We start from the raw sequence: 144,179 nt of genomic DNA, 5'->3' as shown, positions 1-144,179 counted from the left end.
AATACAATACAGTACGATACAATACAATGAGTGTATACAACACAGTACAATATAATACAACGAGTCTAAATATACTACAATACAATAAGTCTAAAGACAACACCATACATAAGTCTAATACAGTATCGTACAATGAGTCTAAATATAATACAATAGTGAAGAGGGGAAAGTTACAGATTGGGGTTCAATGGGTAATGAGTAACTGAGTATTTCTTTAGAACTTCCATTTGAATTGGAGTACTATGGATAGCGAATATCTGAGTACATGAGGGGCATCTTGAGAAAGAAAGAAAGGCGTTTAGAGGGAGGGGAGTCCTAGTGCGGGAGGGGACAATTTTAGTCCGTGAATTTTTCGAATAGGGCGGTTTTGATCGATTTGCGGAATGCACTGTTTAAGGCAGTCTGCTGCCTGAGGTGGGGTATGAGATGCCTCCCATTCTATTCTTACATAAGCATTTTTGCAGAAAGGCTGTCAGGAAAGGTTTGCTTCTTTGGGGCTGATATCAAAGTCTACTACAGGGCAGACAATACGGAAGGTGAGGATAACATGATGAAAAGTATAGAGAAACCAGAAGAACGGTCTAGTATTTGGAAGCTAAAATGTAATGCTAAAAAGGCAGGGTCATGCATTTGGACTGCAAAAACCAAAGGGAATGGTATGCACTCGTTTACGGGGAGAAATAGTTTTGTGCATGGAAAAGTGAAATGTGTGGATGATCATGTCCGATTAACTTAATGAGCCAATTAGATACAGAACGTGACATCAACATTCATAAAGATGTTTGGGGGTATAGGGAGAGAAATGTTCTGGAGCAGGGCTGCCCAATTCCGGTCCTCGAGATCCACTGGCAGGCCAGGTTTTCAGGATATCCACAATGAACATGCATGAGAGAGATTTGCATACCAAGAAGGCGGTGCAGGCAAATCTCTCTCCTGCATATTCATTGCGGATATCCTGAAAACCTGGCTTGCCCGTAGATTGCGAGGATGATCCTGATCTGGAGGATGAATCTTCAAAAGGATATAAACAGTATGGAGATGATCCAGAGGGCAGCTACTACTGTGTCTGAATTTGAGAAAGCATGGGACATGCACGTAGGATATCTTAGGAACAGGAGAAGATAATGGATGTTGCGGGGGCTGGGGGGAGACTGCTTGGGCTATTTGGATTTTATCTGCCATCATGTTTCTATGCTACTAAAATAGTCTTATCATAAAGCATATGAAAATAGTCTTAAAGATGTAAATATATATACTTTAGAAGGAAAGTGAGGTAGGGAGATGTGATAGGGACAGTTAAATACTTCTATTGTCTAAAGCAGTGGTTCTTAACCTGGGTTCGACTGAACCCCAGGGGTTCGGTGAGTCAATCTCGCGGGTTCGGCGGAGGTCAAAACACACCTCCGACTTATATAGCGCGCAATCCTTTTCGAGGATGCTGGACATAAAAACGAAAAAAAGGAACAGACTTTGTTGCGAAAATGACATGAGAGTGGCACTAGCCAAGGTAAAGCCGCGCATTTCTGAACTGGTCTCTGAGAGGCAACAGCAGAAGTCACACTGATTTGCAGTAAATTTCATTATTATGTTATTATTATTCAAAATATAGGAGAACTTTTTTGTTTTCAAAATTGATATTATTTTTTCCCTCACTGTATACCTATGTTTTGAATTTGTAAAAATCATATTTTATTTTTCCAATAAAGAAGGGTTCGGTGAACACGCATATGAAACTGGTGGGGTTCAGTACCTCCAACAAGGTTAAGAACCACTGGTCTAAAGCATTGGTTCCCAACCCTGTCCTGGAGGACCACCAGCCAGTCAGGTTTTTGAGATAGCCCTAAGTATGCATGGGGAAGATTTGCATGCCTGTCACCTCCATTATATGCAGCACCCTTAAGAACAGAACTGAGCCATATGAGCTGCATCGCATGTTATGTTCAGTGAGTCAAGCTGATTTATAAGTCCCGGCAGTGAAACAGCTGAGGTTGAAAGTGTCGAGAGTCAGCATGTTTTCTTGTATAGGTCCCCAAGAGTGGAATAACCTTCCTCAATACATATGTCAACAGACGAGTAGTTTGAGTTCTACAAAAAAATTGTTAGAGACATCTTTTCTGCACAATGATATATGCAAACTAAATTGTATGTTTCTTGTGTAGGTGCTGGATGTCATGTTTGACATTTTACTGTGCTTGATAGCTTTATTATGTACGTGTTGTGATTATTGAGATTACTGTTTTTGGACTGTGTATGTATTTTGTCGGGTACCGTAACAAATGAGCGCAGGACAAAAGCACTCCGACAAAGGTGTGCTGACAATTGCACATAAGACATATGCACGCCACCAGTCCCGCCACTGTAAAGCCTTACCGTTAGCACTGTGAGGGGGGTATAAGGAAGAACCTCCCCAGTACATGTACAAGTCCTCGCACTCCCGTTGGGGGGGTGGTTTGGGGGTAACCCCCCCCCCCCAGTACACTGAAAACTTCCGTTTTCCTTTCAGTTTTCGGTGGTTTCCATGTTTGAGATTTTACTATGCTTGATATCTTTATTTATGTATGTGTTGTGATTATTGAGATTACTGTTTTTTGGACTGTGTATGTATTTTGTTGTGACCCGCTTTGGGAAAGGCGGGATACAAACAAACAAAACATAAAACCATAAACGACCTCATCTTAAGAAAACAACTAAAAACTTAGGGAAAAATTCTATAAGAAGCACCCACAGTCAGGCGCCGCAACAGGCACCGATCAGCGTGATTCAAGTAAAACTGGGCGCTGTATAGTGAATCACGCTGAGCGGCACCTATTTTGGAGGCGCCCAATAAATAGGCCAGCCCTAGGCACAACTAAAACTTAGTGCCCATGAGAGCGTTTAAGCATGCTTAAGAGTAGCGATTCTGTATTAAGGTGCCTAACACGAAGCCACGCCCACACCTAACGTGCATAGCGCCTATTTTTTTGAAGGCCGCCTAAATTTTTAGAGGTGCCTTGTTACAAAATTGCTTTTTCTTGATAGGCACCTATGTTTCAATTAGTGCTGATTAAAAAGCTTAATTGAGCTTGTTATTCAATTTAGATAGGCGCCTATCTAGTTGGGCGCCTCCAAAATAAGTGCCTAACATTAGGTGCCAGTTACAGAATTTGAGCCTTACTTATTTGTTAAATACCTATCTGTCCAGTAACTCTGCCTCTTTGGAGTTTTTCTCTTCTGTTGTGTTTATTGGATTACTGTATTGTTTTTCTCTCATCCTTCCCTTTATCTATCCCTGGTATTCAGTATATTATAATTGTTTGTTTATTCCTTTTCATAGGTACTATAGTTAGATTGTGAGCCCATTGGGACAGAGAAGGAAATTAATCAAAGTACCTGATTAGACTTTTCGCCATTTATAAATCAAATTTTAGGTCTCCTTTTATGAAGGCGCATTAGGGCCTTAACGCGTGGAATAGCGTGCGCTAAATTGCCATGGTAGATTTTCAGCTAGCGTGCGCTAATCCGGTGCGTGCACTAAAACGCTTAGCGCACCCTCGTAAAAGGAGCCCTTAGTGTTTTTGTAAACCGTTTCGAAGCCAGCATGATGATTAATGATATATAAACACTGTATTAAATTAAATTAAATCAAATTAAATTACATTACATGGTGACAGAATTTGTCACCATCCCCCCGGATAACCATGGGAAAGCATCCCATGTCATTCTTTAGTGTCTATCTCAACCTTAGTCCTTCTACACCAGCATTCTTCAATGCAAAACTTGAGGGTCAGTGGATTTGCCCATTCATACTCTGATTCTTATGTGAGCCAAATATAAGATCTAATCAAATCTAATTTAATCCTTAGGTTTGTATACCACATCATCTCCACGTTCGTAGAGCTCGACGCAGTTTACAGTAGGAGAAATAGGAAGGAACTACAACAGAGGGTTAGAGGTAGAAGTGTGAAGAAAATTTAGATAATGAAGCCATTGTGACATCACTGATGTAACTGGCTCTTAAGCATTGGTGGAATGAGGCATTATGACATCACAATATCTGCTGTGGATACCAGAGACTGTCATTCTCTAGTGTCTATCTCAACCTCAGTCTTTCTACACCAGCAGTCTTCAATGCAAAGCTTGAGGGTCAGTGGCTGTGCCCATTTGTACTCTGATTCTTCCCTCTCTCCTCAAAGAATGACATGGGGATGGTTTCCCGTGGTTAACCGCGGGGACGGTGACGGTGACAAATTCACTGTGTCATTCTCTAGGCAGGTCCAACAAAAATTGAGCACGGGCACTTGGGCTATGAGGCCCAAACTACAGTTTGTTTTACTTCTGTTGCAGATCCAGGAAGACAGGGAAGGTGATAGCTGCAGCAGTAATGTGTTAAAAGAGAAATGAGGGGAGATACTGGACACAAAGGTGCCAGTACTCTGGCCACTGTGGATATTTGAACACCCCCAATATTGAGCAAATACCTTTACTTTGTCCAATACTTTGTTTAATACCCCCAATCACTCTGAAAAGTTGGCTCCTATGGCAGAACCAAGAGGAAGGTAACAGAAGAAGAGAAAATATAGGGGGCAAAGTGAAAAGGAGTTGGTCAGGAGAGGAAGAGGAGGATGAACATGGAATGATAAGCACAGCGAAAATCAGACATGGAAGAGGAAAAGAGTGAGGGATGCTGGACATAGAGGTTGAACAGGAAGAGAAACATTATGTCACAATTATTGATTTGTGGTCCACCAAAACCTTTCAGTTCAAGGTGAATAACAGGAACAATAAAAGCTGGCTATTTCCATTACATTAAAAATAACATCATGCTAAAAAAGAAAACCATTTCCAAGAGTTGCATTAAAGGTAGCATTAATATATGTGTGTGTATAAAAAAATGTATCTGCATATGGAAACTTACAAAATAAGTATGTCAATACTATGAAAATTTTTATAATCAACTAGCTGATGACCCGGCGTTGCACGGGTATTTAATTATAGCAATAACACTGTAAATGGATTCAAATAAAGATACTTTATAGTGGTGAATGAAATTATTTTTTAACAGCTTTATAAAAAGTACAATATTCAAATTATAATGTGAAATATTTGACAAAATGAATACAATACAACTAACACAAAACTTGATTATAAACAACATTTTTAGTTTCACCTCCAGGAGCAAGAACATATAAATTCTTGGGTGAACCTACCCTTGAGCAAGCAACATAGAGTTGTCCATGGGAAAAACAGGGGGATCTTAAATCCACTCCACAGTATGTAATAGTCTGTCCCTGTGATTTGTTGATTGTGATAGAGAATGCAAGTCTCACTGGAATTTGCAATCTCTTAAACTGAAAAGGAAGATCTGTTGGAATAAGTGGCATCCAAAAGTTTCAGTATTGATTTAAACAACTCAATATGTGGAAACTCAGGTTGAAAAGAAACTCCATGCAGTTTTTTCCCGGTTCAGAATGTAACCTGTGTTCCTAGTTCAGCATATGTGAGTACTCGTGTAATGCAATAACATTATGAACTGGGGTGCATGAAGGAAACAGTTACAAACACAGTTAGAATATACAAACTCTATATGTATGGTGTCCGTGGTAGAATAGAAACGATGTCCCTAGCGGTTATAGTGTCATAGAAAGTGTTTTATAGTTGGAATTACTGTGAGAATGGCAGCTTTTTACATTTTTTCCATTGACATGAATGGGTGAAATCTGATCTTCTGTTTGTAGCTCCACCCACGTGTGCAGGTGGGCCGCGAGACCCCCAGAACATATCAACCCAGGTAGTTGGAATTACTGTGAGAATGGCAGCTTTTTACATTTTTTCCATTGACATGAATGGAAGAAATCTGATTATCTGTTTGTAGCTCTGCCCACGTGTGCAGGTGGGCCGCGAGACCCCCAGAACATATCACCCCAGGTAGTGAGGGATCTGCATACCAAGTTTCGTTCAAATCGGTCAAGCCGGTTTTGAATTACTGTGAGAATGGCAGCTTTTTACATTTTTTCCATTGACATGAATGGGTGAAATCTGATTTTCTGTTTGTAGCTCCGCCCACGTGTGCAGGTGGGCCGCGAGACCCCCAGAACATATCACCCCAGGTAGTGAGGGATCTGCATACCAAATTTCGTTCAAATCGGTCAAGCCGTTTGTGAATAACTGTGAGAATGGCAGCTATTTACATTTTTTCCATTGACATGAATGGGTGAAATCTGATCTTCTGTTTGTAGCTCCACCCACGTGTGCAGGTGGGCCGCGAGACCCCCAGAACATATCAACCCAGGTAGTTGGAATTACTGTGAGAATGGCAGCTTTTTACATTTTTTCCATTGACATGAATGGAAGAAATCTGATTATCTGTTTGTAGCTCTGCCCACGTGTGCAGGTGGGCCGCGAGACCCCCAGAACATATCACCCCAGGTAGTGAGGGATCTGCATACCAAGTTTCGTTCAAATCGGTCAAGCCGGTTTTGAATTACTGTGAGAATGGCAGCTTTTTACATTTTTTCCATTGACATGAATGGGTGAAATCTGATTTTCTGTTTGTAGCTCCGCCCACGTGTGCAGGTGGGCCGCGAGACCCCCAGAACATATCACCCCAGGTAGTGAGGGATCTGCATACCAAATTTCGTTCAAATCGGTCAAGCCGTTTGTGAATAACTGTGAGAATGGCAGCTATTTACATTTTTTCCATTGACATGAATGGGTGAAATCTGATCTTCTGTTTGTAGCTCCACCCACGTGTGCAGGTGGGCCACGAGACCCCCAGAACATATCAACCCAGGTAGTTGGAATTACTGTGAGAATGGCAGCTTTTTACAATTTTTCCATTGACATGAATGGGTGAAATCAGATTTTCTGTTTGTTGCTCCGCCCACGTGTGCAGGTGGGCCGCGAGACCCCCAGAACATATCACCCCAGGTAGTGAGGGATCTGCATACCAAGTTTCGTTCAAATCGGTCAAGCCGTTTTTGCGTGATCGCGGCACATACATACATACACACATACATACCTCCGATTTTATATACCGTATTTGCCGGCGTATAAGACGACCCCCCAACTTTTACAGTTAAAATATAGAGTTTGTTATATACTCGCCGTATAAGACTACCCCTTCTTCCGATTCGCGACCCCCCCCCTCCAAGCCGGCAAAAACAGCTTTGCACCGCAGGCCCAGCCGCCCAAGACGAGTCGGAGGCCCCTACCCGCCGCATCCTGCACGTGGGCAGACTCAGCACAAACGCTGCTGATGGCCCCAATCGACACGCTGACCTCCCCGCGCACGCTGACCATCTTCTCTCTGCCTGCACTTTCCCCGCGGCCCTCTTCGGCGACTCAGCAGGGGCAGCGATCAAGACAGGCTGCAAACGTCGGGACCTTCCCTCTCTGAGTCCCGCCTATTTTGTTTCAACTTCCTGTTTCCGCATAGGCGAGACTCACAGAGGGAATGACCGCCTGTCTTGATCGCCCGAGGCTGGGAGGAACAGAAGATTTCTGCAAACACCATCGGGGCAGAAATTTTAACGGGTCCATCTCGCCGGTCCTGTGCGGACCGGCAGGAATTTTCTGTGGACCGGCACCGGTTGAAGAACTGTGATGTAAACAGTACCCGGCGTATAAGACGACCCCCGACTTTGGGGAGGATTTTAAGGTACTGAAAAGTCGTCTTATACGCCGGCAAATACGGTATATATAGATTGAACTCGTCAATAATTAGAGACAACACCTTCAAAAAGATAAACAGAATGGGGTCAGTCCTCTGGTAGGCTACCAAAATGGTTGGTGATATTTGTCATAAGACATGTGGGGACAGACTTTAAGATCTCAATATGTATGCTTTGGAGGAAAGGTGGGAGAGGGGAGATGGGACAGAGACATGTTTAAATAGCTTCATGGCATAAATTTGCATAAGGTGAGTCTCTTTCATTTGAAAGGAAACTCAAGAATGAGAAGGCATAGGATGAAGTTAAGAGATGATAAGCTCAGAAGTAATCTAAGGAAATACTTTTTTACATATAGGGTGTTAGATGCATGGAATAATATCCCAGTAGAGGTGGTGTGGAGACAATGAATGTGTTTGAGCTCAAGAAAGCATGGGACAGGCATGTAGGATCTTTTAGGAAGAGGAGATGATAGTGGATGCTGCAGAGGGCAGACTGGATGGGCCAATTGACCTTTATCTACCATCATGTTTCTAAAACCTTCACATCCAGTGTGGCTGCTTGCTAGGGTATTAAATCTTCCAATATTTTCAATCTCTTTCTTCCTTTTAATAAAAGATAAAAGGACCCCTGGCCATAATAAATCTAAAGGCCCCTTACCATTTGATTTGGGCAGCTAAGTAAGATGGAGCCATATCAAACAAGGTTTTGTACAGTAAACAATAAAACTTAAACAGTACTCTTGCCTGAATTGGAAGCCAGTGAAGTGGCATGTAAAAAGTTGAAACATGGTCAAATTTCTTCAAGGGAAATTAAGTTTAACAGTTGTATTTTGCACCGTTTGTAATTGTTTCATTGCAATGGAAGAAATCAGAAGATATAAGACATTACAATAATCCAACATCCCCCGTATCAGAGACTAGACTAATAAATAAAAATGAAATTCCTCAAAGTATTTACAAACATGTTGTATGTTGCACATAGTTAAAAATGATTTATGAACCACATTACTTATCTGAGTTTGTAATGAGCATCGCCTGTCACTACATTCCGAATTCCATTCAACCAAAAGCAGATTTGTTTTTTCAATATTAAGTTTCAGTCTGAATATGATCATCCCATTTTTCATAGTGTCAAAAACTTTTTAAATCATCTATAATATTTTCAATTGAACCATTAATTGGAAGTAGAATAGTGATCTCATCTGCAAAGCTGTATGATATCATTCTCAGTTTTTCTAATGTTCATCTTAGGTAAGCTAAATACAGATTAAACAAAATGAGAGATATTGGAGAACCTTGATTCTTCCAGCTACAGTAGATGATCATTTATCCTGGATTTTTACCCTATATGTTCTAGTCCTGAGAACAGGTCCTCAGAATGCCATGGAGAGAAAATTTCAAAATTTTACTCCTGCCACGGACACCATTGCCGTTCTAGATTTAGCATAGTGAACCGTTTTCTCCTTCATATATATATCCATTCTAAAAATCAGATTTGAAATTGTACAGGAGCAACTTTAAGTAGATATGATGGACAATTCTGCAGGATACATGGTGCATAGATATTAACCGACTCTTGTAAGCCACTTCCAGGGATCCCGAACTGGGCCAAATGGATAGAATATCAGTCTCATATATGCAGTTTAGAAAGCTATTAAAAACCCATCTGTTCTCAAAATTCTTGTAATCCCTCCAAAGTAGCATATTGATATGAAACGATTGCTAACTTGTCAATGCCAATGTTCTATCAATTGCAGCTCACTGACAATGGTCAGCCCATCTCTTATAAACTGCAAAAGGCTTGTGTGATATAAAAGTAAAAATTTAAGTTATGTTATTCATATCATTCCACTTCACTATAGGAAAATTTGACCAAATCATATCAACTGGCACAAAATAATTATCTAATAGAATATCCAGCAGTTCCATTTGAACTTTTGTAGTATCATTCAATAATGCTAGGTATTTATTATTTTAGATTGAAACAATTCTTGGAAGTGGGATCCCCCTTCCCCCCCCCCCCGTCCTGACAGCACCACCCCGCAACATCCCCACCAGATGATCGCGGCAGGGAAATTTCCTTGCTGCAATCAGTTTAACTGCTGCATCTATTTGAAATGTAGGCCAGCATGCCCTGGTTTGGACCTCTGTACAAGGTCTGTATATGTTTCAAGTCACTTTTAGAGCCTAGCAGACGCTTCATTTTTAAAGTTTGTTTTCCTAGCATTGAAGTGACACCTAGTGGACCCATAACCACACCCCTGAAACACGGACCATGTCGGGTCATCCATTGGATTTCCCCAATATAGGACATTTCATTTATGGGACTATTTATTTATTTATTTATGTGGTTCTATATGAATTATATTTTGAGTTTGTATACGCCAAAATAAAGATTGACTTTCTCAAGGTTGACATGGTCTGTCCCACTCCCCACTAATTGCTATCTTGTTCAATTTTACATGGGGTTTTCTGTTCCCTTTCTTTTGTACGACAAGCCCATGTACCATGACCGGTGCTAAACCCCATGAAAATTACCCCTCACTGGACACAGTCAAAGAGTTTGCTCAATATTGGGGGGTTATTCAAGCACCCACAGGGCCGGCTCCTATGCTTATGTGTATACTGTATAAAACTGCAAGTAAAATGAATGCTGCAATCCTTATAGGAGCTATTTTCAACTAACAAGATGATGAGTCCACTTACGATGAAATCATGTTATATCTGGCACTACTTACCAGATACAATTTCACTGAGCTAATAGTAGAAGACAACCTGAAGTCGAGTGATCACCACACCATATGGTTCAGTTTAAACACTGGAACAGAACCAAAACCTCACATAACAAAGGGTACTAAACTTCAAAGGACTGAGTCCAAGAAAATGTACAATTATGTTCAGGACACTTTGTCAAGACTAGTGGAATGATTAGGTAAAGAGGAATTATGGAGAACAATACAAATGGATGTTGAAATGAAAAACAAATCTTTGTGTCAAATGCGTTAATAAGGGGAACAAGAGACTACTTAATGGCTCACCCAAGAAATATTCAAAAAGTATAACCGAACAAAAGAAATATATTTATTTTTATTTATTATTTATTTTTATTTATTCATTTTTCTATACCGTTTTACCAGGAGAGCTCAGAACGGTTTACATGAATTTATTCAGGTACTCAAGCATGGAGTCCCGTTTTACATTGAACATAGAAATCAGAATTGAGATGACCGAGTCGGGATGTGCTCAATTCTTCACTGGCTCCCAGTACTTTCCAGAATTCATTTCAAGTGCTCCTGCCTGGCTTTCAAGATCATTCACGGCATCCTTCCGCCCCTAATCCCTCTATCCTTCCTCGCCCCGACGCCTGCTACCACCAGATCAGCCCACAGACATAAACTATCCTTCCCCTCTCTGCACGGCATCCTCCACGCAGGTAGACTGGGAAGATCCCTCCTCTCCAAAGTCACGGGCCTTTGGAACGATCTCACTGTCCCGCTGCGGAACCTGGGCTCCCTCCAACTGTTCCAGAAGCAGCTGAAAACCTGGCTCTTCTCTAACATATAACATCTCTTCTCCTGTTTACATCCCCTCTTTTTTCAAATGCTCTTGTAAATCTTTCTCCTCTCTCCTCCCATATTTTTAAGCTTTGTAAACCGTGTCGAGCTCCACTTCCGTGGAGATGATGCGGTATATAAACTTAAGGCTTAGTTTAGTTTAGGAAAAAAAATATTTATTTATTTATATTCTCCATATCCTAAAATTCTATGTGGATTACAAATTATTCAGGCACTCAAGCATTTTTCTCCAACTGTCCCGGCGGGCTCCCACTCTATCTGGGGCACTAGGGGATTAAGTGACTTGCCCACGGTCACAAGTTGCTGTGCGGGATTTGAACCCACAACTCCAGCTCATTCATCATTTATTCTGGTTTAAATGCAAAAACCCCACTTATAGGGCTAAGAGTCCCAATCCAACGGAAGAAAAAAGCCTCAGGTCTTATAGGTAGAGCCCAATGCTCAAACCTCTTCCGCCCACATCATCGGCAAAAACTTCAGCTGGAATTGATTATATGCCACTGTGAATATTTTATTAGGGACTCAGATTTTCAATTAACACAAAAACTGTGTTGAAAATGTATAAGCTCCGTGTTCGTCTAAACCAACAGCACAAACATTTAATATGCAGAGGGGCACACTAGAAAGGATCAAACTGCTACTCACCAACTTACCATCCCCCTTCTTCTATCAAACTGCGCTAGAGGATTTTAGCGTGGGCCATCGAAGCAAGTGTTCTGTTGCTCATAGGAACTCTATGAGCACTGGAGCATTTACCGTGCCGGCTCGCACCAAAAACCTCTGGTGCAGCTTGATAAAAGGGCCCTTAATCAGTTAGCAAATGCAATCTGAAAGAAATGTGTTAGGGTCACCATATGGCTCCAGAAAAAGGAGGACGGATTTTGACATCCGGGTTTTACTTCCATTGCAAAATATCAGCCCGATTTAAAATAAAAAAGAAAAATGGCCAATCAGGGACTTCCTTAGGCTATTCATGCAAAAAAGATAGTGAATCAATCACTGTTTTAAAATCGGCCAGGAATCGGCCAACAGCGATTAAATCACTATCTTTAGGGAATCTGGGCCTAACCCTCTATTTTACTAAAGCCAGCAGCGCGGGCCAGTGTGATAAATGCTCTGACGCTCCTAGGAATTGAATGAGCATCAGATCATTTGCTGCGCGGCACACGGCTGTGCGGCTTTGTAAAAGGGGGCCTAAGCAGCACAATTTAAACTCAATGCATAATTCTACAGGTTATCTCCCACTGAATATCCACAGTTAGGCACTAAAACGCTATTTAACTGTCCAGGATCATTCCTGGCCAGTTAAATAGTTTTGAATACAGTATTTGGCCAGTGTATGTTTTTGTGGCACAGATGTCATTGCTGGGTACTTTTTACAGGGGATCAATTAAATATATTTATGCAACTGAGGAGCTGTTGGCATGGAAAAGGCACAAAAACAGAATGGAAGATCCAAGTCAGGTAAGGAGAGAAGTGAAAGAAAACTAGATGAAAGTGGGGCGGGGATTCTGATGTTTATCCAATAAGGCATCCATTTTACTCTTTATGCATTGGGGAATTTTATCAGTGATTATCAGTTTAAAACTTAAAACAGAAGCCTAAACCATATAGATCACACTTTTTCTAACATTAGTTGCATTGAGGTTCAACGTGATCATTTATTTTTTCCCTCAAACGGGACCGGACCTCACAGATCCTCCCCCCAGAACCCATTAAATATAGTGCAAAATATAGACAGCAGATATAAATTCTCAAAACTGACACATGTTGATCAATAAATTGAAAATAAAATTGTTTTTCTTGCCTTTGTTGTCTGGTGATTTCATGAGTCTCTGGTTGCACTTCCTTCTGACTGTGCATCCAATCTTTCTTTCTTTCTCCCACCCACCCACCCCCCTTTTCTGTATTTTTTTCTCTCTCCCAGCTCGGCCCCCCAAACAGCCATTGCCACCTATTTCTCCAAGCCACCGCCGCACTAACATCATCTTCAAGCAGCGACAGCACAAGCCTCCCCTTCCCCCTTCAGTGTCAATTCTGATGTCAGAGAGGCCCGGAACTTCCTCTCAGATGTCAAAATTGACGTCGGGGGAAGGCTTGTGCAGTCGCTCCATAGAGATGATGTTAGTGTGGCTTGGAGAAATATGCAGCGGCGTCGGCCCATTTTTAGCTCGCCTGTCCCGCTCTTTCTGAAAATGGGCCATTTCGGCATCCCGAAGCTGTGCATGGGGACAACGGGACAGGCAAGCTAAAAACGGGACAGTCCCATTCAAATATAAACTGACCCGAATATAAACTGAGGTAACCTTTTATCCCCCCAAAAAGAAGGGAAAAAGGTTGACTCAAATATAAACTTGGGGGTGTTTAATATTCAAGTGCAGTGCCTTCCCTTGCCCTGCCCTGCCAGGCTCTGCACCCTGTTCCCCCTCCCTCACTGCTCTGCTAGGCTCTGCATCCAGCTCACCTCCATCCCTACCGATGCCTTTCAGGTAGGGTTACCAGATTTTACATCAGTAAACTCCGGACTCCTAGACCTGCCCCCAAGCCAGCCCAGTTCTAAACTAAACTAAACCTTAAGTTTATATACCGCATCATCTCCACAGAAGTGGAGCTCGGCATGGTTTACAAGAACTTAAAATATAAGGTTTACATGAGCTTATATATAGAATGGAAGAGTAAGGGGGAAAATAGAATTACATGTTAGAGAAGAGCCAAGTTTTCAGTTGCTTGTGGAATAGTTGGAGAGAGCCCAGGTTCTGCAGTGGGATAGTAAGGTCATTCCAGAGACCTGTGATTTTGAAGAGAAGAAATTTTCCCAGTTTACCTGCATAGAGAATACCATGTAGAGAGGGGAAGGATAGTTTATATCTTTGGGCGGGTCTGGTGGAGTCAGGACTCGAGGAGTTAAATGAAAGTGGGATTAGGGGAGGAAGGATGCCGTGAATGATCTTAAAAGCCAGGCAGGAGCATTTGAAATGGATTCTGGAAATCACTGGGAGCCAGTGAAGATTGGACAGGAGTGGGGAGACATGATCAGATTTGCGTTTTGCAAAGATCAACTTGGCTGCAGTATTCTGGATAAGCTGGAGACTTTGAAGACTTTTTTTTGTTAGGCATAAGTAAATGGCATTGCAGTAGTCAAGTTTGGAGAGGATGATGGATTGGCCAAGGACGGCGAAATGTTTTTGGCGAAAGTAGGATCTTACTTTCCTCAGCATGTGGAGGCTGAAAAAGCATGATTTTGCCAAGGAGTTGAGGTGGTTTCTGAGGGAGAGAGAAGAGTCAATAATGATGCCAAGGACCTTGCTTGAGAACTCAAGGTGTAGAGCAGCACCTATGGGTAGCGCGAAGAGGGTGGGCAGGTGTTCTAACTTTGGGCCGAGCCAGAGTAATTTTGTTTTTGATTCATTCAGTTTCATCTGTACCAAGAGGGACCAGGAGTGGAGTCTCATTATGCAAGATGTAATGTTCTCATGGAAGTTGGTGAGGTTCTGGTCTGTTTTAAGGAGGACAAGGATGTCATCAAAGTATGTGTAGATTGTTTCAAGGGGGGAAAGTTGGAGGAGCTTCAGGGAGGACATATAGATGTTAAAGAGAATAGGGGATAAGGATGATCCCTGAGGGACACCGCAAGATGGTGTCCAAGGAAAGGACATCGTGCCATTTGGGTTGACAGTGTAGGAGCGAGAGCGAAGGAAGTATGAGAACCACTTTAGGACAGTGGAGTCAATTCCTATCTCGGAAAGTTGATAAAGTAGTATGTCGTGGTGGACGACATCGAAAACTGCAGAGAGATCGAATTGTATAAGAACAGCAAATTTGTTACGAGAATGTAGTTGTTGAACCTTTGAAATTAGGGAAAATAGGAGGGACTCGGTGCTGAAGCTGGGTCTGAAGCCGTGTTGGTAGGGGTGGAGAATGGAGAATCTCTCTAGGTAAGAAGAGAGCTGGATAGCGACAATGGCCTCTAGCAGTTTAGTTAGGAGAGGGATATTTGCTATGGGGCGGTAGTTCGATGGTAAGGAAGGGTCGAGATTGGCTTTTTTCAGAAGAGGGGATAAGGCAATGTGTCCCATTTCTGTGGAGAACAGGCCCGATAGTAGAGCAGTATTTATAAAACTAGTAAGGGAGGAGATGGCCTGCGCAGGAATGTTTTCGTATAGGTAGGATGGGAAAGGATCTAGGATGCATTTGCAGGATTTCAGTTTGAGACAAAGTTTAGAGATCTGGGGTTCGGATACGAGTGCGAAGGCAGTCCAGGATAGGGTTGGAGTCATTGGGAGGCAGAGAATTGTAAGAGACAGCTGGGGGAAAGAACTCCTTATGGTAGTAATCTTTTCGTTGAAAAATTTGGCTAGGTCGTTTGCGGATGGGGGGAAGGGGGAAAGATGGAGTCGTTTTTTGAGGTTAGGTTGCGCTAGATTTTGAACAATGTACTATTTTGGTTTTTTGATCTGGTGATTTTATCTCCATAGAAATTCTTCCTTGCTTTTTTTTAATACAGTATTATAGAACTTGATATTGTCTATCCAGGATTGTCTGTCAAAAGGGGATTTTGATTTTTTCCATTTACGCTCCAGGGCTCGACATTTCTGCTTCAATTCCCTGTGGTATGGAAGATACCAGGGAGCCTTGCGGGAATAGGAGACAGGTTTAGTAGATAAAGGGGCAAGAGCACGGTAAGTGGTCCCGGAAAGGATTACCCAGTTGTGCCAGTTGGAATCTGGGTTGGCATGTTTAGGAAAAGGGGGAAGTTGGTTGAGAAATTGGGACCAGAACAATTCACTTGTGATTTTTTTGCGGTAGGTAATAGAGTTAGTGGCTCGGGGTGGAGTGCCAGTTCTACCCATCTACACCTCGTTAAGCCCCAGCTCAGCCCTCAGCACCACCCCTAGCCCCACCCCCGCTGCCTGTTCGTCAGGCAGGAAGGCATTCATGCATGTGTGTATGTGACACGATGACGTCACACGCATGTGCACATGATGTCACCGCGTTGCATCCATGCATGCGTGGATGCCCCCTCCCGATGTGATTTATTTTCAAAACCTAGACAAAGTGCCAGGTTTTGAAAAGCTGTCCGGACCTCCGGACATGTCCTCAAAAGGACATTCTTCACCTTCGCTTTACTATGCTTTTGTTAGCCTCCTGGAGCTTTAGGCTTACAGCAGGAATTCTCCTGCAGGATCCTTGCTATAATTACATTACATTACATTACATTAGTGATTTCTATTCCACCAATGCCTTGCGGTTCAAGGCGGATTACATCAAAGTTATCAAGAATTACATAAAAGTTTGCAGGAATAGCATAAGCGATGTCATAATATTTACTTAAGAAGTACCAAAAAAGAATAGCATAAGCAATGTCATAATATTTACTTAAGAAGTGCCAAAGAGTTGCCGAGATCTTAAGGTGATAAATGTTGGGTAATTAGAGGCATTTTAGACTTTGTTGGATAGTTAGAAGCACAATAGAGTGTATTAAGGGTATAGAGAGGGTAGAAGGGGTTTGGGTAGGGACTGGTTGTGCTAGATGGGTTTTATGTATTTTTTGAAGAGTATGGTTTTAATATCTTTCTTGAAGGTTTTGTAGTCTGTGGTCGATGATAACAGAATGGTGATTTGTCTGTCCAGTTTAGCTGCTTTGGAGGCTATTAGGTTGTCATATAGTTTTTTTCGTTTGACATTTTTGGATGATGGGTGTGTGAATAGTGAGTGGGTTCTCCTGTGCCTGGTCGAAGAGGATTGAGTTAGTCGGTTATTCCAGTAGGTTAGGCTTTCTCCGTTAATAGCCTTGAAAAGTAGGCAGTAGAATTCGAAGTGTACTCTTGCTTGTATTGGAAGCCAGTGTGAGTTATGGTATGCTTCTGTCATATGGTCATATTTTTTCAGTGAGTAGATGAGTATTTTGTATTGTTTGTAATTGCTTTATCATGGTAGCTGGACATGGGAGGTATAGTATGTTGCAGTAGTCTATTAGTCCAAGGATAAGAGATTGTACCAAAAGTAGGAATTGTTTCCTGTCGAAGAATTTTCGGATTTGTCTTAGATTTCTCATGGTCACGAACAATGCTTTTATTACTTTGTTGATTTATATTTGCATGGTACAGCCTCTGTCAATTATTATTCCCAGAAGTTTTAGTGTGGGTTGAATGGGGTATGAGATCGAGTTTATTACTAGATTTATTAAGGTGTCCATAGTGCCCCCAGTGCCTCCTTATGTCCCCCCCACTACCTCCCAGATTTTGGCCACCCCAAAGCCAGCCTGCCTGTCTGCCTATCTCCCTCCCTCCCTGCCGTGCTAAAGCCAGCCAGCTTGCCTGCTTGCTAGTTTGCCAGCTTGCCTGCCCTCCCTGCCGCGGAAAAAAAAAAAGCGCCTCTCCCCTTCCTTTTCCACGGCCCGCACCGCTATGATCCTACCTCCCTCCGCCAAGAATTCTTTCCAACGTCAATTCTGACGTCGGAGAGGACTTTCCGGGCCAGCCAATCACTGCCTGGCTGGCCCGAAACGTCCTCTCCGACATCAGAATTGACGTCGGAAAGACTTCTTGTCGGCGGGGGGAGGTAGGATCGTAGTGGGGGAAAGGAAAGGCAGGAAGACCCGGACCTGGCCAGCTGTGCATCCCCCCCCAAGCCGTGCAACTGGGGAGGACCGCCCCTCCCCACCCCCACTTGGTACGCCACTGGTGTGGGTGATAGGGGTGATCCTTGAGAACTCCGCAGGGGTTGGACCATGGTTCTGATTTTTCTTGCATTGTTTTAACCCTGTAGGTTCTCAATTGTAGGAAGCCTTTGAACCATGCAAGTACCTTGCCTGAGATTCCTATGGAGTCTAGAGTTTGTAGAAGAATGTCGTGATCTACCAGGTCGAAGGCTGCAGAGAGGTCTAGTTGTATGAGCAGGATTTTCTTGCCTGTACAGAGGTATTGTTTGGCAGTGTCCATTAGTGTTCCTAGTAGGGTCTCCGTGCTGTAGTTGGCTCTGAAGCCCGACTGTGTGGGGTGGAGTAAGTTGTGATTATCTAGGTATGAGGTATATAATCATATCTCCCAGTGTATTATTATTATTTATTGTGCTTGACATACAGCCTATACTACCAAAGGATCCAAGCAGGTTACAAAACCCAAAAACAAAAATTCAGTGAAGATAAAGATGAACACCAGTAAATGGACAGGAAAGATACCATTCCCCACAAGGCACACACTCATGGACAGATAGCATTCGCACACTATGTAGTTTATGGAATCAATTTTGACACTTTCTTTTTTTTTTTTGCTTTTTATAGAAAAAAAATGAAAACCCATATTTTAACAACCTATTGTATTTTGCTTTTTTTACAAGCTGTGAAAAAAATATTCAGCTGTGTAAAATTACTAGCTGGATTTTTTTTTGTAGACACCAGTCAATTTTAAATAGACAGCACTTTGTTGTCTTGAGGCAATTGTGATACTCAGCCATTAGGACAGATCCCTACTTCCTTACACAGTTCTCTAAATGCAAACTAGTATTATCAGTTCATACCACCCTTGCATCCTTTCAAAAGTCACGCTCACATCCTTTTTCTCATACACACACCATATATGTACTTTCGAACTCTTGTACACATAACCAACTTTCATGTTAACACACGACATTTTATACAGCTGTTACATATCAGATGATAATGGGTTGCAATAAAAGACAGCCTGTACAAATAGGTCAACAGCTGGGATGTATTTTCCTTTCAATTTGGGCTAGCTAGTATGGTTATGTGCTTGAGCTATACTTCTGTGACAAAGTTATACTATCCTTTAGAATGACAGTTTTTCCTATCCTAATCTTACACATGATACTATAAGCTTTTAGTGTGGAAAGACCAGTATACTCACCATACTAACAGCACTGTGGGCATGCAAAAAGGCCAAATCTAAAATTGTTTTTGATAAAGGAGCTAATTTTGACCTCAGATATCCCTGGTTGGCAATGGTCTCTGGTAGCAGGAATGATGCACAGTCACTCCTTCCCTTATTACTTCCATCTTGGAGTCATAGGAGCCAGCTCTGTGGGTGTTGTGGGTGCTTGAGCACCCCCAATATTGAACAAACCTCTTAGCTTTTTCCAGGGAGAAGTAATTTCCATTGGGTTTAGCTCCCCCAGTAACTTCCTGTTCCTGTGTAATTGGGAATACCATAAAGAGAGAAGAGAATCTAGCCAGCCAGCCAACCAGCCGGCAGTGCTAACATGTAAGGCAAAGCACTGCCTGCAGGGAAAGTAGGATTGTGGGAGGGTGAGCCATGGGGGAGGGAAGGAGAAGAGAGACTTGGCTGGGGGGGAAGGTAGTTGAGAGTGACCAGGCAGTGGAGGGAGGGAAGGTAGGAGAGAAACACTGGACTGCAGAGGGAGGGAAGGAGGGAGGAAGGAAGGAGAAAGATACCTGACCACGGAGGGGGAGAGACCCGTGGAAGGAGAGGGGGAGAGAGGAAGGGAGAAAGCGAGAGTGAAATCAACCCATGGGGAGAAAGAGGGAGGGAGAAAGAGACCCAAACAAGGAGAGAGAGAGAGAGAGAAAGAGACACAACTAGGAAGGGAGAGAGAGAGAGAAAGAGACAGGGAGGGAGGGATTGAGAGAGAGAGAGAGACATAAAGAGAGAGACAATAATGGATGGTGGGAGAGAGAGATACTAACCAGGGAAAGAACGAGAAAGACCCAACCAGTGAGGAGAGATACCCGTCTGTGGAGGGAGATTGATCTTACAGGAGGGCAGAAATACTCAATTGCAGAAGGAAGGAGAGAGAAAGAGAGACCCAACTAGGAGCAAAGAGAGGGATGGAGGGCAGAGATACCTGACCACAAAGGGAGGAAAAGAGAAAGACTGAATCACTGGGGGGGAGGAGGAGAGACCGAACTTTGATGGAGGGAAGGAAAGAGGAAGGATAGAAGGAAGGAAGGATAGAGATACAGGACCACAGAGGAGAGGAGGGAAGACAGAGATACCTGACTGTGGAGGGAGGGGGACACAGAGAGAGAGAGAGAGAGAGACCCAACCAGAGAGAGAGAGAAAGAGAGAGCGAGAGATCTACCCAGGGAGAGAAAGAGAGAGAGAATCAACCAGGGAGAGAGATATAGATATATATAGACCTGATTGTGGAGGGAGGGGAGAGAGAGAAGTTGGGAGAGAGTGAAGGAAAGAGAGAGAGAGAGAGAGACCCAACTGCAGTTGGAAAGAGAGAGTGAAGGGGGGCAGATGCTGATGGAAATGGGGTGGATGGAGAGAGAGAGAGGGGGGAAGATAGTTGATGGAAGTGGAGATGAGAGAAAGAGGGGAACAGATGCTACATGGAAGTGAGAAGGAAAGAGAGAGGGGGCAGACCTGGATGGAAGTGAGTGGGAGAGAAAGGGGAAGAAGCTGGATGAAAGTGGGGAGGAGAGGGCTCAGATGCTGGATGTAAGGGGGTAGAGAAAGAAGGTATATGTTGGATGGAGGGAAGGGATAAAGAAAAATGGCACCTGCTGGAAAGGGGAAGTGAATAGAGTTAGTAAGATATTGGAGGGAGTAAGAGAAAGCAGTGACGTACCAAGGAGGGGCGGGGGGGGCCAGTCGGCACCGGGTGCAAGCCCTGAGGGGGTGCTCCCGATCCGGTTCCCCCCTGCGTCCGGTTCAGCCCCCGATGTCCAGGTGTCGCGTCTGGATTCCCTCCCCCTGGCACCATTTACCTGGGGAAACAGCCTGCAACAAGATCGCGATGCCAGCAATCTTTGCCTGCTTTGGCTATTTCCTCCGCCGTGGTCCCGCCCCTCTTCTGACGTCAGAGGAGGGGCAGGACCGCGGCGGAGGAAATAGAGCCGAAGCAGAGCAAATATCGCTGGCATCGCGATCTTGCTGCAGGCTGTTTCCCCAGGTAAATGGTTCAGGGAGACCGGGGGGATGAGCAGTCCTTCATGGTCGTGGTGGTGGTGGTGGTTGGGGCGAGCGGTCCTTCGAGGTGGTGGGGGGGGGCGAGTGGTCCTCGGGGGGGGCAGCAAGCCTTCAGGGTGGGTCGGGCAGGCAGGCCTTGTGGGGGGAGATAGGCTTTCAAGGGGAGGCAGGTTTCAAGGGGAATAGGCAGGCAGGCCTTCAAGGGGGGACAGGCCTTCGGGGGGGTGCAGGCCTTCGGGGGGACAGGCCTTCAAGGGGAACAGGCAGGCCTTCAAGGGGGGGGACAGGCCTTCGAGGGGGGTGCAGGCCTTCAGGGGGACAGGCAGGCAGGTCTTCAAGGGGGGAACAGGCCTTCAAGGGGAACAGGCAGGCAGGCCTTCGGGGGTGTAGGCCTTCAAGGGGGGGACAAGCCTTCAGGGGTGGGATGCAGACCTTTAAGGGGGGGCAGGCCTTCATGGGAGGGGGGCCCTGGTGTAGAAGTAAACGGAGGGAAAGGGGAGGGGTTCAAAGAGATTTTGCCAGACTTTGGGTGGGAAGAAATAATGGTCTGAAAATAGAGGAGAGGGAGAGAGATGATGGACCATGGGTTTTAGGGAGGAAAGGAACAGAAAGGGAGAGAAGTTGGACACAAAGGATGGTGTGGAGGGGGGGGGTTAGAGATACTGGTTAGGAGGGTAGTTGGGAAAAGAAAGGGAGAGATGGTAGACCCTGGGGTGGTGGGGAAGGAGGGAGAGCTGCTGGATGAAAGGGTAGTTAAGAAAAGGTGGATCTGTGGAGGGAGACGAAAAAAAGGAAAGATGCCAGACATCTGGGGGAGGGAAGGGAAACGGGGAGGACAGAGATGGCAGATGGATGGTTAGCATGCAGAAATTTGTAATTTGTAATTTGTAATTTATTTCTTATATACCGCTACATCCGTTAGGTTCTAAGCGGTTTACAGAAAATATACATTAAGATTAGAAATAAGAAAGGTACTTGAAAAATTCCCTTACTGTCCCGAAGGCTCACAATCTAACTAAAGTACCTGGAGGGTAATAGAGAAGTGAAAAATAGAGTTAGAGGAAAAATAAAATTAAAATAAACATTTTAACAAGACAGCATTGATCTAAATACTTTGGAAGGTAGAAGAGAGGAGAGAAAGGAATAGAAGCAGAAGGGGGAGCCGTTGAACAGTAGAATTCTGGAGAAATTTAAATGATAGAAATAGAACAAAACAAAGACAAAAGGCAAAACAATAGATAAGATTAAAGATAAATCATAAGCTGGAAAGAAAAATAAAATAAAACTTTGTCTTCAATCCACGGTTTCAGCGTCAGAAAGAAGGAAGAAGGAGACCCTGGCAAGCAAGTTATCAGAAGATGACCAGAGCCTTGGACCAACAAGATCTGAAAAATAACCAGACAACAAAAGGTAGAAAAACTAATTTTATTTTCTGTTTTATGATTACAATATGTCAGATTTGAAATGTGTATCCTGCCAGAGCTGGTGTTAGACCACAAACGTGAGCTAGGATTTAACAGAGAGAGGAAAAGTCCTTTTTGTTTCTTTATTTTATTTACACCACAGTGTCAGTGTGGTTAGGAGAAGCCAAAGGGAGGTGAAAAAGCTATAAAATAAACCCACCAGGATGTTTGAAAAAAACACCCAGTTGGGCAGGATAATCGAATCAATAAACCAATTCAATAGGCTGAATCGAATTGAAATTTTTTTCCTGAATCTGGCAGCACTAGTTTGCGCTACTGCCTTAGACTTTAGGACCTGGGATTGGGGAGAGATGGCATCCTCAGTACTTTATAATGCAAGTGAAACGAGGATTTGGTCAGACTTTTGAAGGGTCTGCAGAAGAAAAATATTGTATAGGCTGGGGACATGAGGCAGCAGGAAATGGGAACTTTTCTTCCTTCTATTTTTGTGAATGGAAAGGCTGAGGATGTCAGAGAGTTCAGTTAAAATATGTGCTTTATAAGAAAATATAATAATGTGTTTTATAAAGTTTATAGCATTGCTGGCCTACCCGGTGAGGTGCTCTTAGTGGTGGTGGCAGCAGCGTGTCAATGTGTTGAAAGGAAGAGGTGGTCTGGGAAATTCTGCTGAGCAAACTCCGGACCCATTTCCACCCCCCAGTTAGTCCACTCCACTCAATTGGTTCACACATTGAGTGGGTCTTTGGGTGTTGTTCCTGGGTAGTTGTTTTGGGATCTCTTCCAGTGGTTTGTCAGTATCTCCTTCTGGTCCAAGGAAGGAAACTTTGTTAACCTTAGCATTGACCTACAGAATATGTTTGTAACAGCGCTGCTTGTGTGGCATTAGGCTATGTAGTGATCGAAAGAAAAAACCAGACCTTTGCACATTTTTGCACTATATGGTGGGTGTATGAGGAGATTCACATTTCCTGCACAGCTAAGTCCGTGTGAAGTTACCTTGTGCTGTATTTGACATCTAGCAAGGTCTCTGTTTGGAAGGAAAGATCTAAACTTAAAAATGAAGTGGCCAGAAGTTATGGTAAAAGCAGATAGTGTAGCTGGTTTTAAGAAAAATTTGGACAAATTCCTGGAGGAAAAGTCCATAGTCTGTTATTAAGACATGGGGGAAGTGTCTGCTTGCCCTGGATCACTAGCATTGAATGTTGCTACTCTTTGGGTTTTGACCAGGTATTAGTGACCTGGATTGGCTACCATGAGAATGGGCTACTGGGCATGATGGACCATTGGTCTGACCCAGTTAGGCTATTCTTATGTTATGTTCTCATCTGTAGGAGCCTTTGTTTTCACTTCTTATTTTAATGTATTTTTTTTCTGGGAACTTATCAGTGTTTTTTATAATGGGACAAAAATGGAAGAAAATTAATGTGTGTGGAATGGGAGGGGGGGTAACTAATTTCTTCAGCTAAATAATTCAATCCACCTCACCAAACATAGGAGAACTCACACACCATTCACACACCCTCCAACCAAAAACATCAAAAGAAAAAAACTGTTCGACAACCTTCTAGCCATTCGAGCTGCAACACTCGACCCCCAACTCTACAACCTATTGACCTCAACCACAGACTACAAAACCTTCAAAAAAGAAATAAAAACCCTTCTATTCAAAAAACACATAAAACCGAACTAACACAATCAGAACTGTCCCAAGCATCACCTGCAACTACTCCATATTTACTTCTGATGTCATGACAATTCAGACATAATTTATGTTATGTTATGTTATGTTATGTTTGGAATAATGGTTACATATATGAGGTTCAATAAAAGAAAATTTTCACTGCCTGTTTCTATTCTGACCATTTATTCCGTTTCATGGTCATTACAAAAAATATTTTTTTACATGGGGGGTTGTTAAAAAATGATGGGCCCCGGGTGCCACATACCCTAGGTACGCCACTGAGAGAAAGAGGTGAAATTGAGGGCAGGATAGTAAGATATAATTTAATTTAAGTAGAGGGAGAAAATAAATTGAAGAAAGCTGAAAGGAAAAGTAAGAGAGAAAAAAACCAAACAGGAATTCCTGGCAAGATAGTTAAGAGAAAACAAGGAAAGCAGAAACCAGAGACTGGGACTATTGTTGGAAAAAAAGCATATAGAAAAAAATAATTTTATTTTCAATTTAAGATAAAGTAGTGTGGTAGCTGTGTTAAATTTTAAATAAAAATAGAAATTGATAATGAGGTGTCTTGCCCCGTTGAAGCCGCGACCCCCCCGACTCGATTGGGCCAGGAGGGAGCCCAACCCCTCCTGGCCTAGGCGACCCCCCTACACCCCGTCACGTTTGGGCCAGGAGGGAGGCCAAGCCCTCCTGGCCCAGGCGACCCCCCTTACCCCCACCCCCCATTACATTAAGGGCAGGAGGGATCCCAGGCCCTACTGCCCTCGACGAACCCCCTCCCCCCAACATCCGCCCCCCCAGAACCCCTGATCGGGGCCCTCAGCCGACCCACGACCCCCACGGATGACCCCACGACCCCCCCACCCCCACCCCCTTCCCCGTACCTTTTTGTCGTTGGCCGGACAGACGGGTGCCAAACCCATCCGTCCGGCATGCAGGCCACCGAAGAATGGGGCCGGATTGGCCCAGCGGTACCAAAGCCCCGCCTACTGGTGGGGCCCAAGGCGCCTGGGCCAATCAGCATAGGCCTAGGAGCCTTAGGCCCCTCCTGTGGGTGGGGCCTTAGGCACATGGGCCCAACCCTGGTGTAGATGGACTGGAGTGAGCTTTGACGGAGACTTCAGTAGTTGGAACCTAAGAACAGTACCGGGCAGAACTTTGGATTCTTGCCCAGAAATAGCTAAAAAGAAGAAGCAAAAAACAACAACAAATTTTTAGATTGAATCAGGTTGGGCAGACTAGATGGACCATTCGGGTCTTTATCTGCCGTCATCTACTATGTTACTATATTTAGCCATGCCTCACAGGGGAGCTATTCCATCCTCTCTAACATTTTGATTGGCTTCTTTTGTACCTTTCCTAGTTTCCAGCCACTTAAACAAGTCATATAGCTGCTAGAGGAAGTTATGAGTAGTTGACTTGCTGCAGAAAAAAAAAAGGGCTTTGTACCAGCATTGCCTGGGTATACAGGAGAGCTGAGATTTTGTCTCTGGTTCACGCCCTACTAAAATCACGTAACCAGCACTCCCAACCCACAGAAACAGCTGCAGCCTCTGAAGTTCTCTAAACCCAATGCAGCTTCCTGTTAGGTCGGTTTTGGAACAGAACGGGGACAAAAGAAAAGGTGGTAGAAAGAGGAAGAAAAAAGAGTTGGGAGAACAGTAACTTTGGGGTGGGTTGAGAGCAGTATGTAGGGATGAGGGAGAACAGCCTCTGGGAGACAGGGTCAGAGGAGGTAGAGAAGAGTACCTGCAGGGAAAGGGTGAGAGGGGAAATATCCTCTTAAGTGAGGTGGGGGGAGAAATTCAGGAGTTAACGAGAAGGGCAGTAAGCTCTATGATACTGATTAGAGAATGACATAGGAAAAAAAACTGTCCCCGTCACTTCCCCGTCATCGTATCCACTCTTCCCTCTCGGCACCTCACTGCCCTTCGGCACCCCTCGCACGGTGTGTGCATCTCCCTCCCTCCCTCTTACCTTCGCGGTGCATTTTAAGATTTCAGACTTGTTAAAAGCCGCCGGAGTGTTCATCAGAAGTTGCATCATTGGAGAAGCTTCCGCCCACACATGTGCGACTCACATACGCTCTGGCGGCTTTCAAGACTGAAACCTTACAACGCGCCGCAAAGGTAAGGGGGAGGAAGGGGATAGATAGATTTGGGTGGGTAGGTAGGAAGGAGGGAGGTGACCGCACGCATTCCCTCCCTTAACTACAGGGACAAGGCTATTCACTGCTCCACGGGGCAGTGGATCCCTTGTCCCCATACCTGCGGTGAGCACCTACCCCCCTCCACCGTTTTGGCGGGTTACCCGCGGCTACTCGCGGCTAGCCGCGGGTAACATCCACCGTGTCATTCTCTAATACTGATTACTGGCACCTTTTCCATTGCCTGCTAAAACTGACCCATTAACCTAATTATTATAAAAGAGCTCATGCTTTGCATATTCCAAATGCACTCATAGACAGAGTGCCACCCTGGAAAAAGTGGAGGGGCATAATCAAAAAATACGCCTAAGTCTGTTTTGGGCCTAAGTCGCTAGTCGCCCGAAGTCGGCAGTGTCTGAAGTCCATTCTCAAAAAATACGTCCAAAATATATATATTTTTTCCAAGAGTCTTCTAACTGTACATCCAGCCGTAGTGTCTAGCCCAGTGTCCCGCAAACTTTTTAAAGCCGAGACACACTAAACGCGAGGCCATGGCTGGAGGGCATCCAGATGTCCACCCAGATGATGTCACGTGCCTATGTGATGTCATCACATTGACATCCGTGCATGTGCAGAGGCCCTTCAGCCGCAGCCATGAGCCTGCGATTACTATGCCGGTGGGGGTGCAGAGAGGAGGAGAGGCGCTGGCTGAGTGTCTACAGGACATGCCTTTCGCCACAAGAGGCACGTCCTGTAAGCAGCCAGCCGGCATCAGCGCCTCTCAACCTCGCCAGCATCTTGCAGCACACCCAGAATCTTGCCGCGGCACGCAGTTTGCGATACACTGGTCCAGCCAATAACCACAATCCAATGGGAGAAAGTGGTGGCATATTCTGCAGACAGATCACATTTCAGCTCCTGTAAAATGGAAGCTGAGCTATCCAAACAGTAAGGGGGCCAACATTCAGACCCTGATCAATTTTCAGAGGACTGTGTTCGTGAGGAACTAACTAAATCGAAGGTGGACATAGTGATGGGCAGGATAGTGTACACCTGAGGGTACTGAAGGAACTTAGGGAAGTTCAGGCAGCTCCGCTGGATGACCTATTCAATACTTCTCTAGTGTTGGAAGTGGTACCAGAGGACTGGAGAAGAAAGGATGAGTTCCCTCTAAACAAAAGTAGAAGCATGGAAGAAGTAGGGAACTACAGGCTGGTAAGTCTGACTTCTGTAGTAAGTAAATTAATGGAAATGCTTTTGAAACAGAGAATAGTGATGTTTCTGGAATCTAGTGGCTTACAGGACCCGAGGCAACATGGTTTTACTAGAGATAGGTCTTTTAAGACAAATCTGATCAATTTCTTTGACTGGGTGACCAGAGAATTGGATGCGGGAGTGTATTAGATGTGGTGCAATTAGATTTTAGCAAAACCTTTGACAGTGTTCCACACAAGCGGCTAATAAATAAACTGAGTATTCTCAATGTGGGCCCAAAGTGACAGACTGGGTCAGGACCTAGTTGAGTAGAAGGCGACAAAGGAATGGGATGTTATGACTCAAGGTCTGGTTCTTGGGTCTGTTCTTTTTAACATTTTCTCTAAGCGATATTGCTGAAGGGCTCTCAGATAAGATTTGCCTCTTTGTGGATGATACCAAAATCTACAATAGAGACTCCTGTTAATGTGAATAACATGAGGAAGGACCTACTGAAGCTTGAAGAATGGTCCGAAATTTGGCAGCTAAAAAATGCAAGGTCATGCATTTGGGCTGCCAAATCCCGAGGGAACATTTTAGGGGGTGAAGAACTTTTTTGCATGAAAGAGGAGCAGTACTTGGACATGATAGTATGTGATGATATTAAGATGGCCAAACAGGTTGAAAAGGTGTCAGCAAAAGCTAGAAGGATGCTAGGATGCACAGTGAGAGGCATGGCTAGTAGGAAAAAGGAGTGCTTAGGGAATTGAGAGATGTCCTGGCAGAACCGTTAGCTGCGCTCTTCAATCTTTCCCTGAGCACGGGAAAAGTTCCATTAGACTGGAAAACAGCTAACGTCATTCCGCTTTACAAAAAGGGATGCAGGTCAGAGACTGCAAATTACAGACCGGTAAGTCTTACATCAATAGTGTGTAAACTTATGGAAACGTTGATTAAACACAAATTAGATATGGTTCTGGACGATGAGAGGCTGAGGGATCCCCACCAGCATGGATTTACAAAGGGAAGGTCCTGCCAATCCAATCTAATCAGATTCTTTGACTGGGTAACAAAAAAACTAGATAAGGGAAAGTCCCTGAATGTAGTGTATCTGGACTTCAGTAAGGCTTTTGATAGTGTCCCACACTGTAGATTATTGAACAAGATGAGCTTGCTGGGACTAGGAGAAACATTAACTGCATGGGTTAAAGACTGGCTCAGTGGCAGACTTCCTTGTTGCTCTTCTCTGGACCCTCTCGAGTATTGCCATATCCTTCTTAAGGTACGGCGACCAGTATTGAATGCAGTACTCCAGATGCGGGCGCACCATCGCCCGATACAGTGGCAGGATAACTTCCTTTGTTCTGGTAGTGATACCTTTTTTGATCATGCCCAACATTCTTTTCTAGATTGCCTTCCCCCAGTACCATCCGTCCCCCATCCCCCCCCACATCATGTAGTTATACATCGGGTTTCCTTTCCCTATGTGCAAGACTTTACATTTCTCTACATTGAAGCTCATCTGCCATTTATTTGCCCACTCACTCAGTTTGTTCAGGTCCCTTGGTAGTTCCTTACATTCCTCTACAGTTCTAACCCTACTGGAGAGTTTTGTGTCGTCCGCAAATTTTATAACTTCACACTTTGTCCCTGATTCCAGGTCATTAATGAATATATTGAACAGCAGCGGTCCCAGCACTGACCCCTGTGGTACGCCACTCGTGACCTCTTTCCAGTCAGAGTAGTGTCCCTTTGCACCTACCCTCTGTTTCCTGTCTGCCAGCCAATTTCTGATCCATCTGTGCACGTCCCCTTCCACCCCGTGGTTCCACAGTTTCCTTAGTAGGCGCTCATGGGAAGGAAATCAAGTTTTGCAGTGTACCTTAGTGCAGACTGGGCTGAGTCCACAGCATGAGTAATAACTCCCTCAATCATTAGATTAACTGTGGCACCAGAGGGCAGAAATGAGGAGTTCCTTTCTGTTTTCCCATGATATCACCAGGGAAAGCGGCAAAATTAGAACAAGCAAATGGTCAGAGAGCAACCCGCTCAGGCGTCCGCCTTTGATGCCATCTTGAACCTCCCAAGATGAAGTATTTTGTGAGCATACAATTTGTGTGGTATTTGTAACAAACCAGTATTCTCTAGCACTTTGTTCTAAGAAAATTACTTCAGAAGAAGGAACTTGGCAGAAGGAAGGCCCCAGACAAATCTATGAAGATTTTTCTTCATCACTGAAGCTCCTTAAGGTACTGATAGGCCCAGGATGGGAGGGGAGATAGGAAGAAGGAATAGAGGGGCCAACCCAGGGTAATTACCGTACATTTTTGTTTTACCATGGGAGCAAGGATTTTACTGCTCCTGTGGGGTGTTAAAAAGTTTTGCTCTCACATGTGTGGTAAACCTGCTGTTTTGTTTTTTGTTTTTTTTTTACTGTTCCTGTGGATTTAGGGCTCCTTTCACAAAGGCGCATTAGCGGTTTAACGCGCATAATAGCATCCGCTAAACCACCAGCCGCGCTAGCCGCTACCGCCTCCTTTTAAGCAGGCGGTAGTTTATGGCCAGCGCAGGGGTTAGCGCGTGATGAAAAGTCACGCACGTTAACCCCGCTAGCACGCCTTTGTAAAAGGAGCCCTAAATGCGGTTTGCCACAGGTCTCCAACCCTGTGTCATTTTCTAGCTAGGAATTATTAGGAAAGGAATGGTAAATAAGACCGAGAATATTAAAATCCCTTTGTATCATTTCGTGGTACGTCTGCACCTTGAGGGCTTCACACAGTTCTGGTTACCGTATCTCATAAAAGATGTGGTGGAATTAGAAAAAGCTCAAAGAAGAGCAGTCAAAATGAGAAAGGGGATGGAATCATGCTAATATTTGGGTTTCTGCCAGGAACTGTGGCCTGGATTAGCCACTGTTGGGAACAGGGATCTGGGTTAGTTGGACCATTTGGTCTGACCCAGTATGGCTATTCTTATGTGCTTATATTCCCCATAAAGCAGCATTTAGGCACAAATATTTATACCTGCCATAGATATGGTGTAAGTGGTCATGTCCAAGTGTTGGCATTATAAATACTGACTTATGCTAGCATTCTATAATGGGAATCTGGGCATCCAGATGATCCCATTATAGAATTTGTGCTTAACACCCAACATTTTGGTGCCTAATTTTTGGCACACTTTATAGAACTGACCCTATGGTACCCTCTCCACAAAAGTGAAAGTAAGGAAGAAGTAGGGAACTAATGGTCGGCAAGTCTGTATTCTGTATAAATTAATGGAAACACTTTAGTCAGTAGAAGGAAGAAGGTGTTGATGCCCCTGTACAGGTCGTTGGTGAGGCCCCACTTGGAGTATTGTGTTCAGTTTTGGAGACCGTATCTGGCGAAAGACGTAAGAAGACTTGAGGCGGTCCAGAGGAGGGCGACGAAAATGATAGGAGGCTTGCGCCAGAAGACGTATGAGGAGAGACTGGAAGCCCTGAATATGTATACCCTAGAGGAAAGGAGAGACAGGGGAGATATGATTCAGACGTTCAAATACTTGAAGGGTATTAACGTAGAACAAAATCTTTTCCAGAGAAAGGAAAATGGTAAAACCAGAGGACATAATTAGAGGTTGAGGGGTGGTAGATTCAGGGGCAATGTTAGGAAATTCTACTTTACGGAGAGGGTAGTGGATGCCTGGAATGCGCTCCTGAGAGAGGTGGTGGAGAGTAAAACTGTGACTGAGTTCAAAGAAGCGTGGGATGAACACAGAAGATTTAGAATCAGAAAATAATATTAAATATTGAACTAGGCCAGTTACTGGGCAGACTTGCACGGTCTGTGTCTGTGCATGGCCGTTTGGAGGAGGATGGGCAGGGGAGGGCTTCAATGGCTGGGAGGGTGTAGATGGGCTGGAGCAAGTCTTAACAGAGATTTTGGCAGTTGGAACCCAAGCACAGTACCGGGTAAAGCTTTGGATTCTTGCCCAGAAATAGCTAAGAAGAAAAATAAAAAATAAAATAAAATAAAAAATTTTAAATTGAATCAGGTTGGGCAGACTGGATGGACCATTCGGGTCTTTATCTGCCGTCATCTACTATGTTACTATGTTACTTTTAGAACAGAGAATAGTGATGTATCTGGAATCTTGTGGATTATAGCAGTGGTCCCCAATCTTTTTTGCACCAGGGACTGGTTTCATGCAAGACAATTTTTCCATGTTCATGCTCCCCTCCCTCCCTCCATTCTGTGTCTCAAGTTCATGCCCTCTCCCTCCTTCCTTCTTTCTTTTCATCCTTTGTCTGAAGGTTGTGCTCCCTTCCTTCCTTCTGGCTCCTTACCTCCTCTCTCTCATGTCCCAATGTGCCCATCTTCATCCTTCCCTCTATTCTGTGTCCCAAATTCGTGCCTCACTCCCTCAGGTGTTTACTTGTTCTGGCTGGCTCCCTCCTCCCAGACACATTTCTCCTCACAAAGCAGAGGCTGTGGTTCATACATACGACCCGCGGCTGACCTGGAAGCCTAGCGGGAAGGATTCTGGGTTGGCAGCGGGCAGCATGTAGGAGCCGCTGCTCGCGGTTTTATGAAGAGAACTAGGGCTGGAAGGAGGGAGCCGGCCAGAACCTGGGGACTGCCTATAATGTAAAAAATAAAATAAACATTTTTGTGCAGCCTGGTTCGGCACAGCCCACAGCCCGGTGGTTAAGGACCCCTGGATTACAGGACTCGAGGAAACATGGTTTCACAAGAGGCAGCTCTTGTCAGACAAATCTGATCAATTTCTCAAAAGTCTCCCGGAAGAGGTGATGGAGACAAAGACTACTGTAGTACTACTATTATTTATCACTTCTGTAGTGCTGAAAGGCATACACAGCACTGTACATTTGACATTTAATAGATGGTCCCTTCTTGGAAGAGCTTATAGGCTAACTTGAACAGACAGACATGACATATAGGGTTGGGGTGAGAGGAGTTAGGAATTGGACTTGAACACTGCCTGAGACGGAGCCCATCATAGGGATTCGAGCAGTTTGTTCCAGGCATGTGGTGCAGCAAGACAAAAAGGGACGGAGTTTGGAGTTGGCAGTGGAGGAGAAGGGCACAGATAGGAGGGACCTACTGGCTCAGCAGGGGGGGAGGGGGAGATAAGTGAAGCGAGATAATGAAAGGCTGCCAAGTGAATGCATTTGTACGTCAGTAAGAGGAGTTTGAATCATATTCAGAAATGAACGGGGGAGCAAACGAAGTGACTTTAGGAGAGGGGTAACGTGAGTATAATGGCTCTCGCATAATACGGTATGAGCCTTGCAGCTGAATTTTGAGCGAATTGAAGGGGAGAAAGACTGTATGAATTCAAGAAAGCATGGGACAGGCATGTGGGATCTCTTAGGGACACTGTGGATGGGCAGACTGGATGGGCCATTTTGCCATTATCTGCCTTCATTTTTCTATGAACTGGCATCAGTGAAGGCAAATATAGACCCGATATTCAGAGGCCTTTATTTGAGTAGGTGTCACTTATGCTCATATAAGTCCTGCTCACTGGGCTATACCCAGATTTTCAACATCTCTTAAAAAACAAGGCAGACCACCTCAGCTTTATCCAGGCAGTGTCAGGGAAATCTAGGCAGAATGAGATTTTAGCTCAGTGTCAGTGATATTTAGTGCAGGTACCCAAATCACTGACTAACTTAGGACAGACTTCTTATTGTTCTAAGTTAATTGGATAGTTATCCAGGTACTGGTGCTGAATATCATCAATAACTAGATAATGGTGTTGGATATCTCTATACCCAGATTTTCAGTAAGACTATATGGATAGAGACTATGACTGAAATTCCAGGTACTATATATATTTATACACCATAGCTGGCATTTATGAAATATGCCATAAGCATAGAAACATTCATTCATTCAATTTTCAATACTGTTCTCCCAGGGGAGCTCAGAACGGTTTACATGAATGTATTCAGGTACTCAAGCATTTTCATGATGACAGATAAAGGCCAAATAGCACATCCAGTCAGCCCTTCCACAGCCTTCACTATCTCCTCTTTTCTTCTAAGAGATCCCACACTTTCTTGAATTCAGACTCAGTCTTTGCCTCCACCACATCTACCAGGAGACTATTGTGAAATTGATCAGATTTGTCTGACAAGACCTACCTCTAATGAACCTATGTTGCCTCAGGTCCTGTAATCCAGTGGCCCCCAACCTTTTTTGCACCACGGACCAGCTTCACGCAAGACCAATATTTCCACGAACCGGGGTGGGGAGGAATTCAAGTGCATAAACAATAAACTGCATAATATATAATTTATTACATATATAATATAAATGTAATTATTAGATTTTATATTTTGCACTTTATTTCTATTATTATTACATTGTAATATATGCAGTATAATAATACAACTCACCATAATGCAGAATCAATAATAATAATAATAACTTTATTTTTGTATACCGCAGTACCAGAATAGTTCAGAGCGGTTTACATGACAAGAGACTGTACATCTACAGCGAAATTACAAATAAGTCAATCAATCAATCAATATAACTTATCAAGTCGGGAGCAGGCAAGAAGGAGATAGAGAGGTTATAAACAAGTCAATCGGCGTGGCTTAGGAAGTCGGGTGCAGGTAGGTAGGAGGTGCAGGTAGGGAGGAGGCAGGTAGGTGGGAGGTGCAGGAAGGTGGGAGGTACAAGACATAGTTAAAAGTAGAGTTACAAGGAGGGCGGGAGTCAGAGATATTTGTCAAAGAGTAGTGGAAGCCCTGAGCTTGGTTTCCCTGCAACTAGATGGTCCCATTAGTAGACTCGTCAACCTGGATTGTGTACCACAGTGACTCATTAATCCTCTCTAACAATTGTGCCTCAATATTCTCTGCTATTTCATCAATTCATCTGGTTACGATGCTCAGCAAAAAAGGAATTGTGCAGCCTCTCCTAAAAATTCATGGCAAAAGTCCGTAGGAAGTAAAGGACTTCTTAGCCACAAAGAATGATGCTCTTAGTGCAGACTCATTTGATGAAATGATGGCGTTCAATAATTGCTTCTGTCCTTCATGTTCACATTTTTTTTTTCTTTCAGAAACCTCCAAAGGCTTATCTTTTAATGTAGGGTGCTTGGTCTCTATGTGGCAAAGCAGTTTTGAAGGTTTCGTGGCTTCGTTGGATAGCCGGTTGCCACATATTATACAGAGCGGACTTGAAGAACGTGAATCACCTGTTGCAATGAATCCATAATTAAAGTAGGACTCGTGGAGGGGCATTTTCAAAACATATGTCTAAATACAATTTGGACGTATGGCACTAGACGTACAAAGTCAGCAGTAAGAAAATGCCTATTTTGAAAGAGCAAACCACCATACATCTAGAAATAATTTTTTTGGAAAATCCTCTAACTGGATATCGAGGCCATTAGGATGCCCAGACCACCAGGATGTCTATCTTTATACTATATAAGAACTTAAGAAGTTGCCTCCGCTGGGTCAGACCAGAGGTCCATCGCGCCCAGCAGTCCGCACCCTCGGCGGCCTATCAGGTCCATGACCTGTCAGATTTTCTTGATTTAGCCCTATAGCCCCCTTATTTTTCTATCTATACTCATTCTATACCCTATCTACCTCTCTCTGTACCCCTCAATCCCCCTATACCTTCAGGAATCTATCCAATCCCTCTTTGAATCCCCGTAGTGTACTCTGCCCGATCACCTCCTCCGGGAGCGTGTTCCATGTGTCCACAACCAAAATTTCATCCATGTCCCAAACGCCCAGAATAAGAACATTTAGATTTGGGAAGGGCCAATCCTGTAATGGGCTGGCCACCCAGACATAGCGACAGAGCAATGGGGCACCTTAGAGGGCACTTCTGTGAACTTTACATAAAGAGTGCCAGATAAACATCTTACCATAACTCCCTTATAGGTTATGGTGAGCCCCCCCCCACCCCCGAAACCACTATAACCACCTGTCTACAACCCAAATAGCCCATAAGACTGCAAGTGGCACCTATATGGCAGTAGAGTAGAGTTCGGGGGTGGGGGTGGGGGGGTTGTAGGCTCACATTTTCCAACAGGAATGCTGTGGTAAGAGTGGCTTATGGGACTTGCTACTCCTCTTTATGGTTCACTAACCCACCCACCAGGCTACTTAAGACACCTTTGTGGAGCTCTATTAGGCTTTACTATACCAGGTGCCGATGTTCTGGAGGCAGGTATGTACATTTATATTCTGATCTTTGTGGGTGTGTGGGGGTCCCTGAGCACTGAGGGGGTGTGGGGGTATCTTACCTTGATGAATGCAGTGATCATCTGGTCAGTTTGGGCAACTTTGTGGCACTTAGATCCTTCTAAAACAAGTTTAGTTCCAAACGTATAAGTTCTGTCCAGGATGTCTTGCAAAATGTTTGATTATCGCAGCAAGACGCCCTTTTCTAACCTGCCCTTGAGATTGCCAAAAGGCTGCCCATAACACGTCTCCCCCATGTCCATCTCGTGTTCTGAATGTACAGAGGCTGAAACACCTCACTAGACATACAGAAAGAGTTTTGATTATCGGCACTTGGACATCCTTGCGATTAGGATGTCCCAAGTGCTGATTTAGGATGCTTTTTGGATATCTATGTCTTTTGATTATGGGCCCCTTGGTATTTTCTTTTAACTGCAACTCTCTTTTTGTTGGCAGTCTTGGAGTCTTCTGCTGTCTCGTCATTGGGTCTTTCCCCCTTTTCAAAGATGATCTCCAGCGATGGTTGATTTTTACTAATTTTTACTAGGGATAGCTTGTGAGGTTAACGTTTAAAAAAAATGCGACCGAGACAAGTGCGGGAAAGAGGCGCCGATGGAAGTAGTCACTTTTCAAAATAAAATACCTTGCAAACTAAATAAAATTAAAATTAAAAAAAAATATTTCCGTATGGCCTGGTTTGGCACAGCCCACGGCCCGGTACTGGACCGTGGCCCAGTGATTGGGGACTCCTGCTGTAATCCACACACACACACACACACATATATATATCTGTGTGTGTGGGTTTTTTTACTCCAGTAGTACAGGTTTAGATTTGTGATTCTAATTTTCACTAGATAAAGGCAATAAAGAGGAGAATATATAAATGCCTAGAATAGTAAGTAAACAATATTATTAGGCTTTCATAAGTGACACTGGTTTGATTAAGAAGCAGACAGAGAGTTCTTAAAGCTGTTACTTACTTTAGTCTAGACTAGAGGTGGAGATCAGTAACTTCCTGAAACTGACATCACTGGCATTGACATCAGAGGGGAAAGCCCACCCACAGCTTTCAGCAGATGGTCAGTTTCAAGACTGAACTTGGAACTTCATTAGCAATATTTTAAGATAAAAATATGGTTCCATCAGGGCCAGACTGACTCTGACTCATGAGATTAGAACTGAGGATTCAGGCTGGATCATAGTCGGCTTTTTCATGCCTCCAATCTAGTATTTCAGGCTGGAAAAATAGAAAAGCCATGCTTTGAAACTAAAGAGTTTCTCTGGATAGCTTCTGAAGTTAGTAAGATAAATCTAACTAGATTAAAAAAAAAAAAAAAAAATCCACCCCTCCCCCATCCATGTCTGGTTACCTTTCTGAACACAAAATCTGGTATTTGTTATTCAAAAGATTTTCTTGGTTAATAGATTTTAGTCAAGTGACCTAACCGGTTAGATTGTGAGCTGAAGAAATATAGTCAGGCATATAAAAAAGCCAACTGCATTTCCAGAGCTAATTTTCCAAATTAACCCCCTAGGAAAAATGTTTAGATCAGTTTGGTTAATTACCCCTTCACAAGTCAGTCCACCCATCTGTCTGGCCTAACTCTACTACCTGTCCAACCTTTTTGCTAGTAAATATATCTTAATATTCAGGCACAGAATTCACTTAACATACACAGCCAAATATTACCAAGGAAATGTATTGGAGTATTTTTTATCTACTCAACATGGTTTTAATATTCACAACAAGGTGCATAAATTCAGCTGGTCAGAAGAGGACGAGATCAGAGGTTTTCTTTTATAAATCTGCCTGTCCCGAGCCAATTATGTGTGACTGAAAATTAGGTTCAAAAGTAGCCAGGAAGGATTGATTACCTTGCCTGCTCAGTGGCTAAAATGAGACATGAGAAAAAAAAGTTGTTTTTTTACCACCTATTAGCATTGGGCCACCAAACCAACAGATCATAATCTACTATTTATCCTATCCTTAAAAGTTATTAATACGAGCCGAGCCAATATTTTTTCAGTATCCGCACCGCAAATATGGAACTATCTACCATCCTACATCAGAGAAGAATCGCAATTAGACAGATTCAAAAGCTTCCTTAAAAGTTTTCTTTATAATGACTCCTTCAAGATTTTAAATTCAGAGATAAGCTACAGATCCTCAGTTTAGCACAATCACAGTTACAAATCAGCCTTCCCAAATGCAGCTACTAAGGGCCTCTTCTATCAAACCGCTAGCAGTTTTTAGTGCAGAGAGCTATGCTGAATGCACTGCTCCCGACGCTCATAGGAACTCTATGAGCATCGGGAGCAGCGCGGGCCATTCAGCGCGGTTCAACGCGCAACAAACTGCAAGCGCAGTTTGATTGAAGAGGCCCTAAGTCTTCTGTAATGTTTTATCCATTTATGTCACTTTTCTCTATCTTAATTGTAGTTCTACCCTCCTTCCTTAACCTCCAGTAAGTGATTGTTTTGTATCAGTCTGGCTGTGTGTTTTTTGCCTTAACTTTTTTAAATTGCAAATCACTTAGAAATTTTTATAAGTGTTTTATCAAATTTTAAATAAAACTTGGAATCTTGGATACCAGTGATCTTTTGCTGTATCTTAGAGGGACCACCCAGTGCACACCCTGAATCCCTAAACATCCCTCATATATTGCTATCCTAACTACAGTATGCCCAGTTAGTTATCTAGGCCACCCAGGTAACTTCCCTTCAGCACCAAAGACCCAGATAATCATAGAAACATGAAGGCAGATAAAGGCCAAATGGCCCATCTAGTCTGCCCATCCACAGTAACCATTATCTCTTTCTCTCTCCGAGCGATCCCATGTGCCTATCCCAGGCCCTCTTGAATTCAGACACAGTTTCTGTCTCCACCACCTCTTCTGGGAGACTGTTTCATGCATCTACCACCCTTTCTGTAAAAAAGTATTTCCTTAGATTACTCCGGAGCCTATCACCTCTTAACTTCATCCTATGCCCTCTCATTGCAGATTTTCCTTTCAAATAAAAGAGACTCGAATCATGTGCATTTACATTATGTAGATATTTAAACATCTCTATCATATCTCCCCTCTTCTACCTTTCCTCCAAAGAGATCTTTAAGTCCGTCCCCATATTCCTTATGATGAAGACCACATACCATTTTAGTAGCCTTCCTCTGGACCGACTCCATCCTTTTTATATCTTTTTGAAGGTGCGATCTCCAGAATTGTACACAATATTCTAAATGAGGTCTCACCAAAGTCTTATACAGGGGCATCAAAACCTCCTTTTTCCTACTAGCCATACATCTCCCTATGCAACCTTTTCAGCCTGTTTGGCCACCTTAAGATCATCACATACAATCACACCCAAGTCCCGCTCTTCTGTCGTGCACATAAGCTCTTCACCCCCTAATCTGTACCGTTCTCTCAGGTTTTTGCAGCCCAAATGCAAGACCTTGCATTTCTTAGCATTAAATTTTAGCTACCAAATTTCAGACCATTCTTCAAGCTTCGTCATGTCTTTCTTCATGTTATTCACACCATCCGGTGTGTCTACTCTATTGCAGATTTTTGTATCATCCACAAAGAGGCAAATCTTACCCGACAACCCTTCAGCAATATCATTTATAAAAATCTCAAAAACAGGCCCAAGAACAGAACCTTGAAGCACACCGCTGGTAACATCCCTTTCCTCAGAGTGATCTCCATTGATCACTACCCTCTGCTGCCTTATACTCAACCAGTTCTTGACCCAGCCGCCACTTTGGGACCCAGCCCAGGGGCACTCAGTTTATTTATTAGACGTTTGTGTGGAACACTGTCTAAAGTTTTGTTAACATCTAAATACACCACATCTAGTGCACATCTTCTATCCAATTCTCTGGTCACCCAGTCAAAGAAATTGATCAGATTTGTTTGACAAGATCTACCTCTAGTGAATCCATGTTTTCTCCAGTCCTGTAATCCAAAGGATTCCAGAAACTTGACTATTCTCTGTTTTAAAAGTGTTTCCATTAATTTGCTTACCACAAATGTGCAAGAAATCATGTAAAAAAGTAATTATCACAATATCATCTAAGTATGAAAAGACTATGAGAATGTACAGTCCTGAACTTAAGGGCTTCCTTTTTAAAGACGCTTTTAGTGATTAACTGAATTTCTTATGTTTTTAATCTCTCCTTAAATGTCAATAAATTTCTTCCCCTTTTCCCAATGTGTTATTAACCTTAATTGTTTCTTTTATATTCAATTGTATTTCTTCCTGTAACTTCCCCATTGTTTGATCTTGTATGTAAAAATAATCTTGTTAGTCATGTTTAGTCATGTTATATTATGTTATGTATTTAATGATATTTTAATATGTTTAGTAATAATTTTGTTAGTCATGTATGTTTCCTTTGACTTTGTAATTTTTAGCTGTAATTTTTAGCTTAGAATTTGGAATAGGCGATTAATCAAATCTTATAATAAACTTGGAAACTGAATGGAATAAAACTAATTAATAACGCTGATAATTTTTAGTATTTTTAAATCCTGTTATTGTTTTATAGATGTTGTTTTCCGCTAATACTTCTCCCTTGAAAAGGGCTTGATGGATAGTCTTTAATTTTTGGTAATTTTTCCTTTTTTTATATATATAAAAATAATTTCCATTTTCTTTATTTGTTTATGGATTGTATATGATAATTTGAAAGTTTAATAAAAAACAAAAAGGGGCTCATAATCAAAAGAGAAAAACGTCCAAAATGCGGCCTAAGTCAGCACTTGGACAATCATAAACGAAAGACTTCCAAGTGCCGATAATCAAACCGGGTTTTGGACATATTTCTAAATGACCTAGGCCTTCATAGTGCCACTGAACGACCATAGCTAAACGGAGCGTATCAGGAGGAGTGTCGAGGATGGGATTTGGGCGGGATGTAGGCAGGCTCTTAGTCGCACAGCATGTATAACCGAAAGTTTTACAACAGAGCCTAGATGGAACTTGGACGTTGTGACTTAGACCATTTAAAACATGATCTAAGTCACAAAAACCCACCTAAAGTTACCAGATAAGCACTGCAAACACATAATACAGACCCCCACACACTACCCCAGTCATCACTGACCCCTACCCCCTAAAAATATTAATCACAACTTGAAAATTGTGCCTCCAGAACATCATCACCTGGCAGCCTGGCATAGGAATGCCTAGTCGTGCTGCACAGAGGCTTCTTAAGCTGTCTTGGAAGTGGGTTAGGGACTCATGGAGAGGAGGACCCATGCCCATAAGCCCCTGTAATCACTGCATTGATATGTAAACATGTGCACTTCCCTATACACCCCCAAAACCCTTTTATACTGGCATATAAGTGGACCCTGCAGCCATAAGGGCTATTAGGGTGGTAGATAAGTGGGTCTAGGGGATTCTGGAGGTGGTTTGGGGGGCTCACCATGACCTATAAGGGAGCTGTAATGAGGAGAAGACATGGCACTGTTTTTATGAAGTTCACAGCAGTGCCCTGTAAGGTACCCCACTATTTAGGTGCCATGTCTGGGTGTTCAGTCCATCACTTTGCAGACCCCTCCCACATCCAACAGGACTTGTTCTAGACATTTTGGACTTGGACAAAAAGTTGGATGAAAATGTGGTATAAAGATAGATGATTTAGCGGCTTGGATGATCAGATCAGCAGGATGCATAGTTAGACGATTTTCGAAACCAAAAAAATTTTGGACATATTTTTTGAAAATGTGCCCTAGGCTGTTTTTTACTTTGGACGACTTGCGGCTTAGACGAAAACGGACTTAGACGTTCCTTTCGATTATTCCCCTCAAAGTGTATATCGGCAGGTCTGAGGTTGCCAATTGCACGAGAGGTGGAAGTTAAAAAATAAAAAGTACAGAATACACGCATCATATTTTTATAAGATATTATAGGGTTGGGGGCATTAAAAAAGCATATATTTCTTGCTATATGTATGTGTTAAAAGTGCGTCTCAGGCACGTGTGTTAAAGGTGCATTTCAGGTGCCCTTATCCATGCATTAGTAATCTTGAAGTTAGACTACTGTAATATATACCTGGGATTGTAAAAAATGGAATCTGAGAAGATTACAAACTATTTGAAATACTGCTATAAAAGTACTGGGTTTTGAGAAAAAGTTTGATAGGGTTACACCTCTCTACTTAAAATTTCATTGTTTGCCAGTCTTCTACAGATCTCAGTTCAAAGCACTGATTCCTACATATCGAGCTTTCTGTTCTTTTTAACCTGACTAACAATACCATATGCACCAACTAGAACCTTGGGATCTATTCAGGACAATAGATTAGTACTTCCATCAATGAACAGGGCAAGGTGGGAGTTTACATGAAATAAAAACATTTTATTTTGTGGCACCAAACCTATGGAACGGTCTGCCTCAGGATTTGAGGTTGGAGGAAAAATTTAAATCCTTTAAACTATGTTAAAAACTTTCTTACGAGAAGCTTTTGGCCAAGATTCGATTCATATTTTCTGATGGATTTGGGGGCCATTAATCAGCAGTCCTATGATTTCTCATTGTAAATGATGTATTATTGTGCTCATTTAGGTGTGAGCGTTGTTCTGTATGATTGGCTTTGCATGGATTAGGTCTATCCTATTTAATGATGGAGTTCTTTTATTTTGTTTTATATTGATTGTGTTTTTGTAAACCGCTTGGACCAGTCGTATGAACATGCGGTATAACACGTTTTAATAAAACATGTGTTAAAGGTGTATCTCAGGCGCGTTTGATGTAATCATACACCAGCAGGACTGGGGCTATCAATTGCATTCTGTAAGCTAAAAAAAAGACATTTGTGTGGTTTGCTATTAGTTCTCTGCCATTCTCCCCCTTCCCCCCCTTGATGCCTACGACGTACGCCTATGATGCACTACAATAAGGTGTGCCTAAGGATGTAGCTTTTCCTGGCGCATGGCCACATTTATGTCTCTTTCCATGAACTATTCTGCGCATATCAGTCGCTTTCTCCACTGACTCATTTGCATGTGAAGTTTTTGGAACCTCGCTCTTTGGAACATCGCTTTACCACCACTACAATGGCTCACAGGATTTTAATGGTGACTTTAGGGCATTGGGGCCTATGTTAGGAACAGGCATTATAACAGAGGAGTAGGACAGAGGTTAGTCTAGTAAAGTGTAAACCATGGGATCTAGATTCAAATCCACTTCAGCTTGCTTTTTAAAAAAAAAAAAATTCTGAGCCTTCTAGAAACAAAAATATACCTACTGTAACTAAATATACTGTATAAACCAACTGCAAGCCTGAAGCCTATGGAAATGGAAGGATCATATTTACAACAACAACCAAAAAAGAGCTATAGTGGGGTTTGTACCTGTGTTTCTTGGCTTACCGTCCACTGCATTAACCACTAGGCTACTCCTCTGTTCTGCTGTGTGGCCATATTTTTAAACTGATGCCAAAAGGACGTTCATGTCCCTGTTTTCTGTCATAAAGGGGTCCTTTTACTAAAGTGCACTAACCCCCTCTTTTACTAAGGTGCGCTAACCGATTTAGCGAGCGCTAAATAATATTTGTCTATTTATTCAATTTTCTATACCGTTCTCCCAGGAGAGTTCAGAACAGTTTACAGGAGTTTATTCAGGCACTTGAGTATATTTCCCTGTCTGTCCCGGTGGGCTCACAATGTAACTGGGGCAATGGGGAGATTAAGTGGCTTGCCCAGGGTCACAAGGTGCAGCATGGATTTGAACCCACAACCCCAGAGTGCTGAGGTTGCAGCTTTAACCACTGCGCCACACTCTCCCTAGACGCAACGCGGCCATAGAATATAATCTGTAATATGCTTAAGCGGTATATCAAATGCTAATAAAACATAAACATTATAGCGCGCTAAATCGGCAAGCGCGCCTTAGTAAAAGGACCCCTAAATAATTTAGCACACGCTAAAGATTAACGCACCCATAGAATATAATGGGCGTGCTAGCATTTAACGCACGCTAAATCAGTTAGCGTGCCTTAATAAAAGGACTCCATAATTAGATGTTTCACTTTGCAAAATGGCTATTCATTTTGGACATTTTCAGTGCGATCTAGACATTTTTCCTGCTGGATTAGGCTTTGAGATGGATAATGTTTCTGAATGTTTGAGCAGGCAGGTTTTTTTTTAGGGAGGGGACTTAGACCTTTTTTGAAAATACCACTCTAAATATCTGGTGCTAATTTAGCAGCAATAGTCAACAATTAATATTGACTGGCAAATTTATGTGCACAAAAAGCACCTAAGACTTCTATAATGACTCCTTTGTGTGTGCTAAAACAAGACATGGAATGAAATGAAACACCTGCATAACCTTCATAACGAGTCCTTTACGGCATGGACTTTTTGCCAAACTTGGTTCTCTTTGAATGATGAACAGTAGTCCAAGTTCAGGTCAAGAGGAAAGTCTTCTCCTGACAAGGATGCTGCAGATTCCAAATTGAGCTCTGCCTGCTCTGATTGCTTTTCCACATACAGTGGTTTTTAAATAAGGAGGAAGGTTTCTTTCAGTATTCCATCTCAAACCTTCCCTCTTCCTCTCTCTTCACAACTTTATCATTTTTCTTCTCTTTCTTTCTTTTACTATTCCTTTACTGTTTCTTTTTCTTCCTTCCCCTCCCCCCCCCCCACACCTCTTCCATATTCTCCTTCTCTGGCTTTCAGTAATTCTCCACAGTCGTCTAACAATGTCTCCATGTAGTTTGACAGTTCAAAATGGCTGCTATTTGCTATATTATGTAGTTACTGTTAAGAATATTTGACATGAATGTAAAGTTTAATAGTGGTAACTATGTACCATAACAAGTGTAAGCATGGAAAATCTACCACAGCTGTTTCATATGATTACCTCAAATACACTAAAATTGACTATGTGCAGTACATTTATTTGGTTGCCCATGGCAACCTTCCAGATTTATCACAGTTGAATATATCAGGCCCATAGTAACATAAAATGGTTTACTTAAGTTCAATTTTAATAATTCACAATAAATTTTGAGTAAGCTGAATCATAAGGTGATAAAATGACTTTCCTAAGTTGACACAGTCAGTGAGATGGTGAGCTCATATATCTCAAAAGCTCTGTAACTAGTTGATGTCTTTAGCTACTATGACATATCTCTTGCATCAAGAAATAACATATAATAGAAAAAGTGTTTAAAATCATTGAATATTTTAAGCTGATTTAGATAATTCCCTTGCTTTGGTGACCCTGATTGCCAGGCCTAGATTTTTAACTCCCAATGCCAACCATTCTGAGATCTATAGTCTTGTTCATAAATAGGCATAAATCAATTGCACTACCAAATAGAAAAAGTGAAATATTAAAATAATTGTCACATTCAAATCAGATGACAAACATGTAATATGTATTTTTATGCACACAGACCCCTGACACAGGCATTAGCTGAAACACGGGCCGTGCTTGATCCTTAATCAGCTTCCTCTGAATTTTGGCTCCACCTCATTGTTCTATCTGTGGCCCTCTACACTAACCTCCCCCCCCTTTTATAAAACTGTAGCGTGGTCTTTAGTGCCGGCTACAGCGGTAACAGCTCCAACGCTCATAGAATTCCTATGAGCATTGGAGCTGTTACTGTCACAGCTGGCGCTAAAAATCACACTACGGCTTTTTAAAAGGGGGATAACTTATTTATAAAGCAAAAACTAAGAGGAACAAACCTCAGAGCCCAACCCTGCTGTTCAAACAGAATCTAGGCTTTACAGGCATAAAATACCTCCTAAAAAATTGGTAGCATGTTATATTGCTACTCCTTGGGTTTTGGCCTGGATTGGCCACCGTGAGAACGGACTACTGGGCTTGATGGACCATTGGTTTGACCCAGTAAGGCTATTCTTATGTTCTTAACAAATGTTCTGTGCAATGCAAAACAATCAGACTTAAAACATCTCCATAGAACAGGGGTAGGGAACTCCGGTCCTCGAGAGCCGTATTCCAGTTGGGTTTTCAGGATTTCCGCTTTGAAAGCAGTGCATGCAAATAGATCTCATGCATATGCATTGGGGAAATCCTGAAAACCCGACTGGAATATGGCTCTCGAGGACCAGAGTTCCCTACCCCTGCCGTAGAACCAAGTAACTATGAACTTATCTGTATGCTGCTGTGTTTCTATATTCGAAGCAGAAATTGGTCCCACTGGGCGTGGCCAGCATTTTGCATAAAGCTGCTTCAGGATTTTACAGGACCAATAAATCTAGTGCTGGTAATGTTCAGTGACACCAATGCCAGTATCAATTTTACAACACCGCTGTTTACATATATAGATGTGAGCATCGATTTTTAGGGGGGGTGTTCTATGCATGGTTTGGATGGACCAAAACATTGTACATTTAGTTCCAATTTTACAATGTCAATGGTTTGATGCTGAAGAGTTTATGAGATGCGCAGTCCTTGTTTCTGTGGCTATTGTGCTTAATTATGATAGCTGGTGCAATCTTGATATCTTCAACCATGGCAGTGGACAAGTCACATGGCTATCAAACATCTGAGGTAGTGCTGGGAAAATGTAGAATGGTTTGACATGCTGAGAGGCACTGGCATAAGGATGGACTAGTTAGCAATAAGCATACAACAATATACACTGTATCTCCCAAAGTGCTCAGAGAAATTGATGTCAATTGTGAGACTGTATGGCCAAACGTGGGCAAACGTCCACTGGTCAATAGATCATATTCTCAATCATCAGTAGTGCGATGATTGAGAACATGAGCTATTGACCAGTGGACGTTTGCCCACGTTTGGTCATACGGTCTCACAATTGACATCAATTTCTCTGAGCACTTTGGGGAAATATACTGTATATTGTTGTACACTTTTCCCTCTGTATTTGCGGTTTCAGCAATCGCGGTTTTTAGCTTGCTGGCTCCTCCCTCCCAAATTACATCAGCTTGCATAGAGAAATCGCTGATTCCAAGTGTTTACAGAGAAAATTGCCGATTCCTAGCACTTTCTTCATCGTGTTTTGCCTCTCCTTCAGGAACAGGCCAGGTCTCCCGCCATGTTATTCGCGGTTTCACCATATTCACGATGGTTTTTAATGGAAAACAGCGAATAACATATGAAAAAGTTATTTGCGGTTTTTCCTGTATTTGCAGGTCTGTTAATCCCCTATCACAGCGAATACAGAGGGAGAAGTGTATGCTTATGAAAGCTTTTGAAACACCATCTGGAACTATTTCTCTGATACTGGTTTATAGAATCTGGGCCTTTGTTTTAATGCAGTTGTTGAACACCTTGCTAGCTAGTCTGGATTAATGACGCGACATGCACACTCGCATAAGTGGCAGGCATTTTCAAAAATGTAGCTTTACTAAAATCAAAGTGGATTGAACTGCAGAACGATAAAGTTGTTGGGATAAAAACGTTAATAGTTGCATTCATTGTAGGAGTGGTACTTTTACTTATATCGTATTAGGCAATAAGGGTTTGAGATTGAATATACCACGTGCAAGTATGTTCTCTTGTAGGGGCCTCAGGAATGGAACCGAGTACCTATGTATGTTCGACAGCAGGGGAACCTTGGTGTTTTTAAGAAGTTATTGAAGACATTTGTTTTGCCGTATGAAATATGGGAAATGATAATTTGTAAGGTCTGAGCGCTGTTCGCTTTTGTTTGGATGTCAAATATTTATTGAGTGTATGTGTATGTTTTTATTGTATATGTTCTTTCTTGTGAACTGCTCTGTAAAAGGCGGGTTATAATAAATAAAAAACAATAACCTGTTTACTTTTAAATGTGTTTCCATGGTACTCTTACTTTTAAGTATTAAAATATACATACAAGAAACAAAAACAGTCAGTCTCTCATGTCGTCTCCACCATTTTCGTTTCCCCATAAAACAGGACATCCCCCCTCCCCAACAGTTCTGCAGTGTCATGTTGTATATTCTTTTATTGGTGCGGCTTGTTATTCTCTTTCCCTGATTGCCATTGTTTGCTTATTTTTCTTCTGTGGTCTGTTTGTTTCTCTTGTTGACTTACTAATAATAAAAATGATTTAAAAAAAATATATATATATATCTATACATACATTTTTACTTTTATTTAAGTATTTTGACCTAGTACTTTAAACAGTTATTCCATACTTTTCTTGACACATTTTGTTTCATTTCATATCATTGAAATGAAGAGTCAAGAAAAGTGTGGAACAACTTGTAACTTTCAAGGTTCCTCATCATTCTCTTCATGGTTGGGCTGAGAACCTTTCAGCGGCCCCTCGTATTGTGATGTCATAATGCCTCATTCCACCCATGTCTAAGTGCCAGCCTCATTGGTGATTTCACAATGGCTTGTTTCCCCCCCCCCTCCTTTTAGGAAGCCATGTTAGGATTTTTTTTATCACCGACCACGGCGGTATTAGCTCCGATGCTCATAGGAATTCTACGAGCATAGAAAATAATACTGCTGTGGCCGGCGATAAAAAAAAAAAAAAAAGTCTAACGTAGCTTCATAAAAGGGGTCCATAGACATCGAGCAGATTAAAAAGAAACCAAAAACAAGCATAAACCTAAGTAAAAACAGGTTCCTAGAAATAATATATAATATATAATCGTAGATCTTCAGGACTTCCCTGCAGCATTGGTAGGAGCTCATGCTATCCTATTTGCTGATGCAAAACATCATTACTTTGTTGTGTATTTACACTGTAAGTATGCTATTGGTGACTCAAGCTTTGAAAATTGTGATGGCTAGTACACCGTTCTTAGTTCTAACACGGTCCAGAGGAGGGCGACGAAAATGATAGGAGGCTTGCGCCAGAAGACGTATGAGGAGAGACTGGAAGCCCTGAATATGTATACCCTAGAGGAAAGGAGAGACAGGGGAGATATGATTCAGACGTTCAAATACTTAAAGGGTATTAACGTAGAACAAAATCTTTTCCAGAGAAAGGAAAATGGTAAAACCAGAGGACATAATTTGAGGTTGAGGGGTGGTAGATTCAGGGGCAATGTTAGGAAATTCTACTTTACGGAGAGGGTGGTGGATGCCTGGAATGCGCTTCCGAGAGAGGTGGTGGAGAGTAAAACTGTGACTGAGTTCAAAGAAGCGTGGGATGAACACAGAAGATTTAGAATCAGAAAATAATATTAAAGATTGAACTAGGCCAGTTACTGGGCAGACTTGTACGGTCTGTGTCTGTGTATGGCCGTTTGGAGGAGGATGGGCAGGGGAGGGCTTCAATGGCTGGGAGGGTGTAGATGGGCTGGAGTAAGTCTTAACAGAGATTTCGGCAGTTGGAACCCAAGCACAGTACCGGGTAAAGCTTTGGATTCTCGCCCAGAAATAGCTAAGAAGAAAAAAAAAAATAATAAAAAATTTAAATTGAATCAGGTTGGGCAGACTGGATGGACCATTCGGGTCTTTATCTGCCGTCATCTACTATGTTACTATGTTACACTGGCATAGAGAAATTGTGTGTGGTAACTATTGAGTATATTGAGTTAACTGAAATTTTAGCACACAACATAGTTGGCGTTTGTGGAGACTTATGGGCATAATGTAAGCAGTGGCTGTAATGTAGTCCAGTAAGCGTAAACTTAGGTAGTTATGAGTCAGACAAAGGAGATTTTTGAATGAGACTGACATTTCTGCTTTCGGAAGAGATTAAAAAGCTTTTAAGTTCAGAACATGGTTATAAGAGTAGTGGTTGATTTATCTAAATTCAAATGGATTTCCTCTTGTTTTTCGGTCTCTGCATGGCTGTCTGTGGCCCAGTGGATTAGGTTTAAGGTCTGTTCTTTGATCTTTTGAGTAATGGAAATGGTATTTGAGAGATTTGTTGCAGTGGTATGCTCCTGGGTGGGCCTTAAGGATCAACAGGACAAGCTTGCTGGAGGTACCTGTGTTGCGTGTGGCAAAGTTGACCACAGTTCAGAAGAGGACATGGCCTATAGCAGAACCCAAACTGTGGAATTCTTTACCTTTTTCCTTATAGGTGGAACAAGACTACACTTCTCCCTCTATATTTGCAAGTTCAGCACTCACGACCTCAATTATTCAGTTTTGATCTTGCTGGCTCCACCCCCCATCCTGTAGTGTCGAGAAAATGTTTGGCGCTTTTTTCAGCATTTGCTTCATAGAAACATAGAAACATAGAAATAGACGGCAGATAAGGGCCCACGGCCCATCTAGTCTGCCCACCTTAATGTCCCTCCCCTACCTTTGCCCTGTGAATAGATCCCATGTGCCGATCCCATTTGGCCTTAAAATCAGGCACGCTGCTGGCCTCAATCACCTGTAGTGGAAGACTATTCCAGCGATCAACCACTCTTTCAGTGAAAAAGAATTTCCTGGTGTCACCTCGTAGTTTAGCGTACAGAGAGAGAATTTCGTTTTTTTTCAGCACTTGCTTCAGCGTACAGAGAGAAAATTCCACTAATATTCCGCCAATATCAACAATATTCACTAATATTCCGCTAATATTCTGCAATATTCACTAATATTCCACTAATATCAACAATAAGTTTTATTCGCAATTTCACGGTATTCGCAAGGGATTTAACCAAAATGTCACAAATAAGATAGAAAAAAATTATTCACATTTTTGGGGTATTCACGGGCTGGCTTTGTCCCTAACCCCCTCGCATATATGGAGGGAGAAGTGTATTTGAAATTCAGGAAGGGATAGAAAGCCTTCCTTTTTAAGGACACATTTTGTTATGAACTAACAATTCATTCTGATTTGGGGAAATTGGGTGTGATGGGTGTTCTTTTTTTGGGGGGGGTGTTAAGTATTGTCATTTTTAGGTTGTTTTCAAATATTGTCTTTGAGGACCCTCTACTAAAATGAATTAAGTTTTGGGCTTACTTGAAAATATAGAATTTTAATATGTGGCAAGCCCAAAACTAACACTGTTTCTTATTATTTATATTTTATAATAATAAGAATAAAAATAATAATTTATTTATATGCCGCCATTACAGGGAGGTTCTAAGCGGCTCACAACACAGGAAACAATACATAAGATTCATCACATACATTTCAATAATACATCGGAATAAAAAACATGCCATATAGATAGAAATGCAGGTGATTAAAAAGTGATAAAAACATAATTAAGTTAAAAAGAAAAACATTAAGATATCAACTTATTAAATAAATAAGTCTTTAACAATTTCCTAATATTTAAATAAGAAGAAGCTTCTAACATCATTTTACCAAGCCATGCATTCAATTTGGCGGCCTGGAAAGAAAAGGTTCTATCAAGGAACTTCTTATAATAGCAAGATTTTACAGAGGGATATGTAGTTTCAAGTTTCAAGTTTATTAAAAGATTTGTTTGAACCGCTTATTCAGGTTTCTAAGCGGTTTACAATATAAAATTACATAAAAACGAGGGATATTAAATAACAGCACAGTCTAATTTAAAACTATTAAAATGTACGGGCCTACATTCAAACAATGGGGTAGTGGGGAAGAACTACAATAATTATAGGAAAGGTGCAACATAGAAGGAAATAACAATAGGAAATGGGAGACAACTGCACTCTCCATGTGTTTTTATTAGAATGACTCTAAGAATTTTAACACAATATACATGAGAAAAGCTGACAGACGCATCATACAGGAAACTAAGCAAAATTAAACACTTTGCTATAACAGAACATTTAAACTAGACCATAATAATTAAGGAGGAGGCCCCTCCCTTCTCTTAATGCGATCTGGCCTGCTTTGTTCGGCCCCTCCCCCTTTCCTTTCCTTCCCGTAGGCTGGCCTGCTGCAGCCGAAGGTTTTTGTTTCAAGTTTTAAAAGTGCCGGCAGCAGATCCTCTCACGCTGCTGATCCTCCTGTAAAGAGCAGCCTGCGATGGTGGCTGGCTTTAGCGAACCTCGCAGGCCGCTCTCCAGCCTCGGTAGCACGTTCCCTCTGACACACGGGATCGCATCAGAGGGAACATGCTACCGATTTGGAGAGCGGCCTGCGAGGTTCGCTAAAACCGGCCACCATCGCAGGCTGCTCTTTACAGGAGGATCAGCAGCAGCGGTGGCGGCGGCAGCGGCGAGTGAGGGCCGAGGTGTGTTCCCTGCCGAGGACGCGGGCAGGGAGAGAGCTTGCCTTGCTTCCAGGGTGAGTGAGGGCAGGAGGAGAGGAGTGGCCAGAATGTTCCCTGCCGCTGGGTTGGCTGCCACGGATCACACACCACAGCGGCAGGGAACACGAAATCCTAAGTGCGCATGTGCGCTTAGGGTTTTATTATATAGGATAAACTTAACAGCATAGTCCCCTTTAACTTAACTGTTGTTCTACATTAATTAAACTTTCCTGGCTGCCAGTTTCTTCAAATCAAGGAAGACCAGTAGCTGTTCAGATGCAAAAAAAAACCCACATGTTTCCCTCCCAGATATTTTTACATACATTTACATGGATAAGCCAGAAGAAACGTTGCCCCCAAAGTTAGTGTCTCATTTCTCATTGAGTCGCAACTTCCTGGGAAGCCCTGGCTACCAAAGTGTTTAGCCTCACGAGAGTCTCCCAAATGCTCTCGAGTGTCACCACCGTAGGTCTCATTAGCTCAGAGCCTGCCTCCAAGCAAGCTCCCAGATCTCCATGCTCCCCCCTTGAATTCTCACAGCTTCAGCCTCTTGAATCGGGGTCTCCCCTGTGAGAAAAACTACACGGGGCTCCCCTGACTGAGCCGTAAATGGAGCAGGGTGTGGTGGTGGAATAGCCTCCAGAGGGGATAGAGAAACCTCCAAATCCAAATCTTTGGCCACTCTTCCTGCCAAAGACAAATCAGACTGTTCTCTGGTTACTCCACGGGGGATTTGCGGTGGTGGCGGCAAAATCCAGAATAGACTGCTGAGCGGGGGTAGACGTCCTCACTACAGAGAGGTCAGGTCGGATGCTACTCTTTCACTTCGAATGCGGTATAGCAGGGAGCTCAAAAGGTAAAGTTTTCTGCTCCTATGGATATCAGTGTTGGAGACACCGGCACCTTGCTGTCGCCATCTTGATTCCTCTGAATCAAAATCACTAATACTGTTTCAAGAAGGGGAATCCCCACTATATTTTTATTGCAGGCTGTATGCCAGCATCAGTACCTGCTCCCAGTTAAGCAGAAGTACTTTGCACCTCCTATTTAAGAGACAATAAGTGGTCCAATGGTACTCTATATTAGTCAGTTAGCATGCAGTAAATGTAACATTCTAGGTAGCTAATGCTTCCATGTAGACTCTCTGCCCATGCCAAGCCCCCTGTCAGAAAAATATTTTTTTCACTCAGAAAATAGTTAAGCTCTGGAATGTGTTGCCAGAGGATGTGATAAGAATGGTTAATGTAGCTGGTTTTAAAAAAGGTTTGGGCAAGTTCCTGGAGGAAAAGTTCATAGTTTGTTTATGAAATAGACATGGGAGAAGCTACTGCTTGCCCTGGATTGGTGAAGTCACTATAGAATAATCACTCAGATGTTCATAATCACCTGCTTTCAACTATATACAACTGTTAATGAGTTTTTATGCTCAGAGAAATGGAGATGATAACAGGGGGAACCCCAACACTACCACCTTACCGCCCAATCATCACATATTTCAAAAACTAGTTGTAAAACTTATCACTGTTGTAAATACTTGCATTAGTGCTCAAGGCTACACTTTTGTAATCTTTTTGAAACGTATGAACGTTGCGTTATTAGTCTGAACAGCAAACTTATCTTTAGCTTGCAGGTTCCGACTTGACACGTTTCATTCCTGCCTCAGGGAACCAATGAAGACTTTGAAAGTTTTCAAAGCATATGGGCGCGAGAAAACTCGAACAACTAAACGCTTCTAACATGTATCAGCTTATTTGTGAACCTCCTCATTTCGTGTGGGCGGTGAGGTGGTAGCGTTGGGGTTCCCCCTGTTATCACCTCCATTTCTCTGAGCATAAAAACTCATTAACAGTTGTATATAGTTGAAAGCACGTGATTATGAACATCTGAGTGATTATTCTATAGTGACTTCACCAATCCAGGGCAAGCAGTAGCTTCTCCCATGTCTATTTCATAAACAAACTATGAACTTTTCCTCCAGGAACTTGCCCAAACCTTTTTTAAAACCAGCTACATCACCAGCTACATCACCAGCTACATCACCAGTGACTTCAGACATCATTTCTAATCACTCCACTCTCGATTATTTAGAGAGGTTTTTTGCCCTATTTTTGTTTATTTGACTGAGTCTGCCCTGGATTGGTGGCATGGACTGCTGCTACTATTTGGGTTTTTGCCAGCTACTTGTGACTTGGATTGGCCTCTGTGAAGACAGGATAATGGGCTAGAATGGACCATTGGTCTGATCCAGTGACGTTATTCTTATGTTCTTATATTCTTAAATGTAGTAATATGAGTTATAGCATCCAGAAACAGGAAAACTACAGCAAAACCTCTTATTGAGGTCATACAATAGCCTGTTTCCATATGTTAACCACATGTTAAGTTCTTAATGCATTTTATAAGATGAGCCCCTTTATATTGTGTGCAGAGTATCTTTCTCAATCCCCAGCCCAAGGGTTACCAGGCGTCCAGGAAAACCCAGACATGTCCTTTTTTTAGAGGACTGTCCGGAATCCCGGACGGACATTACAAAACCTGGCAGTTTGGCCAGGTGTTGGAAAGCCTCGAAAAGCTCTGGCTGCATCTGGAGGGCCTCTGAGCATGAATGGATGATGTCACACATATCTATGCATGTTCCAGGTCCTCCAGATGTGGCCAGAGCTCGTCGGGGAAGAGGGGAAGTCGGGTGCAGAATGGGGTGCATCTGGAGGCATTGCTGAGGCAGAACAGGGTAGGACTGGAGGCAGGCCATGTGTCTGGAGTTTTCCAGACTAAAATATGGTAACCCTACCCAGCCCCAGAGCAACATCTTTCATAAATGCTCCAAAATCCCTCAAGCATCAGGCCCTCCCCTTCCCTGAAGGGACACCTGTCCCCTTCCACTTCAATGAGGCAGCCCCCAACCCCATAATCTTACCTAGCGTTTACTAGGGCTTTCTCTGATGAATTAATGGCAGGGTAAGAGCATCCCAAGATGCACCTGCACAATTGTCAGCTCAAACTCAAAATGGTGGCTCTGACCCCTAGTGTAGACCCTTGGTACTATGGTTAGAGATCAAACTGCCAAGTAAGGGCTTTTCCCATTCTATCGGCAACTCTTAGATTCAGTGAACTGCAAAGTTGCATTTGCTAACTCAATACCCATTCTCTGCCCATAACCCACTAAGAAGCTACTCCATAACAAGCTATTAGCGTGCAAATTAGCAAACACTATTATGCAATAATAGTTACCACACCTTTGCACTAACAGTTAGCATTTTCTATATTAATTGTTAGAATTTCTATGTTTACTGCTTAGTGTAAATGAATTCATAGGCTACTTTTTTTTTCCAGTTGTAGTGCATTCTATGGATAATGAAGTACATAATTTACAAATAGCACATACTATGTTTTTTTTAAATGTTGTATTTTTCCATTTCATTTCAAATGGAATGTACATGTCACATGGAAAGCATACGCCTGCTCTCAACACCGGTAATTCTATGTAGGGTAAATATGTCAGGGAGGGAAAGCTGTATATCAAGGTGAAAGGCAAACCATTTGCAGGTGAGGCTGGGGGGCAGAGTGGAACCCCAGTGATGGAGTGCATGTATTGAATATGCCTTTGCCTAATATTAGATTTCAAATTGTTTTTCTCCTACCTCAATAAAATAACTCGGAGATGTTTCAGTGATAAAACTATGCAGTATGTGGGTTTCAGGATCATGTTTCCAATAAAATATCAGCCATCAGAAATTGTTTTTATGAACACATGCAGCTTTGGCACTTAGCAGCAATATACTGGAGCCTTATCTGGCAAAAAATGTATAGCGGCTAGTAAGCTAATGTAGATAATAAACTGTAACATATATTTAAATCTACTTTTTTTTATTGCACTGAATTAAGTTTTCATTATGTGATATATGTGTGTCACTTCACAGGTCAAAGGACCCGGTGGGCCACCGCGGGAGCGGACCACTGGGCGGGATGGACCTCTGGTCTGACCCAGTGGAGGCAACTTCTTATGTTCTTATGTTCTTATGATATGTCTGGGAGCGTAGCTGCCAGCTCGGTGTTCTTTAATGATATACGCTGTTTCCTTTGCTCAGCCTTACATCAAATTTTCAGCAGCCTGGGATGTAATAATATACCACAAAGCATTTTACAAGGAAAAGTGTAGAGGGAGGGAGAGTGTAGCGCAGTGGTTAAAGCTACAGCCTCAGCACCCTGAGGTTGTGGGTTCAAACCCACGCTGCTCCTTGTGACCTTGGGCAAGTCACTTAATCCCCCCCATTGCCCCAGGTATGTTAGATAGAGTGTGAGCCCGCCGGGACAGAGAGGGAAAACTGCTCGAGTACCTGAATAAATGCATGTAAACCGTTCTGAGCTCCCCTGGGAGAACGGTATAGAAAATTGAATAAAATAAAAAAAAAAAAAAAGTTTGCTGCTGGTAACCTCACTGAAGGGCAGGATTGGAAGTACAGTCAAACCTTGGATAGCGAGTAACGTGGCTTACGAGTGTTTTGCAAGACGACCAAAACATTTTCTTAAATTTTAACTTGTTCAACGAGCGTTGTCTTGCAGTACGAGCACATATATGTGTGTGTCACGTCAAATATGCAGAATATCTGCGCGTCGCATCACTGATCGCGGCTGAACGGAATACATGCGCCCGCAGTTCAAGCGCACACAACATATGCACATCTCACGCTGAGCACGGCTGAACATAATAAAAGCATCGCACCCAATTCACCCGTGACTGTTCGAAATGAGTGAGGTCTTACAGTGCAAGTACGTGCAGTACTGTATTTTCTATTAAAGTTTTTGGGATGTGGAACAAATTGTCTGAGTTTTCATTATTTCCTATGGGGAAATTCGCTTTGATATAAGAATGCTTTGGATTTACAAGCATGCTTCTGGAATGAATTATGCTCGCAAGCCAAGGGACCACTGTATAGGGATGGTTTTCAGCCTGTCAAGCTATTTTTCAAAACTTAGGCCTCCTTTTACGAAACTATGATAGCAGTTTCTAGCGCGGGGAGCTACGCTGAATGGCCCACGCTGCTCCTGACGCTCATTGAGTTCCTATGAGCATCGGCAGCAGCGCGGGCCATTCAGTGCGGCTCCCCACACTAGAAACTGCTATCGCAGTTTCATAAAAGAGGGGGTTAATTGTTATATCCTTATATTCTACAGATATCCAACCACTTTGGAGGTAATTCTATAAAGGGATTAGAACTGTACCATATGTTCCTGTTATTATTTGGCCAAATATGAATGCTGTATATGAATAATGAGTATTGAACTTTAGCATAATATAGCCCTGCCTGGTCCTGCCTTGGGGCTACTCTGAAAGTTCCGGCCAGCTCTTCGGTTCGGACACCCATTGCCAGGGCTCACAAAAAGAATGTTTCTTTTAACACACAGTTCTCAAAGGCCACACTGACTTCAGTCTCTCTTGAGCCTGGGAATAAGCCAGGGCGGGTAATTTCAGTAGGCAGGAGGGGTTGTAATCCTGGATCTCAGTCGCCACCCACTCAGACCAGGAATCTTTTATTTAACTCGATTGTAGATTTCCACTTTAACTATGTACACTTCACTCAGTGTTGACAGTCACCAGGTTCAAGCAATCTTTTCAACAGATCATGCAGTTATTTCTCTGTCCTTCCTCCACCTTGGAACAATAAAGGATGCACTGGGAGAGGCCTAAGGCCCTGATTGATCATTGGCAGGGCTTTAGGCACCTGAGCCAATCAGGGTTTTAAGCCTGTGCCCAGTGTATTCTGGGATGCAATGGGAGGGTAATTGATGGGAGAGAGGGAGGAATTGGGGATCTTTAAAAAAAAAAAAAATTGCATGGGGGATCTGATCTGTCAATCCTTACCTTCCTGTCTGTTCCTGAGCTAAAGTAAGATTACAACAGCTCATACCATACTGGAAAAGTTTGCCCGCAAATATAGAAACATAGAAACATGACGGCAGATAAAGGCCAAATGGCCCATCTAGTCTGCCCATCTGCAGTAATCATTATCTCTTTTTCTCTCTGAGAGATCCTACGTGCCTATCCCAGGCCCTCATGAATTCATACACAGTCTCTGTTTCCACCACCTTTTCCAGCAGACTGTTCCACGCATCTACCACCCTTTCCGTAAAAAAGTATTTCCTCAGATTATGCCTGAGCCTATCATCTCTTAACTTCATCCTATGCCCTCGCATTGCAGAGTTTCATTTCAAATTAAAGAGACTCGACTCATATACATTTATACTATGTAGGTATTTAAACGTCTCTATCATATCTCCCCTCTTCCACCTTTCCTCAAAGTATACGGATTGAGAACTTTAAGTCTGTCCCCATACGCCTTATGACGAAGACCACACACCATTTTAGTAGCCTTCCTCCGGACCAACTCCATCCTTTTTATATCTTATTGAAGGTGCGGCCTCCAGAATTGTACACAATATTGTAAATGAGGTCTCACCAGAGTCTTATACAGAGGCATCAATATCTCCTTTTTCCTACTGGCCATACCTCTCCCTATGCACCCTAGCATCCTTCTAGCTTTCGCTGTCACCTTTTCAACCTGTTTGGCCACCTTAAGATCATCACATACAATCACACCCAAGTCCCGCTCTTACGTCATGCACATAAGTTCTTCACCCCCTAAACTGTACCATTTCCTCTGGTTTTTACATCCCAAATGCATGACCTTGTATTTCTTAGCATTAAATTTTAGCTGCCAAATTTCAGACCATTCTTCAAGCTTCACCAAGTCTTTCTTCATGTTATTCACACCATCCGGTGTGTCTACTCTATTGCAGACTTTGGTATCATCTGCAAAGAGGCAAATCTTGCCTGACAACCCTTCAGCAATATCATTTATAAAAATCTTTAAAAGAACAGGCCCAAGAACAGAACCTTGATATACATTACTGGTAACATCCTTTTCCTCAGAACAATCTCCATTGACCACTACCCTCTGTTGCCTTCCACTCATCCACTTCTTGACCCAACCCATTACTTTGGGACCCATCTCGAGGGCACTCAGTTTATTTATTAGACGTCTGTGTGGAACACTGTCAAAGGCTTTGCTAAAATCTAAATACACCACATCTAACGCACATCCTCTATCCAATTCTCTGGTCACCCAGTCAAAGAAATTGATCAGATTTGTCTGACAAGACCTACCTCTAGTGAATCCATGTTACCTCCGGTCCTGTAATCCAGTGGATTAAAGAAACCTGACCATTCTCTGCAGTGGATTCCAGAAACTTGACCATTCTCTGTTTTGTAGTTCAACAAGGTTTGAGAATCACCTGGCAATGACAGAGAATCGCTCAGAGTGGTCATTTAAATATTAATGAGCCCATTTTACTAACATTTTAATAGTAACAACCTCATTGTACTACATTTGCATGGCAGAGTCGGAGTCTGCTAGAAAGCTCGAAAAAGACCACACTGAGCCATTCTGATAATTGACTGGTAAAATAATGGCAAGGTAAATTGGCTGGAATCGGTTTAGTGACCATTATTAAAGGCAAGATAATGTTTGAAAATCTGGCCCTGAATGGTTTCCCTCTTTTTTTTAAACTTACTTCTCTACTCCATGTTTCTCTCATTTGCACACTGGGATTCGTAGTCCCTCTAGAATTCAGACAGCTAGCATTGCTTTCCCAAGAAATTCCAAAAAGTTAGCAGTGACTGAGCAGTTTAGAAGGGGTTATTTTCTTTCTTGAGAATGATACTAATAGCCCTTGGTCTGAATCTATTTAGAGTGGCAGGTGAAGTTCATACAACTTACATCACCATGCTGCTGGTCTCAATTTCCCTTCCCTGAAGGCAGGTTGTCCTAGATGATAATTAATAGTGAATCTGTCTCTCAGCTTCAGCCCCCTTGGCTAGGGTTTGGTTAATGTGGGATTTAGTCTCTGAGGGTGATGCCTGGATAATGTTATTTTCCTACTGAATAGATATTTGTTTAAGGATATGCAATTGCAACACACAGCTGCTGGGGTTTCCTTTATGCTTAATTCTCTGATCCCCTCCCTAGCACTGCATTTCCCAGACAAATCTCATCCTTGACTTCACAGGATCTGTGTCACACTTGGTGGATCTCAGAAATGACAGGCAATTACTAAAACCCAACATACCATATTTTTTGCTCTATGAGGCACACCTGACCATAAGATGCACCTATGTGTAGAGGAGGAAAAACCAAGAAAAAAAAAATTAAGAACATAAGAATTGCTGCTGCTGGGTCAGACCAGTGGTCCATCGTTCCCAGCAGTCTGCTCACGTGGCGGCACTTAGTCAAAGACCAGTGCCCTATTTGAGTCTAGCTTTATCTGCGTACGTTCTGGTTAAGCAGGAACTTGTTTATCCTTGTCTTGAATCCCTGGAGGGTGCTTTTCCCTATAACAGCCTCCAGAAGAGCGTTCCAGATTTCTACCACTCTCTGGGTGAAGAATTTCCTTACGTTTGTACGGAATCTATCCCCTTTTAACTTTAGAGAGTGCCCTCTCATTCTCTCCACCTTGGAGAAGGTGAACAATCTCTCTTTCTCTACTAAGTCTATTCCCTTCATTATCTTGAATGTTTCGATCATGTCCCATCTCAGTCTCCAGTTTCTCTAGCCTATCATTGTACGGCAACTCCTTCAGTCCCTTAACCATTTTTGTCGCTCTTCTATAGACCCTTTCGAGTAGTAATATGCCCTTTTTCATGTACAGTGACCAGTGTTAGTTGCAGTATTCCAGGTAGGGGCGCACCATTGCCCGGTACAGCGGCATGATAACCTTTTTCAATCTGTTTGTGATCCCTTTCTTAATTATTCCTAGCATTCTTTTTGCCCTTTTCACCGCAGCTGTACATTGTGCATACGGCTTCATTGACTTATCTACAAGTACTTGCAAGTCTCTTTCCTGGGGGGTCTCTCTGAGTACTGCACTGGGCATCCTGTATTCGTGCATATGATTATTGTTACCAACATGCATCACCTTGCACTTATCCATGTTGAACCTCATTTGCCATTTTGCGGCCCATTCCTCGAGCGCATTTATGTCTCGTCGTAGGTCTTCCCAATCCTGTGTCCTCACTACTCTGAATAACTTTGTGTCATCTGCAAATTTAATCACCTCACTTGTCATACCAATTTCCAGGTCGTTTATAAATATGTTGAAGAGCATAGGCCCGAGCACCAAACCTTGCAGCACTCCACTCGGGATGCTTTTCCAGTCCAAGTATTGTCCATTTACCCCCACTCTCTGTTTCCTATCTGCCAACCAGTTTTTAATCCACATGAGTATATCACCCTCAATTCCATGGCTCGCAATTTTTCAAAGTAGTCGTTCACATGGGAACTTGTCGAACGCCTTCTGAAAATCCATATATACAGTGTTGACCAGGTCACCCTTGTCTATCTGCCTGTTTACTCCCTCAAAGAAGTGTAGTAAGTTTGTCAAGCAAGATCTTCCTTTGCTGAAGCCGTGCTGGCTGGTTCTCGTCAGATTGTATTCGTCAAGATGATTAATGATGCGGTCCTTTATCAGTGCCTCTACCATCTTTTCCGTTACCAAAGTCAGTCAAAGTTTCCCAGATCTCCCCTCGAACCTTTCTTGAAGATCGGCATAACATTCGCCACTTTCTAGTCTTCTGGAATCCTTCCTGATTTGATTGACAGATTGGCTATTAGTTGAACCAAATGGTGTACCCTGTCCCACCACCCTGCCCTGTACTCTGTCCCCCCTCTGGTGGTCTAGTGGTAGGCTGGGACAGGGTATAGGGAGGGTTTAGTGGTACCTTTTTTTAATTCTGGTGGTCCAGCACTGTATCGGCAAGAATTTTCCATGCTCCTGCCCCTCCCTCGCTGGACAGTTGCCTCCTCGTCTCTTGTGGCAGAGTGGAACACAAGGCAGACGTGAGCTTTCACGCTCCTGCCTGGTCCCATGCCACTCCATGAATGGCTGCCGTCAGTTCTCGCATTGCTGAGACGTGGCTAGTCCAAAATCAGGCGATTCACCAAGTGTAATAAATAAACATTTTTGGAAGGGCCTAACATGTTTCTAGTTACAGCGTTCATGATCAAATTCTTTAACATCAAATTTTGGCCCTCTTTTACAAAGCCGCACTAAGCGTTTTAGCGTGAATTTAGCCTGTGCTAAATCAATGTGTGCGCTAACCGCTAATGCGTCCATAGGATAACATGCACATGTTAGCGTTTAGCGTATGCTAATATTTAGCGCGCGCTAAAAAACATAGCGCACTTTTGTAAAAGAGGGGGTTTGTCACTATAAATACACATTTAGGGCACCTTTTACGAAGGTGCGCTAGCGTTTTTAGCACACGCACCGGATTAGCGCAAGCTATAGCGTGTGCTAGCCGAAAAACTGCCGTCTGCTCAAGAGGAGGCGGTAGCGGCTAGCGTGTACAGCATTTTAGCACGGGCTATTCCGCGCGTTAAGGCCCTAACGCACCTTCGTAAAAGGAGCCCTTATTTATTTATTATTTATGTTAAATATTTATGAACCGCTTAAAACTAAGCGATGTAGAAAAACGTTCCACACACGGTTTTGAAACACAAACAAGCATAATAAAATACAACAAATTTCTCTTAATGCCAAAATATCAGAAAAGAAAACAATAACCACAGAGTTTAGGGAGAGGCTTCTACTGATAATTGCGTTTTCAATAATTTTCTTAAAGGACATATGATCTTTGCATACTCTCAATGCACCTGAGATTGAATTCCAGAGATTTTTTTGTACCAGCAAATGGAAAAAAATAAATATTTTAGATTTGGCATAACGAATCCCATTTTCCTTTAGACTGATTAGTGACATCCCTCCCTCAGATTGCAAAAATCTGACAGGTTGATAAACTTCCCACAAGTTCTGAAAACAAGCAGGAGCAGCGGAGTGCAATATTTGATGAACGACCGATAATGCTTTGTAACAAATCCTCTGCTGACGAGGTAACCATATGCTTTTTGGACCCAATTCTATAAATGGCTCCTAAAAAAATAGGTGCCAAGGAATGTGGCACATAGCACATATCAAGCTTAAGTTAGACACTGTTTACAGAATTGTGCCTAATAATAATAATAAATCTTTATTTTTATACCGCAGCACCTCTCGGTTCTATGCGGTTTACAATAAAGAGAAGCTGTACAGGGCTCCAGAACCAAGATGGCCACGGTACAGACGCTCTGAGAGCGACGCATCTGACCGCTCCATTCAATTTACTTTTTTCCTGCTCAGTCGGCTTTGTGGCCCGACTTACCTTTAAAGATGCCGAAAAGAAGGGGAAGGAGTGCGGAGACTGGGGAAGCAGTGCTCCCTGACTAGGGAGTAACTGCAGAAGTAACCGGGGTAGGACAAGCAACCGTAGGCGAAGGATCCCAGCCAGAACAAAACCAGGAAAGCTTTTTTTCTTTGGACGGTGAGCACTTTTACACCCAGCAAAGTTTTCCAGTATGGAAGAAACCAGCACAAGTGACTTTAGACTCACTATGGGATTTGATTGCAAACTTTGCCAAAACTATTGCCGGTAGTCCCAATTTCCAATACATAGAGCAAAAATTGATCCAACATTCTAGAGAGTTGAAAGATTTAACCGCTGATTTGACTGTTTCAAAGGCTTCGATTCAAAAACTTGACCAAGATATTCTTACGACTAAACAAGTACAAGAGTCCCTAATTAAGGATAATATAAATCTTAGAAAAAAATTGGAAACACTTGAAAATAATTCTCGGAATAATAATTTGAGACTTCAAGTTTGTTATTTGATTAATCGCCTATTCCAAATACTAAGCGATGTACACATAATAAAATAAATTTCTAAAATGTACATAAAATAGACAATAAGTTTGTAATCAACTTATCAACTTCCCTAGATTAACTACAGTTACTCATAGGGAAATGTTTAGGAGATACCTGATAGAAATATTGCAGGTTTCAGAAGAAATTTTACCACCATTTATTCAAGTGTATTATTTGCCAAATAAAGATGGGGCTCAATTGCAGTCTAAAATATCGAATCAGGCCCCATTGAATGTGTCTGAAATTTTAGAAACATCAGACAGAGACAGTTGTACCTTCCGCAATGATTCTGACTTTAGCTCTCCCAATAGATAAAATATGGTTATTGAGACTTTTCTTTAAAAACAAACAGAAAGAGTTTCTTGGTTGTAAAATACAAATGTTTCCTGACCTTTCTAGAGAAACTCAAAAGCGACGTAGAGAATTTCTATTATTAAAATCTGGAGTCACTTTACTGGGAGCGACGTTTTACTTCAGACATCCTTTCAAGTATATTATTTGTAACCGCTCAGTTAAATATGTCTTTTTTGAACCTCAACAGTTAACTGCCTTTTTGGCTATGTCTCGAGTGGATAAAGAGAAACCAACAGCTCTATAATTAATATAAAGTGCCCTAACCTCAGTTAACTTATCTTCTTATATTATTTTTCTTTTGCTCGCTTAAATGTAATCTTGGACCTATATTTTGAGGACTTGAGTTGGGTTAGTTGAAAGAATTTTCTTTATTTATTCTGTTTAAATAGGTCTGATTATGATTTATATTGGATATAGGTCATATCTTACTAACTTACTTTATGTACAAGTGATTACTTGGTATGTAATTTGAAAATCTGTAAATAAAAAAAAATTAAAAAAGAGAAGCTGTACAACACAGCAATAGTACATCAATATAAGTGATAAAATATCAGACAAATTTATCGAAGAGATAAGTTTTTACATTTTTCCTAAAATCTTGATAGGAATAAGGAGCCACAATTAAACCACTTAATGTTTTACTTCATTAACCTGCTTGGCAAGATAAGGTTCTTTCAAGAAATCTTTTGTACATACATCCTTTTATGGATGGAAAAGAAAATAGAGAACAATCACGAGTGTGGCGGTCAGTTTCAGAAAGCCTAAAATGTTTCAACATGCAACACAGTACAGTACATTACCAAACAGTGTCTTATAACTTATACAAGCAAATTTGAAAAGTATCCTCGCTTCAACTGGGAGCCAGTTTAATTTCCTATAATAAGGTGTTACATGTTCCTAGTAGCTCCTAGATTGGACTTAGGCAACAATAAGTGTCCTAACATTAGGCACTCCCTATTTATACCAGGGTATGTTGGTTTTTTTTTTTACCTAAATAACAGTACCTAATTCCGCTTTAGGCACCTACATGCAAAACATGCCTAGGATCCTCTCAGGATCCACCCCCTAACCACATCCATTTTCTGGTAGGTGCCTTTGACTAAATGTATTATGATATGAAAATATAATTCTGCTTGGAGTTAAAATATGTGGCATGATATGATTTTATGAGTTAAAGTATATTAATTTGAATGACAATGTAAAAATGATTTCTAACTTGGATTCTGACAAGACTTATGTCAGCCCTGCTTCAAGCCATCTGTTCAGAAAAGTTTTAAATACCCTATTCAGGGATGACAAAGACATGGCCAGGGTGGATATCAGTGCTAAACAGAACTTTATCAGTGGAACAGGATGTAAGCCAGCATCTCTTCACACCAAATTCAACTATGGACTACCCCAGTCTGCAAGAACAATAGAATCTCATCAGACCCTACTCAGCCTTTGTAATTCAATCACCCACCTAGAAACAGGAAATTGAAAGACAAGACTACTCTGTGATTAGATGTGATGCCAGCCTCAGGGACTGGACCATTGCTCCAGAACTCTTGCATCATGGGTCTAGTTTTCAATCCAGCCAGATCTATAAATACAGACTCATGCTCCGCCTTCTTCCTCTTTTTATTTTCCCTCGGAGCTGGACTCTCTCATCAACCGTGTGCTTGCACAGGCCATGTGCTTAGATCTCCAAGTTGGCCATGTGGTTTCTTCTCTATTGTAAGGACTTTTATACCAGCAATTGTGAGCAAATTAATTATTCTGCTGTACCAAAATCTTGTCTTGTATGGGACTATTTTCCTTGCTTAACGATCCTATCTGTTACTTGTTCTACCAGCTTGTTTTTATCATTAATTCTGCTCTATAAGAAATAAATTTTCAATATGCTTATAAATGTTCTGAGTCTTAGGTCTTGAATAAATATTCACATATGTTATACTTAATAAATGCTACAGAGCTGGTCAACATCAGTGAAACTTAACCAATATCGGCTCTAAAAGGCTATTCCTTAACCGATTAGGTTAGGGATGGCCCAGGGTAGAGTTGGGCGGAGCTGCCACTTAGACAGCAGCAATATTCAGTCTTCATTTTATCCACTAAGGCCTGGATTCTGTAACCAACGCCGTTGTCGGAAGCTGACTTAAAAATGCCCATCAATCACGTGTCGATCACATGATAGTGCCAGATACAGAATTGCACCTCCAGCAAAGGGAGGCGCCAGAAACGTAGGTCAGGGTTTTCCTGGCCTACATTTCCGGTGCCTACTTATGACATAAATCTCACCTCTGTTGGCATTTTATTAGCCAAGCCCACAGTGGCATTAGGCAGCCTAAAGCACCTACGGAGGCGCAATTCTGATGCTGATTTTTTTAGGTGCCAGTAGGTGCCTTGAAACTCAGTTAAAAATGTCGGCACCTAAAATCTGGTACCATTTAGATCAGGGGTGGGCAACTCCGGTCCTTGAGGGCCGGAATCCAGTCAGGTTTTCAGGATTTCCTCATTGAATATGCATTGAAAGCAGTGCATGCAAATAGATCTCACACATATTCATTGGGGAAATCCTGAAAACCCGACTGGATTCCGGCCCTCGAGGACCAGAGTTGCCCACCCCTGATTTAAATAATCCTGGCCTAAGTTAACCAGGTATTGGTCTCAGTATCGGCAGGTGCCTGGTTAACTTTCAGGTTGCTTCTCTAACTCAGATATTCAATGTCAGCAGCAGACATGCCCTAGCATTGAATATCTGGGGTTAACTTGGACCATAGCAGTCAGCGACTTACAAGCCACTTACTGTCATGTGCTGAATATTGACCCCCATTGTAATTATTTCGCTGCTGGTACCTTAGCAGTTAAATACATTTAAAAAAATTAAAGATTACAAAAAAAATCAAATAGCACAAGGAACCAAAAGAATATCCACCCACATCTGTGGGGTGAATTCCAGAAAAAGCATGTGATTCCTTGTGGGAATGAGCCATGTTTGTGTTTGATATGACTTGTTCATTACCAGCATTGTCATCAACAAAGTGTTTTTTCCCAAACTGATGTGGTATAAAATGAAGCATACTGGTTTAAGGATGATGACATATAGGAAAGCTACCCTCTTGTATGACTGCTCAGTGAGGTTTATTTGTATAAAATGTTAGGTAAGTGAATTCACATGGAAAAAAAAATTATGGTATAACACCATTTTAGATTGATTCACTCTAAAGGGATTGAGTGGGCAGGAACTGAAGGCTTTCAAAATTCATTTATTTTCAGATCCTTATAGTCTGTGAGATTAGGAAAACACTTAGCCAGGAATTAAACGTATGATCCTTGGGAGTGGTAGCTAGCGGCTTGTAATTAGAGCCATTGGGCCTGCACAGCCTGAATGTAATTTTATCTTTTTTTTCACTTGTAACATGTCAATATACAGATGTAAAAGGCTGCATAAAAAAAGTTGTCTCGGTTCTGCATAAGAAATTGTTTTCTGAAGCACCAGAACAAGCACAGAATCTTTTCACTTTCTAAAAGCCTGAGAGAAAATGGTGCCCTGCCGTGATCTTGTTTCCTTTCCTGCCTAGCTGCTGACATCATTACTCATTGGATTTGGATAATTCAAGCAAGGATCTTAATATGTACACTTTGGAAGAAATGTGGGAGAGGAAGATATCACGAAAACAAAAAGGCAAGCGAGATGTCCAAATCAACCAGTAGGAAATTTATTAAGTGTAAACAGTCTCTACAAGGTTGTTTGTTTCGTCAAACAGAGTATGTAAACCAAGGTCCTGACTAGGAACCAAGTTTCGGTAGTATAAACCGCCTTCCTCAGGGGACTTACAAACAACAATTACTTGTAGCAGGTTTCCGGGTCTTGCCGCATCTGTGTAGAAAGAACTGACGTCTCAGCCATCATGCTGTGGCATTCACCCTGAAGAAAGCCACAACATGATGGCTGCAACGTCGGTAGTTTGTACACAGATGCAGCAAGACCCGGAAACCTGCTACAATCATGACGCCAGCCGTGGAAGCCTAAGAGAACAACAAGTATTCACTTTCAAAAAAGTGTTGAAGCATGTCAGCATCTGCTAAATCCTCGCATGCCAAAGATATGACAGAGACATTTAAATACTTCCAAGGCACAAGTGTACAGGAGGTAGGCAAGGAGGCATAATCTGGGTATGTTTTGGGTGGAACTTGGGACGGGACAAAAGATGGACATCCAACTCTGCCTTGCCTGCCTGGAATTACTCTGACCTACAGTTGTGTTGGCCTGTTTGGTTCCTGAGGAAGGGGCTATGGCCCTGAAACCCTGCTGGGTTGAGCCGTGTTGAAAGAGGACTGCACTTTAACATTTGTCTTTGACTGAAAAGAAGCTGGACTCTCCTTGCTACTATTTGACTACAGCACCTTTATTCAGCTAAGTAATTGGAGGGACAAGTGACTAACTTTCTCTCCTGTTTGGGTCAGTGGGTTTGGCATTCGGGGCATTGCAGGAGAGTGGACTTTTTGTCTTCCACCTATATAAATTTATTTACTGCACATTGTGTGCACTTAATTTGCATTTTAAAGCACACAGGAGCACCCAGATGATGGCGTGTGGCTGGCAGGGTAATAATTTCTGCTCAGTGTTTGCTGGCTTTTTCTAAGCATTAGAGCTGTTTTATTGAGCTGCTCTTTAAAGCTTTCAAACCCATGCTGAGGGTGCTCCTCATTTCAAAATTTTATTTTGAGGTTTGTATTTTATTCAGTGTGGAGACTAGGGAGTCAACTTGCCTGCAATGCCCTACGGCCTGCCCAGTTCATATCTTAGTATCTGCATAAGGGGAAAGGACATCCGTGTCCAAAATGATGGATGTCTGTATTTAGATCTGGTACTTGGCACATCCAGATCACAGAAAGATGCTCTGATTAAGCAGTTCTGCACTGGAGGGAATAAAGAAAGTCAAAGTAGGCATTTTTATGTCCCTGGAAAGCTAACAATTAAGAATGAAAAACATAAACCGCAACAATGAGATATAAACCAGCAACCTCTAGCTCTCTGCTCTGATTTTCAGCTTGCTAATCTAACAAAACAACAAAAAGAAATTGACCCTATTCAATCCACAAAAAGCACACAGAAGAAATCAAAAACCTGTGAAGAATTGCTGTCCAAGCTGATGGCTTTATTAAAACAAACAAATAAACCTCTAGAAACATATGGACCCTACACAATTGTCTTCTTCAGGGGTCCTATGGAAAGAAATGTATGGTCACAGAAAAATTTTAACTGTAATATGTGCTATGTGAAAAGATACAATAGGATAAAGTGAATGTTTAATGGATTGTGTATTTATGTTAATAAAATGATGACTGGTGCTGTATCATGAGTGAAGTAATGACTTCAAGAAAGTGATATGAAATCTGTGAATGAGAAAAGGGTGTAAATTTTAAAAACTTGAATGCAAGAAACGCATTAGTATGATACCACGTTAGAACACCGACCTACAAATGTACATAAATGCGCATAAGAGTCGAATTAGACAATTCAAACGTGAATGGTGATGAACAAGAAAGGAGAATAGGGAGACTAAGAAATGTAAGAAGAATGAGAAATGTAATTTTAAGGGGATTACATACCCTACTGGTCCTAAAAGTGAACTTGTGGATTAAAACTGTAATGTTAAAAAAGAGACACTAAATAAATAGAAAATTATAATGCAAGGATTAAAACTTAAAAAGTTAGAAATAGACATAACACTACAAAAGGTAAAAGTAACTACCATAGCCACCTAACAATGCCTAACCTCAAAAGGAAATAAGCGGGAGATCTAAGGTAAAAAATACAGCTAAAAGGCCCATTATGAAACCTAACCATTAGGCTCCTCTACCACATAGGTAGCTGGGTAGCCATTTTTTTAATGGATATTCCTCTGCTGCCACAATAACATCCATGTCCTTCTTGGCCCTGTTCATAGTTTGGACATTTCAGTTTTCAAAATGAATGTTCATGCTGGATTTAGGCAGCACATGGACACCCATTTCTCACATATTTTAGAACAGGCTATGGATGTCCAAAAGACAGCACAAACCAGCACTTGGACATTTTACTAGTCAAAACATCCAAGTGGGCATTTTCAAAACAGACTTTCTAGATGCCTTTCTGGTCACTTTCTCTCCAGCGTCTCTAAATCTTAAGTGGGCGTGTTTAGGGCAGGCTTAGCGCAGGATTAGGACTTAAACATTCTGCAGGGATAATCAAACTTTTAACAAAACGTCCAGCCATTTAGATGTTTGGGGCTAGACCTGTTTAAAAAACAAATAAGAATCAAAAAGGTGCCCAAACTGACCATGGAAGGGATTAAGGCATGACCCCCCTTTACTCCTCCAGTAGTCACCGATCCTCTCCCACCACCCAAATATGTGACCCCCCCACCCCCAGTACTTTCCAGCCTGTCTTACAGATTCACACGGCTCATATCCATCTCCACAGCAGAGCAGAGGAGCACTCTAAGGGTTACTGCAGTGAATCTCAGATCCGAGGTCAATTGTCCCTATAACTTGCTCATATTGTATTGTGAGCCCTCCGAAACCTACTGTACCTACAGAAAGATGACATCTGAAGGCATAATAATAATAATTTTATTCTTATATACCACCATACCCAGCGAGTTCTAGGCGGTTTACATCAATTAGATTAGGATCTGCATTGACAAGAAGATTTACAACAATTTATCAGAATTACAGCTTTTATCGAACTTGACAAAGGATGTAGAGAGTAGGGATTAAAGGGGAGGACTAGTGAAGGAGGAGAGGAGCGGGGGGGGGGCGAGGTATTGTTGTGGGTTGTGTGGACAGTTAAGGGTCATGTTTGCTGAATAGGTAAGTTTTAAGTAGTTTTCTGAAGTCAAGGTAAGTGGGGGCCTCGAGTATCATTTGGGCTAGCCATGGGTTCAGCTTGGCTTCTTGGAAGGCGAAAGTTTTGTCGAGGAATCTTTTGAGATGACAAAGTTTTAGCGAAGGGAAGGCGAACAGCTGAATTCTACAGGATTTCTTGTTGGTGCAATAAAGGTTAAAGTGGGGGTTGATGTAACTTGGTGAAGAACCATTTACAGATTTGTAGCAGAAGCATGCGAATTTAAAAAGAACTCTAGATTCGAAAGGCAACCAGTGTAGTTGGTGGTAGAGCTATTGTTGTGGTGTACAGATGAAATTCTGTTTTTCCCCCTAAGGGAAGGAAATGTAAGTTTTAATTTATTTGAACTACTAGCGAGATGAGATCTGTGCACATTCCTATCTAAAGGAACCAAAGTAATAAAGATGCCAAAGAGAATTTTAAATGCAATACAAACGCACTTAAATTGAATTCTAAGATACACTGGAAGTCAAAGTAATTCCTTGAGCAATGGGGTTACGTGATCAAATTTACTCTTACCAAAAATAAGCTTGACAGCGGTGCTCTGTATCAATTGAAGTCTCTGCAGACTGACCTTTGAGAGACCCAAATACATTGAGTTACAGTAATCCAACCTTGACAAGATAATTGACTGAACCAATACAGAGAAGTGTTGCTGATGAAAGAGCGCTCTTACTCTTCTCAGGATACGGAGGCTAAAGAAACACATTCTAATAAGAGAATTTAGCTGATCTTTAATTGTAAAAGATGAATCAATAATAACAATACCCAATATTAGTGAGGAAAACTCAATTTTCAGATATTCTCCTGAATCTAAGGTCACAGCTGAAGGAAGAGAATCTAACTTTGGACCAATCCATAAGAGTTTAATCTTAGCAGCATTCAATTTCATCTGGACCATCATCACCCAGGACCGAAGCTTAGCAATGCAATGGATAATATTGGGTGTTATTTACATTAGCAAGATGGATTTTGGCAAGTTCCCACAGTTGAAAGGACTTTGGTCATGGGTTAGGATGAATGTAGTGTCCGGTCTGCTTTGGTTTACAGGATTACAGGTTGGGACAGACTATTTGACTTTACTAGGAATGAGATGGGTTTTATTGCTTTTCTGAAGTTAAGTCAATGAAGTTAATGAAACAATTGAAGTGGTTAACAAATAAAATTGCCATTCAAATCCTTCTCTATCCCTCCCTCTTTAATAATCTTTATCACTTACTGGCTACAAAAGAGTTCCCTAATTCCTGACCTATTCTGAACTAGTCCATTATTACTTTCAATAAAAACAACAACCCCTAAATGAAAACCTAAGTACCTACCTCAGTATACCCACTATCCTGACAAATTAGACATTCTTCATCTTCCGTTCCCAATCTTCACCAACTTTAACTTAGCCCATTATGTTTTTTCCTTTTTTGTTTTCTTTCCTATTGAAATTGTATTTCACCTCTTCTCACTACTGGTTCTGTTTGCCTGTCTGTATTTGGTTTTGTAATGTTTTTTTGCCCCGACTTCTATAACAATTTTGACTTGGTACATCGCTTAGAAGCTTGTTAAACAATTCAATCACATTTTAAATAAACTTAACACTTGAAACTATTGATAAAGCCAAAAAGACCCAAAATGGTCTAGCCTGTATAAGTGAGGAGGTATTTTGTTCCACAGTGTGAACGTCATTGTCCACAATACTCTAGACCAGTTGTTCCCAATCCTGTCCTGGAGGACCAACATGCGTCGGGTTTTTGGGATAGCCCTAATGAATATACATGAGAGAGATTTGCATATAATGGAGGTGACAGGTGTGCATCTCTGCTCCATACATATTCATTAGGCTATTCTGAAAACCTGACTGGCTGTGGTCCTCCAGGACAGGGTTGGGAACCACTGCTCTAGACTTCCATTGAACACAATGCAAGATTTACAATTATGAGATATTCAGTGAACAACCCTCCCCCGGCTAGACCACAGATATTTCAGAGCATAGGGCACTAGAATCATCATTACTCATTCTAAGTGAGCTGCAAGATCAACATCCTTGATTTTTATCTAAATCAGACCTTAACTACCCTTGTCCAAGCCTGATCATGAAACGTTTTATCTCTATAATAAGGTTTCTAGAAGTTGGCTATAAAATCAAGTACATGGCCTACATGAGATCATTGTTGATGTTTTGTCTATGATCAAAACCTACTTCCTTTATATTGGACATCTGACAGATGATTGTTTTCCCTTAGCTTTCGTCTATGATAAATTTAATCCATATTTCAAAATCCCAAAGACTAGGGACTGGGCAACATTTCATCATAGTTACCAAATTCAGTCTGAGCTTAACCATTGATCTTAGACCATAGAATCCTGACATGGCATTCAACCTCCTTTTCTCTGGAAACATAAATCACATGTTTTCTTTACTTGTACAAAGGGAAAATAGGAGAGGGAAAGGGATTGGGACTTATATACTGCCTTTTTGTAGTTATACAACCACACTCAAAGTCCTGATGGGCTCACAATCTACACTTCTCAGACTTTGGTATTTGCAGTCAGTTTTTTATAATCATTACAAAAAATTCACTAGCACATTTTCAATATCCTTGGTGGTTTGATAACTTCATAGAAATCATTTCTTTTTCATTTATTCAATTTTCTATATTGTTCTCCCCAGGGAGCTCAGAACAGTTGACATGAATTTATTTAGGTACTCAAGCATTTTTCTCTGTTTATCCCAGTGGGCTTACAATCTATCTAATGTACCTGGGGCAATGGAGGGGATTAAGTGACTTGCCCAGGGTCACAAGGAGCAGCACAGGGTTTGATCCCACAACCTCAGGGTGCTGAGGCTGTAGCTTTAACCACTGCACCACTCTAGAAATCAAAATGTAGTCAAAGTGAGCCAAGTATAGGAGGACAATCAAGCCATTGTGACATCACTGCTGAGGTTGGCTCTTAGGCAGTGGTGGAATGAGGCATTATGATGTCACAATACCAGCTCTGGTTATCAGAGGCTGAAACTTTTCACACTATTTATTTACTCAATTTTCTATACTGTTCTCCCAGGGGAGCTCAGAATGGTTAACATGAATTTATTCAGGTACTTGAGCATTTTCTCTGTCTATCCCAGCAGACTCACAATCTATCTAATGTACCTGGGGCAATGGGGAAATTAATCCCCTCTTTCACTAAGGCCGTTAGCCGATTTAGCACCCGCTAAATGCTAACACACCCATTATAATCTATGGACACATTAGCATTTAGCACGCCCTAATCTTTAGTGTGTGCTAAATCAGCTAACATGCCTTAGTAAGTGACTTGCCCCCTTAAGTGACTTGCCTAGGGTCACAAGGAGCAGCATGGATTTGAACCCACAACCTCAGGGTGCTGAGGATGTAGCTTTAACCACTACGCCACACACTCCCCATGTTTTTTGCTTGTTTGTTTGCTTTTTGTAATAAAGAAAAGATTCATTAGTCTACTTTGTAAATAATTTTATTTAACAAAATCTAGCCCCTCTTTTATCAAACTGTAGTAGTTCTTTTTACCTCAGGCCGATGAGGTAAATGCTCCAACGCTCATAGGAAGTCAATGAGTGTCATCCCAAGGTAAAAATTTCTACCGCGGTTTGATAAAAGGGGAGGGGGGCCTAGTTTAGAATTTTGTTCTGACAGTCATACCTGAAGAAAGCACAAGGTGAAAAAGTATACAAAAAAGGTATGGTCATACTAGCTGCCTGAATCCTTTAACACAGGAGGCATTCATTAAGTACCATTGACACTTTTCTTGTTTCAAAAAGATTTTACTTGCTATATAAAGAAATTTAGGACTCCCTTTACAAAGCTGCGGTAGAAGTTTCTATCATGGGCCAGCAGGTAAATGCTCTGATGCTCATAGGAATGTCAATATAGTCTTTGTGTCCACCACCTCTACTGGGAGACTGTTCCACGCATCTACCACCCTTTCTGTAAAAAAATATTTCCTTAGATTACTCCGGAGGCTATCACCTCTTAACTTCATCCTATGCACTCTCATTCCACAGCTTCCTTTCAAATGAGTTTGGGCAACTCATGCACATTTACATGTCTGTCATATTTCCTCTCTCCCGCCTTTCCTCCAAAATATACATATTGAGATCTTTAACTCTGTCCCATATAGCTTATGATGAAGATCCCTTACATCTTCAAGATAAGTTTATCAATCTAATAGTATCACTTTTGATTAATTTTGATGAATTTTTGATTAATTCAATTATTTATACAGGAGTTTGCATTCAAATATCTTTCACATGTACAATGATTGAGTGGTGGGTCTTGCTATAGGGGCTTTTGTCCTTGGCATGGCTACACAACTCTGAGCATTTATGTTTAGAACAGTTGATAGACATTCAGATCATATATACCATTTAATGGTTTATTAACACATATTAGAGATCATTCCAATTCTTGTTTATGTTGAAGACCATTTACCATTTTAGTAGCCTTTCTCTAGACAGACTCCATCCTTTTTATATCTTTTTGAAGGTGTGGCCTCCAGAATTGTACAGGGGCGTCAGTACCTCCTTTTTCCTACGGCCATTCCTCTCCCTATATACCCTAGCATCCTTCTACTGTCAACTTTTCAATCTGTTTGGCCACCTTAAGGTCATCACTATCACAACCAAGTCCCGCTTCTCTGTCGTGCACTAAAGTTCTTCACCCCCTAAACAACCTCTCTTGCTAATTCTGAAGGCCAAGAGAAGATTGCTAAGCCAAAAATAGCTCTTCCCCTTGATGACATCAGAGAGGGGGATTGAGATTATAAATTGCTGAGTTCAATGCCAGTAAATCACGCCTTCTCATCGTGCCCAGAAAGGCTAGTTCTGAAAAACAGGAGATGACTGCTTACCCATAAATAAATAAATACATGCAGTATATAACTAAAATTCCCTTAAACATAAATCACAAATCTTCAGAGACAATTTTATATTGGAAATACGTAAACCAGTGGTTATCAAACCTCTCCTGAGTGAGCACTAGCAAATCAGGTTATCCGCAACAAATGTGTATTTGGTAGGTTTGCACGCATTATCTTCATTGCCTGCAAATTTATCTAATGCTTATTCGCTGTGGATGTCTTGAAAACTTATCTGACTGGTTTTCCCACAGGACAAGTCTGAGAAACTTAAATAAAAGCCACACATTTAATAAAAACATACAAGAGAAAATCAATAGACCTACTGCATTGCAAACAAAAGACAGAGCTACTATTGCCTCGATCCCTAGGATTCTGCAGAGATACAAGTTCATTACACCAGTCTGAGACCTTTCCCATTTCAACTATTTGGTGGTGACAAGTCTCCAGTCTAGTAGGACACAGCTGGCCAAAATAAACAGGATCAAGGTCTCTATGTAGACAAGGCTGGGTGACAAACAATGGAATCCTTGCCACAGATTTTTGGGAAAAAACCCAAATGTTCAGACACTAATGAGGATCATTCTACATAGTCTTTGCTGTAGGTATATAGTGCAAAGTTCAAAGCAGTTCAAAACAAAGAATGACTTCATGCAAAGCAGCGGGTTTCAGACTGACCTCTCCTTTCAGTATTGATGTTTCTTTGATACTGAACTTCATCTGGAACCAAAATTCTTTTGACCTGCATGACATATTCATTCTCATTTATAAGAATTGCAAGAAAATAGCTACCATGTAGCCTACAGTTGTTGATATAATTCTGAAACAGTCTGAAATTTCAGTCTGCCACCTTTGGATTTGGGCTAGGGACGTTTAAAGCTTTCTTAAACTTCTTGGCGATTTATGTTCGTACTTGCATAGTTCACCGTTCATCACTCATCATGCCAAGGTAGAGTTTTTATTAATACTAATTGGCTTCTCCTTTTCTTCAGTTCATTTCAGTTTTCCACTTTCTTATTTTTTCATTGTTCTAATGTTTTAGCAAAATACACTGTATGGAGAGGCTGACAGTCTTCTGGATTTCTACTGCAGGACATTTAGAGGTTCAATTCCAATGAAGCCTTGGCCACAGACCGCAAGGGAGAAGAAGTCAGCCCGGCGTGGGTGACAGACTCCACCCCCGACGTCCCTTGTGGTGCAGGGCAACGCAATTTAGGGCGACATGCCTAGTGGTGCGGTGCCACAAGACAAAGGTGGTGCAGTGAGGCACAAGACAAAGGTATGCTCCATAGCATGCTCCTTTGCGCTGCGACTAGCTGCGGCTGGCCAAACCAAATGCCACAGAATAAGCCATCAAGGGATCACACTGCCTCCCTGCCATACCAACAAAGCACCTAACAACTGCAAGCCATCTCCTCCTCCCAAAAGATCACCGTTTGAATTATTTCTTTTCAGAACAACTCCGTTGCTATTGGAAGCTGCTCCTGCTGAAGACCACTGATCGGCAGCAAGAGAGAAAGTTGGAGAGAGCGTGGGAGATGAGCTCCGCCTCCTGACATCCATCACAGCGTCAATACTCAGAATCACAACCTCCTCAGTGTAGCCCAGTTGATGTCGAGAGCTGCCCTAACTGGAGTCTAGCGATCGGTCGCAAGGGAAGAAGTTGGAGAGAGTGTAGGAGACAAACTCCGCCTCCCGATGTCCCACCCTATCTCATTCCTGTGCACAGCGACCGAGTACAGCAACCAAGCACAATGCCCCTCAGAGCGAATAATCATTCCAAGGCACAGCTAAAAGAGATAGTCACAATGATATCATCAGTCTCACACACGCTATACAAACTACCTATCCCACTTCCCACAGTCAACAATTAGGCCAATCTCCAGGGAAAACTCTTAACTGCACAAGAAGGGAGGAGCACCCGATACCCTAACTATCTTAAACCCCCAACCCACAAGATGAAACCTCCTCTTACTCTACTCCCAGTGATATGTCTCACCACCCTCACAGCGCTATACTTTCCCCCTTTCCCCCAGCAACAACTCCAACTTCTCAGGGAACCCCAGGCAACAAAGACCTACTCTAACCACTACATTTATGGTGGAACATGTGCACCCCCTAAATCCCACTCTACTGCCATATTGATGCCACCTATAGCCATTAGGGCTATTGGGGTTATAGACAGGTGGGTATAGTGAGTTTTGGGGGTCTCACCATAACCTATAAGGGAGTTCTGGTGAGATGTTTATCTGGCACCCTTTTTGTGAAGTTCACAGTAGTGCTCTCTAAGGTTCCCCGCTGCTCTGTTGCCATGTCTGTTACCATTACAAGATTGAACCCTCCCATGTCCAAATTGTGTTGTTCTGGGTGTTTTGGACTTGGACAAAATTTTGGTCAAAAATGTGGTATAAAGATAGACTTCCAGGTGGTCTGGACGAACAATAGCCTGGACGTCCATATAGATGATTTTCGGGGAAAAAAATATTTCTAGACGTATTTTTTGAAAATAGGTATTTTCCCACTGCCAGCTGTGGGCATCTAAAAACCATCTGCCCAAATCGGACTTAGACATATGTTTTGATTATGCCACTCTAAGTGTACAGCCCTTGATGGAGACTGCCCGAAATGTGTTGATTGGGCTGAGAATTTTTCAGCAGCTACTTATAAGTTTTGTTCTAACATGCCTATCTAACAATAACTTTATCTAACTTTATATATATATATATATATACTAGCTGATGCCCCGGCGTTGCATGGGTATTTAATTATAGCAATAACACTGTAAATGGATTCAAATAAAGATACTTTATAGTGGTGAATGAAATTATTTTTTTACAGCTTAATAAAAAGTACAATATTCAAATTATAATGTGAAATATTTGACAAAATGAATACAATACAACTAACGCAAAACGTGATTATAAACAACAATTTTAGTTTCACCTCCTGGAGCAAGAACATATAAATTCTTGGGTGAACCCACCCTTGAGCAAGCAACATAGAGTTGTGGACCGAGAGACCCCCAGAACATATCACCCCAGGTAGTGAGGGATCTGCATACCAAGTTTCATTCAAATCGGTCAAGCCGTTTTTGAATTACTGTGAGAATGGCAGCTTTTTACATTTTTTCCATTGACATGAATGGGTGAAATCTGATTTTCTGTTTGTAGCTCCGCCCACGTGTGCAGTTGGGCCGCGAGACCCCTAGAACATATCACCCCAGGTAGTGAGGGATCTGCATACCAAGTTTCGTTCAAATCGGTCAAGCCGTTTTTGAATAACTGTGAGAATGGCAGCTTTTTACATTTTTTCCATTGACATGATTGGGTGAAATCTGAATTTATGTTTGTAGCTCCGCCCACGTGTGCAGGTGGGCCGCGAGACCCCCAGAACATATCACCCCAGGTAGTGAGGGATCTGCATACCAAGTTTCGTTCAAATCGGTCAAGCCGTTTTTGAATTACTGTGAGAATGGCAGCGTTTTACATTTTTTCCATTGACATGAATGGGTGAAATCTGATTTTCTGTTTGTAACTCCGCCCACGTGTGCAGGTGGGCCGCGAGACCCCCAGAACATATCACCCCAGGTAGTGAGGGATCTGCATACCAAGTTTCGTTCAAATCGGTCAAGCCGTTTTTGAATTACTGTGAGAATGGCAGCGTTTTACATTTTTTCCATTGACATGAATGGGTGAAATCCGATTTTCTGTTTGTAGCTCCGCCCATGTGTGCAGGTGGGCCGCGAGACCCCCAGAACATATCACCCCAGGTAGTGAGGGATCTGCATACCAAATTTTGTTCAAATCGGTCAAGCCGTTTTTGAATTACTGTGAGAATGGCAGCTTTTTACATTTTTTCCATTGACATGAATGGGTGAAATCTGATTTTATGTTTGTAGCTCCGCCCACGTGTGCAGGTGGGCCGCGAGACCCCCAGAACATATCACCCCAGGTAGTGAGGGATCTGCATACCAAGTTTCGTTCAAATCGGTCAAGCCGTTTTTGCGTGATCGCGGCACATACACACATACATACACACATACATACCTCCGATTTTAGATATATAGATATATATACTGCCATACCATAAACTGTTCTAAGCGGTTTACAAGGGAAGAGACTGTATACAGACAGCGACATTACAGAGAACTTTCAAAATTACATTGGCATGTTAAGTTTAGTCAGGTTTATCTGGAAGTGTTTTGGAAGTACATTAGGTTGAAGTGGGGTCAGAGATGTCAAAGAGATACATTTTTATTGACTTCCTAAACATTTGGTACGAAAGTGTGTTTGAGATGAAGTTGGTTAAACATTTGGTTTCAAATTTGGCAAAAGAAAAAGGTGTGATTTAGTGAAATGTATACCTTTGAATTTGGTATTATATCTTTCTAGTAGAAGTTATAAGTTGGTAAGGTTCTAGTACCAGAGGACCTGTGTGCAAAGGTACCATTGTTTCTTCCTGGCCACTGTTCCTTCAATCAGTGAACTGTGTTTGTGGCAGTATATGTCCTATAAGTTTACTACTACTACTACTACTACTAATCATTTCTATAGCTCTATATGTCTATAGCATATAGACATATGCAGCTCTGTACATCAAAATATGGAAGAGACAGTCCCTGCTGAAAAGAGCTTACAATCTAGTCAAGACAGACAAACTGGACAAGAAGGTGCATCAGTACACTATGCCCAGGTGGGGGAACCAAATACGGCTGCATTATGATGTCATCAAGAATTCTGGGTATGACCTGGTGCATTATGATGTCACTGAATGTTCAGACAGCGTCTTCTACTACTAATCATTTCTATAGCGCTACTAGACAATACCCAGTGCTGTACATCAAAACATGGAAGAGACAGTCCCTGCTCAAAAGAGCTTACAATCTAATCAAGACAGACAAACTGGGCTACAATTTCCCTGGCATCCTGGTGGTAGGAATCTTCTTTACCACCTCAAGGCTGCATTCTCTCTCACTTCTTAAATGCAATGCTTTGCCATCTATAAAGCCTGTTCAATCTACATAAGTTTCATACACTGAACAGGACTCATGCGTTTGCTGATTGAATAACGTTATAGACAGACAGATGGCCAGCAAATGAACAGACGTGATCTAGCCCTCATGCATTCGTTCTTCCTTAACTAACAAATGGTATACACATTGACAAATTCATAGCATGGGATGGAATGGTTTATTCATTCATTGATGATAACTTAGTGATTTTGAAACTTGAAATAAATTACGATCACTCCTTACTCATAAAAATCAAAATGTTGTTCTGTCCCACCCAATTACATATGTTTTTCAAATGCAATATCCCCAGACCTAACCTTAGAGAAACATTTATCCTTCACACACAGTTGCTCTGGCACCAGACACCAGTAAAAAAAAAAAAAAGACCACACCACATCTAGTGGACACTCCCTGGAACGTATTGGGTAAAGCTGCTTGTTGGGAGTTTCCAGATAATACACAGTGATGTGGATTGATCACTGCAGGCAAAGGAGGGATCACTCAAGTGTTAATTCTACATATTCATGTAGATAATCACTATTATATTATATAGCTTAGATGAAGTAAAATATTAGAACTCCATTTAAGAAAGCCGCGGTAGCAATTTTCCTGCAGCAAATGCACCAAAGCCCGATTCAATTCTTATGGGCTTTGGTACATTTGTGGTGACAGCATAATTAAGACTTGACACAGGACTGTGTTTTGGCTATACTCGCCTATGTCAGGGATTGTACAATCTAATTGTGCTGTCTACTAATATAATTTAAAGCCTTGATAATTGCCAGCATAAAACTGCCGTAACTGTGCCTTCAAAATCTCCAACAGCCATGTGCTAAATGCTTGGCAGCCGGACTGATTCATGGGAGGACAGCTGAAGGCAGTTGTGGCCGTTTATGCTGACACATATCAAGGCTTTAAATTATACTAGCAGCAGTGGCGTGCAGCGAGGTAAATGACCTGACGCTCATAGAATTCCTATGAGCATCGGAGCATTTACCTTGTCGGCCCGTGATCGAAACGGCTTTGCAAAAGGAGCACTTAACCCTCTGTTGCTTTAGGTATTAAAAAACTTAGCTTGTGAGCCCACTAGGGACAGGGAAAATACCTGTATATAATGTATGAACTATGTTGGTTGTACCACAGAAAGGCAGTACAGTGGAACCTCGGTTTGCGAGTAACTCGGTTTGCGAGTGTTTTGCAAGACGAGCAAAACACTCAGCAAACTTTTGACTTGCAAACCGAGCACTGCCCCGATAAACGAGCACTTACAGTCCAGGAAGCGCCACTTTGGGGGATTCCTCTTCCGTCTTCCGGCCAGCCTTCCACGTCGGGTGCCTTCCGCAGGTTGGAGGACCTCTCTCTGGGCCTGCGTGGTTGGGTGCCATCCTGCCTGCGCGTTGTGTGTGATGCGCACAGCGTCAATCATTGCCATTGTGCGTGTTGTGTGCGGCATGCGGGTGGGGCAGCGCTCGGATGCGTGGGCTCAGGTGGGGACTCTCCAGCATGCAAGAGGCATCCAATGTGGAGGGCTGGCCGGCGGATGGAGGAGGCATCCCTCTGAAGCGGCACTGCGGGGTTCTCCGGCAGCTGGTGGACATTAGAGGCATCCCCCCGAAACGGCACTGTGGGGTTCTTCTACGGATGACGGACGGAGGAGATGGCACTGAAGCACCTGGCACCCGACAGGTACAGACCCCGGGTTTTGGAACGAATCATTGCTGTTGCCACTATTTTCTATGGGGAACTTTGCTTTGATAAACGAGCATTTTGGATTACGAGCATACTCCTGGAACGGATTATGCTCGTAATCTAAGGTACTTCTGTATATCAAAATAGATGACCCACTTAGTCATATTTGAAAGTAACAGCCACATGCATATACAGTAAAACCTTGATTTGCGAGCATAATTCGTTCCAAAACCATGCTCGTAATTCCAAACACTCGTATATCAAAGCGAATTTCCCCATAAGAAATAATGGAAACGCAGACAATTTGTTCCACAACCCAAAAACTTTAATACTAAATACTCTACGTACCGTACTTGTATTGCAAGACCTCGCTCATTTAGAACAGTCACTAAACTCCTGCAGTGTCAGAGAGAGAAGAACCATCAGCACAGTTGTGATGCTGTGACGCGTGTATACTGTATGTACTCGTATTGCAAGACTTTGCTTCTTTATTAAGCTAAAATTTAATCAAATGTTTTGCTTGTCTTGCAAAACACTTGCAAACCAAGGTTTTTGTCTTCTCCAGTACAGGCATAAGTATGAATGTGTATCTCAGGGTATAAGCCCTAAACAGCATGAAAAAAAAAATTATATATATATATATATACATACACACCCACCCCAGGTATACCCACTTATTAGTATGGAAAGATTTACTGCTAAAAAATACTTTAATTCTGAAACCTATCCTGGTGAACAGCAGCTATTCGGGTTTTCAGGCTATCCCCAATGAAGGCACATAAAAGAGATTTGCATGTCTGTCACCTCTATTATATGGACATCTCTCTTTTGCATATTCATTAGGGATATCCTGAAAACCTGACTGGTTGGTGTTCCCTCAGGACAGGTTTGAGAAGCACTCCTTTAATACATTTCTCTGGAAGCTTATTTTAGAAATGGCCCTTTATATGTATAAAATACAGTTTTACATGTACAAAGCCTTGGTAAATCGCCTCCACAGTTTTGGAAATAAGGCACTTACCATATTACAGAGGTGCCTGTTCTGACTCCATCACTGAATGCCCCCCCCCCCCATTACAGTTACAGTTATTTTATTTAGTTTAGTTTAGTTTAGTTTATTTAAATTTAATGGTTCGCTTAAGAATTCTAAGCGAATAACATTACAATAAATATTGGGGTAAAAACAGTTGAGATCATTTTTGTGAATTAAAAAAAACATATTCGTGACCACTTAACAAAACAGACACTACTGGAGAGGTTGAGAAAAACATGAGGGATGGAAAGTTACAATATTGTTGTTTCCTCATAGATAGGCGAAGAGAATTGGATAGGTTAGGATAGAACATTGGGGTTGGGATACCTGAAGGTAAAAAGTTTTCGAAATTTATGATATTTTAAATTGATGAAAGGTGATTCCTATTTAAAGGTTAAAGGAAGCTTTAAACAGAAATGTTTTTAGATTAGTTTTGAATAAAGTGAGATCTTTAATATTTCTAATGTGTAAAGGGAGAGAATTCCAGATAAGCGGGGCTTTGACTGAAAAAATATCGTGTCGCCTAGTTCCTATTATTTTCAATGATGGGACCATAAGTAACTCCTGAGTATTAGACCGGAGAGAGCGATTTGAGAAATGTGGGATTAATAAGCGGTTAAGCCATTACTGACAAAAAAAAAAAGTCAAAACAAAGCGGTTAACAAAATGTAAAACAGCAGGGAATAATTTAAAACCAATAAAAACAAACAGGGAATAAACAAAGACTGGTCAACAAAAACATGACACAAATAGGCAAATGAGGGCAGGGAAGTTTACAATGTCATAAGGGGAAAATAAATAGGATCAGAACGAAAAAGGAGGTAAGTTAAAGACGAGTATCAGTAGCCAAGTGAGACGACTGTGAAGTAGAAGGAAAATATTAGGAATTGGGATCGAACACCATCTTGAAGTAATAAGCTTTCATGGCTCATAGACAAAACCGCCGAAGACAAAGGTACGCGCCGACAACTGAGCGCAAGATGGAAGCGCGCGCCGAAGAAAAAGAGTATTTTTAGGGGCTCCGACAGGGGGTTTTGTTGGGGAACCCCCCCCCCCCACTTTACTTAATACAGATCGCGGCGGCGTTGTGGGCAGTTTGGGGGGTTGTAACCACCCTCATTATACTGGAAACTTAACTGTTTCCCTGTTTTTTAGGGAAAAAGTGACGTTTTCAGTAAAATGTGGGGGGTTACAACCCCCCAAACCCCCCACAACGCCCCTACAACGCGGCGCAATCTGTATAAAGTAAAGTGGGGGGATTCCCCACACACACCTCCCGTCAGAGCCCTTTAAAACAGTCATTTTCTTCGGCACACGCCTCCGCGTTGCGCTCAGTTGTCTGCGCACGCTTTGTCCCGGCGCGTTTTTGACCTGATACCAGCTTTCATTTGAGACTTACATGCCTGAAAGGAATTTTCGGAACGCAAATAAAGCGTAAAAGAGTTCCAGAGTGTAGGTGCCATTACAGAAAAACTAGAATCATCTGCCTGAAGGATGGAATAGACAGTAAATGCTGGTGAGAGGAACAAAGATTCCTCTTAGATGAACGAGTCAACGCAGCTAAATCTATGCTTGCTTTATTCAAATAAGAACATAAGAATAGCATTAGTGGGTCAGACCAATGGTCCATCAAGCCCAGTAGCCCATTCTCACGGTGGCCAATCCAGGTCACTAGTACCTGGCCAAAACCCAAGGTGTAGCACTATTCCATGCTACCAATACAGGTAAATCATTAGACATGACTTTGCAATTGCTCCCCCTATGTGTGTCTTCCTGGTACTATTTTGTTGTAAATCATGGAAAAACCAGCCCTGCTCAGAAGACCTTCAAAATGCCGACTACTGAGATGAGTTTCCTCCAGTGTGTATCCTGCTGATTTTACATCATCCTTGAACTTTGCTGGCTCTTTCTCGAGTCAGATACCGTACACTGTACTGGAAGACGTGTTCAGATAGGGATTGTAAAGGATGAACACAGACAGATGCTTCCTGTTAGGAACATTTATAATTAAGGCCAACTTGAAAGAAAGATGAAGGCCATCGTAAAATGCAGATCTATGTATTTTTGCGGTGGCTTGATTAGTTAGTTAGCAAGTTCACCAATAAAAAAACACAGAGATAGAAAAACGACCGAAACAGAATTAAAATTAAACTTTGGGTTTGTTCCCAAGAGCTGCCCTTAAACACAATGGTAAACACGGGTAATTTCCATTATTTATTCTCAGCGTTGCCTGGGGTGGCGCTGACCACCTCACCCCACTTGAAACTGTTTCATTTGTGGCAGTCCCCATAAGCCATGCATGGTTCGGTGCAGGTGCACAGGGGATTGAGACAGACTCAGCATTACAAAACATAGTTCCTCCATTGTGTTAGTTTAGGGGACAATGCAAGAAAATCCATCACCTTGAATAATGTTTAAGAACTATGGGGTCCTTTTATTAAGGTGCACTAACCAATTTAGCACAGTAGAAGCTAAGGCATCCATTATATTCTATGGGCGCCTTAGCATTTAGTGTGCGCTAATCCCAACCACTACTACTACTTATTATTTCTATAGCGTTATCAGAATCAGAAAATAATATTAAAAATTGAACTAAGGCCCGTACTGGGCAGACTTGCACGTTCTGTGTCTATATATGGCCGTTTGGTGGAGGATGGGCTGGGGTAGGCTTCAATGGCTGGGAGGGTGTAGATGGGCTGGAGTAAGTCTTAACAGAGATTTCGGCAGTAGGAACTCAAGCACAGTACCAGATAGAGCTTTGGATTCTTGCCCAGAAATAGCTAAGAAGAAAAAATTTTTTTTTTTAATTTAAATTGAATCAGGTTGGGCAGACTGGATGGACCATTCGGGTCTTTATCTGCCGTCATCTACTATGTTACTATCAGACGCATGCAACGCTGTACATTAACCACTGCAACCACATCCTCTGCCAATGAGTTCCAGAGCTTAACTATTTTTTGAGTCAGCGCTTATGCAGTTAACTGTCGAAATTTAGCACTTCACTGATTAAAACGCAGTCCTCTCTTTGCCCAGTTTCACCTATCTGGGTAAGGGTGGAAAATTGGTCTTTAAGCCCCAGTACTCAGTGTTGGGCCATGTCTGGGCACTGGCATTCAATATTGGTGGTTAAGGCTGAATATCCTGTGCATGCCTGGATATTCAATGCCAATGATCAGACATCTAATCAAATCAAATCTGTGCGTCGCGCAATATCTGCATAGGCTGAAGGCGATTTATAGCCAAAAAAGAGAACTAAGCACGTATTTAAGATGCATAAGAAGAGGGGGAATTAGCGGGAGAAGGTGTAGGTTTGTATATGGAAATTAAGATAAGAGAAATCTTAAAATTTGGGAGCTATTTCATAGGAAGGGTAGAAAAATTAGGTTAGCATTTTGGACCAGAGATAGAAGAATGCTCTCGTTAATATTTTGTTTGGCTGGCATGGCTCAGCATTGAATGTTAGGGTGTAAAACCAGTAACAATGTTTAGCTGCCACCGGATGAATATTTAACCCTTTATTTTTGTATTTTACTATACTTTTAAAATTTGTGAACCATTTGGACTGTTTTGAGAAAAACGGGATCTAACCTTCAGAAGGGAAATGAAAACCAGGCTGTTCAAGAAATATGTCAAGCCAAACTCTTGATACCACCAATATCCTCACTCCATTACCAGACTCCAAATGTTACAACCAATAGTTTCCCTGTAATCTTCTGGAAATGACCGGAATCTCTTCCTTTTGTAATCCGCCTAGAACCACAAGGAATTGGCGGAATAAAAGAAATTAATGTAATGTAATAAATGTTTCAACAATACTTGCTACTTGGAGGACAAGTACTGAATATATTGTTTCAACAATACTTGGAAACTTGGAGGACAAGTACTGAATATATCTCAAGATGAGAGGAAAACAAGAATGGTCCAGGATCAACAATAAACGTTATAGATGGCACCGGGGAAAATGTGCTATTTGTCATCTGTTTTTCATATTCCAAATTGTTTATGTTGCTCCCATAATGAGTTACCAGAAAAATCTCAGAGGACAAGAATTATTAAACCATATGACCTCCTCACATTTCAAGCAACCGTAAAAACCTTACTGCACACTGTAATAAAAATATAGTTCATGTTACATTTATAGTGAGGTGATTTGGATCAAGATATCTTATTTTACATCAAAAGTCAGTTTTCAAGCTCAAAGGCATTCTTTTATTTATTTTGATCCTGGAAAGGAGAACACAATGGGGCTCATTTTCAAAAAATGCTAGCGTCCACAAAAAAATGACATATACTGACACTTGGAAGTCCTAATCGTCAGGACATCCAAGTGACAATTTTCAAAACTGTCTTTCTGGACATCTTGCAAGGTATCCCAGCCACCGTGCATCCAAAATTAAAGGGGGAAATGTTGAAGGCGTGTTATAGGCAGGCTTAGGACATGCTTAGACTTAGACCTTTCTCAAGATGTCCGGAGCTAGATCTGTTTTAAATGCATCTGACTGCCATAAAGGTACCCAAACTGACAAGATGACCACTGGAGGAATTAAATCATGACTCCTCCATACTCCCTCAGTGGTCACTGACCTCCCTCCCACCCACCCCCAAATACCTGAATGAAACAGTACATACTTGTATGTAGAACAGCAGCAACTGGTATGGGAAAGCTTAGTAGAGCATCACACAAGTATATTAAGTAGCCTGGTGGATAGACTAGTGAGCCACAGAGAAGAGGACCCAGGCCCATAAGCCACTCTAAACACATTTGTGGTGTGAAGTGTGAGCCTACCAAAATCTTACTATACTGACAAAAAGTTGCCATCTGCAGCTATAAGGGCTATTGGGGTGGTAAACTGGTGGGTATAGTAGGTTTTGAGGGAGTTTTGGAAGGCTCACCATATACTATAAAGGGGTCATGGTGAGATGTACACCTGGCACTTATTATGTGAAATTCACAGAAGTGCCCTTTAAGGTGCCTCACTGCTCTGTTGGCATGTCTGTGTGGCCAGCCCATGACAATGCTGGCCCCTTCTATGACCAAATGGTCTGGATTTGGACATTTTTTTTTTTTTTTTTCGATTCTTTTAGTATAAACTTTTTTATTCACCAACATGAAAGATATACACAGAGTAGAGAGAACACAATTATTTTCTCAGTACAATGCCACAATACAGAGTAACATGGTAACACCCAACTAGAAATCTCAGATATCAGCGAGAGTCCAGGCCTGTACTCTTATAGCCTGGAGCCCTCCAAATCCCTACTAGTCACAACCCCCCAACCGCTCCATCCCAACCCCCCCCCACCCCCAAAACCCCACCCTCAACCCACTGGCAAAACAGGAGCAACTGGCTTCCGCAAGCGATTGACCACCTGGCTCTTTATCACAGGGGGCAGAGTATCCAAATAAGAAGCCCAGACAGACAGAAAAAGCTTGCTCCGAGATCCAGAGAACCGAGCGGACAGGGACTCCCAGACCATTAAAAGATGCAATTTATTGCGCCAATACCAGATGGTGGGCGGGGAGTCCTGAAGCCAATGAGTAAGAATACATTTCATTCCCACAATATATCCCTTACGAATGAGCTGGCTATCCCCTGCAGAAAGGCCGCCTAAATAGCCCTCCGCCAAAAAAATAGTCCCTTCCACCGATGAGGGGAGCCGATAACCTACCAAAGATTCCAAATAACAGCGGACCTCCATCCAAAAGGCAGAAATTGAAGTACACAGCCACACCCCATGTGCCAAAGAATTATCAACCCGGTGACATTTCAGACAAAGAGCCGTAGGGGCACAACCGAAATAAAAGGCCCGCTGCTGAGAGACATATCCCCGATGTAAAACCCGAAAGTGACATTCCCGGAGCTCGGCGCTCTGCACCACCCGAGGTATCCGGCGCACCAGAGGAGCCAAGGACGCCACCCGCGGGCGACATCCCAGGTCCCGGGCCCAAGATGCCAAAAGCCGCTTATAATCCCGCCGAGGCTGCAGAGCCACCAATCTGCGATGATATTGAGAGATAGAGAGCCAATCCCACTGAGCATCAAAGAAAAAGTCGCGTACAGTGATAGCAAAAGACTGGGTCAATGAGTCCCTGGGCAAGGAGGCTGCATAATGGGAGAGCTGCATATAAGCAAACCGATCCGCCGCCCCCAAAGACCAGGACGCCTGGAGAGTCAAAAAGGGAACAACGCTACCATCCATCTGTAGAAACTGCTCCAAAGTTCGGAGTCCCTTCCTCGCCCACCGTTTGAAAACAACATTGTCCTGACCCGGACTGAAGGCCGCATTGCCCACTATGGGCAGCAGAACAGAACTAAAAGGCGAGTGACCCCACATCCGCGAAACACATCTCCAAGCCCGACGAAGCGGCTCCACCAAGCAGCTACGGGCCCCCGGCCCCAATCGCACCTTCCCGTCCCACTGTAACAGATAAGGCAGAGCCCACGGAAAAAAATAATCAACCTCCAACTCCCGATCAGTATGCTGAGAGCCAAGAAAAAGCCAATCCCGGACATGCCGAAGCAAGCATGCCAAATTATATAAACGAATCGAGGGAAGACCCAATCCTCCCTGTGCCCAGGACCCCTGAAGGAAAGAACGATGCATTTTACCTTTCTTACCCCCCCAGCAAAATGAAATCACCAGTCTCTGAAGACCCAAGATATCTTTTTCCAAAAGAAAGAATGGAAGCGTTTGCAGGACAAATAACCATTTCGGGAAGATAATCATGCGAAAAAGATGAACACGGCCCATCAAGGAAAGAGGGAGATTCAACCAGCGCCGTAAAAGCCCCTTAGTTCCCTGCAACAAATGATCAACATTCAAACGGTAAAGCGCGGAGACATCCATAGACAACAAAATACCAAGGTATCGAAAAGAGGATCCCGCCCAGCGTAACGGAAAGTCCGGCCCCCATTCCACCCGCAAAGATTCCGGAGACGCCATAGCCTCCGACTTCTGCTTATTTAAACGGAAACCAGAAAAATCCCCATATTCACGAAAACATTCCAAAAGAGCAGGGAGGGAGGCCCGAGGATCCGTCAAATAAACCAAGAGGTCATCGGCAAAAGCCGCCAGTTTAAAATGATGAGCCCCCACGACCATTCCCATAATGTCCGGGTTACCCTGCACATCCCGAATGAGAGGATCCAGAGTCAGGACAAACAACAAAGGGGAAAGGGGGCATCCCTGGCGAGTACCCCTACAAATTGGAAAAGGATCCGAAAGGGTATCATTGGCCCACACACGGGCCACCGGGTTTTCATAAAGAGTCCGCACCGCCTGAATGAACCAGGGGCCGAGACCGTACACTCGCAGGACCTCAAACATAAAGCCCCAATCTACCTGGTCAAAGGCCTTCTCGGCGTCAAAGCTGATCATCAAAGAAGGCACCTGATCCTGTGCAGTCCGCTCCAAAGCCGCCAATATACGGCGGACATTTTTAGCAATCGCACGGCCCTTCACAAAACCCACTTGCTGATCAGAAATAAGACTCGGGAGTACCAAGGCAAGACGGGTGGCCAAAACTTTAGCAAAAAGCTTAGCCTCAAAATTCAATAAGGAGATCGGTCTGTACGACTCGGGTCTTGTCGAATCCTTCCCAGGTTTCAACAGAACAATAATCTGTGCCACATTCAAGTGGCGAGGGAGCTCCCCCAGGCCGACCGCCTCGTTAAACACCGAAGCCAACAAAGGCGCCACCTCAGCTCGCAATATCTTATAAAACTCGCTACGCAGCCCATCCGGGCCAGGAGACTTACCCAAAGCGCTAGCCTGGATCTCCCGCTCAATCTCCCCTGCAGTAACCTCCGCCTCCAACTGCTCCCGAGAGGAAGCTGAAAGAGTCGGGAGATCCCGACCAGCCAAATATACCTCCCCATCTAGCAGAGGGTCAGAGGGAGCAGCATACAAGTTCTCAAAGAAATCCCGCAACTCCCTGTTGATGTCTCCATCAGTATGCACTATCTCCGAGGTCCGCGTCTGCAGAGAAGCAATACGCGAACTACCCCGCTGCTGCCGAACTAGCTTTGCAAGAAACGTACTACTCTTATTCGCAAAGCGATAAAGATGATACCTATAATGCTCCATAGACCGACGAGCGTGTTGGTGTAACAGAGAGTTAAGCGAACACTGAGCCTCCAGCAATCTAGCCCTATCCGGGAGTGCCCGAGTGGTGCCGTAGCGTCGACGGAGAGAAGAAACCAGTCTCTCCAGCCGAAGCAGCTCTCGCGTGCGCGCTTTCCGCTGAAAACTAGCATAGGAAATAATCTCACCCCGAAGGACCGCCTTTGCCGTCTCCCAAGCCAACGAAGGAGTACCAAAATGAGCTGCATTGGTATCCTGAAAAGAGCGCCACCGGGCTACCAGATGTTCGTGAAATTTACTATCACGATAAAGGTGGCAAGGAAAGCGCCAACCCCGAGGGGTCCCCGGCGTCCGAGATAGCTGCCATACCAACGCCACCCAAGCATGGTCCGATACCTCAATGGGCCCCAGCGTAGACTCTACGATCTCTGCAAACACAGAGCGGGAACAGAGAATATAGTCTATACGAGATAAGGAAGCATGGGCCCGAGAAACGTGAGTGAAATCCTTCTCCAAGGGATGCAAGACCCTCCAGGCGTCCACCAAGTCAAGGGAAGCACAAAGAATCTCAATTCCAGTAGCAGATTTCCGAGATTCCCTCCCCACCCCCGACGATCTATCCCAAAGAGGATCCGCCACCTCATTGAAATCCCCCCCCACCAACAGAGGAACATCTCCATAGACCGACAAAAGATCTGCTAAATGATGAAAAAAACCCACGCCCGGGCTATTGGGAGCATAAAGGTTGCAGAGAATGTAAGGTTTAGAGTTCAAACTAACCGAGGCTATCACATACCTACCCTCCGGGTCCCTAAGGACAGTCAGTACCTCCAAATGAAGATGTTTACCCACCAAAATAGCCACTCCAGCCCTCTTACCCAACGCCGGGGAATCCAGGACATCCCCCACCCACCAGGTTCGCAATTTGGCATGCTCCGCAGCTGTCAAATGCGTCTCCTGCAAAAAGGCCACGTCCGCCCGGCTCCTCCGCAGCTGTCGAAGCACCTTCTGTCGCTTTATTGGGGAATGAATGCCCCCCACATTCCAAGATAATAACTTAAGGGACATAAAAATGAAACAAAAATACCCAACAAGGAATCAAAAAATTCAAAAGCCTAGGAAGAGGCGTCCCAGCAAGCCCCCCTCCTAAGGCCACAGTCCTGCGGAAGCCAGTGCCTGCGGTCACCATGTAACAAGAACAACAACCCTCCCCACCCCACCCTCCCCTCCCCCCCAACACCAACCCACCCCCACCCACCACCCACCCCAACCCAACCCCCAAACCCAACCAGACCAATCCTACCCCACTAAACTCCTCCCATCCCATCCACCCCAACCCTTCTGGTCCCCACAGGAACCCAATCACTACAGACGCCCCCTCCACAGAAACCCCCCCCAAAATAGCGAAGAGAACTGGACAAACCCCCAAGAGCAACCTTGCAGAATTAGAACCCATCTCCCAATCTCAAGACAGCCTCATATAATGCCTCAGTGTCCCAGGAAGGGCCCCCGACCCAAAGGAACCTAATCCCAGCCCTATCCACCCCCTAATATCCCTTGAGAATGAAAACCAAGAACCCCAAAACTCATACTCAACAGGAACCCCAAAACCCCCACTCAAACTCTCCTCCCCCCCTCCGCACCCATCGCATCAGACACGCCGCCAACCACTCGTCCCCATGCACGCCCCTCACCCCAATCAACAAGCTCAACAACACCCGCTCCAAAACAGGAATCCAGGCCACCGTCCTCCCAACACAGCCTGGGCCGCGCAGGGGTAGAGAGAGGCCCCGGCCACCCGTAATAAACAAGAAAGCCCCACACATCCAAGGGCCTGAAGACCGCTGAAAGTCAAAAGCACAGAAGCTGAGCAGCGCCCCAGTCAAAGACCGAAGTCCAACCAAGGTCCCAGCCAAATCCAAGAAGGAGTCCCAAGTTATAGTCGAGCCAGGTGAATGAGGAGCTCCGAAGAGAGAAATCCAGCAATAGTCCAGGGACACCGTGGCATCTGGAAGCACAAAATCCGAGCGACGCCACCATCAAAGGCATAGCCGCACAGGGCCATCCAAGGACCTGACGAACTTGGATGATTTTGTGTTTGAAAATGCCCCAAAAGGTTAGGCGTACTAAGGCTGGATGTCCTGATAGCCAAGACGTCTAAATAGGCAATTAAAAAAAAAATTAAACGTCCAATGGTTTCGAAAATGGATATTTCCCTTCCCCCACTTTTGGACATCTTACGGGAAATGTCCGAAGTCGGACTTGGACGCACGATTGAAAATGCCCTCCACGCCATTTGACTAGCCTGGAAAATAAAAATGCCTATTGAATAGGCTGAATGTGAGGTCGAATGTGAGGTTGAATGTGAGGCTGAATGGGGCAAAGGGGTGAACGTGAATGTCCTTAGACTGTGTAATAGGCCAGAAGGAGTGAAAATGAAAAGCCACGAGCCAGTTGCCATATAAAGCAGGTTCACCCCTAGTGTTAGTGCTGTGATGTTATAGAGGGATTTTTTAAAAAAAATTTAGGGAAATTATTAGAACAACTTATCAACCCTTAGATTTAATATATGGTTCCCAAAGTTGTTTCCAAGACATGCACACAAATAAATTGGACAATGAATTCTCTAACAATCAATTATCGATGCTAATTGGCAAGCATTGAAATTTTTGTGCACTTCTGGATGTATGCTATTCCATAAGATATTCTAGGTAATTCTATATATGGCACCTAAAATTAGATGCCTAAATCGGTGCACCTAGCCGATGGAGGCGCCTAACTTAATTGTTTAATGGACTTAATCGGCACCTCGTCATTGGAGCAAGTTGTACTTAATTGGATGTTAGGTGCCTAATTTGGTAGGTGCCTAGTCCAAGGCGCCTATCGCAAAGTAGGCGTGGTTAGGGGGCGGATTGTGGGTATCTTTTGTATGTACGTGCACCAAATGTAGGCACACAAACCTCACCCCCCCAAGCTCTGGTAGAGGTTTTTACCATGGCCTGCAGCGCTAAATGTTCTAACACTCATTGAACGTTGGAGCAGCATTGCGTTGGAGCATTTAGCGCAGCATAGTAAAAGAGAGCCAAAGTTAGGCCAAGAAAACCCTGGCCTTAAATATGATGCACCTAAAAAGGTAGGATGCCTAGCAATGCCAGAGGCGATTCTATAAAGTGTGCCTAATTTTTATAGAATCACACTTAGAAACATAGAAACATAGAAAAAAGCAGCAGAAAAGGGCTATAGCCCACCAAGTCTGCCCATTCCAAGTATCCCCTCCCCTGAATTTACTCCCTTAAAGATCCCACGTGAGTATCCCATTTTCTCTTAAAATCCGTCACGCTGCTGGCCTTTATCACCTGCAGTGGGAGTCTGTTCCAATGATCCACTACTCTTTCGGTGAAGAAGTACTTCCTGGAGTCGCCATGAAACTTCCCTCCCCTGATCTTCAGCGGATGCCCTCTGGTGGTCGAGGGTCCCATGAGCCAGAAGATGCGTCCCGTGATGTACTTATATGTTTCAATCATATCTCCCCGTTCTCTTCTTTCCTCAAGTGAGTACAGCCGCAATTTTTTAAATCTTTCTTCATACGTGAGATCCTTGAGCCCCAAGACCATCCTGGTGGCCGTTCGCTGAACCAACTCGATCCTCAGCACGTCCTTTCGGTAGTGTGGTCTCCAAAACTGAACACAGTACTCCAAGTGAGGCCTCACCATGGCTCTGTACAACGGCATCATAACTTCAGGTCGCACTAGTCAGCGCCTAATTTTTAGGTACCAATATAGAATTGGGCCCATGGTGCCTAACTCCCATGGTGTGTATCTCAAAATGGGGGCATGGCCATGGGTGTATTGGAGGCATTCCAAAAAGTTGCGTGCAGAATTACAGAATACTTGCTTAACCATGTCTAACTCGGATGCTGGCATTTATACCAGGTGTAAGTCTAGTGCCCAAAAGATAGCCACAGGATCTGTGCTGAATGCTATTCTAGATAAGGTGTGTGCCCTTTATAAAACAGTGCTTAGCACTGTTAGCTGATGGTAATTGTAAGTTGCATCAGAAGGAAGGACTGTGGGAGCAGCGTTATCAGTCACGATGCTCACTGCTGGCAGATCTGCCTCTTTTCCGCCCTGTTCCGTCCTCCAGCCCCGCCCCCAGATGGCATGCGTGGATGCCCCTTCTCAACGCGATTAGTAAAACAAAACAAAACATAGAAAATGATGGCAGAAAAGGGCCAAAGCCCATCAAGTCTGCCCACTCTAATGACCCTCCCCCCTGACTACCTCCCTAGAGATCCCACATGTATATCCCATTTACTCTTAAAATCTGGCACGCTGCTGGCCTCAATCACCTGCAGTGGAAGTTCATTCCAACGATCAACCACCCTTTCGGTGAAGAAATACTTTCTGGAGTCGTCATGAAATTTCCCTCCCTTGATTTTCAGCGGATGCCCTCTTGTGGCCGAGGGTCCTTTAAGAAAGAGGATATCATCTTCCACCTCGATACGGCCCGTGATATATTTAAACGCCTCAATCATGTCTCCTCTCTCTCTTCGTTCCTCAAGTGAGTACAGCTGCAATTTATTTAGCCTTTCTTTATACGGGAGATCCTTGAGCCCCCGAGACCATCCTGATGGCCATTCGTTGAACCGACTCAATTCTCAGCACATCTTTCTGGTAATGTGGTCTCCACCAGATCCCTGGACATGTCCTCCTCTCACGTACCCCTTCAAATCTGTCAACGAGCAACATCTCCTACCTGCTTCTCACACCGGCCTCAGCTCTCCCTCTGATGTCACTTCTTGGTCCCAATGATTATGAGATGAATTCTACATATTGTGCCTAAAAATTCAGCGCCAAAAGTAGTCCCGCCTGAGTGCTATTTTATAAACGGCACCTAAAATTTAGGCACAGTTTAAAGAATAGCGCTAACTTTAGGCAATGGAATTGGTACAAATGGTCCCACTTAAAGTTAGGTTGTTAAGAAGCCCGTTATTCAATTGTGTGTGCAAATGGGGTGCATGCCCAAATTTGTGTGTCCAGCTCAAAGCGCCATTTCTAGAATTCAGCTTTACCAGCGCCGCTGAAAAGTCCTCAGCCCAACCGAGAAGCGAATGACGTGGAGCCATGAAACTTACAAGTTATTCCACGCTTTGCTTGACGCTTTTTTGTTTTGATGATCATGAAATGGAACGAAAAGTGTCAAGAAAACTGTGGAATAACTTGCAAGTTTCATGGTTCCACCTCATCTTCTTTTTGGTTGGGCTGAACTTTCCAGCAACCCCCTTGTATGTGCATACATCTTTAAAATAATGCCATGTGTGCACATATGCATGTAAAGCCAGAAATATCATATTTGCTATTCTCTAAATATGAACATATCTCACAAAGTATTTTTAGTTTATAGGTAGAAGTCTAGATGAAACATGGGTGGGACTTACACTTACGTGCATAAGTTATAGATTGCTATAAGTTGTATGATAAATGTGTAAGAGCTACAGCTGAATATTCATAATGTATGTATGTTTTCTTTTGATGATGCTATTGGGAATTGCATGGTTAAATAGTTTTTATTGAACATCAATTAAAAAAACAACAACCCAGCTTAAGAACACAATCAAATTTGTATAATTATTTTGTGATATAACAACCCTACAGTTACCCCAATCTCCCTGTCCATAACAAACTTCCTCCCTCCTAACTATCCTCCCTCATTCATCACAGCAGAACTACCTTATAACGTAGAAGGTTTTAACTCTTATAACTCCCTATACACAAAGGGGACGGTCTTCAATGGGGGTGGGGTCGGGAATTCTAGGGCCTGTTAGCAGGAGGGAATGGGCATGCCTCCTGCCAGTCTTCAATGGGGGGAGGGAGGTTGGGAGTTCCGGGAGGGGGGGTGTCGCTGCTTCAGGAAGGTGTCGGCAGGAGGGAGTGGGCATCCCTCCTGCTACTCTTCGTTGGAGGGGGGGCGGGGGGGTGTTTGCTGCTTTGTCTGGTCGGCGGCAGGAGGGCATGGGTTGAATATCATGCCTATTTGTCTAAGTTTTCAATCTACCCCAGGCTCACCCTAAATCTCACCCAATTTAAACTCATAATTTTGCCTGTACATAGACTAATATGTTGGCGATTGGTGTTTTACCCAGGCCATAAGACTGAAAGCATAGGTGCTGCTGACCACATGCCGCTTTTCAATATCAGTCTCGCAATTTTAAGATAACTTGGTGCATTATTTCTTGCATTTAAAGGCAGTAAAATAAGTGTTGAGGGAAAACTCCTGGCTACCATATGTGCTGCAGTATTTTGTTTGCAAGTTTCTATTCCTTATGGGACCAGAAGCTGTCTGACAGCACTTCTCAGCTTCACTGCATGAACTCAGTTATTGCACCAGAGCAAGGTTTAGAAAGCAGATCGCCGACATGTGTGTGCTTCTTTCTGACTTCACATATAACCTTCATTAAATTAGTCCCCTTATTTCCTAACTCCAATTACTCTATTTTAGCTCTGTGCAGTGGCATAGTAAGTGGGGGGGGGGGGGGGGGCGAGGGAGGTGGTCTACCCCGGGCGCCATCTTCCTTTCCCCCCTTCCCACTCCTCCCCCTTCCACACGCATGCCCCCTTCAAGTTTCAAGTTTCAAGTTTATTAAATTTTTACTATACCGACTATCAGCAAATATCTAGCCGGTTTACAAGTTAAAATAAGATAAAAAAAATAAAATTAATACAATATACAAAATAATTGAAAAGAAAAAAGAAGGGGGATTGTGAACATTTAGACTTTAACTGGACGTACTGGAAAGTGATGGTAGGGAAAAGAAGTGGAAGGGGAAAAAATACATAGTTCAATTAAAAAAAAAAAAAAATGGAAAGGGAGGGATGAAACATAAGGAATGGGATCGCTTCCTAAAAGCGGTTGAGGTATTGAAGAATAAATTATATTTGGGAGCAGGAAAACGCATCTTGGAATAAGAAAGTTTTTAATTTAACCTTAAATTTATCAATTGATGTCTCGTGACGAATGTGGGATGGCAATGAGTTCCATAGGGTAGGAGCGACTACAGAAAAGTTAGTCTTTCTAGTATAGAAGAAATCTTTGATTGTGGGAACAGATAGCAGGTTTTGATCGGCTGATCTAAGGGTCCGTGATGAGCAGTAAGGGATGAGAAGTTTAGCATAATTGTTTTATATGTGATTCGATGGGTTATAGGTAGCCAATGAGCTTCTTTCAGGAGAGGCGTAACATGGTCATATTTTCCTAATTTGTAAATAATTTTTATGGCTGTATTTTGTATGAGTTGAAGTCGTCGTAGTTCTTTTTGAGGAAGTCCATTGTAAAGAGAGTTACAATAATCAAGGTTATTCGTGGTCCCCCATACCTTTGTAACTTCGGCGCAACCAGCCACCAACTTGCTGCCTGCGTCAGCTTCGACGCTCTCTCTGACATCCCTTCCGGGATGCGCGCCTAGCAAGTGACGCCGGAGAGAGCGCCAAAGCCGATGCAGACAGTAAGTCCGTGACCATTTTAGGTCTAAGGCTTGATTCTGGCCTAAAAATGAAGTTGCAAGTAACCAAGACCGTACAAGTTAGTTTTGCACAGATGCATCTGTTACATCGATTAAAACCAATGTTAGCGCCTTACGATTTCCGTACTGTAGTCCAGGCTACGGTTTTGTCGAGACTCGATTACTGCAATGCTCTTTATCTTGGAATAAAGAAAGCAAGATGCAGAGCATCGCAGGTCGCACAAAATGCAGCAGCAAGATTGACAATGGGTTTGTCTAAATGGGATCATATTTCGCTACATCTCCAAAAATTGCAGTGGCTACCAGTCGCCTTCGGAGTACAGTATAAGGCACTAATGAATTGTCATCAATTCCTGTATGGAAACATTCCAGAATTGTTTAAAAATAATATACAGTGTTCCCCCGGTTATTCGCGGTCAGCGGTTCGCGGTCCCGGTCATTCGTGGTATTTCTGACTGCGAACCGCTGACAAGAAGAGGGCAGCGGGGAGGCAGGAGAGAGCAGCCGGAGCGCCGCGAATGTCAGGAAAACACTCGCGGTACGCTCCGACCGCCTCTTCCTGCACGAAGTAGGGCCTTATCCAATCAGGAGCTGCTTTGACACGCAGCTCCTGATCGAATAAGGCCTGACTTCGTGCAAGAAGAGGCGGTCGGAGCATACCGCGAGTGATTTTCTGCACTCGCGGTGCTCCGGCTGCTCTCCTGCTGCCCTTTCCCGTTGCCCTCTTCAGGCTCCCCCATGAGAAATTGTATTCACGGTTTTTCGAGATTCGCGGGGGTTCCGTTCCAGGAACTCCCGCGAATCTCGGGGGAGCACTGTACTTAGTTATACACCAAAAAGATCATTGTGTTCTGAGAATTTGGCTCTACTGAAGACGACTGTGAATCCAAGGCTTGTTGAGACTGGTAGAAAGACCTTTCGTTGCGCAGGAGTTAAGATATGGAACTCTCTGGTGGGTCAGATACGGAATTGTCATGAAAGGGGTATGTTTAGAAAATTACTTAAAACACAGTTATTTGTAGATGCCTTTCTCTCGAAATCATTTTCTTCTCTGGTAGAATTGATGAACTGCTCATCATTGTTATTATGCAAAGTTATGGCATTATTTTGCAGCCATGATTTTTAAGGTTGGTTTGTATGTTCATTTTATGATATTTCTGTTTTAAAACTAAGAGCTCCTTTTACCAAGAACTAACGCCAGCTCAATGCTGGCATTAGCGTCTAGCGCAGGCTAAAACCGCGAGCGCAGCTTAGTCAAAGGAGCCCTATATATGTAAATTCTGTAAACCATTTAGTTGTAAACGGTATAGAAATTTTAAAAGTAAATAAAATAAATAAGTTGATGGCTGCTCACGCCAAAGTTAAAAAGGTTCGGGGAAGGGCTGCGCTTGCGCAGCAGGGGGCGGGGAAGGGCGCCATCACCCCGGACACCACTCACCTTCGCTACGCCACTGTCCCTGTCTTGCACCTTTGCTTACATCTTATGATGTCTACTTAAATTTTTATTGTGTATTCTTTTGGCAATTTAAGAAGCACACTATGCCATGCTGTGTATTGTTTTTTGAAGTCATCATGCCGCTGTATCGTGTGATGGTGCACCCGCACCTGGAGTACTGGTCACCGTACCTAAAGAAGGACATGGCGATACTTGAGAGGGTTCAGAGAAGGGCGACAAAAATGATAAAAGGTATGGAAAACCTTTCATATGCAGACAGGTTAGAAAGGCTGGGGCTCTTCTCCCTGGAGAAGCGGAGACTCAGAGGAGACATGATAGAGACTTTCAAGATCATGAAAGGCATAGAGAACGTGGAGAGGGACAGATTCTTCAGCCTATTGGGAATCACAAGAACAAGGGGGCACTCAGAGAAATTGAAAGGGGACAGGTTTAGAACCAATGCTAGGAAATTCTTTTTCACTCAGAGGGTGGTGGGCACTTGGAATGCGCTTCCGGAGGATGTGATAGGACAGAGTACATTACAAGGTTTCAAGGAGGGATTGGATAAATTCCTGAAGGACTCGGGGATTGAGGGATACAGATAGGGATAGAGATAGGACTAAGAAGGTTAATAGATAGAAGGGAAAAGGGGAATGAAGGGTTTCAGACAGAAATCACTGTACAGGTCATGGACCTGATGGGCCGCCGCGGGAGCGGGCTGCTGGGCGCGATGGACCTCTGGTCTGACCCAGTGGAGGCAACTTCTTATGTTCTTATGAATATTATTACTCCATCTGTTCAATGTATTCTTGCTGTATACCACCCTGACTGAATTTGTTTCAAAAAAGATGTTTCATAAATCTTAATAAATAAAATCAATCACTAAATACCGAGGGCAAATAAATTGTGTTAACCAGAAAATGGTGAGATGTTTATGGGGATTAAAACTCTTTCTATGCCGCTTACACTACAAATAAGAAAAAGGCGGTTTGCAAAATAATTCAATACAGCAATAAAAGAACTCCATTAAAATCAGGAAAGATAGTTCTGACACACCAGATACAACACCATTATGAGGTATTTGCCAATTATCAATGCAAATTGGTCTTGTTAAACAATTAAGTTACGTGAACAAATCAGCTATGTTCACCGATTTTCACACACAACCTAAGGCTCTACTGTATATACAGAATTTAGGGCCATATGCAGGTATTTTGTCCCTACTAGGCTCACAATCTATGTTGACCCTCTACAACTTGAAAACACACCAGATAAATATATATAGACATATTCAACCATTCGAGAATGTACAAAGCTAGATTCATCTTTGACTCTCATTAAGCACCCCGTAACAGTTGATCCAGCTCAATCTTTCTAGTTGGTCTACCTCTTTCTTCTTTTCTGTAAACACCAAAGACCACACAACCTCTGCAGTCTTCTCCCACAGCTGTCATAACATTTTTTTTTTCTTAGAGCATCAGTTCATATACATTAAACCCCATGCCATCGAGTTCCTAGAAACTTCAACCCCTCTCTTGACTTGTGAGCCAGAACTTGTTCCACTATTTCTTAATCTACTTTGTTCCAAAACAACAGCGATCTTGAGTGCTGTGCAACGGAAATCTGCGTGCATTTCACTGAATGGAAAGCCAGCAAGTGTGGGATAGCCCAATGCAAACAAAGAGCCACGCGGGAGGATCAGACATTAGATTAACCAACATTTTCCTAAGCATTTATAGCTTTCCCTGGTCACAGTGTAAACAGCAGACTCGTCCATGGAACAAGTCGTCACCCAGAGATGAACAGGAGTACTTCAACAAATAAAGCAGGACTCCTAAAGAAATTAAAAAGTCATGGGATAGGAAGTAATGCCCTATTATGGATTAAGAACGGGTTGAAGGATAGGTTTAAATACTCAATATTCTCAATGGAGAAAGGTAAATAATGGGGTTCCCCAGGAGTCTGTGTTGGGACCGCTATTGTTTTTTTTTATTTTTTTAATATATAAATATTTTATTAACATGATATAAAACTTATACAGATTAATTGCCATCAATGCATTCAACAATTATAACAAATCTTCTTTATAAATTCTAACTTTCCCCCCTCCCTCAATATGGGAATAGCTAGTGAGAAAATTAAATTTGCTGATTCAAAGTTGTTAAGTCACAAGAGGATTGTGAAAAATTACAGGAGGACCTTGCAAGAACTGGGAGACTGGACATCAAAATGGCAGATGACATTTAATGTGAGCAAGTGTAAAGTGATGCATTTGGGTTTCACTTTGGGAGTCACCAGCCAAGAAAAGGATCTAGGTGTCATCATTGAGGATATGTTGAAACCCTCAGCTCAGTATGTGGCAGCAGCTAAGAAAGCAAATACAATAAAACCTTGGATTGCAAGTAACTTAGTTTGCAAGTGTTTTGCAAGACAAGCAAAACATTTGATCAAATTTTAACTTGATATACAAGCAATGTCTTGCATCCACTGTCTACCCTCTCTCTGCCCCTTCTATATGGCATCTTCTCTCCTTCTATTCCCCTTCCAGAAACTTTATGCCTCCCCCTTCCATCTCTCCCTTCACCCCCATTGGTCTGGCATCCATCTTCTACCCTTCCCTCCTCCAATGGTCTGGCATCTCTCTCCTCTCCTTCCCTCTCCCATACCCCCATGGTCTGGTATTTCACTCTCTCCTCTCCCTTCTCCCCACTTCCATCAGCATTTGCCCCCTTTCTCACCCTTCACCACGCTTCCATACCACCCTGATCCCCTTTCTTACCCTCCACACCCTTCCATACCACCCTGACACCCTTTTTCTCCTTTTACCACCCTGCTATACTCCTTTCTCTCTCCATCAAAATCAGCAAGGTCCCGCGATGACTACTTCTGCTGCCTCTGTTCCAGAAGAGGTAAGTGACGTTGGAGGGGGGCTGTGCCGGCAGACGCAGGGATTTGCGCCAAGGTCCCGCAATGACTGCGGCTGCCAGTTCACTCCCCCCCCCCCGATATCACTTACCTCTTCCGGAGCAGAGGCAGCAGAAGTAGTCATCGCAGGACCTTGCTGCACTTCAGCGCGGCTGCCGACTCGTATTTCAGAGCAAATTCGGCAGTCGCGTTGAGGTGCCGTTTTGAGCAGTGCAGGAGCTTCTGAAACCGGCCAGCTGTGCACCCACGCACCCCCTTGAAGCGTGCACCTGGGGCGGACCGCCCTCCTCCCCTTGGTATGCCACTAACGTGATACAGGATTCCATATTAGGAATCACTGCCCAGGAAAAGAATCTAGGTGTCGTCATTGAGAATACATTGTAACCCTCAACTCAATGTGCATCGGTGGCTAAGAAAGTAAATAAAATGTTTGGAATTATCAGGAAAGGAATGGAAAACAAAGATGAGAATGTTATAATGCCTCTGTATCGCTCTATGGAACATCTGTAATTCTGGTTACTGTATCTCAAAAATGATAGCGGAATTAGAAAAAGTACAGAGAAGGACGGCAAAAATGATAAAAGGGATGGGACGATTTCCCTATGAGGAAAGGCTAAAGTGGCTAGGGCTCTTCAGCTTGGAGAAGAGATGGCTTAAGGATGATATAATAGAGATCTATAAAACACTGAGTGGAGTGGAAAGGGTAGATGTGAATTGCTAGTTTATGCTTTATAAAAATATTAGGACTAGGGGAATGTGATGAAACTACTAAGCAGTAGATTTAAAACAAACTGGAGAAAATATTTCTTTACACGTGTAATTAAACTCTGGAATTCATTGCCAGAGAATTTGGTGAAATCAGTTAGCTTAGTGGGGTTTAAAACAGGTTTGAATAATTTCCTAAAAGAGAAGTCTATAGGCCATTATTGAGATGGCTTGAGGAAATCCTCTACTTATTCCTAGAATAAGCAGATCAAAATCTGTTTTATTACTCTGGATCTTGCTAATTACTTGTGATCTGGGTTGGCTACTGTTGGAAACAGGATACTGGGCTTGATGGACCTTCGGTATGTCCCAGTATGGCATTTCTTATGTTCTTAACTTCCAGTTGACTGTGCATACATTGATATTCTATTCCAGAGGTCAGTTGTGGCCTGGCATTGAATATCCAACCCACAGCTGTAAGCTGCTTAAAAACTGCTGATCAATATTCTCGTTGTAATTGCTATTAGCACAGGGTATCAAAGCTATTTTCCCTCTCAATTGGGATGTTATTTAAAGAACCTGAACAGGTAACTTTTTTCAGTTGTATCCTATGGAAAATGGATCTCGAGACATGAACGTTAAAGGACCGTAGGGAAAATATGGGCGAGAGCATCTGAAGTGTGGACAATGTTCTTCGTAATGAACTAGTGGATCCATGTCTAGGCTAAGAGTCAGAACTAGTTATATTATTTTCCAGCAAGACTGGCCTTTAGCTCAGGAGGTCAGTTTGGGTAGTAGCAGGCAATGCGATGCCATTAACTGATCTGAAAAAGCTGTGAGAAACTAGTAGCACTTAGATAACTTGGTAATTGAGTTAGGGTTAGTCTTCAACAGAATGTTTCTGAAGTACTTAGCAGCAGCTCACATTCCAACCATCATCATACAGATAAGTTTTGAAAGCTGACACTCTTGGGATCTTGAAATTTAAGCATTGGAAGTAATGGTCTTTGCCCATCTATGGATTAAGTGGGACTCTTTTTTCCGTGGAAAGAAGGACTCAGGAGTCCACCATCAATTTGTATCAATAATTTTTTAATTCAGTCTGTTGACAAGATAAAAATTCTCAGAGTTTTCTTAGATAATAAACTAAACTATCGTGACCAAATTAATTTCGTTGTCAAAAATTGTTTGCATAGGCTGCGTATGATCAGATCCCTAGCCAATTTTTTGGATACTCCCTCACTGAACACTTTAATTCATCCATTAATAATTTCAAAATTGGACTATTGCAACTCACTTTATAAAGGCATCGCACAAAAGGAAATTAGAAAATTACAAATAATACAAAATACTACAATAAAAATTATCACAGGTAAAAGAAAATTTGATTACCTCATACCGTTATTAAGGAAAACACACTGGCTCACTATCAATCATAGAATAACATAAACAGGCACTCATCACATTTAAAGTTCTACAATTCAAAGCTCCACTATTTCTAGACCGAGCCATTATCCCATATACTCTTTCCCGTTCTTTATGACCTGAGGACAAAAACCTACTTACTGCTCCATCTTTATGAATTACAAACACTAGACGTAACACACTTTTCTCTGTCACTGCTCCCCAAACTTGGAACTTATTACCAGCTCCGATAAGAGAAGAAAAGACCCTCGAAGAGTTTAAATCAAAATTAAAAAGTTATTTATATAGGGACGCCTTTAATTAATTTGCCTTTATAGCTCAGTTACCATTTTTATTTGAAGTAGGCAAGTACCGATCTAATTTAACTCCTATTGCTTTACCCTTTTTTGTTCTCTTCCAGTCTTCCTATACCTAATTGTAGTTCCTCCTCAATCTCCCTCTTATGGAATGTATGTCTGTCCTCCCCAAAATTGTTGGTCTCCCCCATATAAAAATTTGTAATCCACAAAAAAAGCAATTTAATCAAATACGAATTAAACTTGAAACTTGAAACTCTTCTATGAATGGACTTCAGATCAACTCTGTGAATAGGGTTAACCAAACCAGAAGGGAAACTTTTTGGCTAGTCCTGGATTTCTGTCAACCTCATACTGCTGTATTATGGGACCTTCAGCATTGATTTCAATGGATAGAATCATGGTCTACAAATGCTACACTGCTCTGTGATGTAACTTTAAAACCAGGGCTGGAATGGGTAACCTGATCATCCTACCCATGAACCTCCTATGCAAGCAATTTGACTACAAAAGAAAAGTAGGAGCAGGGATGTTAGATATTTTGGTATAACCATGACCAGCATCCAACCTCATGCAGGTATTTCTGCTGGGAGTGTAAAAATTCCCTGAAGAGAGCAATCAAGGATTCTGCTTCACATTTTCTTTGGCCAGAGGACAATTCTTTCTATCTTTTACTACTTTAGCTGTTGAGAGAATCAGGCTACATAGTGAGGATGCTCTCAACAGCTAAAGTAGTAAAAGATAGAAAGAATTGTCCTCTGGCCAAAGAAAATGTGAAGCAGAATCCTTGATTGCTCTCTTCAGGGAATTTTTACACTCCCGGCAGAAATACCTGCATGAGGTTGGATGCTGGTCATGGTTATACCAAAATATCTAACATCCCTGCTCCTACTTTTCTTTTGTAGTCAAATTGCTTGCATAGGAGGTTCATGGGTAGGATGATCAGGTTACCCATTCCAGCCCTGGTTTTAAAGTTACATCACAGAGCAGTGTAGCATTTGTAGACCATGATTCTATCTGCATATAATGGAGATGCTTAGTACCAGTGAGATAAAAGGGGACCATGTATCCTATGTTAAAGGTTTTGGCTCTTTGAATTCAGTATGTGGAGAAGACTATATTTCAATTTGAGGGTTCCATACAAACAGTTTTGCATGCACTGCTTTCAGTGCATATTCATTGGGGAAATCCTGAAAACCCGACTAGAATACGGCTCTCAAGGACCGGAGTTCCCTACCCCTGCACTAGGGCTTTAATACGTGGAATAGCGCATGCTACATTGCCGCACGCGCTAAACCTTAACGCCAGCATTGAGTTGGCATTGGTTCTAGAAGCGTAGTGCATGGTAATTTCCTGCGTGCGCTAAAAACGCTAGCGCACCTTAGTAAAAGGAGCCCTAGGTCATCTCCCGGCACAGCCATCTTTTCAGCGGTGCGCCAGGAGGAAGAGGACACCCACTCTGCTACATGTCAGCGCACTCCCAGCGTCATCGCCAGGGCAGCGACCGAGCTCATCACAGCAAGCAGGATTGGTGACCCGGGGGGGGGGGGCACAAGATGAGAGCGGGGAGGGGGGGATCCATGTAGGAGGAAGGGGACTAGGATTTGTGCTACTCTAAAGTGAGAGCTCCTACCCCTCGATGGCTAATGATAAACCCCTCTTGGACAGAGGGGCACATCTGAGAAGTGACCAGCGGTACCCTCGCTTGAACAGCACAAGGGGCAGGAACAGTCAGAGGGCCCCCGAGAAGCTTGGACGGCGGCTCGGGCCAAGTAGCTTGAATGACAGTGCCTATTCATATGCAATCAGCTACATCTTCTGAAATGACTAAAGTAAATGCTGCGGCCACAGCTTCCCCCACTTAGGGTGATAATGTGGCTTCCCGAGTCTAGATTAGGACAGCTTCTAGCCAGGGTAGAAATTAATGATAGATAAGTAGTTATTGCTAGTGCTAAGTATTGTTATACCTCTAGAGCAGTGGTTCCCAATCCTGTTCTGGAGGACCACCAGGCCAGTCGGGTTTTCAGGATAGCCCTAATGAATATGAATGAGAGAGATCTGCATATAATGGAGGTGTCAGGCATGCAAATCTGCTCCATGCATATTCATTAGGGTTATCCTGAAAACCCGACTGGCCTAGTAGTCCTCCAGGACACTGCTCTAGATCACAGGTGTCAAAGTCCCTCCTCGAGGGCCGCAATCCAGTCGGGTTTTCAGGATTTCCCTTATGAATATGCATTGAAAGCAGTGCATGCAAATAGACCTCATGCATATTCATTGCAGAAAACCTGACTGGATTGTGGCCCTCCAGGAGGAACTTTGACACCTCTATCCTATTGATTTTAAAATAATTTCCTTGTAGCTTCATCGAGTGTCCCTTAGTCCAGGGGTAGGCAATTCCGATCCTCGAGAGCCGGAGCCAGGTCAGGTTTTCAGGATTTCCCCAATGAATATGCATTGAAAGCAGTGCATGCACATAGATCTCATGCAGATTCATTGGGGAAATCCTGAAAACCCGACTGGATTGCGGCCCTCGAGGAGGGACTTTGACACCCCTGCTCTAGAGGAATTAAGTTGCATGTTGGTGATAATTACTATATTGCTTATTGTTATGCAACCATGCTGTGACCTAATATAAATTTCTCATGGCAGAAAATTTACCATGACTCAGACTGCGGTTTGTCGGGAGAAAAAGGGGGGGGGGGAAGAGGTGGGAGGGAGGAGCAGGAGTAGGGTGACCTGGCTGAGACCTCCCCAATTTTGTGGGGGTTGTAGGAATCCAAAGGAATCTGCAGGAAGAGATTTCACGGGATTCCCCTAGATGGAAGAAATTGCCTTCGGATTTCCATGAAAGTGTAGTCAAAATCTCTGATGACTCTAGTATGAGGCTTGGAATGTACTCAGAGAGGCAGCTGGGACACCAAACTGAGGCTTGTTGAATAGTGAATACCATCCCCCCAAAACTGGAGGCTGTTGGGGGTTGGGAGGAAACAGAGGGCTGCAAGCAAGTAAATAATAGCATTGATTCCTGGGGATACAGGTGGGGATGAAGGAGATTAATTGTGGGCATTGGTGGGGATGGAATGGATCTTAGCGGGTAGGGTGGGGATGGGTTGGATTCCATTGGGGATGGGTGGAGATGGGAATGATTTCAATATCTATACTTTGGAGGAAAGGTGGCAGAGGGGAGATATGATAGAGATGTTTAAATACCTACATGGCATAAATGCACATGAGACGAGTCTCTTTCATTTGAAAGGAAGCTCTGGAATGAGAAGGCATAGCATGAAGCTAAGAGGTGATAGGCTCAGGAGTAATCTAAGGAAATACGTTTTTACAGAAAGGGTGGTAGATGCGTGGAATAGTCTCCTGTTAGAGGTGGTGGAGACAAAGGTTGTGTCAGAATTCAAGAAACTTTGGACAGACAGGATCTCATAGGGAGAGGAGTGATATGTTTGTGCCACGATATTCCACAGATCACCCTTGTAACTATATTTTGAGCTATTGGAAGAGACTTAAGGTACTTTTTAGGGACCCCTGTTAACAGTGAATTGCATCAATCAAAATAAGGACACACTAAGCTTTGAGCCACCGGTCTAAAATTTTTAGCTGTTAATAATGATTATAAAGGTTGTATTATCCTAAGTACAGGAAATATGTTTTTTTCATATTAAGAGCTGTTTACAGTACAGTACATGTGTATCAGTTATAGTTCCAATAAATCCCCTGCCCCTCCCCCAATTTGCCTGCATTCATTAAAGTCTAAACACAAAGCAGAGCACATTGACATTATTTTTTTCATTTGAAGCACATCCAATACTTTATCCTACTGGAGGCTCATCTGTCATTCATTTAAGTAGTATACATCTTCTTGCCACAAAAAGAGAAAAGGCTATGAATTTTGCAAGACATTTATCTTCAATTAAACCATTGGATTTTAACCCCCAAATAGCTTAAGCTACATCAAATATGTAATATTTAGGATATACTATAAGAAGCAGCGCATATGTGTCTCATTCATTAATTTTTATTTGATACAGATATCAGATTCCATTAAATCCATCTTGAATACTTTGAGGCTGGAATTTCCAGTTTTATTTAATCAAATAGTCCAAAAATATTGAGAGACATTGCTGAAGGGCTAGAAGGTAAGGTTTGCCTTTTTGCGGATGATACCAAGATTTGTAACAGAATAGACACCGTGGAGGGAGTGGAAAACATGAAAAAGGATCTGCAAAAGTTAGAAGAATGGTCTAATATCTGCCAACTAAAACTGAATGCAAAGAAATGCAGAGTAATTCATTTAGGGATTAATAATCGGAAGGAACCATATGTGCTGAGAGGTGAGAGGCTGATATGCACGGATGGGGAGAGGGACCTTGGGGTGATAGTGTCTGAAGATCTAAAGGTGAAAAAACAGCATGACAAGGTGGTGGCTGCTGCCGGAAGGATGCTGGGGTGTATAAAGAGAGGCGTTACAAGTAGAAGAAAGAAGGTGGTGATGCCCCTGTACAGGTCATTGGTGAGGCCCCACTTGGTTTTGGAGACCGTATCTGGCGAAGGACATAAAAAGACTTGAAACCGTCCAGAGGAGGGCGATGAAAATAATAGGTTTGCAACAAAAGATGTTTGAGGAGAGACTGGAAGCCCTGAATATGTATACCCTAGAGCACTGGTGTCAAAGTCGGTCCTCGAGGGCCGGAATCCAGTCGGGTTTTCAGGATTTCCACAATGAATATACATGAGATCTATGTGCATGCACTGCTTTCAATGCATATTCATTGGGGAAATCCTGAAAACCCGACTGGATTACGGCCCTCGAGGAGGGACTTTGACACCCCTGCCCTAGAGGAAAAGAGGGACAGGGAAATATGATTCAGACATTCAAGTACTTGAAAAGTATTAACCTAGACCAAACATTTTTTCCAGAGAAAGGAAAATGGTAAAACCAGAGGGCATAATTTGAGGCTGAAGAGTAGGAGACTCAAGAGCAATGTAAGGAAATTCTTTACAGAGAGGGTGGTGGATGCCTAGAATGTGCTCCCGAGAGAGGTGGTGGAAAGGAGAACGGTGACAGAGTTCAAAAAAGCATGGGATGAAAACAGAGGATCTAGAATAAAAAAATAATAGTAAATATTTAAGAACTAAGGCCAGTACTGGGCAGACTTGCATGGTCTGTGTCTGTATATGGCCTTGGCTGGGAGAGGCTTCAATGGCTGGGATGGTGTAGATGGGCTGGAGTGAGCTTTGATGGAGACTTCAGTAGTTGGAACCTAAGCACAGTACCGGGCAGAGCTTTGAATTCTTGCCCCGAAATAGCTAAGAAGAAGAAAAAAAATTCAGGTCTTTATCTGCTGTCATCTACTATGTTACTATGTTACTTTGCCAACTCCCATCTTTCTTGCTGCCTGCTGATAGTCACTCCCCTGCTGCCTCTGGCTGGCTGGCTGGCTGGCAATAGCCCTTCCCAAGCAAGCACACAGTTGTCCTCGCTAGCCCTGCTACCTATTTAATCTTTTCTGGGTGGCGTGAGACACATTGCCTAACAAAGGGGCAGAACAAGAAGCATGTGCTCCTTAGTGCATTCCTTCATGCATCTCTTGAGGGCATCTCTCTATTCTCACTATCTCACTTCTTGTATAGTTATATTTCCTTTCTCTGTTCTTCTTTTATGACTCCAATTCATTTTTTGCTTCTTATTCTCAATCTCCTCAATCTCACGCCCTTTCCCTCTCCTCTCCACGCCACAAGTCCTCACTAGCCTTCTCCTTCTCCTATTCCCTTACCAGCCTTCTTGTCATCTACCTTATTCTCTGCTCTAAAGCTCAACCATACTCTCCCTTCCATTCACCCATCTCCTTTCTCTTTGAGTACCTCCCATCTTCATCATTGCCATCATTATTTCCCTTTGCTTCAGCACACTCTCCTACTCCTTCTGCTCACTGATGGGGATGTCAATCCCAACCCTCACCCTCCACACCATCTGCTTCCCCACATGTGCAACTACCCTATCCTTATACCTATTCCTCTCCCCTTTTCTTGTATACCCTGTGGAATACTCACACTACCTCCAACAACATTTATGACCTCTTTATCTCTCATTCTCTCTACCTGCTTGCTCTAAGACATGGATTTGCCCTGAATACTCCACTGAGGCTGCTGCCCTTTCCCATGGTGGCTATCACTTCTCTCAAATACCAAGCCCTACTGGTTGAGGCAGAGATGCTGGGCTTCTTCACTCCTTCTTGCAGATTCCAACGTCTTCTCCTACCTCAATCACACAGCCTATCTTCATTTGACATCCACTCCATCTGTCTATTCACTCCTCTATCTCTCCAGATACTAGTCATTTTTCATCCCCCAAGTCCCCTTCCTCCTTTCTCCCCGAATTTGATTCTTGGCTTTCCGGCTTCTTTGATTCATCTTCTCCATTTCTCCTTCTTGGGGACTTCAACACACATGCTGATGATCCGTCTAACACTTATGTCTCTATGTTTTTTGCCTTAACCTCTTCATTCAACCTCCTGCTATGCTTCACTACTCCCACTCACTGGTATAGCCACTACCTTGATCTTGTCTTCTTCTCCAACTGCTCGCTCTCTCTCTCTAACTTCTCTACCTCACTGCTCCCCATCTCTGATCATCATTTGATAATCTTCACAATTACTCACCGCCTCCTCCAACCACACCCAGTCATCACCTAAAGGTTTTAAAATCTTCAAGCCCTTAATCCTTCCACATTCTCAACCACTGTTTCACCTCTCCTCACTTCCACTATGTTTTCCAAGTCTGTCCATGAGGCTGTCTCATCATACAACTCTATTCTCTTCTCTGCTCTTAAAACCCTTGCTCCTCCAGTTCCCCACTCTGTCAGGCATACCAAACCTCAATCCTGGCTTACTCCCAGTATCCACTACTTATGTTCCTGTACCCACTGTGCTGAATGCCTATGGCTCAAATCGCACACACAGACTGACTTCCTTGACTTTAAAATTATGCTGACATCCTTTAATTCTGCTCTTACATTGGTCAAGCAAGACTACTACATCCAGATAACTCCCTTTCTTCCATCCCCCGCCATCTCTTTGTCATGCTGAACGCACACCTCAAGTGCTCCCCCCCACCCAACTCCTCCAGCTCTCTTTCCCCAGATGATGGTTGAATATTTCCATGACAAGGTTCACAAGATTGCTCTTGACATCTTTCTCCCCTTTCCACCATCCACTCTCCTGATCTTCAAGCTCATACATCCCTTCTTTCTTCTCCCAAACAACTCAGAAAGTACTTGTACATCCCCCATTGCCTGGTCCAACACTCTCAACCCTCCTTCAACTACTGCCAACTTTTTGTCCTTCTCTGAAATCATGGAGAAAGAAACCACACAGCATCTCTCTTCAGCCAAGTCTACTACCTGCTCCACTGACCCTATTCCCACCCCTCTACTTAACCCCATCTCACATACTGTTATCTCTCCCATCTGCCATATCCTTAAACTATCCATTTCCATTGCAACTGTTCCTGATGCCTTCAAACATGTGGTGATTAAGCCCCTTCTCATAAAACCTTTGATGGACCCCTGCTTGCCTATCCAACTATCGTCCCATCTCCCTTCTTCTATTCCTATCCAAGCTACTCAAGCCTGCTGAACTCTGTCACTTCCTTTCATCTTGATAGACTCTTGATCCTATACAATTTTTTTATTTGGGGGGGGGGGGCATGGTGTTGCATGGCGGTGGGAGAATGTGTTCATCTCTCTTGCCACCGAGGGGTGTTGGGGAGTGTGTTTCTTGGCGGTAGGAGAGATTGGTCATGTCTCCTGCTGCTGAGGGGGTGGTGGGAGTAGTTGGCATCTCTCCCGCTGTCTGGTGGAGAGTTACTTGTCCTGGCGGCTTAATTTTTTTTATTTTTTTGAGTTTATTCTGCACACATGCCCATTGTTACTCTCCACCAACCTTATTTCCATGAGCATTTTTTGGAGAATGACTCAAAAAAAAAATCGGTACTATGACAGCAGTGACAGCAGCCCGTTGTTTTTTTATACTGAATTTTGAGAATCTAGCCCTGGGTTCAGTTTCTCCTAAAGTGGCCATATAAGATATGCAGGCAGTCATCTTTTTCCTATTCAGAAATTTGTGAGACATTTGGTGCATATGTAATCCCCGAGTTCTTAAGAGGAAACTACTTGCGTATGATAATTTATTTCATGATGAAACACAACATAAAAGGGGAGAAATCTAGGCTCTGGATTCATGGGTGTTTTTAATACAATTATTTTAAGTGCCCCCTGCCAAGAAAGAAAAACATTCTTTTTTTAACTTATTTTTTCACCCTGTGAAAGGTTTAAAAGATGGCCACCAAAGAGACATCAAAGAAAACTTTATCAAAAGTTGAGCCGTATTGCTAAAATTAATATTTGTATGGAAAAGTACCATAAATAGCCCACTGTTTGACAGCTGAAACACATCTGTGCTTTTGAGCTTGAATCAGAAAGTCGATACAATTATACTTTCACGGGCACCCCTGTAAACACCAGCAACCTCTTCCCTTTGGGAATCCTCCATGAAAGCAAGCTTGTTTCAGTTTTTTATAAATTGCATTCATTTTCAACGTTACATTTTTAAACACCGCTGATAGTACTGAAACTACAATTCAACACGGGGGTCAGTGTATCAAAGCTCTTCTTCTCGTTCCGTTCCAGTTCAATAAATCACTCTCATGTTTCACTATTGATTTCCCAGTATATCTGACTGGGCCAGACCAGGATTGCTTCTTGCACTGGAGAAAAACTAAAGTAAAGCATTGATACACGAGATCTAAATTCTCCAAATATGACTGTTGCTCGCCTCTCTTATTGTAGTAATTATGAAGGTGTTTCTATAACATTTAGGCACCGATTGCATGCATAAATGTTTAGAATTATAGCATTTACATGCATATATGTGCACAAACGTGCATAAATGTCAAAATTCTTCCTAGGTACTATTCTGTAAATAACTGTTTTAATGTACGTGGAGGGGCATAATAAAAAAAAAAAAAACCCTGTCTAAGTCCCCTTTTTGGCCTAGGCCCTAAATGTTGAAAGTAGAAGCAGGGAAAATGTCCATTCTAAAAAAAACATCCAAAATAAGGGTTTTTTTTTGAGAATGACCTGCCTCTACGTTCAGCAGTTTAAACAGCCATACCACCACTACGTCTACACTTACAACAAATTATCAACCCCAAAACAGTCTAAGCCCCAAACGCCCAAAACCAGGGGCCAGTCATTCACCTAAAAGCTGGATTCTGTAACCGGTGTCTGTCAAATACAACACCGGTTACAAAATCACCCCCTCCCCCCGTAACGATCGCGGCAGGAGAGATGGCCAATCTCTCCTGCTGCAATCCGCCCCCCCCCCCCAATCGAACCTATATGGGCAGGAGGGAGCCCAAACCCTCCTGCCCTGGTAACCCCCCTCAACTCCCCGATACAATATGGGCAAGAGGGATCCCAGGCCCTTCTGCCTATGGCAAGACCAACCCCCAAAACTCCCGATTGGCCTCCCAAACCCCCGATTGCCCCCAACCGGTGACCCCATGACACCCCACCACTTGCGACGCCCCCTTACCTAAAATTAGTTTACCGGATGGACAGGTCCCAAGCCTGTCCACCTGGTATGCCCGCCATCCACTGAATTGAAGGCCTTAGGGTCTGATTGGGCCAGGCGCCTAAGGCCTTGCCCACAAGGGGGGGGCTTAGGCACCTGGGCCAACCGGAATTGGCCCAGTTGCCTTAGGCCCATCCTGTGGGCGGGGCCATAGGCACATGGGGCCAACCCAGCCCATGTGCCTAAGGCCTCGCCCACAGGAGGTTCATAAGGCAACTGGGCCAATTCCGGTTGGCCCAGGTGCCTAAGGCCCCTCCCCTGTGGGCAGGGCCTTAGGCGCCTGGCCCAATCAGGTCCTAAGGCCCACCATTTGGTGGATGGTGGGCCTGCCTGGCAGACGAGCTTGATACCCATCCGTCCGGCCAACTGATTTTAGGTAAGGGGGATGTTGCAGGGTTGCAGGTCCGGGGGGGAACGATCGGGGGGCAGTCATGGGGGGTGAATCATGGGCAAAAGGGCCTGAGCTCCCTCCTGCCTGTATTGGATCGGGGGAGTGGGGGGGGGGTCGCAGGGGCAGGAGGGGTTGGGTTCCCTACTGCTTGTATCAGATCGGGGGGGGGGGGGGTGAGGAATCACGTCTCAGCAGGAGAGATTGGCTATCTCTTCTGCCATGATGGCGATCCCCCACCCCTCTCGAACCGCAGCACTTCAGGGGGAGGATTGCGGCAGGAGAGGCATCTCTCCTGCTGCGATCATTGCAGTGGGGGGTGGGCAGGTTTTCGGGGCCACTGAGCTGATCACGGCAGCTGCGATCAGCTCAGCGGCCCCTTTTCGGCACTTATACCTGTATAAGTACATATAAGTGCCGACTAGGCAACCTGTTAAAACTTTTGGTTATACCTGCTCTACAACTAAGTCTAAATCGGCCTACCTCCCGCCCACCTCTCACCTTTTCCCCTCCTCTAAAAACACCTTTTTTCGCTCTAGGCATTTGGAGGCAGGGGAAAGGCCTATGCTGGTTTTAGATATGTCTAAAACTAGCTTTGATTATCGGTACTTGGACGATTTGGCTTTTTGATCGTCCAAGGACCGATTTAGGCCACTTTTTAGACTTTTTTTTTTATTATGAGACCCATAGCATGTATGTGAAATGAGAGCATCCACATGGTCAGAGGTTGGATGGTGTAAGGGGGAGTGTGGCGCAGTGGTTAAAGCTACAGCCTCAGCACCCTGACGTTGTAGATTCAAACCCACACTGCTCCTTATGACCCTGGGTAAGTCACTTAATTCCCCTATTGCCCCAGGTACATTACATAGATTGTAAGCCCACCGGGATAGATAGAGAAAAATGCTTGAGTACCTGAATAATTCATGTAAACTGTTCTGAGCTCCCCTGGGAGAACAGTATAGAAAATTGAATAAGTAAACAGTGTGAAAGCTTCAGCCTCTGATAACCAGAGCTGGTATTGTGACATCATAATGCCTCATTCCACCAATACCTAAGAGCCAACCTCATCAGTGATGTCACAATGGCTGGATTGTCCTACACTTGGATCACTTTTAGTACATTTTGATTTCTAGAGTGGCACAGTGGTTAAAGCTACAGCCTCAGCACCCTGAGATTGTGGGTTCAACCCACACTGCTCCTTGTGACCCTGGGCAAATCACTTAATCCCCCCATTGCCCCAGGCAAATTAGAAAGATTGTGAGCCTGCCAGGACAGACAGGGGAAAATGTTTTACAGTACCTGAATACCTGTAAACCATTCTGAGCTCCCCTGGGAGAACAGTATAGAAAATTGAATAAATAAATAAATACACATGTAACTTATAGATTACTGTATGTTATGCAGGTATTAGTACTGTAGCATGTAGGCACTAACACATCAGATTTATGGCTGTCACAAGAGCTCATGGTAAATAGGTGCTTACTTTCCTTTATAGAATAAAGACACCCAGTTAAGCAGAATTATCCTCTTTAAGGGTAATTACTTAAAGGATTTTTCTTGTATAAAGTGGAAAAGAGGGCTCATAAAATTGTTGCATGTAGAAAAGTATAGACAGTAGCAAGAAGGTATCCAACATATCAAGGTCCTTTCCAACTGTTTGATGTCACCTCTATCTTGGCCTTCCTGGACCTCTTTTTTTCTCTCCAGTTTTCATTCCATGACTTTTGCCTTAGCATGTGCTGTGTCTCCATTCTCTGAAGGTGGCCAAATCTTCCGAGTCGCCATTACTTAGTACAGGGGTCTCAAAGTCCCTTCTAGAGGGCCGCAATCCAGTCGGGTTTTCAGGATTTCCCCAATGAATATGCATGAGATCTATGTGCATGCACTGTTTTCAATGCATATTCATTGCGGAAATCCTGAAAACCCGACTGGATTGCGGCCCTCAAGGAGGGACTTTGAGATCCCTGACTTAGTAGGTTACTGACTGGCGGCTGCTAGTTAATAATAATAATAACAGTTTATATACCGCAGGACCGTGAAGTTCTATGTGGTTTACAATGATTAAAAATGCTACAAATTGAGTAGAACTAACTAACTGTTCTACAGATCATTTGTTGTGGGAGATTTTCCAGTTCAGCTACTAAGTACTTCAGGAACAGATATGTTTTTAGGTGTTTCCTAAACTCCCCATAGTTATTAGCATGCATAAGTAATTGTTCCAGATCTTTACCCCATAATGCAGCTTGATAAGAGAAAAGATGTTGATGATGTTTTTTAAATTTACATCCTCTAACCGATGGTGAGATAAACTTCAGGTGTGAGCTTCTGTTATATCTATTGGTTGAGAAAGAGAAAAGGTCAATTATATATTTGGGTGCTAAACCTTGAAGCAAAAACAGCTAAATTTAAACTTCGCACGTGCTTCCGTCGGCAACCAATGCAGGAGTCGGTAGGAAGGGGTTACGTGATCTGACTTCTTCAACCCAAAAATCAGCCTGACCGCCGCATTTTGCACTAGTTGTAATCTCTGCATATTCTCTCATTATTTTGGTTTTAACCCTATCTTGTCATTTGCCATGTAGAATTATTCTTAAACTGCATGAATCAAAACTATCTAGTCCATTTTAGAGAGTTCTTGTTACTGGCCTGGATTCTGCACTGTGTAATAGAATTTAAGTTGTTAGCTTCTTATTGGCCCAGATCTTAGCCAATGAAGTCCATGTCTGATTCCACTTTACCAATTTCTTTTTCAGTGGTGTTGTCTATTATTATGGGATTTCCTAAATAGATGGATTCCGGCATTTCTCTAATCCAACATCTTTTGATTGTTGTGTTATCTGCCTTGAAGAGATTTTTGTTGGAATTTTGTGCTTGATTTATTGTATATCTTTTAATTTTAAATAAACAAATAAAATATAGTCTAAAAACTCTTTTCCTTTTTGCTAGATATTGTTAACCCAATATGTTCATCAAAATGCATTACTGTATCGGTCTTGGTCTGCATTACCTGAAAAGAACTCACCAAGAACTCACCACATCAGACGCAAAATCCAAGTCCCCTGTTTTCATGGTATATGATTTCAGTATTTTTAACTCCTACTGCACCATTTTATTTTTGCTGCCTGAATGGTAAAACAGCTGTTGCTGTGAAACTAGAGAGAAGATAGAGTGATATTATATAGTGAAGTATTGCTCATAGGGATTATCCCCCTGTTTTACTAAGGTGCGCTAATCGAATTAGCACATGCTAAACGCTAACGCATGCATGTTAGTCTATGGATTAGCGAGCGCTAATCGGTTAGCGCACCTTAGTAATACCGGCCCTATATCTGCAAGGAAACCCCTATAGTATTTGACCCTGACGCAGCTGTCTAGACGGAATATGGCCACATCTATTTCTTGTATTAATAAACTGCACTCCTCTTCATCTTATTGGTCTGTTTATTGTCTGACTGGCAGATCATTGCCTCTTGATGTTGTTTCCGATCTCCAAGGGCCTTAAAGTAAACTGATACTAGAAGAATACGATTTCTTTCTATGTGCCTCCAAGGTCTCTAAGGTCCTCCTAACCAACAACCATAACCACATCCTCTCCAGAAGAAGTCGCATCATTGGACACCCGACAATGAGTTTTCTCACAAATAGCTGCCATACCTGCCAGAAAGGCTTTGTCTAATACAAGAAGGCTAGACACACACAATTAGGACTAACATCAGCTCCAGCATGCTCCTTGCCATTTGGATGAACTCGGTGAAAAAAGTCTCAATTCTGCCTTTTTGAAAATAGCGATTTCGACATTTTGATATGAACACTATCCATCTGCCGCTCTGTGCTGTTTTTGAGATATTTTTCTCTTTTGAAAATAATGAGCACCATAGAGTTAAGGCTCCTTTCACATAGGCGCGCTAGAGGCAATGCCGCACGCGCTAGCTGCTACCGCCTCCTCTTCAGCAGGCGGTAGTTTTTCAGGTAGCGCGCGCTATAGTGCACGCTAATCCGGTGCGTGCGCTAAAAACGCTAGCGCACCTTTGTAAAAGGAGCCCTTAATGTGCAAAATATTGTATGTTAACCACCATGCCACTCTGGTAACACTTGCCATACTTGTATGGAAGCAGTTAGCACATGCTAATCTGTGCATTAAGGAGCACATTCTATAAAAGATGTCTAAAAGTTAAGCGTTATTTACACGTCTGGCAGTACAACACTCATCGCGATGCTATTATACATAGACGCACAATAGAAAATTGAGTTCAGCGGCGTCCAGCGAATTTTATGCTGTTTTTTTACATTAAAATTGTATGCAGTAAAATGGCATGCAGAAGGCAGCCCAGTTGTACTCCAGGCTGCTGGCCAGGATCTTCCTTCCCACTGTGATATTTTAATTATTTATATACCACTTATATCCTAAGTGATATTTACATTCAGCTACTTTATTATATTTCCCTTCTGTCCCACTGGGCTCAAACTCTTTCCTAGTATGCTTGGGGCAGTGAGGAGCTTAAGTGACTTGCCCAGGGTCACAAGGAGCAGGGAGTGATTTGAACCCACAACCTCCGGGTTTTGAGGCCATAGCGCTAACCACTGCACCACACGCTCAGGCGTTAAACCATATGTCAATTCAAAAGCCAAGCTTATATCTTCTTGATTCACAAGCAGTCATTTCTCTAGGATAAATATCAAACATGTACCTTCAACACTTGTCGAGCTCCTCTGCTGTTTTCCAAAAAACAAAAAACTCCTTTGGCTTCTGTGTTCCTCAATCAAAGCACATGAAATATATATATATATACACAGTATAAATTGCACAGTAAACCTTCTGGTTTTTTTGTGTAAAGAGGACTCCTCTTTGATAATAATGGAAAAAGATGTTTAATAATGTATTAATCAAAGCACATGGAAAAAATATATTGCATACTGAACCTCATTCCCAAAGTTTAAGAAAATAAGATGAGAAACCCTACTCACAGTGGCTGTGGCTCAGAGCAAGTGGACATGTTTGATGCACAATCTTGACATCATTGTGCCATTATCAATATGCACCTAGATGGCAAATTGTCACTTTAGGAGATCATAGGCATCTCAGGATAAAAATAAGTTTCCCTCTGGACCCTGGAAATGACAGAGTGCAGATGTAAATGGCAAAGTCCTCTTGATACCTGTCTACAATCTACACTCTCTTATGAGTCCAAAAAGAAGCTGGTAGGCTACTGGGTGGGGGGGAGGGGGGTTGTGTGGATTTGAACCCATGACCTATGGAAGAAGTGCTTTGAGCCATAAGAGCTTCCTTTTATGCAGGGCTTCCTATTTTTTAGTGACTTTCTGCCATCTAGATGCATAAAGATGATATCACAATGATGTCAAGATTGAGCATCGGACATGTCCACTTGCTCTGAGCCACAGCCACTGTGAGTAGGGTTTCTTTTCTTATTTTCTTAAACTTTGGGCATGAGGTTAATATGCAATACATTTCTTCATGTGCTTTGCTTGAATAATGCACTATTAAATATCTTTTAACCTTAATAGCAAACTGGAGGATTCTTTACCCCAAAAAAACAAAACCCTTTGGGAATGAGGTTTTAGCATGCAATATATTTTTTCATGTGCTTTGCTTGAGTAATGCATTATTAAATATCTTTTGACCTTAACATTAAACTGGAGTATGTTTTAGCCTTAAAAACCAAAGCCCATACCGCTTTATCTGGATGCTTCCAGCACGCCTAACGAGCGCCCAACTCACGCCCAAAAGTAGACCTGATTTTGCAACGTCTACATCTTAGGCAAGAATATAGATGCATTAGAACGTTAGGCGCAGCTTTTTCCAAATGGGCGTCTATGAAATTCTGGACGCCTGTTCTGTGAATTGCACACAGCCTTTGGACATCTAACTTTCAATTATTGCTTGTTAAAGTTGTTAATTGTGCTTATTATTCAATCTATATGGACACCTAAGTTGTTGGATGTCCACATTAGGCATTCTTTAAAGAATTTGCCCCTAGCTGCTTAGAGCCCCATAGTGCAAACAGAGTTAGGTTCAAAATCCTATTGTTGGTTTCTCATATGCTTGCTAGTGGAATTCCGGTTTGTTTGTATTCTCTTTTTATTCCCTACACCTCTGTGCACATAGATTGTATTGGGCTCACTCTCAGACTGTAACTTTTTTGTAGGGTTTTATGGTTTGCTCCCATACGCTATAATTCTTTGTCATTAGATTCAAAAGTGGCCTTAAAACTTGGTTATTTGAATTGCGTGTGTGTGTGGGGGGGGGGGGGGGGGGTGTTTCAGTTGTTTATTATTTTCTGCTTAATCATAGCACTGACCAACACTCATTTTGGTGTCTCAAATGTTAGACCTGTTTCTGGGTATATTTGACCTGCTGATTCCAAAAATGGCACCAGTTTTCTATCAACTCTAGTTTTTGAGATACAGAACATGTGCCATATACCACTCTTTACTCTGCTCACCCATTAAAAAATCTGGATATTTTAATGCAGTGTTTAAGCATGAAGGAAACATTAAAAATGAAAAGAAAAGTGTTCAGCTCAGGGGAGATATGATAGAGGTCTATGAAATACTGAGTGGAGTGGAAAGGATAGATGTGAACCGCTTATTTGCTCTTTCCAAACATACTAGGACTAGGGGGCATGCAATGAAGCTACTAAGTAGTAGATTTAAAACAAACTGGAGAAAACATTTCTTTACACAACGTGTAATTAAATTCTGGAATTTGTTGCCAGAGAATTTAGTGAAATCAGTTAGCTTAGCAGAATTTAAAAAAGTTTTGGCTAATTTTCTTAAACAGTCCATAAGCCATTATTGAGATGGCTTGGGAAAATTCACTGCTTATTCCTAGGATAAACAGCATAAAATCTGTTTTACTCCTTGGGATATCACCATGGACATGTGACCTGGGTTGGCCACTGTTGGAAACATGATACTAGACTTGATGGACCTTTGGTCTGTCCCAGTTTGGCAACGTCTAAGCCTTAGATTTAGGGCATCCTAGGTTAGACCTGTTTTAATCATGTCCAGTGTGAAAAAAAGGTAATCTAATTGAGCAGCTGACCACTGGGTGTTGACTCCCTCCATCTCCTCTGAAAGTGAAACTGAAAGGGGATACCAGGCTGTATGACAGCCTCAGGTATTGTAGACATTTTGGCTAAAGCAGGAAGCAAGTGTGAAGAATCACTAGTAGTTAGTGCAGTGGACTTTAAATAAAGGGACATAAGAACATAAGAATGGCCTTACTGGGTCAGACCAATGGTCTATCAAGCCCAGTGGTGCGCTCTCACAGTTGCCAATCCAGGTCACTAACACCTGGCCAAAACCCTGATTCAAATCCTACTTTAACTCTTTTAAAAAAAATGTATTTGTGAGCTCTCCAGAAACAGAAATATACTGACTTAGGGTTACCAGATTTTACAATTGTAAAATCTGGCCCCCTGCCCCATTCTACCCAAGTCACGCCCCATTCTGCCCCAGCCCCGCCCTCTCAACCTGTTCTCATGCTTGGAGCCACGTTGGGAGGGCAGCTCACATTTACAAAATAAAAGAGTTAAAGTGGAATTTGAACTGGGCTATCTCATTTCAAATCCACTGCACTAACCAGTAGACCACCCTCTCTGCTCTACTTGGATGTCTGTGTGGCCATTTTTATCAAAATGATGGCAGATAGATCCATATCCTTTTTTTTTTTTTTTTTTGCCATTCATAAGTTGGATATTTCATTTTCGAAAATGGCTATTCATTTTAGATGTTCTCAGCACAAAATCATCCATCTCACAGCCAATTTTTTTCTGCTTGGAAATGGCTGTGATATAGCTGGGGGGCGGGATGGATGTTATGAGCTGGTAGTCCCATTTCTGAGTTAGATGACTTTTTGAAAATGGTCCTGTATGTTGTTCCACTTTCACTTCCCCTCTCCCTCCAGGTTTTTTTTTTTTTTAGCTTCTGTCTCTTTTATGCTCCTTTTTTATTTGCTATGATTTGGACTGTACACTGTTTTATGTTCTGTTTTATTTGGTTGGTTTTTTAAAAAAATTTATATACCACATATAGCCTAAGTGATTTACATTCAGGTACTTCAATCATTTTTCCCTGTCCTGATGGGCTCGGTGTCAGGTCAAAAGCGCGCCGGGACAAAGGTGCGCCCAGACAATTGAGCGCAGCGCGGGGGTGCGCGCCGCAGAAAATTACTGTTTTTAGGGCTCCGACAGGGGTGTGGGGGGGAACCCCCCACTTTACTTAATAGAGATCGCGCCGCGTTGTGGGTACGTTGTGGGGGGTTGTAATCCCCCCACATTTTACTGAAAACTTCACTTTTTCCCTGTTTTTAGGGAAAAAGTTAAGTTTACAGTAAAATGTGGATGGTTACAACCCCCCATAACGCCGGTGCGATCTCTATTAAGTAAACTGGGGGGGCTCCCCAACAAAAACCCCCATCGGATCCCCTAAAAACTGTAATTTTCTTCGGCGTGCACCTCCGTCTTGCGCTCAGTTGTCGGCGCGCACCTTTGTCTTTCACGGGGTTGTCGCGGGTGAACCGATGGGCTCACATACTATCTAATATACCTGAGACAATAGGGGATTATGTGACTTACTCGGGGTCACAAGGAGCAGCAAGGGATTCAAACCCACAGCCTCAGGGTGCTGAGGCCGTAGCTCTAACCACTGTGCCACACACTCCCCCCATGGTATGATTTGGACTATGCTCCAATGCATTTTGCTCCATAAAAAAGTGATACATCAAATGGAAAAGTAAATATTTTTGCTGCAATTAGGTAAACAGTTAAAATTGTCTGTAAAACCACAACATCAGTCTTTTGCACATTCAAGGAGAAACTTCTTGTTGTGTATCTGCCCCTTCCATATTTAAGGAGGTGATCAGGTTCTACGCGTTTGGCCCATTTCTCACTCCTGAAACTAATCGGTAGAAACCCTTGCAATGCCACTTTCTCAGAAACAAAGCTGATCTGAGCAGCACTCCGCTCGAACACCAAGCAAGCAGGGGAGTAATTTAGGTAACACAATGGCTTCCATCTGTTCTGAGCAAAGCAGGAAGGGGGTTTCATTATCCAATTAGACTTCTACGTGAAGCAGCTCTCATGATTTTCAGCACGCATTAGAGTCAGCACATGCTCTGAGCATAATCCCATGCACACAGGGCACTATTTATTAATAAATTAAGCAAAAACGACGCCTTGAGATATTCTGGTGATTCTTGCTGGAAGCACATTCTACTTTTTTTATGTGTGGTCTTGTTTCAGCACTTTGTTCAAATCATTTGGCCCCTAGCTCTGCGTTTATGCTCCATAAGATAACATGCATCCTTTCCCACTTCTGCATCTGTTTCCAGTTTAACAGCACAGGGGTAGCCTGAATATTCTGAAAGAGGCTTTGATTTTTCCAAATGGATGAAGGATGACTGCAGTGTGTAAGCTAGAATCCTTTATGGGGCAATTTTGCAACAGGCTATGTTCCGAAGCTGGTACATGTATAAGTTATACCAGTTTTCAAAGGGAAAATACACACATGCTTTCCTACTATTACTACTATTATTTATTTCTATAGCGCTACCAGACGCACGCAGCGCTGCCCAGAGTCACAAAGAAGAAGAAAACAGTCCCTGCTCGAAAGAGCGTACAATCTAAACAGGCAAGACAGACAAACAGGATGTCATGGATACAGTTAAGGGGAACGGTTAATCAGCTGGCTGGGATGGAGGGCAGAGGGGAGTATAGGGCAACCAAGCCATTGTGACATCACTGATGAGGTTGGCTCTTATTGGTGGAATGAGGCATTATGACATCACAATCTCGGCTCTGCTTCCCAAATACAAACAGGATGTCATGGATACAGTTAAGGGGAAGGTTAATCAGCAGGCTGGGTTGGAGGGCAGAGGAGTCAAGTTAAGGATTGAAAGCTTTCCCTTTAAAAAATCAGCCATAAGAACATAAGAAATGCCTCCGCTGGGTCAGACCTGAGGTCCATCATGCCCAGCAGTCTGCTCACGCGGCAGCCCGACAGGTCCAGGACCTGTGCAGTAATTCTCTATCTATACCCTTCTATCCCTTTTTCCAGCAGAAAATTGTCCAATACTTTCTTGAACCCCAGTACCGTACTCTGCCCTATTACTTCCTTTGGAAGCGCATTCCAGGTGTCCCACCACACGCTGGGTAAAGAAGAACTTCCTAGCATTCGTTTTGAATCTGTCCCCTTTCAACTTTTCCAAATGCCCTCTTGTTCTTTTATTTTTTGAAAGTTTGAAGAATCTGTCCCTCTCTACGCCTTTCATGATCTTGTAAGTCTCTATCATATCCCCCAGTTTCTTCAATCTCTCCGCGTATGAAAGGTTTTCCATCCCTTTTATCAGACGTGTCGCTCTTCTCTGAACCCTCTCGAGTAACGCCACATCCTTCTTAAGGTATGGCGACCAATATTGGACGCAGTATTCCAGGTGCGGGCGCACCATCACCCGATACAACAGCAGGATAACTTCTTTTGTTCTGGTTGTAATACCCTTCTTGATTATACCTAGCATTCTAATCGCTCTCTTAGCGGCCGCTGCGCACTGTGCCGTCGGCTTCATTGTCATGTCCACCATTACCCCCCAGTCCCTCATTCAATAACATCCCTCCCATTGTATAGTTGTACCTTGGGTTCCTGCTACCCACATGCAATACTTTACATTTCTCAACGTTGAACTTCATCTGCCATCTCATTGTCCATTCCCCTAGTTTGTTCAAGTCCCTTTGTAATTCTTCGCAGCCCACTGAAACTACCTGCACACATTTACACCTGTGATTTAGTATGTGCGAAAATTTCAAGAAAGGAGGTGGGTGCATTTACTTTTGATAATCCAAACTTCTATACATAAATCCAAGCTCTGCTCTCATTATGTCCTCAAGAATATTGTTCTTCATCATGGGAAAAAGTATTTTTATCTCAATATATTCCAGGCAATTTTCTAACAAGCCATTTCCTGGTGGAATCTTTGTTTTATGTGTACAAATGGCTTTTAAAATGATCCTGTTAGGTAGTAATAATAATAACAACAGTTTATATACCGCAGGACCTATGCGGTTTACAATGATTAGAAGATGTTACAAATTGAGTAGAGTTAACAAAGTTAAAAGCTAGTGACTAACAGCTCTAGAGATCAGTTATTGTGGAATAAGATAATACAGATTAGTTACTAAATACTTCAGGAACAGATATGTTTTTAGGTGTCTTCTAAATTCCCCATAAGTATTAGTGAACATAAGTAATTGTTCCAGATCTTTACCCCATAATGCTGCCTGATGTGAGAAAAGATGTTGATGATGTTTATTAAATTTACATCCTCTAACCGGTGGAGAACAAAATTCATGTGTGAGCTTCTCTTAGGTTAGTTAAATATTTAGGGGCTAAACCTAATAGTACCTTAAAGCAAAAACATCCAGTTGCATGTTAAGCTGTCTCTCAGGTACTGCTCATGAAATTTCTTTTCTCTATTAGAAGTCCTTGTACTAACCTGAATAAGCACTAATGCATGTTGTGATGATTATGTGATAAGGCCTTGAAACTAATAACAACCACTGCCAACTTTTGCTGTAACCAGGACTCTAGCCAGCAATTCTGCAGCACACGCTAAGAGACTTTGTTATTAAGAAAAGAACTCAGAGATAATGAATTGCATTTTGGGGTTAATTGTATTAGTCATGTGTGCTAGGCCTCCATACACTCAGGGTGACTTTCCCAAGCACCATATTCAGGAATTCAATCAACCTATCACCTTCTCTTCTTGTCTAAAACTCTGGTTCTGCTACTTCTAGAGTATTTTAGTACTTTCAGTTCAAGATGAAAATGGTTAGAGAATTTGGACAATATGCAAATCAGTCTTCTCCATAACCCAGCCTTATGTAAATCCGGCTTCTTGTAGCCATCTCCAAAAAGTTCTATAGGACAGTTCTCCTTTCAAATACTTCTCTTTTTCAAGTCGCATAACTTTGAACTGAGTCCATTTCACAGAGTACTAGAAACTCGGTGAAACAGCCACCATCCCTTGGACTGGACAACACTTTCTAGAACCTTATGATACTATCTTCCACCCCCAGCTATTAGTCCAGTTCACCAAATAGAAAACAAAGTCCATGAATAAGAGTCTTAAAGGGAAGTACCTTCTGGCATTCTTTTCCATGCTCTTCAGGTCATGTTTCCAGTGGGAGAGGTTCCTCTAGGTCCTCTTCTTCAAGGTAGGGGGTACTTTTAAATATCTAGAATTTCTAAACTACACCACCCACTTAACGTCCTCACCTATAGGGATGTCTGCTTCCTTTCTCTCCAATTAGGGTCAGGTTTTCCTTAGTGTTATACCTGTTTTCTTAAAAGGGCAATGACTCCCTCCTTCCCTGACAGCTCCCACGTCTGTCAAACCTTAAAGGGGAAATACTATTCTTTTGTCCTTATAAGATTTTGCATGGAAATAGGGATCCAGAGCTCCCTTCTGTGGCCACTCTGAGATAAGACACCACCAGTGCCTATCATAGCGCTTACTGCAGGGCACACCGAGGTGTCCCATAGTAATCTTGCCATTTGCGTGTGCCAAGCATGTGGTATAAAATTTATTTTTAGCACTGGGTGGTGGAGAGCAGTGTTCCCGCTAAGGTGCGCTGGCCTGCGCGCGCGCACAAAATATTACATCGCAGCGCAAAGTTTCTCTTCACAGCGCACACACGCGTCGCAAAGGTAAGGGGAGGTAAGGTAAGGGGACGCATTGGGGGGATTGCACTTCCCCACAATTGCCATGCTTCGGTTCCTCTTCTTCCTTCCTTCCTCCCCCTCCCCCCCCCCCCCCGCGGGACCCTGCGGCACCATCAACTCTTACTCCCTCTAATGTCGGCCCTGCAGCTCCAGACTTCCTCGCACCTTCTCCCCTCCCCCTTTGGATCGCTATTATTTTAAATGTTATAGCCGCGGAGCTGTATCCATCAGTGGAGATGTCTAACCTCGGCCTGCCCCGGAACTCTTACTGCAACAGTGACTTCCTGTTCCTGCCTAGACGGGCGGCTGCTGCAGTAAGAGTTCCGGGGCAGGCCGAGGTTAGACATCTCCACTGATGGATACAGCTCCGCGGCTATAACATTTAAAATAATAGCGATCCAAAGGGGGAGGGGAGAAGGTGCGAGGAAGTCTGGAGCTGCAGGGCCGACATTAGAGGGAGTAAGAGTTGATGGTGCCGCAGGGTCCCGCGGGGGGGGGGGGAGGAAGGAAGGAAGAAGAGGAACCGAAGCATGGCAATTGTGGGGAAGTGCAGAGCTGCAGGGAAGAGTGTTGCGGTACCCAGCTGGAGGGAGAAGGAAGATGAGGGAGGGAATTAAAGGAGATGCCAGGGCTTGGAGCGTAGGAGGAAGGTATGCCAGTCTAAGGGAAAAGGAAGGGGGAGATGTGAGAGCATGGAGGGGGAGCGAAAGATGGAAGAAAAGGAAAGGAGAGAGATGCCAGAGAAGCAGGGAAGGGGAGATACCAGACTATGAGGAGAGGTGTGGGAGAGGGAAGGCGAGGAGAGAGATGCCAGACCAATGGGGTGAAAGGAGAGATGGAAGGGGGAGGCATACAGTTTCTGGAAGGGGCATAGAAGGAGAGAAGATGCCATATAGGGGAAGAGAGACGGCAGACAGTGAATGGAAGGAAGAGAGTTACAAGAAGATGAGGAAAGGAGAAACCACAGAAGACAAAGGTAGAAAAAAATTTCTATTTATTTATTGCTTTAGGAGACATGTGTCACTGTTTCTGTGAAGCATTGTATGCAGAGTCCAGCTTCTTGCTGGTTCAATTTAACCTTTGTCTATGTATTTTTATTTTATCCCCCCTTTTACAAAACTGTGAAGCGTTTTTAGCACCAGCCTTGGTGGTAGCAGCTCTGATGCTCAGAATTTTATGAGCATCAGAGCTGTTACCTCCGTAGCTAAAATCCACACTACAGTTTTGTAAAAGAGGGAGGGGTTAGTTTGTGATTACATATTCCTTACTAGGCGAAGGTGTTTTCTGTTTTCTGTGTGTTCGAAAGACATGGTTTTCTGTTAGGATTGACGGTGTAGGATTGATCTGTGCTGGTCTGGCTTGTTTAGTTTTACAATGGGTGTATTGATGTACTGTTCACTGCAATATGTAAGATGCTGCCTTTTCCTAGGTACTCATGTGTGACGTGTGGTTTGTTACTAAAAATCATGTTTTTCTTACAGATGGGGGGGGGGTGCCAAAAAATGATGGGCCCCGGATGTTACATATGCTAGGTACGCCACTGTATGTAAAGATACCAGAAAGCTGGCGTAGCAAAAACTTCTAAGTTTTGAGTATTTAACCCTCCCACAATCTCACGGGCACTCGTTTCAAGTTTATTGAGATTTTGATTTAAACGCAATATCAAATATTTTCAATGCGTATGGCGCACAAAATATTACATCGCAGCGCACACGTTTCTCGTCACAGCGCACGATCGGAAGAGGCGTACGGCAGATGGCAGGGCGGCGAGAGGAGAATCGGGCGAGTTGGCTCATAACTTGCTGGCGCCCGATATTTTTGGCTCACGGTGAAAAAAGTTTGCTCACAACACCCGCCCGCTTAGAGGGAACACTGGTGGAGAGTAGGTATGTTCTGCAGTAATCATTGCTGTGTACTAACTGATTAGTGCATGTTTAGCACATGAGTCTACATACTGGATATCGGTAGGGGTTCACATGCTAATCGCCATGGGTTAATGGGAAAATTAGTGTCTGGTCATTAATACTAAAACTAGGAAAATTGACCATTTTATCCCTGTGGTAAAAATGGCCTTAGCACACAGGAATGAGAGTGAAATACTCACGTGGATTAAAAACTGGTTGGCGGATAGGAAACAGAGAGTGGGGATAAATGGACAATACTTGGACTGGAAAAGCGTCACGAGTAGAGTGCCACAGGGTTCAGTGCTTGAATCCATGCTCTTCAACATATTTATAAACGACCTGGAAATTGGTACGACGAGCGAGGTGATTAAATTTACAGGCGATACAAAGTTATTCAGAGTAGTGAGGATACAGAAGGATTGCAAAGATCTGCAATGTAACATATACACGCTCGAGAAATGGGCCGTGACATGGCAAATGAGGTTTAACGTGGATAAGTGTAAGGTGATGCATGTCGGTAACAAAAATCTTATACATGAATACAAGACGTCCAGTGCAGTACTTGGAGCGACCCCCCAGGAAAAGGCTTGGGAGTACTGGTCGACATGTCAATGAAGCCATCTGTGCAATGCGTGGTGGCAGCAGAAAGGGCAAACAGAATGCTAGGAATGATTAAGAAGGGGATCACAAACAGATTGGAGAATGTTATCATGCTGCTGTATTGGGCCATAGTACGCCCCCACCTGGAATACTGCGTCCAGCACTGGTCGCCGTACATGAAGAAGGACACGGTACAACTCGACAGGGTCCAGAGAAGAGCGACTAAAATGGTTAAGGGACTGGAGGAGTTGCCGTACAGTGAGAGATTAGAGAAACTGGGCCTCTTCTCCCTTGAAAAGAGGAGACTGAGAGGGGACATGATCCAAATATTCAAGATAATGAAGGGAATAGACTTAGTAGATAAAGACAGGTAGAGAGAATGAGAGGGCACTCTCTAAAGTTAAAAAGGGATAGATTCCGTAAAAACGTAAGGAAGTTCTTCTTCACCCAGAGAGTGGTAGAAAACTGGAATGCTCTTCCGGAGTCTGTCATAGGGGAAAATACCCTCCAGGGATTCAAGACAAAGTTAGACAAGTTCCTGCTGAACCAGAACGTACGCAGGTAAGGCTAGACTAAGGGGCACTGGTCTTTGACCTAAGGGCATGGGCGGACTGCTGGGCACGATGGACCACTGGTCTGACCCAACAGCGGCAATTCTTATGTTCTTATGATAAGGCTACCTTTTAGCAGCTTGTTAAAAGGGCCCCTTTGTATGATAAGAAGGAGCAGTTTGTGTCTTCCCTGCAGACCCACTATCAGCTTCTGCAAATGATATCATCCTCAGAGCCCTGTATGCTGCCACCGTTTGCCCTGACATAGCTTTTCAGTGAAACGTTGGTTAGCCTTGTTGGCAGTGGACTGGAGACACAGCAAAGATCAAGCAACAGAGAACCTGAGCAAGATAAGTTTATATTTTGGCTCCCACACATGTTAAAATTGCCATACTCAGAAGTGTTTGCATAATCCAAGTTTGAATGCATACATGTTCCTCAAGTAGGAAGTTTTTTTTTAAGCCAATGAGGTGGTTTCCCTTTCTAGTATAGCCTGTAAAGTTAATTACTGATGGCATACGGGGATCTGAGGCTTTTTCCTCCTATAACAACCTACAATTGTGATTTTGGAAAACATAAGCAGTTTTTCAAATGATTTGAAGTTTTATAAGTTACATTAGTGGCGAGAGGGATTTCTTCACAGTACACAACTTGTTTAAGATCTCATCAAATTGATTTACAGGAGAGGTATTCAGTGGAAGTAAATTTGTGAACACCCTACCCAGCTGGTAGATGGTCCTTCGGCTTGGTGGATTCCTGAGGACCCTGCTTTTGACACGTTAGGAACGGAATTCAGCATAGGTGTCGCTTAATGACATAAACAGTCAAGCAAGGGGAGAGTAGAATTGGTTGTCATTGACACCTCAGCCCTTAGACTCTTCATCTCTTGCATTTATGTTAAGTGACCCCTCAGATGTATTCTGACCTTTCAATGGCAGATTTTTTTTTTGGGTTGTTTGTTTATTTTGAGCCAATCTTCACTGGATTTTTATCAGAACATACCACAGGAATTTTCTCTGAAGGTAATCTGGACATTGATACAGGGGCTTGGTAAGCCCATTTCAGTGCGACATACCCACATTGCAACTATAGAACAACACTGTACAGTATGTTTAGAAGATGTACAAAATGAAAATGGCAAACTCAAGAACAAAAAAGTAACCAAGATGATGCAGAATTCAAGCTGGAGTCTGAAAGACCTCAAAAATGAAATTTATTTGTAATTAGTAATTTGTAACCCATCTTTAAAAATGGCCAAGATCAATAAAAGGCCTATTTTTCAAAGGGGGGAGGGGGATCCTGTGGCGATCCAGAAAATTACAGACTAGTGATCCTCGTATATTGCAACAGGAAATCATTATTTTACCTAATTGGGGCCACCTAGCAATTCTTAACTAAAATTACATTACATTAGTGATTTCTATTCCACCGTTACCTTGCAGTTCAAAGCGGATTACATAAGGATATATCTGGCCATTTCCAGAGGAATTAGAGAATAGAGAGGTTGGTTCAAAGAGATGAATCTGTGCCTAACCTAAATTCAGTCAATTAGCTTAAATGATATGGTAATTGACTGCCATCAACTTTAATTAAAAATTAGGTGCCTGCCTCCAGGATCCCTAGCAATGCCTAAGTATGCCTAGGAGCCACTAGGCGGGATTCTACAAATGGTGCATAGTGGATGAATGACAACCGTGCCAAGCAGAACCTACAATATAGGCGCTGCTGGGCACCATTTATAGAATCAAGCCCCTATTGGTGATAAAATTTCAAATACTAATTTTTATTAATGACCATGTATTAGGATTAATTCAGAAAATGGAAAGTCGGCCATTTTTCATTTGTGGTAGAACATGACCTTAGTATGCCCTTACATGGGTTTTTCCCGTGTGCTAAGGCCATTTCTACCATAGCTTTGTAAAAGGACCCCTAAGTCATATAAAAATCCTACAAAACCTTTATAAAGATTTATTACTGAGTTGCTGTTTTTTTGGAGCTAAGGATGCTTACCCCTGTACACCTCTGTTTACGTACCTATAGTGGTATTTTAAAAAGCAGGCTTTGAACTAGTTGTGTGAAATTAAATTTAAAAAAAATCTTTAGCTAATATAGTGGCAAATACTAAGCATCGCCATGTAGAAGACTTGAGTTTGACTTCAAGGATAGAGGAGTCTCGGTAGTCTTCACTTAAGGTCCACATTAAGTTTCCAAAGAAACAGACCCTCTCTTTTACCAAGGTGCGCTTACCGATTAGTGCATGCCAATTGAATTAGTGCACACTAAACGATAATGCGCCCATAGACTAACATGCACAAGTTAGCGTTTAGCGTGTGCTAATTTGATTAGCGCGCCTTAGTGAAAGAGGGCCAGAGTTTTGTAGTCTGTAGCTGAAGACTGTTGCTCATATGACCAGCATGAGATTAGAGAATGTATAGAATGGGGGGATATTTAAGAAAGAATGCTTTTGGTACTGTTTTCCAGTTGAAGGCCGTTCCAATTGAGTTGGAAAATCAAAAGGACAGGTGAATATTGCCAGGTCAAAAAATAGATCTATGCATTAAGGCCCTGTTTTACTAAGGTGCGCTAACCGATTAGCGTGCGCTAAATGCTAATGTGTGCATGGTAGTCTATGGATGCGTTAGCATTTAGCACGCACTAATTCGATTAGCGTGCGCTAATCGGTGAGCGCACCTTAGTAAAACAGGGGGTAAGTGCTATTTTTGTCAGCACCAATTTTTAGGCACAATTTACAGACTCTAGTCCATTATGTTCGGTTCATTTTAGGACTTTTTCCCAATTTTTGTTACTTTTTTTGGTTTGTTTTTCTATCAATACATCCTTTTTTGTATTTTACAACTTTTTAAAGTGCAAAAATTGACTGTGCATGTGCCTTTGGTTAATATTGCAAATCAGGGACATTATAGAAAGTTTATGGATATTTGGGAGCCATTGACAAAATTCTGTAAGGAATAACTGTTGATTTTGCCCTTTGATCATACACGTCCAGGGTGGGTGGGTGGGAAGATAGAAACATAGAAACATAGAACACGACGGCAGAAAAGGGCTGGCGGCCCAACAAGTCTGCCCAATCAGGGTCCCTCCCTCCCTCGAGAAACTATCTTCTGTTATACCTTTGTAACGACCCTATCTGCTTGTCCCATCATCCCTTGAAGTCTAGCGTGCTACTGGCCTCGACCACCAGACGTGGAAGACCATTCCATCTATCAATCACCCTCTCGGTGAAGAAGTATTTCCTGGTGTCCCCATGAAAACTTCCTCCCCTAAGTTTTAGCGGATGTCCTCTTGTCACCGTGGGACCCGTAAGAGTAAAGATTTCCTCCTCCTCCTTGATGTGGCCCGTTATGTATTTGAAGGTTTCTATCATGTCCCCTTTTCTCTGCGCTCCTCGAGCGAGTATAAGCGAAGCCTGCTCAGACGATCTTCATATGGAAGATTTTTGAGTCCTGAGACCATCCTTGTGGCCGTTCTCTGAACCGACTCAATTCTCTTCACATCCTTTTGATAGTGTGGCCTCCAAAACTGGACGCAATACTCCAGGTGCGGTCTCACCATGGATCTGTATAATGGCATTATAACTTCAGGCTTTCGGCTGATAAAGCTTCTTCTGATGCAGCCGAGCATTTATCTAGCCTTTGCTGAGGCTTTTTCCACCTGATTTGCAACCTTCATGTCTTCACAGATGATTACTCCCAAGTCCCTTTCTGCTTCAGTTCTTGTTAGTTTTTCTCCATCTAAGGTGTAAGTATTGCAAGGATTCCCGCTACCAAGATGCATCACCTTGCATTTTTTGGCGTTAAACTTTAGTTGCCAAGTACTGGCCCATTGTTCAAGTAAAAGTAGGTCATGCTCCATAGTGTTTCGTGCGGATGCGCAGTTAGGTTCTGTTGCCTGGCCAACCACGTTACACAGTTTAGCGTCGTCGGCGAATAACGTAATTTTGCCTCTAAGTCCTTGAGTCAGATCACTTACAAAGATGTTAAACTGCATCGGTCCCAAGACCGAGCCCTGAGGTACTCCACTGGTTACTCTTGACATTTCTGAGAGAGTACCGTTTACCATCACCCTTTGAAGTCTGTCGCTGAGCCAATCTTCTACCCATGCATTCAGTGTTTCTCCTAGTCCCAACGCGCTCATCTTGTTCAATAACCTGCGGTGTGGAACACTGTCAAAAGCTTTACTGAAGTCCAAGTACATGATGTCAAGGGTCTCCCCCCCCCATCCAGTTTTTTTGTCACCCAGTCAAAGAACCCTATCAGGTTCGATTGACAGGACCTACCCTTCGTAAAGCCATGTTAGTGGGGGTCCCTTAATTTTTCCTTGTCCAGAAATGTGTCAAATCTGTTTTTAATCATTGTTTCCATTATTTTACACACTATTGATGTGAGACTTACCGGTCTGTAGTTCTCAGCCTCTGATTTACATCCCTTCTTGTGTAGCGGAATAACGTTGGCAATTTTCCAGTCCAGTTTGGCTTTCCTAGATTTCGCCAAGTATGTTTCTTTTGCTTCCGGTAGTTGTGACTATTGGTAGGTCACAAAAGTTTTTTCTTTTGTTTTACTAGTTCTGAAATCTCCTTGGAGAACCACTGTGGTTTAATTTTACTGCGTCGTTTGCTCACGGATTTTATATATATTTTGGTTGCTTCTTGTAGGGTTGATTTTAGGTCCAACCATAGTTCCTCCACACTGTCCATCTTGTCTTGGGTTTGTAGTTTTTTGCGGACATAGACTCCCATGCTCTGAAAGTCGGTTCTTATAAAGTTTAGGACCTTAGTCGATGTATTTGATCTAGTGGCTTCTTTTTTCAGATGGAACCACACCATGTTATGGTCGCTGGAGCCTAAAGTTTCTCCCACCGCTAATTTCGTGACACTGTCACCGTTGGTGAGTAACAGGTCCAGGATTGCTCGATCCCTGATGGGTTCTAGTATCATATGCTTGAGGCTTGCTCCTCGCAAGGAGTCTAGTAGCTTCTTGCTGCTGCTGGTTGTAGCTTTAAGTTTGTCCCAGTCTACATCAGGCATATTGAAGTCTCCCACCAGCACTGTTTCGCCGCACAGCGTGATGTTCTCAATGTCTTCAACTATTCCGTCATCTGCATCATCTCCTTGCCTTGGTGGTCTATATACAACACCAAGATACAGGCATTTATTAGTGCCCCTGGCAAGGTTCACCCAGAGGGATTCTCCCTTGTATTTGATGTCTGTGATTGTAGTAACCTTAATGTCTTCTTTAATGTATAGAGCTACTCCTCCTCCGGATTTGCCTTCCCTGTCGTGATGGAGTAGGTTGTAACCTGGTATACCCATGTCCCATCCGTGGGATTCTGAGAACCATGTTTCTGATATCGCCACCACGTCAAGGTCTGCGTTTCTCATTTCCGTTTCCAGTTCCAGGATTTTGTTGCCCAAGCTACGGGCATTAACATACATGGCTTTCCATTCTTTTTGTTTGCATGCATCATTCCTAACTGAGACAGTTTGTCCTCAACAATTTTGTCCTTGCTGCCTTAAGATATCCTCTGTCCCCTTTAGTATTTGCACTGCTTGCCACCTCAGACCCCAAGGTGAAAACACTGTCTCTCACTTTTACTCCCTCTGTATTGACGCAAGGTAAGTCGCTTTCCTTGGTCTTGCCTTTATCCCCACTGGTATTGTCTCTGTCTCCTTTGGTATGCATGCGTGTACTTACCTCTGGTTCCAAGATGGGTTTACTAACCCTACTTACCTCATACTCCAAGATGGATTTACTTATCCTACTAGTGTGAGAGTGGGTCCCCTCCCCCAACTCACCTTGTTTAAAGCAATTTTGGGATATGTAGAAAGGGGGGGATGCTATATATATATATATTTGTCATAGAATATAATTTTGATTTAATTTAAGTGTTGTTAAAATGTAAAATGTAGCTTGCACTACTCAGCAGTATGTCTTGATGAAAGAGTGGACGGGGTGGGGGAGTTAGTAATAAGGAAATCAAAATAAGATCATTTCAAATCTCTATAAATTTTATATGCAAAACTAGATAAACAATCAGTGTGTTTTAAAGATCAAAAATGTACTGTTCATTGAGATCTGAAAATGAAGGCAGAAGTACTCTAGTACAGATTTTTTAATTAGTTTTCAAATAATAGAAGATTATGTGCATTCTAGTCCACCAGGATCCCAGCCTCCTCTTCAAGTGCTTCTTTATCTTCATTGTCAAAAAAGGAAATCCAATGAAATCCAACAATAGGGAGTGAAAATATTCAATATAGAGAGCAAAAGCATTTCCCTCTATAGATGATAATGAAAACTTTTTTTAAAAAAATACCAGCTTTACATACGATAGGAATAGCTTAGAGACATGAAAGGGCACAACAGAGGGAATAAACCCCCAGCCACCTCACCACCCAGTCATTGCTTAATCCTTCATACTTTCAAGCTAATTTTCTATTTTCCAAAAAAATAAATACCGTAATAGTGAAACTCTCAATTTCCCCAAAACGTGTAATAAGTGATAAGCACTTAGCTAAAGCTCGGGGCTCCTTTTGCTAAGCTGCGGTAGCGTTTTTTAGCGCACGCAGAATTGCCGCGCGTGCTAAACCCACGCTACGCGGCTAGAACTAACGCCAGCTCAATGCTGGCGGTAGCATCTAGCCTGCACGCTAAAACCGCTAGCGCAGCTTAGTAAAAGGAGCCCTTGGGTTTTTTGGTTCCAACGTGTCCACGTTTCGTTATACTGCTTCAGGAAACCAAACAGCTGTGAACTCAACCATACTTATGGAAAAACAATAAACGAGGTGCATCTAAAAAAGTTTAAAAATTCTACTGCCTACTATTTAAGTCTTTAAACAAAGACGGCCCAACCTACCTAAACGACCACCTTATCCAAAGAACCTCATCCAGACACAGAAAAACACACACCCCATTCACACACCCTCCAATCAAAGAAACCAAACGGAAAAAAACTATACGATGGCCTACTAGCCACTCAAGCAGCAAAATTAAATAAGCAAATCTCCAACCTACTGATAACCACTCCAGACTACAAGATGTTCAGAAAAGAAATACAAACTATACTCTTCAAGAAATCCCTGAAACAGTCTTAACATCAGTTGCCCACCTTCCTCCCACCTACTCCCTATTTCACAGATTTTACCTATCCTAATCCTTACCTCCTCCAGAAATCTCCAATGGTCTTCCATTGTAACCCCCCGTTTATAACTCTTTTGTAATCCGCCTTGAACCGCAAGGTAATGGCAGAATAGAAATCTCTGATGTAATGTAATGCAACTTCTTACTTCAATGTTTAAGACAAAATATCATAAACATTAAAAAAATGCCTGGATATTATTTAATATCTTCAAAGCGCATCACTGAGCAGCATGCAGCAAGGACCATGCAATGTGACTGTTCCTTTGTGTTTCACATAATCATTTGGAAGAGGCAGCTGATAATATTTCACAGTGCTCGAAACCTCTGTGTGGGTTTTCTGGCAGTGGGATCAGGTTTATTGTTATTCAGCCAGGAGTACACTCTGCCACAGTCCATGTTTCATCCATTCCTTAAATCTTCTGGTGCATGAAACGCTGAAGGGGAAAACAAACAAAACTTCACCGGGGAGTAAAGATTTCCAGGAAGCAAAAATTCCTCATGCAAGGTTGTTGTTTTGTGGATTTTGGTGTTTTGCTTTTGTTCTCGCTTTAGAAAGCCACATTTTGTGGCAACGAGATGCCATTATTAATGGTCATGATGGTAAAAGAATTTAAAAACGAACATGTTGCAACTTTTAATAACATTCCCTGTCAGATTTTTTTTTTTTTTTACAAGTCAATGTTATTCTGATATAGATATTTCAACTTCTAGCCAGGCTACGAGTTGAAGTCTCAGCACTGAAAATGCCAGCATAACTTTAGCAGGATTTCTTATTTAGCTATTTCTCTACTTGTATAAGTTATGGGGTTAATAATAATTTTAAAAAAGTGTCCTAAAAAGTGTCCTAAATGGCTACTTGGACGATCAAAAAGCCTGATCGTCCAAGTACCCATAACCAAAGCTGGTTTTTAGACGTATCTAAAAACAGCTTAGGCCTTTCCCCTGCCACTAAACGCACAAAGAGAAAAGAGGTGTGTTTAGAGGAGGGGAAAGAGCGGGCAGTGGCGGGAGGTGGGCCGACCTACACCTAGGCATACAACAGGTATAACCAAAACATTAACAGGTTGCCTAGTCAGCACTTAGACCTTTTTGACTTAGACAAAGTCAAACCAGGTCTAAGTGCCAAAAAAGGGGCCACTGAGCTGATGGCCGCTGGCGCCATCAGTTCAGCAGCCCGGCAACCTACCCACCGCAAGCATCGCGGCAGGAGAGATGCCTCATCTCCCCTACCGCGATGCCATCACTCCTCTACCCGAACTGCTGTGACCCGCGGCAGGAGAGATGCGGGTGGGGGTGGGGGATGGGGAAGCATCTGTGGTGATCCAGGGATGTCAGCCGGTAGTGATATCCAATCGCTCTTGGCCACTCTGGCGCTGACCTCAAAATGGCGCCCCTAGCAGCAGTCTCTTGTTATTACTGCTGGGGGGGTCATATTTCCAAATAAATGAAACTTGTCTTTTGAAACAAGGAAGGGCAATTTCATAAGCACGTCCAGGTCAGAATATGGATGACCATGCCTGAACATCCCAAACAGATGTCCGTCCGCATGCTAGAGATGCCCAGCTTGAACAGTCATTTTATAAATTGGAACATCCGAAATATGAATGACGGAGGATCAAGGGGCATCACCATCTGTATGGCAACTTTCTTAGAAAATGGCCACATAGATATCCATGCAGAGCAGAGAGGCATCCCACTGGTTAGTACAATGGGCTGCAAAGCAAGGGACTTAAGTTCAAATCCCATTTTCACTTTAAAAAAAAAAAAAATTGTGAGCCCTCCTAGAACAGAAAAATATCTACCGTACCTGAATGTACACCACTTGAATAGCCTTCAGGCTTGCAGAGGTCACAGGTGGTTTCTATATTTAGGCTATACCTATAATCTGCTGCCATTAGACTACTCTTAAGATCTGCATGCAACTCTGTCAGAATGTCTATAATATTTGAAGCTGTCAAAGAGCCTGGTATTCCTTTCCAGATTCACTTTCAGGGGAGATAGAGGAGCAAAGTAACTACTGGGGGATTAAGGAAATGACATGTCTTAATCCCTCCAGTGGCCAGCTGCTCAATCAGAGCACCTTTTTGTATCCTACATGTGATTTAAACAAGTCTAACTAAGGATATTCCTCTATTTAGACTTGGACATTTCCTTCACTTCAATAAGCGCTGTTGGATATCTTGATTTTGGGCCATCCGTAGTCCTGAACACTCGAAACCCAAAATCTAAACTGATCCTGAAGAACAAGGAAATATATTGGTTATGCAAGGTTATATCTCACTCACACAATCAGCCTGGACACTCTTGCAGGTACAAGGTGGGTTGTTGTTTTTTTTTATTAAGTACAGACCTGAGCCTGTTACCTCACATGCTCTGGTATGGCAAAACCCTTTCTCAGCTCAAGGATAAACAGGTTTTCTTAAGCAAGGTTCAAGAGCTGGTCTTAGTCAGACCCACACACACACATAGTCCACAATCCTCAGTATAACAAGGTTGGCTCATCATGGCCAGTCATGTATTAGAGTCTTTGAAAGATTTCTTGACTTTCCAGGGTTTTTCTTCAGCCCACGGATAGGGAAGGGTTCTCTCTCTCTCTTTCTCTGTCTCATAAAAATCCCTCTGCTTCCCATGGTTCTCCTCAACTCACAGCTAGAGAAGGGTTCTCTAGTGAAAGTCTCTTTCTCAGGACCTCCTCTCTCAGGAACCTCCCCAAATGATTTCAGTCTGGGGCAGAAGTACTCCTCCCATCCTCCCTGCCTGAGTCCCACTCCTCTGACTCAGCAGGGCTGTATCCTTCCCTAATGGATCTTAGCACTGAACTGCAAAGCTCAGGGCATTCAAGGATGGGTAGTTTTCTCTGATTTGTCTGATGCCCCCTGTTGCCCAATGGCATAATTGCAGTCTTAGTGAGGGGAAACCCCTTAATCCCTCACATACCTTCCCCCTCAGCTCAACCCTAGTAGGGTGAGCACTTGTGTTTGCTAGGGGAATCCCCCTAAAGGGGTGAGAGCACTTCTCTCTAAGGGCATCTAGGACCTTCCTAACTGTAGCAAATCCCTGAGACTTCCCCAAGATTACCATCAAGTTCCCATCCTGCACATCCCATGCCTCAAGTACACTTATGTGAACAGGGCAAAGTAAGCAGAGCAGCCATTGGGCCCTCTCACACCAATGGTCTTTCAATTTGGGAACTGGTCCGTCCATCCATACTTCTCTCATAAAGTTCATGCTTGGACATCAGGCCCTTCTCAACTCTCTGCTGCCAACTCTTCAGCCTATTCTTCAGGAAGCCCTACCTGGGACACTGCAGCTCCTGGTGAGTCCATTTCTTCCTTTTCCTGTAGCCTTTGATAGTCATTGCTCTACTGTTCGATACTTCCCTGGTTCCCTTTAGTTTCTGATGCACATGAACTCATTCCTTAGGATGTACCACTTCCCTCAGCTTTTTTTTAGCTTCCCATGATTCTACTATGGAGTGCAAGGTTTTTGCTTAGGTGTTCTCTGCAAGAAGCAATGTAATCTCCTTTCTGAATTTTCCAAGTTCTGTATCCTTTTCTGTAGTCAAGGTACTCAAAGTACTAATGGACTGCTGTAAAGAAGTTTTTTCTTCATCAAATTCTCTCTTTAACATTGAATCTCTTCTCTCCATCTCTAGCAACTGAGTACAGATCATTCATCATTAAGCTTTCGAATACTCATCACTTCTCTGCTCCAACTTAGTTCCTCGATAAGTTCAGTGCTTTTTTCTGGCAATGAAGTCAGCTGCCAGGATTTCTGAGTTGCCGCTAGTTTCAACTCTTCTGTTTCATTCTTCAAGTACATCCCTTTTCCTATTTTCTAAGCTACGTTCTTTTGATTGGCTCCATTTGTCTTCATTTTTAAGTGTTTAAGGCCATCCACTTGGAGGGGCATAATCAAAAGGGACATCTAAGTCCGTTTACGTCCATCTCGCAAGTCGTCCAAAGTAAAAAAAAAGCTCAAGACACATTTTTGAAAGATACGTCCAACTTTTTTTTTTTATTATTATTTTATTTATTCAATTTTATCAATACAAACAAGCAATGCATTACTTGTATATTCAGATTAACAAAAGTTATTAAAAAAGGAAAACTTATAAACCAACTCCACTTAAATCAATGTTTTGGTTATTCACTTATGCTTCCAATATATTTAGTCCACAAACTTGGAGAGAGATTTTTAGAAAATAAATTTAACAATTGAAACAATCTTATCCAAGCTAGAAAACGGCAATTATCTGCGGTGTTACAGCCATTCATGGCAGGTTATACATTCTCAGCCATAGACACTACTTGCTCTTTGGATTTTATAAATCCTACCAGTTGTTTAGGTTCAAAAAATAAGTAATTCTTGTTCTGATAAGACACAAACATTTTACAGGAAATTTCAACAAAAAATTTGCCCCCAAGGCAAGGACTCTTGGCCTTAATGCCAAGAATTCTTTCCTACGCCTCTGGGATCTTAAAGACATGTCAGGAAATATTCGAACATTAGAACCTAAAAACTGGTCATTAATATGACAAAAATACAAATGCAATACATATTCTCTATCACTTTCCAAAGCGAGAGTTATTAACAGGGTTTTCCTTTCTGTTATAACCTCCAAAGAGTTTTCCAAAAAAGTTGTTAAGTTCATATTTTCATTGTTTGTCCCTTGAATCTCATTAGGAGTGGAAACTTCCACAGATCTCTTAATTTGAAAGTAATTAGCTCTAACAATAGGTGGCAAACTTTCAGTAGGAATAAGCAAAATTTCCTTGAAATACTTTCTTGCCATCTCCATTGGTGAAATTAAGGGACATTTTGGAAAATTTAGGAGTCTCAAATTATTTTTCCTTAATTGGTTCTCGAAACTTTCCATTTTTCTAGCAATAAATGTTCTTTCTTTTACTAATTCCAAGTCCAATGTTTTCATTTCAGAAATTCTTGACTCCTGTTTTTCTATTTTCTCACTTAAATCTTTAAGGGCCAAACCCTGTTGCTCCACTTTAGAGTGGATAGTCCCATAGTCAATATTTAAAGTGGAAAAAGACATCTTGAGATTAGCGTCCATAACTGAAATGGCCTGCCATAAAGCCTCCATATCTATTATCTTAGGCTTCTCCAGCACCCCAAAAATGATCTTACTTCCTCCCGAAGCTCCTCTCTCCTCTTCTGCAGTGTGGGTAAGCTGTCGGTGTACTGCAGCTTCTTCTTCGGCTCCAGATGAAATTGGAGCTACCAGCCCTCCTTCACTGAGGATCAAAGACTCCTCCCGGGTCAATGTTACCTCAGGAACTCCCAGCACTGCATTGCTTCCGG

The sequence above is a fragment of the Geotrypetes seraphini genome, chromosome 2 (assembly GCF_902459505.1).
Source record: "Geotrypetes seraphini chromosome 2, aGeoSer1.1, whole genome shotgun sequence".
NCBI lineage: Eukaryota > Metazoa > Chordata > Amphibia > Gymnophiona > Dermophiidae > Geotrypetes > Geotrypetes seraphini.
Note: the sequence above shows the minus strand (reverse complement) of the source record.